At 44.1% G+C, this 144179-nt stretch overlaps 1 long non-coding RNA gene across 1 annotated transcript; it reads left to right on the top strand.

The window, feature by feature from the left end:
* Nucleotides 1-50535: 50535 nt before the first annotated feature.
* LOC146809226 (uncharacterized) lies at nt 50536-115303 on the top strand. Its single transcript, XR_014966380.1, has 3 exons — nt 50536-50569; nt 70606-70690; nt 115189-115303. It is a non-coding gene; the product is annotated as an uncharacterized LOC146809226 (long non-coding RNA).
* Nucleotides 115304-144179: the final 28876 nt, after the last annotated feature.

Raw genomic sequence — 144179 nt, forward strand, 5'->3', positions numbered from 1 at the left:
TTAATTACATTTTGGCAGTCCACAAGGCACCCCTTTACACAGACCTGCTCCCTGCTGACGAGAGGCAACTACCTCGAATCACGTGTCCAGGGATGGCTAACGCAACACATACTGTTCTCTATATACATCGTGGCATAGGCGTACCCGCCGTCGCCACTACGTTTACCACAGTCCTTTGGGGCAACTTGCTGGTGTGACGAGCAGTGTGCGACCAACCTTTGCACAATTTATTACGGCTCCCTCGAGCCAACGGGCTGACGAGCCTTGGATCTGCACCTGCGCGCCATGAGAGGTCCTTGACCTGTTTTAATTACATTTTGGCAGTCCACACGGCACCCCTTTACACTGACCTGCTCCCTGCTGACGAGAGGCAACTACCTCAAAACACGTGTCCAGGGATGGCTAACGCAACACATACTGTTCTCTATATACATCGTGGCATAGGCGTACCCACCGTCGCCACTACGTTTACCACAGTCCTTTGGGGCAACTTGCTGGTGTGACGAGCAGTGTGCGACCAACCTTTGCACAATTTATTACGGCTCCCTCGAGCCAACGGGCTGACGAGCCTTGGATCTGCACCTGCGCGCCATGAGAGGTACTTGACCTGTTTTAATTACATTTTGGCAGTCCACACGGCACCCCTTTACACTGACCTGCTCCCTGCTGACGAGAGGCAACTACCTCGAAACACGTGTCCAGAGATGGCTAACGCAACACATACTGTTCTCTATATACATCGTGGCATAGGCGTACCCGCCGTCGCCACTATGTTTACCACAGTCCTTTGGGGCAACTTGCTGGTGTGACGAGCAGTGTGCGACCAACCTTTGCACAATTTATTACGGCTCCCTCGAGCCAACGGGCTGACGAGCCTTGGATCTGCACCTGCGCGCCATGAGAGGTACTTGACCTGTTTTAATTACATTTTGGCAGTCCACACGGCACCCCTTTACACTGACCTGCTCCCTGCTGACGAGAGGCAACTACCTCGAAACACGTGTCCAGGGATGGCTAACGCAACACATACTCTTCTCTATATACATCGTGGCATAGGCGTACCCGCCGTCGCCACTACGTTTACCACAGTCCTTTGGGGCAACTTGCTGGTGTGACGAGCAGTGTGCAACCAATCTTTGCACTAAGTGTTGCATAGCATAGGGGTAAAAATTACTAGTCTAACTCCAGGGGGTGCAACAGTAGGGTAAGTGTTGCATAGTATGGGGGTAAAAATTACTATTCTAACTCCAGGGGGTGCAACAGTAGGGTAAGTGTTGGATAGTGTAGGGGTTAAAAATTACTATTCTAACTCCAATGGTATGCATTGTAATGGTATGCGTTGTAATGGTATGCGTTGTAATGCCTGCGTTGTAGTGACATGCGATGTAGTGTCTGCGTTGTAATGGTATGCGTTGTAATGGTATGCGTTGTAGTGTCATGCGTTGTAAAGGATGTTGCGTTGTAATGCCTGCGTTGTAAGTGTAGTGCGATGTAATAGTTGCGTTGTAAAGGTTGTTTCCCGCTTCAGTGTTGTGTGATGTGATGTCATGTGATCTTGCAGTCAGCTTGTCCTGCTGGCAATGGTCCCTAGATGGCCCAAAAGGTTCCCAGGCACCCTAGGAAATTGCTTCACCTATATATAAGTATGTGCAGCCACTCCTGGATACATTTTGCGCACTCGGACATTTTTATTCGACATGCAAATTTTAAAAGTACAACGATGTCACATAACGCTATACAGCAAAAAAATATCATATTGCCGCTGTTTGTACAATTTACACCGATGCATTGTGGAATATGTAGTGCCTTGTGGAAGTCACATGACGCAATTTGAGCACTTGCAATCACCGATTGTAACCTACCTGTGATCAAGGCGTAACAACGCCGAAACGCCGAAACGCTTAAGGTCCTGAGTGGCTGATGAGAAGAAAATGGCTCAATTGAACTGAAACCGGGCTTGGCATATCTTCTTTTGTGATGTAATGGACAGGATTCTCCATTCCCGTTGTCACCGGAGCCGCCCTGCAGGGTTGGGGGCCCCCAGCATGGAGTCTATTTTGTGGTGCTGCTAACATATACATATTATATATACATATTGGGTGACCGAAACGTTATGGCATCATGGTATGGGTAAATAAATAATATATCACAAGATAAGAGGAGTTTGTGCTCTGTTTTGTGACCGTCACGCACAAGGACGGCAAGGGAGAATTCAGAAATTAATATATGTATATATATATATATATATATATATATATATATATATATATATATATATATATATATATATATACATATATATATATGTGTAGAAGGAAAAGGAGTTGCCCCCAGGCGAAGCGCACACTTTCAACAAACTTTACTCCACAGAGAGCAGCTTCAGGTTAGATGCACACACAGCAAACAAATGCCTGACGCATTTCGGAAGGAGACTTCCTTTCTCAAAGGCTGCATGCATCAAAAGTCTGTGCACAAAAGTCCACCATTATATAACATCATGTGACTCTCATTATCCTCAGGTGAGTTCAATATTCCGAAGTTGGGCAAATGAATACCGCATTGGGAGTTACAGATTAAGGACATAGTACAAGCAAGAGGGGTGAGGTAGAAAAATAGGGTCCAAAAGATGTTACATAGAGTAGTGATGACATTGGAGTAAGAAACAACATGTCCGCTATTATTGATTATCGACCTGGGCACGAAAGACTATCTGGGAATGGGTAAAAGAATTCCATGGGGTGCACATGATGCAAAGTCCTGCTCATGTTCAATGTAACATGAGAAGCATAAAAGCCCACCATTTCTTCCCCTAGACAACAGGAGGCTGAGAATTGTGTGCAGTAGAAAACTGCCCACTCTTGTCTACCATAACCCTGAAAATAGCTGGGGCAGACCTTATAGAAAGAGCAAGGGAGAGAGGGAGAAAGAGACAGAGAAATGTTAATTTTAATGTTATTGACATTTCTAAAGCGCGACTGTTACCCGCAGGTGTCCTGGCGCTAAATGAAGTCTTACAGAGGCCTAAAGACAGGAGAAGTAAAAGTTAGAAATTAGACTGAAAAGAGGCAAGTTTTCAAAGCCTTCCTGAAGGCAAGTAGGTTTGTCATGCACCTAAGATGCAATGGAAGGCCATTCCAAGCCTTGGCTGCTCCCACCACAAAACTTCTGCCAGCCCAGTTGGCTTTTTTTACAAACGGCACCGATACCAACTTAGCATCCGAGGAACGCAGTAGTCTTTTTGGTGCATACCAATGGAATTGCAATTTAAGGTAGTTGGCCCCGGATCCATGAAGGGCTTTATGAACCATGCACATAGCCTTAAATTGAACCTGTTTTCTAATGGGCAGCCAATGAAGCCTTCTGATCTCAGCCAAGATTAAAGTGTATTTTAGTATGCCAGTGAGGAGTCTGGCTGCTGCATTCTGCAGAAGTTGCAGTTTATTCATAAGTCCTTCTGGATATTGATATAGAGGCTATTGCAATAATCCAGTCTGGACATGGCTAAAGCAGTAATAACAGTTTGTTGACTGTCTTTGGGTAAGAATGGCATGATTTTCTAGCAAGATCTTAGAGTATACGAAGTAGGTGAGACCACCGCATTCACTTGGTCCCTAAAACTGAGTTTGTTGTCTATCCAGGTGCCTAGATGTTTTACCTTTTTGATAGGGGAGGGAAGAGGACTCAATGTATCAGGCCACCAAGCCGGGGTACAGAAATTAGCACCATTTCTAAAATTACAACCTCTGTTTTGCTGGAGTTTAATTAGAGGCAATTTTGGGTCATCCAGTTACCCACAGCAGTCATGGAATTGGGACGCTGTGCCCTGCAGCTTACCTGGCCGCAGCGACACCACAATTTGGGTGTTGTCTGCATATGAGGTCAGGCTCAAGCCATAGGATTTGATCACGGGCGCCAACAGTGACACATAAACGTTAAAAAGTTTTGGGCTCAAGGATGACCCCTGGGGGACACCACAGGGCAAAGAAAACGGTTTGGTAGAGAATTCGCCAAGGTAGACAATTTGTAGTCTGTTTGACAGGAAGGATTTGAGTAGTTTCCAGGCAAAGCCCTGGACTCCAATCTCTTGCAGCCGGCCCATCAACAAAGCATGAAGGACCGTATCAAAGGCTGCTAAGAGGACCAAAATAATCATAGCGGCTTTTCTTCCCTGGTCAAGTGTCGCCCTGATCTCTTCAGTAGATTAAAGCAGGGCGGTCGCCATGCTTTGACCTCCTGGGAACCCATACTGTGTGGGATTCAACACCTGAGCTACTTCCAGGAAAGAGCTAAGTTGAGCATTCATGATTTTTTCAGGGAGCGGGAGTTTAGATATACTTCTAAAATTATTGGAGTCTTTAGGGTCTAGACTCGGTTTTTAAAGCAGGGGCAGTATAGATGGCCTTTTCAAAATTTTGTGAAAATATCCTTCCGTGAACATGATGGAAGTCAAGGTTACAATGACTGGTTTGGGTGCTAGCTTTAGTATAGAAACTGGGCATAGATCATATGGCGAGCCTGATTTCACCGTCATAAGAGGATTGAGAATGTCTGATGTTTTAACCGGGGCAAATGTATCAAATTGTGGGCCAGAGTTTGTTCTTAACTTAGGATCGACTGTGTGGTCCAAGTAGGTTTTGATTGTTGAGCTGGTGGATGTGGTGAAAATGGCCTCTACTTTGCCAAAGACAAATTTAGCTATTTTATCACAAAGTTCCTAGCTAGCCGGAATGGGAGGAGGGGCAGGATGTGCTAAGGGGTTACTGTTTTAAACAGTTCTTTAAATGAGTTCTTTGCCAAATTAATTCTCTTAGCAACAAACACTTGCTTTGTTTCTTGAAGCATCTGTTTATACTGAGCTTGACCTATTTTGTAATCATTTTTTCCTTTATCATTGTACTCCTTCCTCCAGATTCTTTCAAGGTGCTTGCAGGCCAGTTTTTGATCTCTAAGTTCTTGGGTATACCAGGTAGAGGAGGGTCGTGCCCTATTGGGTCGACAGAGTTTCTTGGGAGCGAGCTTATTACCAGAGTGATAGAATGTTCACTCCTCATCATTTTTAAAGGATTGCACTACTTTTTAGACCATTTTCAAAATGGTATATGTTGACAGTGCTTAATTTGCAAAAGAATAAGTATCGGCAGGGCCGGACTGGAAATCCAAAGCAGCTCTGGCAAATATGGTCAGAGCAGCCCCCATACTGTACATAGAGAGTGTAGCTTGCAAACCAAGACGAGTGGGTGGGTCTCTTCCAAGAAAATTCGCTAAAAAAGGCAAACAGCATGTAGTTTAAAACATATTTTTCATTATATATTTAAAAGTATTAACTTTTAAAGCATACTAAATGATGAGTTTATGGTGCACCAGGATACCCAGTTATACCCACAGACATTCATACAGAGAAGATCAAAAAAAGACTGACCAGAGAGTAGAGTAACAGCGAACACCAAAATAAGACAGACCAGTCCTCATACGATGCATAGTGAGCGACTCTTACTCCTGAAGAGGGGGCCTCCCCCCTGTAAAATGTAGAAAAGAATGCCAAAATGGTGCATCTTATAACACATTTTTTCATTATTGCAGGTCATTACAGAATGTGCGAACTGAAAGACCAACAAAGTGGGCTAATTTCAGCACCAATGAAGGACTGATCGCACCACTCGAGCAGCATTGTGCTCGAGAAGCAGCTGAGAGGCTTTTCGAGTTGATTTTCTTCTCCAACAGGCCATTGGAGTTTCTTTTTGTGTGAGAAGCCTTTTTTTCTTCTCCTTTTTCCAACTGGAAGAGACTCCAACTTCCTGTTCCAGTCCAGCAGGCTCCTGTCAGTACTTTGTCCATCTCCTGGTCACTCTTAATTTGGATTTGGAGCTGGAAGGATCACTCTCCTGTCTGCTGCATATATACCATTGGATTTAAGGACTTTTTTGTGAGAATTCACATGTAAGTTCAAAAGCTGTTTCTTACGGGTGTTGTTTGTTTCATTGGGGGCATGCACCAGGATTTATTTGTACTTTTATTCAATTTTTTATATTTCATGTCGTGGGTGGCCGGCAGTTTCAGTAGGGTCCTCTTTTTACATGTAAAGTAGAAATGTTGCACAGTTTAGTACATTTTCTCCGTGTTTTTAACTAATTTGTGATATTCATTTAACTCACTGTGTGGCCTAGTCTACCAATGGGCCTTCCAACCAGCAGGCCTATTACTAGTCATGTATGCATGAAACAACTGTTTCTGTGGTGTCTGTTGAATTGAAACATCATTTAGGCCATGAAAAGCATTGGATTAAATTACAAACAGTGGCTTTTTTGAGGTAGTTCACTTTTTTTCACTGAAAACAGTGTATAGGTGAGGTAATATATTTGATGCCTTTGGAGGATGTGTGATGAAAACATTTTTACCTACCTGCATGTCTTCTTTGTTGTAGCCATGCCTCCTTGCTGATTGTTGTTATGTGGCTGGCGGCCATTTTGTGTAGCCAGCCAGTGTGCTTTTGCCATAGTCCTGCGTGTCTTCTTTGTTGTGCCCATGCTTCCTTAATGGTTGTTGTTGTTTGACCATGGGGAGAGGACTTGGCCTAACGGCTAGGGCGGTCGACCTCAAATCTGGGAACCGGATTCCAGTCTCGGCAAGGATGTGCAACATCCTGTGATTCTCAGCAAATCACATAATCTCCTCGTGCCTAACAAAAATGAATGTGTCCTCATGTAACGCAACTGGTGCTCATGGAAAGCACTCTGATACCTGATACCTTTGGGTCAAGTTTGCGCCATATAAAACTCAGTTAAAAAAAAAATTGACTGGCGGCATGTTTTTGTAGCCAGCCAGTGTGCTCTTGCCATTGGCTTGCATGTCTTCTTAGTTCTCCATGCCTGCTTGCTCAATGTTGTTGTCTGGCCATGTGGCACTGGCTGGCAGCCATTTTGTGCATCCAGCCAGTGTGCCTTTGCCATAGGCTTGCATGGATGGATGAGATACCTGTTTAATAATATGCTTGAGGATCATTGTAGTATGTATATTAAGGATATGATTTTGTTGAACAATGTGTATATAGTATTAAATGTATGTTTTTAATTTTTTTTAATTTTCATCTCCAATAGTCAAGTCAATAATACTTTTATTTGATTTCTTTAAAATCATAAAAGGGTGGAACGAGCCACCAAGGTGCATGAGACATCAAAGCTATCATTCAATTAAAAACAAACAATGAAAACACGTCAGAATTCCTATAGAAGAAGAACAAACTTCTGAATAAATAGTTTTAAAACTGACTTGCTTGCTTCTTCAGGATGAGACAGGCTAAAAAAAAAAAAAGAATATGAGCGAAAAAGTAAGTAAGCAAAGCGATTCTATTTTAACAGATTCCGTTCAAATCTCTTTATTGTCTAATTCTTTTGCCGCTATGTTCCAAAGCTGTATTGCTCTGCAGGACAATTGACCTGACAAGCCTCTGAGGCATTTTATGACAGCAACTCTACAAGACCTTATTTGTTCTCTTCTCAGCATTTCCCAAGGAGGGGTTTCCAAGTGTCTAGTAGTGAAGGATAGATACATAGACGATGTAATAGTGACTCATCACCTTGTCCGCAGAGGCGCATTCCATTGTCGTCCACCTCCGTTTCCATTATGGAGTGAGATCTTTCGAAGGGAATGATCCCAGCCTTTGTAGCATCAGGTTTCACTTTTTTTATGTGAAAAATGTTCAAACAAGTACAATTGAGGTTTCAACGTTTTGTAGGATTGCATCACGGCCCATGCGTGAGGTTTGTGGGCCAAGGCAGCTTTATCCAATAACAGTGAGGTCCCCTTTATTGCTTGGTTTGCTTCGTTTTTAAACCCAGAGTAAGTCGTTATTGTAAGCCAAGCCACGTCTAACTGTAATGCAGAAATCTATTCTTTTAAGACTGGGAAAACAGATGAGCTTAGCCTAGAATGTTTTTCAATCTCCTGCGAGCAATTATGGGCTAAGGTGTTATCTTCTGTTGCCCTCATCCTCCAATAGTATTTGGCCAACGCCTAGAGATCTCTGTCGCTAAGGGATCTTAATTTCAGATCTTTAATGCCCTCACACACCTTTTTTAGGGGTGTCATGCTCCTAGTTTGAGCGACACTTCTTCAGGACCTCGGGTAAGTAGTGACGAATCCCAATAGAGAACGTCACAAGGGATAAGCCTCCTCAGTTGGAGGATATAGTAGGTTCACATGGGGGAGAGGGAACAGTCGACCCAATAATAATGGCTACCTGAATAAATTATTGGGTCGACTGTTCCCTCTCCCCCATGTGGCATAACCTTCTGCAACATTAAGGTGGAAAGGTTGGGTTATGCCCTCTACAGGGATCTACCTGTAAACCTATTATATCCTCCGACTGAGGAGGTTTATCCCTTGTGACGTTCTTTATTGGGATTCGTCACTACTCACCCGAGGTCCTGAAGAAGTGTCGCTCAAACTTGGAGCTTTTTTGACACGAAACATGTTGACCTAACACACTCGAACTGCCACCTAGGTACCTTAAGTCCTGTTGTTGGCACCACTGTTTTTATTGAGACCCAGTTCTAGTACCGAATAAATTCTCTCTACAGACCTGGAAATCTTTTTTAATATCACTTAGTCATGTTGACACACACATAGTATTGATTGCCCATAAGAACACACTTCACATACGGCTTCTCACGGATCAAAAGAACTCCGCCAAAGTAGCCACCAGGCCCGTTGGATATTGCAGTGCCGGCCCGACGAGGAGCGCCCTATGATGAAGCATGACACCCCTAAAAAAGGTGTGTGAGGGCATTAAAGATCTGGAATTAATATCCCTTAGCGACAGAGATCTCTAGGCATGCAGTGACACCTTTCACGTATATGCCATTGAGACTATAAGAGAGGAACTGATAACCCCTTACGTTTTTCATTTGTATTTGAGGAGCACGAGTACAGGACCTCTATAAATATTAGCTCTTCAGTCCCCCCCTTTTTGATTATTTGTTCATAACCAAAACATACCTCAACCTGTTACAGGACTATCTATTCAGACTCAGTCCGGAAACATTGTTACCGGGATTGTCTGTTATCGTCCACCGGGTGCGTTTAGCCTTCAACATCAACAGGCACTCTTGACCATCTTAACTAATATTGCACTCTCGCATCACAAACTGTTCATTTTGGGTGACTTCAATCTGTGGCAGAACGGACTCCGGTCTACGCAACCTTTTGAACTCCTGCAAGAGCCTTGGACTCTCCCAGTTGGTCACTGGTTCCACCCACAGGGGTGGACACCTCTTAGACCTACTGTTCGCAGGCCCCCAGTTAGTAACAATGGGAGAAACTCTACCCATGGACTGGACAGACCATTCACTCATTAAGTTCTTTCTAGACCTTAAGAGTGATTATTCCAAAGCTCCTGGTCCGCCCAATAAAACTAAGTGTAGAGATTGGAAAGCCCTTACTCGTCTGCACTCCTTAGGGAAAGTGTTTCATTTAGGTCAACTTTTCGACGAGAATAAACAAGTTGATGATAACTATTTCTCGTTCTGTGCTAGGATTACCACCACCCTTGACGCTCACGCCCCTCTTAAAACTCGCATATGCAGGAGCACCAACTCTGAGCCCTGGTTCAACGACAGCCTAAAAGACCTGAAGCATAGCTGTAAACAGGCTGACAGAAGGTGGAGACGAAATTATACCGAATCCACCAAGGAACTTTGGAAAAACAAAATACGGGAATACAAGAACTTAATTAAAAAATCTAAAGCTGACTACTACTCCTCCATGATTTGCAAGCCTTCCAACAGCTCTAGAAACATCTTTAACATATTGAATAGTGTCACCGACCCGGAATGTGTCAAAAACACCATTATTCCATCTCAAGATCTCTGTGACAATCTTGCTGCATTTTTTAAAAATAAAATTGAGCGTATTATTAAGGAGTTAGATGCCTCCCCTGTTACCAGCTCTCACCCTGATTTTAATCCGAGACCCCCCGTGAACCGGATAGCATTGCCACCATCGGCCTCAAATGACCTCCTACTTGAGCTCCCTTCTATCTCGTATGAGGCCTTCGTTAAGTTAGCCAGCAGGATCTCTTCTGGGTCTCCTTTAGACCCTGTCCCTCAAAAAGTTTGGAAACAATTTGAGCAGGAACTCCTTCCCTCTCTCCACGTTATTTGCAACCAATCTCTCTCAACCGGAATAGTTCCTGCCCAGTGGAAGCAGGCATTAGTTTCCCCCCTGTTAAAAAAGCCCTCCCTTGACCCAGATTGTTCCAAGAACTATCGCCCTATATCTTTGCTGCCCTTCCCAGCCAAAATCGTAGAAAGCTGGGTTAGCAATGCTCTCTCTTCCCATCTGGAATGTCATCATCTTTTGGACGCGGATCAATTTGGTTTCAGACCCACCCACGGAACTCAGTCAGCCTTGATAACCGCGATGGACGAGCTTCAGAGGCGTGCAGACAGAAGGCAGGCAGCGTTCCTTATCCTGCTCGATATGTCTGCCGCCTTTGATACCGTGAATCATGATATTCTGCTGAAACGACTGTTTGAGGCAGGAATAAGAGGCTCAGCACCACAATGGTTTCACTCTTTCCTCAAGGACAGACAGCAAGCAGTATCCATTCCCCCCTTTCAGTCGGTCTTCACTTTGGTCCCACATGGGGTCCCTCAGGGCTCTGCAATCAGCCCAATTCTTTTTAACCTATACTTAAGACCTTTGTTCTCGATTATCAAAAGCTACAACATCAAAATCATTAACTACGCTGACGATACGCAGTTGATACTCTCTCTGGAGGGAGAAGACTCCATCTCTATTGAGTCCTTTCACATATGTCTACGTGACATTTCTTACTGGCTAAGAATCAACTCCCTCCAATTCAACGCAGGGAAAACGGAGGTTCTTTTCAGCACTTTCACTAAGATTCCTCGGCCCTTCCCAGACAACTTCTGGCCACCTGAATCCGGGGCCAGAGTGCGTCCAGTAGCCACTATCCGCAACCTCGGGGTCATGCTGAATCAGGAACTCAGTATGGAGACGCACATCCAATAGACCTCTGCTTGTTGCTTCACTATCCTCCGCTCCTTAAGGAAGATATTGCCTCTCCTCCCTACTCATGCACGTGCCGAAGTTGTACGCTGCACTATCCTTAGTCGCCTTGACTATTGTAATGCTTTACTGCTGGAATCCCCTAGCTTCCTGTTAGACAGACTACAAAGAGTCCAATCAGCAGCGGCTAAAGTTACACTTGGGCTTCCTAGAAGAGCTAGTGGCCACTGGCTTCCGGTTAGGCAGAGGGTTCAATTTAAAGCCCTCTGCATAGTGTTCAGAGCATTATATGCAGTAGGCCCTGTCCCTCCAAGCTAAATTTGCCTGGTATACCCCAGCTAGGCAGCTTCGCTCTTCTGAAGCCAAGCTGGTAACGGTTCCTAAATTTTAAAAAATCAGATCCGGAGGCAGATCCTTCAATGTGGCAGCTGCCAAGCTTTGGAACTCGCTCCCAGTTGAAATCAGACACATTTCTGAATTTCTACCCTTTAGGAAAAGAATTAAAACCTGGCTTTTCCCCAAGACTCCTGTCCACTAATTTTGTCTCCGGTTGCTTCTGGCCTTTTTCCCTACCCCATTAGTCTCAGTCAGCGCCAGGATGCCTGCCATGGTGACAGCGCGCTTAACAAATGATTTAAATAAATAAATAATACAGGGAGGCATCTCAATGAAATCCACTTGCATTCTGGTAAAAGGCCCTCCTTCTCGACCTATTGTTCCTAGACTCACTACTGTCTTTCTTCCAGGATTGTATTGCTGACATATTAGGCATCTCTGACAAAGACTTTCTGCTACAAGTCTGAATTTTGAATTGTACCAGGTCTGTTTAAATGACCTGATCATGGCATCTCTCCCTATGTGTCCCTGACCATGATACATCCGTGCCATGGCAGACATCATGCTATCAGGCATAACTGGTCTTCCATCCCAATAGACCCACATCCTGCTTTTATCCACTGCTTCATTTCCTCATCTCCTGCCTCTTCCTGCAATTGTCTTACTTCTTCCCATGTTCCCACAATGTTAGTAAACATCAAGGAGCAAGAAATCACCTCCCTTTCCTTAGCCCGATTGATGGAATTCTGATTACGTGCACAGTATTGTGCCATGTCATTTGCGTATTTATTGCCAGTAGCGATGTAATCGCCACTTTGACTATGGGCTGCACACTTCACAACAGCCAATTGTCTAGGCAGCTGTATCGCCTCAAGCAATTTTCCAACCACTTCAGCATTCTTAATGGGAGTTCCACTTGATGTAAAAAATCCTCTCTGCAGCAATATTTGACCGAAGACATGTACGACTCCGAAGCCATACTGGCTGTCAGTTATCACAGTCACTCTCACACTTTTCCCAATCTTGCATGCTCTAGTCAGAGCAACAAGTTCTGCTACTTGGGCCGATTTTACTCCTTTTAGATAAGATGATTCCATCACTGCTGCAACCGTGCATACTGCATATGCTGCACTTAACACTCCATCATCTGTTCTCAAACAAGACCCATCAGCAAACATAACGAAATCACTTTCTGGTAAAGGTACATCTTTTATGTCAGGTCGTGGTTTTGTCCAGAAATCAAGTACATCCAGGCAGTCATGATCTGCTTCATCGCTGACTTCCACATTCTCAGCATCAGGCAGCAATGTTGAAGGATTCACATTCAAGCATCTCACAAGAGTTCCATTTGTGGCACCTAGTATGACCTTTTCATACTTAGTCAGCCGACTATGTGTCATATACTGAGTACGACTCCTTGTTAAAAGGATCGCCACATCATGAGGTACAAACACTTTCACAGGATATCCCATCACAATTCCCTCACTCTGTTCCAAACTTCGGCATGTAGCAGCTACTGCTTTCAAACACCTAGGTAGGGCTACAGCTACTGGGTCAAGCATTGATGAAAAATATGCAATTGGTCTCCTCAGTTTTCCATGCTTCTGTATTAGCCCAGAGAGTGCACATCCATTTCTCTCACTGCAGTACAACTCAAACTCTTTCTCGTAATCAGGCATACCTAATGCAGGTGCTTCACCCAGCCCATCTCTCAATCGTTTAAAAGCCGCCAATTCTTCCTTGTTCAAATCAATGGGATCTTTCACATCGCTTCTCGTCAGTTGTACCAGAGGTTTTGCGATCAACGAAAAGTTGCTGCTCCATTGACGACAATATCCAACCATTCCAAGAAACATTGTCACTTCTCTTTGAGTCACGGGTGCTCTCATTCCTTTTATGATCCTGATTCTGTATATCGTTATTTTTCTCAGTCCTTTTTCAATGTTATGTCCTAAATATTGTACTTCTTTCTTGCAAAATTGTAATTTTGATGGTGACACTTTAAGTCCTCCATCTGCCAAATGATTCAGCAAGGCTATAGTGTCTAGCTCACAAGCTTCACGGGTTTTCGACGCCACAAGAAGGTCGTTGATATACTGAACTAACACAGAATTTTCGGGCATTTCTAAACTTTCCAAAGACTTCTTCAATAGCTGATTAAATATTGAGGGGCTTTCTGTTTACCCCTGTGGAATTCGGCACCAAGCCAAAATACGCTCGCCGAAACGAAACGCAAACATTTTCTGGCTGTCATGGTGCAATGGGATGGAAAAGAAAGCATGGCATAGATCAATCACTGTATACCATTCTGCGTCATGGGGAATCTGATATAAAATCACAGATGGATTTGGTACAATGGGACAGCATGACACAACAATTTTGTTTATCTTTCTCAGATCTTGTACTATCCTGAACTTCCCATTAGGCTTTTTCAGTCCCATTATTGGTGAGTTACATGGACTACTCATTATTTCCTTGTCTTATCATTTTCTCAATCACAGGAGTTACTCCTTCAATTATTTCAGGTGTCAATTTATATTGAGGGACATTTGGATAGCTTATTCCTTCCTTTACTGTTATTTTTACTGGATCTACATTTCTCATTAATCCCACATCTTCTCCTGTGAAATCCCAAACTTCTGCTTTTACAGACTGTTTCAATTTTTTAGGTAATTCATCAGGGTTAAATACAGCATAGGTTTCAGTAAACTCTTTTTCCCTGTTTGCCATTGTCATTTTATACAACACATCTTCATCCGGGGTCTCAAATGCTATCCCATCCGGGGTACAAAATATAGTGCAGTTCATTTTGCACAACAAATCCCTACCTAATAAATTCACAGGACTGGTATCACACACGACAAAGCGGTGCATTTCAGAAAATTTCCCTATGCTCACTTTCACTGGCTCTGTAAGATAAGTTTTAATCTGCCTGTTGGATACAGCAACTACTTGGATTGTTTCACAGTTGATCGAGTAGCACCAGTATCAACTAGGAAAGTAATACTTTCATTATTAATCTTTCCATCTACAAATGGGCCTGTCTGGTCTACTTCTAGAGTTGCGCCAAGTACGCACTCTTCTTCCTCCCTTCAGCACCGTCAATAACCCTCCTCTGAATCACTCTCATCGCGTTGTAGCCAATATTGCGAAACAGCGCTAGCGCGTGGGAGCTTATTTACCTGTTCTTCATTGTAGAATCCTGCTTCGTGACTAAATTTCTGAGAGTTTTTGCTCTGTGGTAAAGGCGGTTTTGGCACCTGATTCTGTTGTGTTATAACCTGCTGCTGTCGCTGCGGTTGACCACTCACCTCATTCTGCACCTCTGGATTCAATGATGTATTTTCATTGTTAGTGCTTGGGGGAAATTTACACTCGGATTTCCAATGCCCTATTCTACCTCAATTATGACATGGGAATTTCTTCTTAGCTTCTTCTATATTTCCTTTACCTTTCCCAGGACTGAATTTTTGTCTTAATCCTGTATTATTCGCTTGTTCCGCTAATTGAGCTTCCTGCCTCTCCGCTACCTTCACCTGGGCCCACATAGCCTTTTCTTTTAATTTTCACTGCTTTGCTTCAATCTCATCACTGAAATATTTAGCATTTCTCAATATTTCGTCTATTTTCTTATTTTGCCAATCTACAGTATGTTGTTTTATGATCTCACTAATTTCTGGACGTAGACCATATATAAATCTTTATACAAAATGACTTGAATCCTTTTCACTCAGATTTTCATCTCCACTAAACTGTTTAAAAGGCAATATCAGTCTTTCATAATACGCATGTACCGACTCTTTACTTTCCTGATGTGCTCTGTCAATTTTCACCCAATCTGTCTCTTTAGGAGGAACCTTGTTTTTCAGAAAGGCAATAACCTGTTCGTATTTCTTCATTACCTCAGGGTCTGGAGCCCCTGTTTTTGGATTCCTAGGGTATTCTTGTGTTGGCCAATTTATCATGAGTTTGCCCTCTGTCCATAAATCTGCTGGTACTATTCTGTCAAATAGGCTATTCAGGTCAATCCATAATACTTTAGACAACTTCACAAATCTGTCTACCTGCCTATACCACTTGACAGGCTTTTCACGTAGTCGAGGGAAATCATTTGTAAATGACAAAATATCCTGTCTTGTCCATGGAACTTGCACATATCCTCCTCCTGGAATTTCTCTCATAGGGCATTCTGTTACTACCTTTTCTTTTTCTCTCACAGGGAATGCTGCAAATGTTTTATCTGAGGCATCATCTCGTTTTCGGTAACATCTGCTTCTCCATTTATCCACATCTCCCCATTTTCTCAATAAGATAATTATTTCCTTAATCTGACTTATCCGTCCTGTGGTGTTCAAGTTTTCAATATCTTTTTCAGTGAAATCTATTCGATATGACTTTTGCAAAGCCTTTACCTTTTCAATATCTATACCCATTTCATTTGCTACTTCTTCGAGTCGTTCATGTAGATTCTTCGCTCTCCATGTCACACTTTTGCACAAAAATAGTAATTCCTCATCTTGGTAAGTTTTTAATTTCTCTGTGGGGATAGTTCCTACTATTAATTCTTCTAATATCAGTCGTAACTTGGCCACATCTATTGATTGGGATTCTATGTCTTTTCTCTGCAAGCTTCTCAACCAATCACTTAATTCTTCTGTAGATGGTCCTACTGGCTTCTCTACATTACCTCGTTCTGAATCCTTTTGTGTTTCTAATATTGACTCCACTGTGGTTATACGTTTTTCAGTAAAATGTTGGCCTATAAACGGGTTGTTTTAAACATTTGGTTCGATCATACTTATTGTCTGTCTCCATGGATTTTCATTTTGGCTCAGTTTTGGCTGCTCAACCTGTTTATTGCTTTTATAAGGAACTGTTAAACAATGTTCGCTATCTTTCTGTTTATCAAAAATAGGCATTACTGGACCTATCGTCACTGGAACTGTTACAGCTTCCAGATTTTTAGTCAATTCTCTTATCTTTTCTGTTAATTCTAAGGTTGTCTTTGCTAATTCTGCTGAATTTTCACCATTTATTCTACTTTCTGACTTCCTCTCTACCTCTCTAATTCAATTATTTTTTTCTAAATCTTGGGACACTGGTTCTGACTTAATGATTCGTAAAGTTTCTTTCATTGGGGCACTTGGTGTTAATATTTCTGGTTCTGGTCGATACGGAGGTGGGTTTTTATAAAACATGTCATCAAGGACATCCTCCTCTGATTCATTCACTCCATACCCTCTCGACTCCACATTATGTCTTTTTTCTGTACATTTTCTTCCTCCATTATCCTCTGCAGTTCTTACGGGAAACAACCCTTCAGTCATACTTGCATTCCGCCACCTTCTCATCCGGTCATCATGATTCTCATGTCCGTATGGCCTACCAAACATGTACCTATACCTTCCGCCACTCCTCTGTCTCTCTCGATCATGCATATCATCTTCCCATTCTGTCAATGCTTCAAATTGTGTCGGTCTAGGTTCATCATTTTCTCTCATAGGGCCCGATTCACAGAACTAACTTAAGACAAAATCCTAAACTTACTACCATTTTGGTATTCACAGAAGGCACTTACTCATTTTGGTATTCACAGAAGGCACTTACTCATTTCGGTATTCACAGAAGTTAGGACTCCTAACTTTAGGACTCCTAAATGCCTTCTGTGAATACCGAAAGTCTTAAAATTAGGATTTTTCTCAGTTTAGGAGTCCTAAGGTTAGGACTCCTAACTTTACAACTACTAAACTGAGAAAAATCCTAATTTTAAGGCTTTCGGTATTCACAGAAGGCATTTAGGAGTCCTAAAGTTAGGAGTCCTAAATTTAGGACTACTAAATTGAGAAAAATCCTAATTTTAAGACTTTCGGTATTCACAGAAGGCATTTAGGAGTCCTAAAGTTAGGAGTCCTAACTATACTACTACTAAACTGAGAAAAATCCTAATTTTAAGACTTTCGGTATTCACAGAAGGCATTTAGGAGTCCTAAAGTTAGGAGTCCTAAATTTAGGACTACTAAATTGAGAAAAATCCTAATTTTAAGACTTTCGGTATTCACAGAAGGCATTTAGGAGTCCTAAAGTTAGGAGTCCTAAACTTAGGACTACTAAATTGAGAAAAATCCTAATTTTAAGACTTTCGGTATTCACAGAAGGCATTTAGGAGTCCTAAAGTTAGGAGTCCTAACTATACTACTACTAAACTGAGAAAAATCCTAATTTTAAGACTTTCGGTATTCACAGAAGGCATTTAGGAGTCCTAAAGTTAGGACTTCTAACTTCTTTGAATACCGAAATGAGTAAGTGCCTTCTGTGAATACCAAAATGGTAGTAAGTTTAGGATTTTGTCTTAAGTTAGTTCTGTGAATCGGGCCCTTAGACTTCTCAGAACTGCCAAATTAAATGAACCATGTTCTGGGAAAGCAAAGACTCCGTCGTCTCTAGTGTACTTTACCCAATTGTCTAACCAAATACAAGTGTGATATCCATATTTTGCAACCATAAAGGATGCAGGGGTTTTCAGTGGAGGAAGTAACTGTCCTTCCCTAGTCACAATCGGTTTGTCCTTCTTAAACCACTTTTTAATTCTCCCAAACCAGAACTTTTTCTCCTTTTCTGGTGGATCGTAATACATCTTTTCTGTCTTTTCGTGTATCACTAGTCTCTCCTCTCGACTGTATCGTTATTCTGACCAATCGTAGCGCAACTCACACTAATGCACCAATCCGGAGCGTCTATGTCACCTTTGTAATTCTCTAATCCCAGCGCGACTTACACTAACGCACCAATCAAGAGCGTCTACGTCACCCTGTGACTCTCCACTCCTAGCGCGGTGTACACTAACGCACCAATCAGGAGCGTTTTACGTTTCCAACTGACTGGCCAATCCCAGCACGGTCTTTCTGACGTCAGCAGCCGCTGCCGCAGCTCCTGCTCCTGTCTACCCCTCCTTTACAAAATTCACTCGGTAAGTTTTGTTTCAAATTTACAAATCTGTTAGTAACAACACAAAAACACCCCCATTGTCCGCTTCGCTAACCAAAGAATAGCAAAAGACCTTTCTCATAAGAATTCCGTCTTTCCCGAGAGCAGTGCTTACCTCTGCCCTACTACAGAATCGTTACTTCCGTTGATAAAGTAGCACATCCCTCTACTTCACACTTCTAACAAGCATCAGCTAACCGCTTCTCCAGAATTAAGACACCTAGTTGGAGACCCAATGCTCCTGAGAAATAAAACCAGAGTTTCGCAATTAACCGGAATGCCTTTTCCATTCACACAGTTAAATTGTAGTACATTCACACAGAATTCTGTCTTTTCCGAGAACAGCGAACAGTCTGTCCTACTACAGAATTATGACACTCGTTAACAAAGTAGCACTTCCCTCTACTCTGTCCTTTTAGCAAGCTCAGAGAATACCTGCTACCTTTCCAGTGATAAGCGTTATCAGAGTACCTTCTGGCCTCCTGGTACCTAAGACCAAAAATCTCACAGGTCACCTTCGCTATCATACACTCTTCTTTTATACAGAAAATGTCTCTAATGGCAACACACGACGATGCTACCAAACCGAACCCAGATAATGCGTCGTTCAACTCCAATCGTCACACGTTTCCCCATGTACTTACAGGGCAACAACAGTTCCGTCTTTCCCGAGAGCAGCACTTACCTCTGCTCTACTATGGAACCGTTAAACAAACTTCCGACTTCCTACATCCCAGAAGTCGTACAGACAACATTAAACTCGACGCAACTCCACATAGAGTGTTAATACATAAACCAATACCAATCAATAATCGATAAGCAATATACAAGCAATAATTACCAAACCAAAACAATAACAACCATCATCCTGCTACCAGAAAAACTGATGCAGCGTGGAATGTTAAACCCTTTTTTCGTCACAGATCAAATATCACACTAGTACATTCGCTCAAAACATTCATCGGTGGGGCCCATAACACCAACACTTACGCATTTCTGATCTGCTCTCACAGGAGCGATACGTTTTCCAAACGCTGACATGACAGGAATACCTTTTCACCTAAAGAACCTAATTCACATAAACATACATTGAATACCTTTATTAAACTCTGAACCTCGAGATATTCCCTCCATTTAGTCGATGGATCATTTAGTTGTTTTTGGGTAATTGGTAACTCAATTCTTCTATTTTATATTCAATCTCAATCTAATCTCTTCAATAAACAACCCAACACATTTGTTTTTTAATCAGTACTTTGTTTATCTAATTAATTGCAAAATTTAATAAATCATTAATCAAACCACAGAACATCATATTTACCTAATCTGGCTATTAGTCGTCCTCTAAGTCAATCAAGTTGTGAAAGTCTTTAATTCATCAAAAAATCAGTCAGCAATTCAGTCTGTCAAAGATTCAGGGAAACAGCTGTCCAGCAGCGTCACCGTCCTCTCCGTCAGCATAACCTCAGGAAAATAACCATCAGTTCGCACGTCTGTGTCAGGGAGATATATATTGTCGACTCACTATTCTATCACCTTTTATAATGATTTTAATGTCAAAATGTAACAAAAATCTGTTTTAGGCAGTCCTGATTGGTGGGTCTGGGGGCGTTCAGTAAAGTTCTCACATAGTCTATTTGGTTAGGTCATCACACTTGCTGGTTCCAGTTTAAAAGACAGTCCTTTGTTTAAAGTTCTGGCAATTCTCCCATTACGACCTTGATGGGTACATCTTGCATGGGGTCAGGACGAGGCCACTATTGCTCGCGGTGGCGCAGGCGCACTTCACCCGAAACCTCGTGGAATGGTAACTAGTGCCGTCAAGTCAAAAGTCGGCCATCTTGATGTAGGCCCAATTGGTCAACTTAAGCAAAACAAACACAAAACGTAACTAAAACATGGAAATAACGATTAAAATGCTTAACCCTCACTAATTCCCCTATGTGTATGTAATTATCTAGCATAATAGCAACATTCAAAGCGTTTATATTCACCCAACGATGTCATCTGGTGCGATTTACAATTACGTCACAAAAGCAACATAGGATGCAATATTCTAATTTTCTAGCATTAGTATGCGTACATATATTAGTATACAAATTATTTTAGCCATGCAAATGCAAATCCCATGTGTAATTCTTTCATTAATACGATTGATTAGATATCACTTCAAACAGATTAATAGTATTACAATTAATAGATTATTCAGATTAATATGAATCATGCAGAAATGGGGGGTATACAAAATTTTGTACTACCCGCTCCATCATCTGTGCTTGTGAAATGTGTCGTGGGATTACGAACAATTTCTAAAACAGGCTGGATTAGTATGTACTTAAAACTGTCGAGTCCTTTGCGTTTAGCTTTTCCGATCCATATGATATGGATGGCAACATTTTGCTGCGATGACTCCAGCATGTGACTTGTTGAACAGCCGCTGAGTTTTTTCTGTAAGGATTTAAATGCAAATAGCAGTTGTTTGGCTTTATTTAGTCCTTGGTCAAGGTGTTGCTTAAAATTGAGGTAGCGGTCTAGCTGGAACCCCATATATTTATACGTTTCCACCTGGCACAAAGGTTTCTCAATTAACATCCAAATGAATTTGGGGCATTTTTTGTGGCTGTTGGAAAAGCACATGACCTTCGATTTTTGATGGTTAATTACTAGTTGAGCAGAGGTGGTATATGCGCCTAGATGGGACATCAGCCGCTGCAAGCCTATTAGTGTTTGAGATAGGAGGACGATGTCATCCGCATATTGAAGACTTACTATTAATGTTTTCCCCAGTTTTGGGGATTGCCATCTATTGAGCGAAGATTTTTCCCTAAGTCGGCTGTGTAGATGTTAAATAAACAGGGGGCCAACATGCACCCATGTTTTAGTCTGTTGCTAGTTGGAATTTTGTTTGTTAAGCTTCGCCCTTCTCCTTTCTTTATTTGAACCCATGTTTGCGAATAGAGGTTGTTGATCACATCCAGGAGTTTGGTTGGAGCTGCCCATGTTTTTATTTTTGCCCATAGCTTGGTTCTCGGGACTTTGTCCAATGCTGCTTTAAGGTCTACGAAGCATGCATACAGAGTGCTTGATTTTGCACAGGCTTGGTTGGCTAAAAGAGTAACTTCAGATATATCCGTTAAGGTGCCCATCTCTGCCCGAAATCCTGTTTGTGTGTTTGGAATATGGTTTATTTGACTGACCCAATCCTCCAAGTCTGCCAGCAAGTATGATGCATACATTTTTGCCTCTACATCAATAAGTGCTATCAGTCTATAATTGGACGGATCGGAGAGTGCACCCAATTTGTATATTGGGTGTAGGATGTTTCCTTGCCAGGAGTCTAGAATCGTGCTAGACTCTAGGATGTGTGTGAAGAGAGGAGTGAGATGGCCAGATCAAAAGGATGGATCTTGTCGGAATAATGCGTTTGGCAGGCCATTTGGCCCTGGTGCTCCGTCTGATCTCAGTTTTTGTTATGGTTTTCAATACCTGCTCTTGTGTGATCAGCGGGAAAAATTCTGATGGTTCTAACCTAGTTGTCTCCTGGGCATCTGGTTGATGATTATCCTCTTTTTTGATTATTCCTGTGATAGGGTGGATTTTTAATTTGTTGTGCGCCATTTTTGATGTCTAATTTCTCGGTGGGTATAGGTTTTTGAGTAGGCTGTTATCACCCTGGTGTCCATCCCCGTCAGTTTTCTAGGTTTAGAGAGGTGTTTGGCTCACCGGAGTGAGATCGCGTTGTATGTAGCTTCGATGTGGACTCTTCATGTGTCCTCCATTATGTCCGAGTTCTAATGTCGGTTTTTGGAATTTGATAAAAGGTTGATTGTTTCCCAGAAAAGTTTGGAATCTCTTTGCTTACTGGCATGGAGAAGTGTTGCCCAAAGTTGATCTTTGCACTCTTACTTGGCTACCTTGATGTCTTTTTTTAGATTTTTTTTATTCTTGCTGTTGACATAAGGATCTGCTGTGAAGATTCTGGGCCCTGGGTTCGCAGTGATCTTAGATGTTTGTTCAATTGGTTTTTTTTTTGGTCCATAAATTATTAGTGTACCAAGCTGCCCCGTTTGGTCTGTGGGCTTTGTGACCATTGCCCTGTTTTTATTTTTTTTTATTTAGATCACTGATGAACGACTCCCAGGCCTTTATGCACAGAGGTTCTGCATCTGGTAACTCCAATACTGTAAGACAAGTCTCCATAATATTATATATTTTGTTCTTATTCCAGATGAGGCGTTTTAAGCTATAAGATTGGTTGATAATGACATGGCCTTGGCTTGTCCAGATTTTTTTAGGCTTGTGGTCAATGTAAAGGATTGAGAATGGTGGTCACTTTCTTGGCCCTGAAGAAAGAGTGTTTGGCCGTATGGAACAGTGGCCATATTTGCCATGGAGAAACCACAAACGGCTTTAAACATCTTGGATGAATTTAACAGCCAGGTGTGTGAATGGTTGTGACCCAGAGGTCTCAGAATTGGATTATTTTGCCACGGACTGTGTCAGATGGTGGCTATTTCAAGGTCCTGTGTTTGGACCACTGCATCAACATGGTGGTGCAAGACTTTCTAAAAACAAGACATAGTCAGCAACATACTGATCACCTGCAGACAATTCTGAACTCATTTCAGCCATTCTTTTAAAGCCAGGAAGCAGTTAAGGAATATTCAGCGTGGTAATAGAGCACCAGTTAAAGCCCTGATACAGGAGGTGCCAACATGTTGGAACGCAACCTCTTACATGTTGCAACGTCTGTTTGAGCAGTACTAACAGATTAATGACTATGTCATTTAAAGAGAAGGGGATGCAGTTGGAAAAGCTCTGACCATGAATGCAGACAAATGGGGCCTAGTCAAATGCCTGACACAGATGTTACTCCCTTTTGGGATTTTCACACAGGACGTTAGCAAGGAGGATAGTACGATGGGCCAAGCTATCCCATTGTTGCATCTGCTACAGGACCAGGTAAAGAAGGTGTCTGAAAGGATTTCTCCCACAGGTGTGAATGAAACCACAGAAGCGCATGACTTGTTTAAAAGCTTAATCCTTTGCTTGGCTTGTAATGCAAGGCTCCAACATGACATCATCTCGCCCAAACAGTACATCTCCACGCCCTAATCGATATGTTGTGCAAAAATATTCTGCCCAGTTTCATTCCTTTTTCTGAAGGGGATGTTTCAAAATGCAAGAGATGGATTGTTGAGCAAGCTGGAGTCCTGGAAGAAGAATGGCTGGATCTTAGAGTCCCACCATGCAGTTCTGGGGTGTCGCCATCAACTTTCAGAGAGGGCAGTCTTGTCTCACAGCAGCCAACAACACCATCAACCAGAACACCGGCAACAACAGCAACAGAAGGACTGGCCCCACCATATCCATTATATTGGTTTCAATTGGCAGGGCTTAAGTCCAGTGCAGAGGCGATGGCAAAAGAGATTGAGCAACTGGCAGTACCAATGACCATCCACAGGATGTTCTAGGAGTATCTGGATGATCTAAAAGAAGTCTATGTGTATCAAAACCCTTTGATATATTAGTATGGTATGTGCCAAAGGAAAGAGTTCAGCAGGCTGGCAATAAAGTATCTGGCTTATGCTGTAGCCAATGTGTCTGCTGGCCGTGTGTTCAGTGCAGCTGGTGCAGTCGCCATAGTCAGAAGGACCGGTCTCTTGGCTCTAAATGTGGAGAGATTGACTCCGATCAAAATGAACCAACATTTCATACCACACAATTACACTGTTCCTGAAGCAGCAGAGAAGGAGGAGGAGGATTGGTCAGGTTCAAGTGTGTTAGCTGATCAACTTCTGGGTGAACCACCTGAGTTTGAGGATGACCTCTACTTCCCGGACTTAGTATGCCAGTGCCTCCATAGACAGTTTTAATTTCCTCTCGTTGAACCTTTGTCTTTGCCGATTTATGCTGCCCACTGGTTTTTAGTCACACATATATTGCTGGTTTGCATTTGGACCTGTGTACATTTAAGAAGCCTTCACAATTCCTTCATGACATTGAAGACCATGCCTGCCTCCATCAAATACCTACAATTTTTTGCATCCTCAGAGTTGTTCATTTGCAAGAGTGCCAATACCAAATTCCAATGTGTTGCCTGCGTCAAAGATGAATTGTGTACCTACTACCTAACCTACCCATGCTTGGACTAGAAGAGGTAACTAAAACTATTGCAATGGTGAAGGAGTGATTGTGAGTGATGATTGATGGTTCATGTGGTGGCAGACAATGAGGGAGGGTGTGGAACTGTAATTTGAGTACTTGTTTGAGATGAGTTAAAATGTTTGGGGCCCGAATGAGGGCCGATCACTTTTTCCTGTAGGTGATTGTCCTTTATAAATGTACTTAGCGAAAATGAACCTGTACGGTCCACTAATATGATCCTTCTGTTTTTTCATCACCTAGGAGGGCTGCCCCAGACGATCATTTGATTTACAAGACTGCCAAATTGCAATCTGTTTCTTGCATCATAGAGGAGGTAGTGTACTTAGCACAGTGCTTGGATTGAAACAGGTAACCATTGTACCAAAGAGTGATTATTGTTTGATTGTGAGTGATGATTGACGATTCATGTGGTGGGAGACAGTGAGGGAGGGTTTTGAAGTGGAATTAGGGAACGTTCTTGAGATGAGTTGCAATGTTTGGGGCCTGAATGAGGGGTGATAGTTTTTCCTGTAAGTGATTGGCCCTTCCACACTTTTTATTTTGCAGGGTCCTCTCCTTTTTTCTGGTTCTTCAGAGACCAGAACAGTCACTTTAGTTAACAAACAAAAACCTATACAAAATACTGCAATTCTGTTTCTCTACTTGTTCTTCAACAGCAGAGTTACTTGGAGTCAGGCGGAGGATGGAAGAACTCAGGGTGGGACTACCTCATCAACAGCTAGAAGAAAGAAGTTATTGACTTCAAAGGGAAACCATGACCCTGAGGCCTAGTGCTCAGATATGTGGAATTAAGAGAGGCATTAACTTGTGAAATGGTGAGTCCTCCTCTTGTTTTTTTTTTACTTTGCCCCTGAGTCTTCTTGGTACAGTCTTCATGAAGCTGATCTTCCTTCTGTCCTTCTCCTTCACTCCAAAATATGGTTTCTGTTTTACAATCCATAAGCCTTCTAGTTTCCTGCACAAACGAAAGTTGAAATCTGAGCTCAACTCTCTTGCTTACCTACTGGACCAGTCCAGACAGGGACCCTGGAGTGATAGACATTCCCAAGGAGAATGCAGATGCACCAGCTAATTTTTAAATACGGTATCATTTTTCTTTTAACAATCATATTTGGAGAACTGGGTGGGTGGGTTCTTTCCTCCATAATTTTTTTTTTCCAACCTAGAAGACAGAACATTTAGATATCTGATAACTTGGGTCGTGGGGGCAGAACAACTGTTTTCAATGCATTTAACTGTACTGTGTCATACCCATTTCTTCGGTTCCTTCCACAACAGATTGATGATGATGATGTGCTGCTCATTGACCAGATGAATGTCGTCCTTGTGTGGTGTTTGTCTTTGTCAAACCTTTCCAAAAATCCCCTTTCCCATTCAGTCATCAAACCCCTAACCTTCTTCCCCTGGGCTGTGTGATTTGAGGTGTGGCTTAATTTACACCATCAATGTATCACACACTTGGTGGGGCGGATGTGGGGAAAACAACAGCAACTCACTGCAGGATCTTCCATTACCTAAGCAATAGCCCACACTGGCCCCATTTGCAAACCCGTGCATAAAAGTGATCCATACTTTAGATACAGAACGAAGACAATCATTCAGCATCATCATTGAGGCCTTGTGCGCATAACCATAAAAAGTCTACCCCAAGCTTGTCCACTCCAGACTTTGAGTCCAGTTTTCATGACTCGAGGATGTCATAGCTTTAGCTTTAATAGTAGCTCCCCATTGCTCAAGTTACGACTATTGCTATTTTTTGTTATTTTATTACTATCAGGAATTTATTGTTGTGTCATCATGTAGTAGTCTGTTCTCAATATTTTGTAAAGCTTTGATATAACTCACTAATCAGCGTTTTTATTTCAATTTAGATTTCTGCGATGGATCATCCTTCTGATTAATCCTACAGTTGGAGCTCAGCTCACCTGGGTGGAAATGGAACCTTGCTAGTGAAGTTGTGATGCCTTCCCTGTTATTCCTTCATCTATATTCAGGTAAGACAACTATGGAGAGAAGTGAGCTAGTTCAGTTAGTAAGTCACCAACTAACAGCTACTACAAGTAATCGTTTATCTAGGTTGTTGTAGACAATATAGGTCATGGAAGCATCCCCCTTAATGTTCAAGATAGCTAGAGAGCATTAACCTCCTATAACTAAGCAGTATAATACACTCCTACAAGCAGAAAAACTGGCTGCATAAAAATTCAAGGCAGCAGTGCAAAGCAAATGCAAAACACAAAAAAACTATTACAGGCATAAATTTCCATGAAATATAATAATGTTCCCCTTTACGTTTTTTGACAAACAACCCCAACCTCTCTACCCAAAACAGGCTGACCCCTCTACCCAAACAAATTGACCCAACAACCAATGTCCAACGAATAAAAAAACGGTCCCAAATAATTTCTGACTGTCTCCACCCACAAGTCCCTCTCACCAAAACAGAAAATTAAAAAAATGACTAGAAGAGGGCATTGTCCATTTGGACCTGCAGCTGGTCCAGGCTCTGCTCCATCCTGATGAGCCGGCTTGCCATAGTGTCCAGCCGCTGCAGGATTCACCCCATCAATGGCCTGCTGTCAGAGCGGGAGGGGGTGGCAGCAGTTGCTATCAGCTGGTACGGCTCCGGCGATGGTATGGTCAGAAGGCAGGAGACTGATGGGGACTGGCTGCACTGTGGCCTAGCTGAGAGGCAGGTATTTCTCCCTCTTCTTCTTCTTCCAGGACCACCAACTGCCGATATTCCTGCTAGATACCGCCCAGCCTCGGCCGCCACAGACGGGCTGCTATCTCCTGTCTTTTAGGTGCTATGGGTAGACCAGCAGGTGAATCTATATTGAGAAAAACAAAAAGAAAAAAGACAAATTGTAACTAATGCTCTATGCAAACAGTGGACAAATAAATTACATCTCATTAATGAGTAAGGCATTTTGCTCAATGGAGTAAAAGTTGTAAGTTGTACTAAATTAATGGAGCCATGCTCATTGCTAGACAGCACGTTGGATATTTTGCTAGTGTCTGCAGCTGGGGCAGCTGTAGTTGACAATTATCAATTTTTAATTTTAATGGCCCTGCTCTTCTTAAAATGCCTTTCTCTTTTTATCTTGACTCCAAAGAGGCAGATGAACAATAAATAAGATACTACGTCACATACCTCATGTATGAATTGTGGATATTATCCTGTCTGCCGTAAGAAAACGTTGGAGAAAACTATTTACTGCACTATAGGAAAAGGAACGGGCTATATATATTGTATTTGGCATGTTCATCACAGCGTATCCCATACTTCAAACTTGACATCAAATCATACATGTACTCCCACTTTACTCACTGGCCGAGCCCACCACCACATATTATTTCCAACAAATTAATTCACTGGGCAGTAATTAAAAGAAACTTGACTTACTCTACTTTAGGGTACGGTAGAGGGATTAGACGAGTAGGGTAGAGCTTTTGATATAGAATAGAGGGGTCACTTTCACCACACTGATCATTGATTCATCATCTTTGGCTTATTCAGTCACTGTACTAGTCGACGAAAGTCAAAAGGGAAAAAACTGAACAGGCGTAAAATGAATCTGTTATGGGAAACCATAAAATATATTTTGGAATCACTTCACATGGCTATAAAATTAAATGTGACACATGCCAAGAATGGATTTTTCAATTTTGTGATAGGCTGCGACAGAAGAACTTAGGAAAAATTAAAGGAGTGAAGTACTAAGAGGTGACTGAGTGGATGAAGGGAAACACACCTTGTGTGTTCGGTTTCCAATGCATGAAAACTTTGTAAATGCCACATTAACTGAAGCAGATGCACATTTAACAACCAACACTGCAGTCACGAACTGAGCCATACTGCACTTCGTCATGGGTGCTTAAAATGCCTTGGGAGGGGAGTGATGAATAATGATGGGAGGTATACTTCTGCCCCGCTTTACAAATACAGTGAGTCAAGGGAGTAGAACAAAAAACCTATCACCCCTAGGAACCATAGCTTTGATAACCCTACATAAACAAAGTAAGAGAAGTAGGAGAGCAGCATGCCCCTCTCCATGAGAAGAGCTCTCTTGCTTCTTCATCCAAGCAATCAAAATATTAATTCATCTTTTCATCCCAATTAACCCATAGCCATCATGATTTAAGCTTTACTTTCTCTCAGCCAGTCTTTCACCAAAACTCTCAATCCATTATCCATCCATTCAATATCCACCCTTTCTTCCATCCATCCTTTCACCCATCCATCTCTTTACACAATGAAGTACCCGTTTCCGCTCTTTCACATTTCCCACAAGCCATCAATGCTCATTGTTTGAGCTTTTGCTGAGTTTCAGATATAAGAGGCCATAATAACTCAACCACCACTACAGCTGGTAAAGCTGGGGGTTCATGGTCACGAGTTGACAACACTCGGGTACTAGCTATTGAGTATAAAAGTAATTGTCAATAAGCAAGTAATTATGTGACTTACCTGTGCCCGTCCCTGCCGCCGCTTTTCCCCTTCAACTGACTCCCCTCCTGCAGTGGCACTTGAGCCGGTGTCACTGGTGGGCTGTGTGGCTAGAATAAAATATTATACATATTTTAGATGACAGATACACCTCCCCTTAATTTTTTCAATCTAAAAATAACAACAATACATCACAACAGTTCGGTTAGCACTGCAGTATCTTCTAACAAAATGTAACTCTGTGCATTTGGTTGGTTCCCAATGTTAGACATGCCAGGTAGTGAAGCCAACCCAAAACCTTTCATGAAAGAGGGGGAGAGCTATAACCTATGATGATCATGATGATTCTGTCATTGAAGCACAATGAAGGGGTGGAATAATGGTCAATGAAAAACATTTGGTGTTGGTTGGCAAATTCAATGGGAACTCATATTTTCCAGCCATGCTGTACTGTCATGGAAACTTCTCTATAAATTAATTACACAGCACATGGGGGGGGAGGGGCTTGGTCCATGACCATGGCAACTCTCTCGTTAACTCAACTATTAGCGCATAAGCAGGAAAAAGAAAGGCTTCTCAATGAATATTCGTGGTGAGTAATATTGATAATTCTAGCTTACTTGGGCCTGCAATCTCCACGGTAGACAGTAGCGTACTAAGAATGTGTTCTTGGTCTTACAGTACCTAAGATATATATAGAAGAGAGGGAAAGATTATTAACAACAAAGCAGAAGATAAGTGAACTATAGACTAGTACTGACCGGAAAAAGTCACCTACCAAAAAAAAAACATGTAATAAGGAAAAAAAAGATAATGTAGGACTAACAGGAACAAAACAAAAATGTAATAGGGGAGTTGGATAAAGGAGATAGTATAAAAAAAATAAACAAGGCAAAATTTAAAAGTAGAATAGTGGCCAGAGAAAAAAGAGCTAGTCCATTGTGCTTTTCACAAGTGGTTTCATATCCCGCCCTCATCGCCACGTGAAAGGAAGACAGCAGGTAAAGGTATCAGAGAATCTTTATTTCTCGCCAGCAACACATGTCCTGGAACCTAGCACCAATAGTCCAATACCCCATTATTCTGCCCACAACCATAAAACCCAGCATTGGGGAAATGATCATAATAAATAATAGGACTTACTGGGGTTAGCAGAGCGGCGCTGGCAGTCCCCGCCTCCTGCTGACCAGCAACTCCAGGTCCCATCTCCACAATGCCCCTTTTCTTGCCCTTGGATGCTGATGTAAGAAATAAGAAGATTAAAAAAAAATTGTGATTCAGTTAATCTCCACAAAATTATTATGTCAGGAAAATGCAGTCACATTGTACTTCTCTAAAACAAATCGCCTAAAGTTTTAGTTTCAAGTCCATCGACTATTGTTGAGTTGCCCATACTAATTCTAAAATCCCTATTCCAAATTTCCTCATCAAAAACTACATTTGGAATTAATGCATTGCAGTGAATGATCTTTGATTCTATTCTCATTCCTCAACCCCCTTGATGGGCCAACTCAGTCTCCGTTTTGTGCAATGTTCAGGTCAAGCAGGTCCTGCTCCCGGTCCAGAATATACATCCAGCAGTGTGCCAGCTGCTGGACAGTGCACCGAACCTGGCCAGGGTGCAACACTCACCGGCGCACCGACCCCCTGGCTGCGAGCATGGAGGGCAGGTGATGCTGCACAAAAGAAACTAGTGCTGCCACATCCTCCTCAATGAAGATCACCCTGGCTGCACACCTGGGCAGCGACACCGTCCGCAAGGTAGACAACCCTGCACTGCCATGGTGCCGGGTGGGGTAAAGATTAGAAAAGAAGCAAGAAAAGCAAGGAAAGGAAAGGAAAGAAAGAATAAGGAAGTAAGGGGAAAAATAAACAAGATACAAAAAGTCACAAATACAAGAATTTTTTTTTTTAAAGTAAAATACGCAGACACAGAAACACACACTAATACAATAAATAAAAATTAGGGGTAGATTAATTTGGAGGGAGAAGGAATACAAAGATTACACAGGGATTTAAAATGAGGCCCAGCACAATGAACAGAGTAGAAAACAAGATGGCCACACCCATGCGAGCCATGTGGTGCCGTACGTGTGTGGTTTGGAACATGAGGACATACTCTGTGTTGTGTTTGATGAGATAACGGTACATGAATGGGCGTGCAGGAAAACTCTGTTCATCCGCGGAACTCCGTGTAGTACGACGGACTGTTTTAACCACTCTGCGGAGTTCCGTGGAGTTCTGCAGTTCCACGTAGTGCAACTCCACAAACTCCGCCCACGCCTAATCAAATGCTGCACCACTTTTAGGAGGTCCCCACAAAAGGGTAATTTTGACAATTCAAAAAAACCTCTCGGCCCACATCTACCTTGAGTCAAGTCCGATGAATGTACTCAGTGAAAAAAGGCATATAAACAGCACTGCCAAGTACCATGCACCAGGGGTTGGAGGAACGCATTTTAGTGCTGGTGTCCGCATCACCACACTAAAATGCATTTGTCGTGCTTTCATAGCACCCCAGGACCACCCCACGAGGCACGCTCAATTAGAATGTAGTGTGATGCATTTAAGAGGTAGCTCTCTGTGCTGCCACAGAGCCTGCTGTGTTAAACACTGTCATTTAAGAGCTTACACATCTCATTATTAATCAACTGTATTGTTTAATTGAGGCACCAGTTAAGCTGTGCCTGGCTGCCTTTCATGTCTCGTAGCACAGGGGTCTTTAAGCATTGCATCATGGGTGCTGGTAATTTAAATAATTGAATGCACCAGATTTTGGCAGCACCCTCGTGTGGATCAGGGCGATGTCTTGTCTGTTGTTGTCTTTTTAAATGCAAGGCGCCACTTCACTGTGACCACATAGCAGCGTCTTGGCCTCTTGCCCCAGGCAGTCACTGATGCCGGGGGCATCATCAATGTTTTTATAAGACTCGCTTAGCCAGCACATGCGCTGTCTCTTCGAAACATGCTGTATCTACTATGTGGGCTTCAAGCATACCCATTGTTTTTCATTTGTTTTTTTGTGTGCCATTCTGAAATCCTGGCTTTTCATTGGTGTATTGGTTGTATTTGTTCCTCATTTTACTGTTTGGGTCCTTCCATGGCTACTGGCCATTTTAGATGTACTTGTTCCCTCCTGTTTGCTAATGTTAATTTCAGCGCACTCATTTTGTTTTTTCTAATGGGGTTGTGTTTTCAGAATGTGGTGTTTGTGTTCTTTTCAATTGAAATGAGCACAGCTGGCTGCATTTGCATTTTAGAAGGTAGAATGTGTACACAAACTTTTTTAAATTACATTCTTTTGGAGCCCACACAGCTTTGTTTGATCAGCAAGGCCACACTTAATTTTTCATGAAGGTAGTGTTTGTCTGTGTGTGCACTTAAACGTTTTTATTAAGTCTCGAGTTGGCAGGCTGTTGTATGAGGACATTTGGGGGGGTCCTCCCACAGACCTCCCAACACCCCTACCATCCTGAAGAGCCAGTGCTACCACAATGTCATGCCATTATCCCGTGCGCTGGAAGCTGCCGTGGTTGGGGGATTGTCCTTGTTGGCCCCTGGCTCCACGGGTGCCCCCTGCAAGCTCATCATCTTGTGTCCGTCGGAGGGCTTCTAACCCCGGCTCTCCCTCGGTGTGGCTAGCCATCTCTCTTCCTGTACGCCAGTACCCACAGGTTTCTCAGGAGCTGGAGAGAGTGGCATAGCCTTTGTGGTAGTTGATGAAAGACTTTAACATTTTGGACAGCTTCATTTAATTTAAGACAGATTGTTGCTAATTGTTCCCTTTATTTGTAGCACCTATTATTCACTATACTTGCATCCTTGTTGCACATAGCCATGTCAAGTCACGTGACGTGAAGTAACAGTAGATGCCGTAGCACCAATGATTATGTGCTGCATGGCTAACCACTTATAAGTCCCAAAGGTGAGATGTATTGCCTAGGCTAATGCCTGTTAACTCATTGCTGCACTCGCCTCCTCCATTGCAATCAAGTGGCACTGGCCTCATCCACACACAACCCCTCGGTGTTATTTAAGAGGTCACACTCTCAGAGTGGCATGATGTTGTTTTTCTTGCAGATCCATGCCTCAGCAAGCCTCCTAAACAAAACAAGCATTGGCATAGCCAATAGGTCTCGCTTTTGGGGCCTTATAAATATTTAGTTATGCAGCTCAATATCCTTGGTGCAACAACATAAACTGTTGCATGGCTGAACACTTATAAGGCCCCAAAGACAAGACCTATTGGCTATGCCAATGCTTGTTCATTTTGCTAGAGATAAAGTAAAGGCCATTTAGACACAAGACATGCACTTGGAGATCAGGTGTGAGGATGGCATGTGAACACATGAAGAGGGTTCATCTACACAGATCCTTTATTACACTGGGAATCATTTCGAAAATTAAGGCAATTATTACAGTCTCCTACATGTCAACAGTTCAGTAAGGGTTTTACCACATGGTTTGGCACGGGACCCACACCTGGGCATCCCCTTCCCACTTAGAGGGACAGATGCAAAAAGAACAGATGATGGACGTAATTCAGAACAAATGAAACACACACTAAGGGCATCACAATATAAACTTCAAAAAAGTGACGCATTGAGTTCGTGAATCAATCTCAGCCACTAGCAATTTACTAGAGCCTCATTCCAATACACGGTTTGTGGCACACCATGGCATATCAAATGAAACCAAGCTATATGCAAATAAGCTAACTTATTTTGCATGTTTCCTTTTTACATAATTTTTAAAAAATCGCTTCAAAAGCCAAAGTTTTGCATTTCAAACGTGGAGAATGTACAATGCTTCAACTTATAAATATGTAAACAGCAAAAAATGGTATGATGTAAATTTTCTCCACAAGGGAAAAATATTACCAATGACTTATCCTGTTTTTGCAGCAGGGCAAAGTTTCCTTAATATGGCGCCCAGAGATCAAACATTTGCCTTTCTAGTAGTTGGTCAAGCTTCTTCTAAGGCTGATCACTCCCCAAAACCTTACATTTTTTGATGTGAGGAACAAAGTAATGGCATTTTAAAATTCTTCTGCCTCATGTTTGCTGAGCGCTGGTACAAAGCCGAGGCTTGTTGTGTGTGTCTGCATGGACTGCAGCGGGTGGTCGCTTTCTGTCCTCAAGCTGTTTGTACCCATGTCACGGAGGTTCTGTCGACTGGGTTTGCTTTCGGTCTCTTCAACACATCAATGATATTTTTTCACCAAGCCCTGACAGCGATTGGCCGCAGTGCTTCATATACAAATAAACCAGTGCGATCGCCCAATGTATGGCTCAGGTCGCTGCAGCTTGCACTTGTTATTGGAACTACGATCACTGCCACATGCCAGTATGAACGCTTCCTACTGAACATCATCACATTTAGACAGTTTAAACCATTCAAAGCTACACAAAGCAGTGTGAATGGCTTCGGCCGGCTAGAATTATGTTTTAAATGTGTATTTAAATATGAGGACTGTCAAGTGAAACTAAATGCTGGTGTCTCGCATCAGCAAAGACCGGCACAATTTAAGCACTGAAATTTGTGCATTTGGTTTTTCCTTCTGTTTACAGATTAGTGTTTTTCACAATCATTCCCCATTTTAACTTACTTACAAAGACACTGTTTTTTTGCATGGTGTTGCTGCGCCTTTACTTAAAATAACTGGCAAATGATTATGGTTTCGGACAAATGAATAAGGAAAATGCTTTCTTGCCTGCTTCTGAAGACGCTGTCCACACCCCGAAGGCAGAAGGAGTTTGAGGTAAGTGATTTACGTGGTACCAATGCCAGATGAAGTGCCGAGAACTGGAAAGTGAGGTCACAAGGAACCTAAGGCGCAACCAAACAATAATAATGCCAGCACGATAATAAATTGTCTCCGTAGTGCACAGTAAGTGCATCAAGTTGGCTAAGCTGCAGTACTCAAGAGTATATAACGGGTGAGGTTTGGCTGCAGCACATAGGGGTATCAAGTAGTTTATGCCACGTGTGCATGAGCAACACAAGGGGCAGCAGAACCTCTGTACCAAGGGAGGAGTGGCAAACACCAGAGTAAGGGTGTAAATCTCCAATACATGGGTGGATGTACTGCAAACTGCCGAGCGAGTGACTGCAACATGGACAGAGGGGCAAAGCAGGCAGCACTACGGGGCTAGCAATGGGTGAGGGGGGATTTAAACACAATTGGGGTACATTAACTGGGGGAGACTTGCTGCACATGATGGATGTTTAGGGAAAAATTCAGGTCATGTCCACTGATGAGATGCATCGCATTCGACCCAGCGAGTTCAGTGCACTTGTAAACAGAGAAACACTGTGATACACAGCGACCTACTGCAAAACCTCCATCTGGAATGACGCAAGAGCCAGATTGATAGGGACCAGGACTCCAGTATAATCCTATGAGAAAGTGCATATCTTTAAACCGAAAGGAGTAAGCAAGGCAACTCACCTCTACAGTCTGCTCCACACAGGCTCCCGCATCCTCATCCTCCAGGGTGGGGGCAGTATGGCGGGTTGCTGGGGGCGTGAACGGACAAAGAGTAGGCCCGAATTAGGGGGTTGGGGGGGTGGGAGTGCGGCAAGTACTGTGCGATGCTAATGCAACACAACCAAGAGTGGGCGCGTATCCCCAAGAAATGTGGCGGGTGCGTATTACCTGGTGGACTCCCCACGGACTTCAGAAAGTTACGGAATGAAAACAGCCTTTCGCGTTTGAAGGAAGGGAGAAAGAAAGTGAAACTGTATTAAGGCCACGGACATTTTACTTTCAGCTGAAGGATAAGCTCATGAAATGGAACGGGGGAGGTACCTACTTTTTTCCTGCAGAACAGTAAAGCTTTCTTCCCTCGCTGAAAGATGTTATCTATTGATATACTTTTATATCCCAATGAAACATAAAAAGCCGCGCCGCATTGATAACACGTTGCGATTGCTGTCCAGGAGAAACATGCGGCATTGGCGCATCCCGGTCTGGGGAGGAGAGGGAAAGGAAGGGAGTCAGGAGCGGAAATAAGATCGCGCACGCACCTCAAGTTAAAAACAAGCCAGTCAGACTCACCGGGTCAGCGCTGCAGCTGCCCAATGCGTGTATTTCTTGCTCTGTAGGCAAGCATTACCGAGGCTGTATTAAATAATAAATAAATGGCCACAGGGATCGCCGATAGTTGCTGTTTGGGAGGTGTGTTCATTACTTAGTATGTAAATGTAAAAAACAAGAAAAAGGCATGTTTGAAAGGGAAAAAAACGTTCTACTTAACGATGGCTCCTCGTAGCATACCGCTTCTTCTGAGCCTTTAGAAGCTGTTAAACAAGGGCTGGGCGAGAAGGGAGGGGGGAATGTCAGCAACAGAGGAGCCCGCGAAAGTGAAAGTGATCGTGATTACGATCGCTACGGAGGAAAGACACATGGCGCTGCGCGCGTGCACATTCACGTGCACTGTAGCTTTAGGCCACGGCAGCACTTTGAGAAGCTCACATATAAAATGTCTCTTCGAGCCTTTGGCTCGCGAGACCTAAAAAGGGAAGCTCTAGCAGGAAACATTCAATGAATTATCAAGAGGCAGACTTTTCACCTCTGGCGCGAAATACATTTGCCTATTATGATTTAATCATTTGTGATGATCCTGGATATAGGGTGAATCTCTTAACTATTTAGAGGCATTACTGTACAAAAAGTCAGCGAGGAAACAATGACACCACAACTAATTTATTGTTTTTTTATCAAAAAACTTTTATCATTTTTACAAACATAATAGTAAGTAACATACACCGATAAGAATACTACAATCATTCAAATCATTATACAAAGTAAAAAAAAAAATTCAAAGTATAATGTCAAATAGGTGAATACGAGTGACCGCAGTGACGGATAACTTGCCCTTATTAAGGCAATGAGAAATATACTGTCTTCAGATAGCAATGTCAAATCAAAAATCGACCATTTAGTACATATCTTAATTAATTCCCTCAAACAATAATTTTATGGTCAAGGAGGAGATATTAAATTCGCATGATGCTGCTACTTCTCGGATAGCGGACACGACCCACACCATGTGTTTGAGGATTTATAGGTCTCATTTATTTTGGCTAGCAGAGTGCGTACTGTAAAATATCTGCAACGGCGGTGCTTTAACGAGAGGATGGATTCTATGCCCCTGGCCAGCCATGTCCGACTTGTGAAAGTTAAGTTGGAGTCTCCTTCGGAACTCTACGTACGTTAAATCAGTCTGAGTTTGGGTGATTCTGGTCCAGCAAGGTCCTGAGGAGGCCATAAGTGGAAGGCCGAAACACGTCAACCCCTATTAGCCAGGATCAACGTCGCTTCTTCTAAAGGAGAGAGATGTATATGTAACCCATTGGGTCCTTGACCATAAAATTATTGGTTGCTTAGTTCCGGGTCCAGCTTCTGACACTTAGGAGTCATTATCTTACTGGCTGCCAGAGGATGGCCACATATCATCACCACAAGCACAAACCACACTGCTCTGGTAAGCTCTCACAGCACTCCAGACCAGTCTGGCCTGTGAGCAACTGGCAAAGTTTACTTTGCTGCCGTTCTTGGTGCTTACTTCACACGAGTAATTGTAGGGTCAAGCCAAGCCCTCAAGGCCAGCCCAAGAGGAATGTCACCCACTCTGTCCTAAATGTTAAGAGGATTGTCTGCAATGGTTACTCCCTCAAGGCCAGTCCTAAAGTCCTGTGATGAATGACAGCGGTTGCTGACTCTTGTCAAACTCTGTGTCTCAATAGGCTTTGACACTGCACTCGGATGGTCAGCTTGATTATCGACTTGCCGCTTTATTTGTAAGAATCATCTCATCTCTGCAGCATGTGCTTAACAATACTAGGCCACAATGCCAGTTAGTGTACACCATTCATAGGAATGTTTCTCTTAATTTATATTTCAGACTGAGACCAGCAATTTACTTGGTTCATGCAGAATGAATTGTATTTATGTTGTAATTGTATGAATGAGGTATCAGTGCAGATGTTTTGCGGATAACCGGAGAGGAACAGAAATGTGTTCTTCTTGGTATAGTGCTACGAGGTCCAGGCTACAACTGTAAGCACTGTGATTATGCACATTGTTTTAAAATTTTATTACACATTGTATTAGATAGACAGCCACAAAATGTGCAGAGATTTAGTGTTTATTGCACAAGTGCTAAACTTCCATTTCAGGGGTTTTGCAGCAATTTCAAGATATTTCTAGAGCTTATCATCACTCAAGAGTGGCATTTCTGGTATTGACCTCTTCCCATGATCCTCATTGTGTGGATTTACTCGCAAGAAAGTGTCACTTCAAGTCTCACGCATTTGGCATTTGAATGTCACTCACAAGTGCACTTAAATCATGGAAATGTCACACATAAGGCATCTGAAAACTTAGCAGGAATGCATGAACACCGAAAAGGACAGGTAGCAGAAAAAATGTTAAGATTCATGACACACGCTGCAGACAGCTCTGACTAAGCTGCAGATATTCAGGAGTCCCTTTCACCTCCAGGCATGCAGCTTGTGCCCAGTACAGTCTGGGCCTGAGTACAGGACCACAGACTAGCTCAGAAGCTTCCGAAGTTTAGGGTGGGAAATACTAAAGCCTCATTGTGTTGATTTTACCTTACACGTTTTCATTTGATTCTTTAAGGTTCTTTTTTTCTCTCCCTGCTTTCTAACTTTGTCACTTACTGTTTTATGTCTTTATATTCCTCCATCTCCCCATTTTGGGGTTTTCATCTCTGTTGCCCTGGATCAAAGTCTGTTGAAGGAAAATGAGTGCCAGTTCCCAAACATCAGTGCCTGTAGGCCCAACTGAGGCCACCACCCCAAATTGATCACTGTATATTGCCTGTTCCTTCGGGCTATGACTGCTAGTAGCAAGCACTTTCATTGCGAAAAAACTGCACTAATTCAGAGGATTTATTTCTCATGCAAAAAAAGGCTCCTGGTACAGCTAGGATTGTAGTAAAATGCAGCAATAATTGTTGTGCATTGGGTACATCAAAACGCTGATAGAGCACCTACAACTTGTGATCATTGTTTTCCAAATCTTAGCAAATTAGCTAAGATTGGTCATTGGACAGGAGACAGAGGGGACATTTCAGGAACTTGTAAGGATGTTAAGTGACGGTTTTACTCCCTTTCTGTGGCTTGTTGTTATAAACAAATATGGCTCGTACTAGCCTTGTCATCCAGAGACTGGTTCTAAACAGTTTCAAAGACTAAACATTTGCAGATTCAGTGCCCGCAGATTCCATCATGTGGTGAGAAAATACAGCAGAAAGGAGTGTAAAGTTTTCCAAACTCCTTCAGAGAGTGATCGTTAATGACACAATACTCATTCTAGAGCTGATGTAGCTGCCCTGTCCATATATCATCCTTCGTCACTCCCAGAGCCTTTACAGACCCTTTAGAATCCAAACACATGATCTAGTGCTCAATGCATGTAGACACTTTTAGTTGTAATCATTGACTATAGTGTTACCATCAGAAAACAGTGTAAGCAAAGCAGTAATTTCTACCACCTTGCCAACAGAATAAAGACTATGAAGTCATTCAACATTTAGCCAGCTGTATGACCATGGTTGCACTCAAAGCTTCCATATGGGTCATTGAATAATATCTGAAGTAATTCCAGAGGGTATATTCTCAAGAACGTGTGATAACCATCGCAAACGTTACTTAACACACCCTACAACATCGCAGTCCATTGCGGGCGATTTGACGCCGTGTTAAACGGGGATTAACAACACGGCTGTACCATGTGATAGTCACCAGATAACGCGTCAACTGACCACGATAAAATCAAGGCAACGCCGCAAAAATGCGAAACACGAATGCAAAAAAAGCTGCGATGAGGCCAATCGCGATCCAAAATCAGCGAAAACCAGCTACAGGCCTGCAATTCATATGCGTCAGGTGGGAGCAATCACCATAAAAGTAGAAAACAAACTGACAAACAAATGCCAAACAACAGCCAAGCACAATAGATGTTGCCGGAGCAAGTACGGAGGAGAACCAGAACCCCACAACCCCCCGGAGGACCTGCCTGGGACCTCGGGGTCAGGGAAGGGGGAAGGACAAGAAGAGTAGGAAGAAGCGCTTCAGTGCCCAGGAAAACAGAATCCTGATAACGGAGGTGGTCGAACACCATCAACTACTGTTCGTCACCTCCACTGTGTCTTTAGCAACAAAAATGGACTATGCAGTTGGAGTGCTGAAGAGGACAATGGAAGAGGTCAAGAGGCGCTGGAATGACGTCAAGCACATGTCAAAGCTGAAACTCGCCAACCGGAAGGCAGCAATGCAGACTGGAGGTGGGAGTCCTGCGCCACAGGAGGAGCTGGACGACATGGAGGAAATGGTGTCCACAGTCCTCATTGGGGAGACGGTGGCTGGAGTCGGGGGACTTGACACTGCTCAACAGGACCGGACACAACAGCACCAGGGTGAGTAACGACCAGGACTGGGAGGACGGGGGGAGATGGGCACAATGGTACACATGCACAATTAAGCACAGCACATCTGGGGACAAACCATGCCCCAGACTCCAACTCCCACCAAGAGAACAGTGTACCCAGGAATGCTACATGTCAGCACTGTACAAGCACAGAAGTCAAAGGCACACCACATGAAAGGGATAAGGGGCAGCATAACAGAGCAGCAGGGGCCACCCCCCCATGCAGCACACACATATCATATGCAGAGCACATCAACACTGACAACAAAGTGGCACAAACCCCAACACGTCCACACCAGAACACAGGACACAACTGGTGCCGACTGGGTGTAGACACTGGCCAATCACAATTGGCATTGCAGGGAAATCTGAGTTGATATTGTACAAGTACAAACACACATCCGTGATGTTGTCAAAATGTCCACTGTCCCACAGCAAATGGGCAGCCCCTCCGAAACAGCCACGATGTACACAGTCATGCAGTCTCTATGTAAACATGTACAATGCGACAACACACATGTGAACACATTGTTAAACTGCATCTCCCCTTCACATTGCACAGGGACAATCAACACCTCCTGCCGAGCAGCCCGAACCTCTCTTCTCTGATAATGAAGAGGACCACCACAGCTTCAACTCCCACGCCCTCCAAGAGTTCATTAACAGTCTCCGCAGCCCACCTCCAGGAGCAGGGCAGCCCAGCTGCAATGGGGACACCCCACCCCCTGCACAGACCGCACAGCTGGCAGCACCCACCACCACGGCTGCCTCCCAGGACCCCCACGAAGAACACATTACCTTCCAATGCCGTGTGTTGGGATGCTAGGAGCAGCTGGCTGAACAGGTGCGGGTGGGCTTCGACCACATGGCAGACAAACCAGATTCCATATGTGGGTGTCTAAGTCCCATCAGGGACCACTAACAGACACCGACAGTCCGCTCCATGCCCTCCAATGAACCATGGCTGACATCGCTAGAGTCCTGACTGTGAGACAAGAACGACTGTCCAGTCAGAGTGGCTCCAGCAAGCTCGCCCTGGAGTTGGGACTCATGCAGAGGCTCATGGAGAACATGGAGCAGGCCAATGCGGAAAGAGCGGCTGCAACGGCTGCACACAGGCGAGAGGAAGCTGGGTTCCACAATGACCTCAAAACCATCCTCATTGCATTGCTGCCACAAGGCCTGGCGCAGATGAATGCTGCTGCTACCACTACATCCACATCTCTGTCCCCTGAAGTGTCAGTGCCATACAGTGCGGCAGGCATCCCACCTCCGGCCCCTGAGGTGTTACTGCCACGCAGTGCTAGAGAAAGGCCAGCACCACCCACACGTGAGGCACATGAAGCAGCAGTGGACGAAGATGCGGATGAAACCGCCTTACTGGTAGAGAGAAAACTGTAGCATTCATCTCCACATTATGGCCGGTTTCAGCTTTGTTCTGCCCTCTGCATCATCACCTTCCATCGCCCCCCGATACACTCTGCGACACTCACTTAGGACCTCGCAATGGACTGCCATATTCTGTTTGATCGCCAATGACACAGCTAACAGACTGCGGACTGAACTCTTCCACTTCCTGTGGACTTGTCATTCCCTGAATGACTCTGGCTGGGCCTCCACAGGCCAACATTTGAAAGTGGGGTTTGCATGGTCCTATACTGCTCCAGATGCAACACTCCACTGAATGTGCATTAAACATTCCGAATCACACAGATGTGTTGTCTCTATGGTCTTTCAAGCGTGGTAGTATGGATGAATGTAGGGCCAGTGAATTAGTTTTACGTCCATTTGGCTCATGTCGTTGGACTTGGGACACATTGCCTATTGTCGTCCCGGTGGCGCCGACTCAACAACAGCGACACACGCATTTGTTACTTCCTCGTCCAGCCCCGTACGGAATCACGCCCAGTGCCCCGGAGTCGTTGTTCAGATCCTTACGCTGGACTGGCATACGCCAGGCCATCTCACTACGCTTACGCTCCAGGTGGGGACAACAATGCCACATGTGCCAGGACTCCCCTGTAGTGATCTGCTGCTCACAGGTCTAGTTGTCAGCATGCCATGGCCACTCCCTCATGGCTGGTTTACACCCACACCACACCCATCCAGCACACGTATCACAGCACATGTGAACCTGCCAATTTATAGGGCCAGGCACACGTGCATGACGCGATTTCCAACCTCTTCCAGGGTGTATCCGTGTGATGTGCATGTAGGCATGGGGGCCCAGGGGCCTGTGACATCACATTCCGCAGGCCCGGAGGTGACATGATTGTCTCCACACCACAATACCCAATCATAGAGGGTCCATGACTAGCGGGGCAAAGACTTGGTGGCACCGGATACGCTGCGGCCAGCACAGGCACCATGGGACAGTGACTTTCGGTGCACTGAAGTAGGGGCACCTTAAGCGCTGAGCGGGTGTGCAGCCTGAGATGATGCCCCATCCTGGCGGTTCGGACGGCTCAGGTTTTGTGTGCCCTGCTGGACTGCAGTGTAGGCCTGAGCCAGCTGGCAGCGCAGGCCTACCGCCACGTGGCATCGCCTCCTGGATCAGAATTAGTGGCACCTATGAGGTTGAACGGGTGTGCAGCCTGCGATGATGCCAGGTGCACTGGTATGTCCTCTGCATGGAGTAATCAAGACCCAGCACCAAATGTGAGACCTGGTGTCCTGCGCAGTGGGGCTGCATGATGTGGAGGGTGCCATGCCTGCGGGGCCCGGGCTTGTGGCTTGTAGCGGCACATGGTGGGCCCTCTTTTCTACACGCCGGTGGCAGGAGGTGAGCAGTGAGCCCTGCGTGCTCAGGGGCGGGCATGCACCGCTGGGCAGCGGGAGGGGCTGGGGTGCATCTGCCTGGGTGCGCTAGGGCAGAGAGCCGATGATGTTGCATGCAATTGCATGTACTTTGCCATTCAGGTATCTGGACTCTGTTTCTGACGACGGGTCTGTCTCAGATGTGGGACCTGGTGAACTGCACTACATACCGGCACGTGGTTGGAGACACATCGGTGGCAGGAGGTGAGCGTGTGGCCTGGGTGCGCAGTGTCGGCACTCTCTCTCCCTGTCCCTCTCTTCTTTTCTCTATCTCTCTCTCCCCCTCTCTGTCCATCTATCTCTCTCTCCCCCTCTCTGTCCGTCTATCTCTCTCTCTCTCCCTCTCTGTCCGTCTATCTCTCTTTCTTTCTTTCTTTCTCTCTCTCTCTGTCCCTTGATGTGTGCAGGACACACCTTCTCATCATGATTTTTGTCTTGCAGGCTGTGACCTACGGATTGGCCCAAGGGGAGCCGCCATGTGTCTTCATTTCTGTTCTGTGTTTATTTTAATACATTTTCATTTGTTGCTTTGAAGGTGAACGTGTGATGCTCATTTTTGTGACAACACAAGCATGTCACCAGATGTGAATGTGCGACATCATGCAGGTTATTTGGTACATGTGTAGTTGATGTGGCATGTCTTTGGCCAGGGTAGGGGGTGCCGGAGAGGGGGTTCCTGGGGGTGGTGGCAGTGGGTGTTGTGGCCCTCTTGGGTGCCCGGAATGCATGTTCAGTGGCTCTATGGCATCTGTTGTTCTTCAGGTGTGGCTCTGGGCTTGGCTCTCTTTTCTGGTGCCGGTTGTAGTCCGACTTTGCAGCAGGTCAGAGCAGGCGTTAGTTTCCTGGTGCTAACGCACCTTATCGCCTGTTTTGTGATCTTATCACAGATCGGGCTGGCCGTTGAGAATGTTTTGGCTTTTTGCACGAGAACGCCTACTCTGCTTCTCATTAGCGATAGTTGACGGGGTCATCTGTGGCGATGTTTTTTGCAGCTGCTATCGCTGGAATTTGGCTGCGTTAAAGTGCTGTTAAATCTGCGATAGGTCCTTGAGAATATGCCCCAGATGTCTTATAGACTTTAAAGATCTACCGTACATAAGGAATATCCCCATTGTTTGTATGCATATGGATACCCAAAAATATCTTCCTTTTTCAGTGCCTAGTCATTTTTAGAGTTCAGCCATTGTGGCAGACATTTATATCTTGAACAACTCTAATATAATGTGAAACAACCACTCAGGAGGGTGTGGGATATCTAACCATGACTGGAGATCTACCATGCCAAGGTGGCACAGCAGAACATTTGTGACATGTGTTTTTTCTGATGATAGATCCCCAAAGTTGGGATCTGCCTGCAAGACCAACATAACTAATGTATTGCAATGTGCTGGAGGTAATCTCTCAGCATGGGGGGGGGGGGGCAATTAGAGCAACGTGACCAGAAGTACCATGGTTCCAATATCAGTCTTCAACAATATGACTAGTTCCTTTGGCTCATAACTACCTGAATGCATTTTTCGGAACTTTGAGCCATTGGCAAGCCAACTATACGGAATTATGCTTCACTGTTTTCCTCTAAAAGAGACGGAGGTGCTGCTCGCATATTGCCTGAACCCACCAACCTATTTGATTTAAACAAACTTTACAAAAATTTGGCCAAAAATACAATTTGATGTAAAGGGTATTCCACCAAAACCTATACCAAAAGCTCTGAATCCTAGAGCTGTTGTTTTGCTAATTGTAAGAAATGCAATTATTATGTATTAATTGGGGTGGCTGTTAGTCCACCACAAGTAATAAGGCCACCATCTTGTTAGATCCAGTTTTAGGTTTCAGTAATTTAAACCTGAGCTCTACCCCTACTAGCCACTGCACAGAGCAAACAGGCTTAGCACGAGAAAAAGTGTAAAGCATTTAGAAGAACCAAACGAATTAAATTGTAAAAAAACACAAAACAATAACAATCACACTCCCATTTATACAATTGGAGTATAATGTGATGAACAAAACGACACAGAAAACACAACAATGCAATAAGGGAAACAGGGGATATGTATTTCTAAATTTTAAGTAAAAATAGCATCAAAAAGGGCAAAGCACCAATAGTAGTCAATTGTAATGATAGACCATGACGTAGGTGTGATTGCAATGGAGAGCAGAATGGATACACACCCCAGGTGTAACCCGGTTGAAAATTGTACCTTGAGGGTTAGTCTTTTTTTGGAAGTCAAAATCCTTCAGTGGGCATGTCAGAAGCTGTATCAGAGGTGGGCTTCATGACGTCGGATAAGCATTGAACGAGATCCAAGGCAAGGTTTGTGGGACAAGCTCAAAGATGTTGTGCTTAGGGAAGACTTATCACTGGCCTGCTACTCTGTGAGCCTTCACTCTGTCAAGATGTTTATCTTCAGGCTGAGGTGCATATTCACAAGGAGGTATCGCCGCATTACTGGCACTTTTTTTATGCTAATGCGGCGATAATTTTATCGTCCTATTACAAAAAGCTGTGGCTAACAGCCATTAGCGACAGTTTTTAGGTACTAAAAACGTCTGTTGTAAAGATCGCTACTTCTGTTAGCGATAATTATATGCAGGAGAGGCGTTCCAGTGCAAAAATGGCCGCAAAACCCACTACCCCTTGAAGTTCTGAAGACCAAAAAAATTGTCTCTAACTGCAGTTAGAGCCAGTTACTTAATACCAGAAAATAGCTGGTCTTAAAAATGGGGGTAACACTTTGGGCCTCATCTCAGCAGGTTTTGGTGCTGGACAGTGCTGCAAGCAATGTTGCAGCGCTGCCCTGTGACAAAACTACAGGCCAGGAATGCGCATCATCAATAAGATAGTGTGCATTCCTTGGCCCCAGTCATGAAAAGTGTTGCTGAGCTGTGACAAGACAGCATTGCAACACTACTCACTACGCCCTTCTTGCGACAGCAATGATGTGCTGTATTCACTGGCCAATGCAAAAACAACAGTTGATGGACAGAATGCAGAACAATGTCAGACATTCACCCCAGTACAGAGATCTGGGCCTAAATCCATCGGTTTTTGCTCACCATGCCATTCCAGTTTGAACCCAGCCATATGCAAATCAGTCTTGACCCTGTACCTCATGGGAACAGTCCAGCCCGAATTGCCAAGTCAGGTCCTCCCTGGACTGGAAACAAGCATCCTAGGACTGGTTTCGGTGTTTCACCCCTCTTCAGCCAGGATAGCTTGATTCCAGTGGCATGGAGAGCACGGGACTCACGTCTGAGCATACCCGTCCCACTCGGGGTGACAAATGCAAAAACAACAGTTGGGTTGCACTCACTGAAGTGGGAATAGTGATATTAATGTCTCCGCTATGCAACACCTACTCTACTGTTGAAATGTGTCTAGTATTAGTATGCATTAGAATGGAATGCGATGTTATGGCATGCAACGCAACAACATATGTGCCTTTGGTACATGAATGGTATGCCCGCTGTGCATGGGCGAACAGCGGCTGCCATTGAGAAGTGCTGGGGGATGCTGGACAGCTGGGAGGTGGTAAACGCTGGAAAGAACACTGGATGGGGCGTGGATGCGGGGAAGTGTGTGTGAGCGGGTGTTGTAAATATTTTAATAAGGGAAGTCTTACCTCGAAGCCAGGTCCCGTGTCTTGGTTGCTCCTGCTCTCCTGCGTCTGCTTCCAGGACCAGGGAGTAGGCAGCCACGCTCCCTCTCCTGAGCCAATCACAATGCTGCAATGCGGTGGTGGGATTGGTAATTGGCAACGGGACAAGGAATTCAGCCAGGGGCTGGAGGGGAGGGCATGTTCTCCATACAGGCTGTAATGCAGTCCGCATTACGAACAGGAAAGTGCACATGGCTGCTTTGGGCAGCCTGAGTGGACCGACCAAACAGTCACTTGAGTGGGCATGCCAATCCGCCCATGCCTTGCCCCATGCTTGGAGCAGTCCTACTAACCCTCCCACCCGCACAAAGGAAACATAGCACGGTTACATCAATAAGTTATCATGATGATTGTTCCTCTTTTGAACTGCTTGAAAGCAGTGGGGCGATGCTCTTGCACCACATCGGATGAGCCACCACTGGGGGTGGGTCATCTACGTGTGCTAGGCCTGGGCGACTCGATCCCCAGGCACCCTGCGCTACGCATCCCACCTTCTCCTTACCTAGAAATTGACACAGTGGCACAATCCGCTGCACTCTTTCCAAATCTGTGACTCAGCCAGCAGGAGCCTCAGCCAGGTGGGATTTCTCAAGCGGTACAGCAGTCGCCACCAAGTCCGTTGGTGAACCTCCCGATGCAGTTGATGTAGCAGGGCCCACTTAGGTGTGAAGTTGCAGCGCTCCCACCGCACAAGTTCGGCGCAGCTTAGGGGCCTCACCCTCCACAGCAACCGGCCAGCCCAACATCATCCGGCCTGTGATGCAGAGAGGTGGCACTCACCATTGATAATACTCTCCGTGCACCTCGGTGTAGTGGCGGATTGTAGTATGCGATGCAGACCTCCGTACATTGGGGCGCAGGAGCACCTCTACTATTAACAGCTCAAAGGTGCGTAGGGCGGTCTTCTCACACAGGTCAGAAACATGTCTCCATGTGACCTGCCAGACTTCACCACCAGGTACGGGCGATCGCCGCACCTCCATGTCTACTGCCACGGCTCATCGACCTCACAGCTCCACTGCTTCCCACTCCAGGCTCCAGACACAGGTCCAGCGAAGCATCCAGGCTCCGGATACTGGCCCAGCATGGCATCCAGGCTCCAGACGCAGGTCCATCGAGGCATCCAGTCTCCAGACACAGGTCCAGCGAGGCATCCAGGCTCCAGACGCAGGTCCAGCAAGGCATCCAGGCTCCAGACGCAGGTCCATCGCGGCATCTTGGCTCTCATCCTGGTCATCCTGGATGTTGGGTGGCTTGCAGGGGTTGTTGATGTGTGCTGCACTTGGCCCCGCAGCTCCATTCTGCATTTTTCTTGGTTTTCATGCCTATTTTCTATTGGATGTTTACTGACTGGTTATTTCTGGCACTAGAGGCAAAAAGAACTCACATTGGGCTGGCTAACATGAGTTTTTCTGCCGCTAATGGGCCTATCAGTAGTTTTTGCCCACTAACGCCAGATTTCCGATTGCCTTCGTGCTGATGTTAGCGGCAGTTTTCACCGCCATTCGCCATGTAGCGGTGGCTTGTTGATACGCTGCTAACATAGCGATAGTTGTCAGGGTTAGGCGGCAATAAAAAAACTGCCGCTAACTGCCGTTTGCAATCAGTATCGCCTGTCCTTGTGAATATACCCCTTAGTCTCTTTTTTGTGTTTGAAATCGTCTAATCGGTAAAGGCTGCGGGCTGCATCTGAGAAGGGCTCCATAAGTACAGATGCCTTTTCAACAAAGTCCTGCTGAAATGCATTTGCTGCTACGGAGAAGCACTGAGCGGGGGGAACCTGCTTCTTCAGCCCAGCAGCAACATGCCTTGAGCAGATCGGCTTTGCATGTTGGTTCTTCTGGAGGAAATGAATTCCAAATATTCTCCAAGTTCCAGGTTTTTAGGAATGTTAGGAGAAGTTCAGTTAGACGCTGTTAAGGGCCACCAAACCTCAGGAAGAGCACATGGGGGTCAAGGCTTACACCAGCAAAGGCCATAAACAGGGTTCAGGTTAGGTCCAATTGTAAATGGATACCCGGGGTCTTTGAAAACAAGCCTCTTGTAGCTTGTTGTGGCCATGTATGTTAGACTGGAGGCCTGCCTACTGACCCATGAAGTCCACATCTTTTTCATGGGTATAAGTGGGAGCAGTTCCAGCTCTTCAGGTCTCCCCTTAGTTCTCAAACAGTCAGTGCAGTCCTTCTTCTGTTCTTCAACATGTACAGTAGCCTTCTGAGGAAGCCAAATTTATGACTGGCACTAGCTTGTTGTTAGAAGTGACTCTTGGCCAATCCCTAACCATAACAGAAAACATTATTTTACGGTAGCTCCTGTGAGCCCTACTGCAAATAATCTCACTGTGCCCCTCACTCACTAAATGCAAGGTGAAGAAACTCTTCTACCTTGTAAAAGGTGTGTGTGTCCACCCAGTGGTGTGTCCAGTATAATAAGCAGTCTCCTCCACCTTTATCACTCCAAAACTGTTTTCTGGGCAGTTTGCCCCCCACTGGGTTTGGTGCTTGCCAGACTGCTAGGACAAAAGAAGAACCTGTGCAGTTGTCATCTGACATCTGCTTGTGACAGGGGAGGCCTGTTTTAAGTAAATTAAGTACCTTGGCATTGCCCAACTGGTCGTCCTGCCAAAAGAAACAAAATCACGTCCTGACACCCAGGCCTTGTCTCTGCTATGGGAGCAGTTTTCTCATCTCATCAGGGCTATTCACTTGCTGGGTGACTGTTGGAGGCTAATGCAAATTAGCCTTCAGGAGATTCAGGCAAGGGAAATTCAAAATTCAAAAGTCCCTTTTCCTTAATATTTCATAAAAATATGAATTCACTATTGAGTTTGGCTTTTACTAAATATTTAGCACAGCCATTGAATCCTTTTTCTAGTGGAGCATAGCCCGAGATAGCAGAATTAATATTTCATTTTGCTTACAGTGTTTCTCTGTGGGCCAGACGGCCTTTCAACAGGGAAAATAGCTTTTGGGGGCTACTCACTGTTAAAGTGTTATTTCCTTTATGCCCTATTTTTAACTAATATGCACTTTACCTTGTGGGCTACAAGGTCTATATAGGGGTGACTTATGCACATCTAAGAGAGAGGTGTTCTCCTGTCAAAAGCGTTAATTTTGACAGGTCAGGTTGCAGTTTTAAACCAGCAGCAGCCAGGCTACTGTAGTAGAACTTAAGTCATGTTTGTCCTATCACACTAGTGGATGGCGCAGTAGTGTTGTCGTCCAAGGTGTACTTCTGGCACTGTATACTATGGCCAAATAGGAAAGTTAAATATGCTAATTAGAGTTGTAGCCAATTTTGGCCTGTTTTAGAGGTCGAACACATGCATTGGGGCCTGTGTAGCAGTGTCCCGGCAAACAGAGTCAATAAACCAGCAGCAGTATCAGTTCACAAAAATGGTGGTGACCGTGCAAACAGAGACACATTCTCACATTAATCATGAGACACAACATGTGTGCTCTTCCCTTTGCATCGGTTTAACAATCCACCAGTAGTGTGTTGTCACTTGTATAATTTTTTGCAATGCTGTTTTTGACATTGGCAAGTCAAATTATATTTACTTTGAAGGGCCATAAAAAAATCATCTTTGGGTATATAAGCTTGATGCAGGCTCATACCATCAACAGGTTTCAGGCAGAAGTACTTCTGGAAACTTAAACAGCTGTGGTAAGTTTTTTCCACAAATGCATTATTTTTTATTTGTGTGACTGCTTTACAGAGTAGCTTCACTATCTTCATTTCAATGGTTTATTTGAATTAATAATTGAACCACTGTTTCATAACTTTAATTACCAATGTCAGTAAGGACAACAAAATACACGATAGCACATATTTAGAAAGATCATGTATATGATGAGTTTGCATGAACAGCATCTAATTCATATGTAATACTACTCCGTCTCTGTAAGTGGGTAACAAGGTAACAGGAGGTAGTTTGTATCTTGGGCATTTCAGAAGAATCCATAGAATTCTCTCACCCTCAGAACAGGGTGTCAATTTTGAGTTTATTTTCTAGTGCTGAAACCACAGCAGCTCAATTTCTTCTTCTTGCTGTTTAAGATTTTTAAGAGCACTCTCATATGTTCAACATTATAATTAATCCAGCTGAACATTAATAACAAACACAGTCCACAAAGGCACAGTGATATCAGGAAACACGTATGAGCACACAATGTCACAGTAAACGGGTCGTGGAAACTATACAATGTCACATTCAACAGCCAGGGGAATGATGAGAATAGCAGGCCCGTGATAGCTCCTATATGGACATTGCATTGGGCATATATCAATAAGCCATTGTAAAGGTCAGGTAGCCCCAACATTTCTAGAATGAAATAAACCTTAACAAGACCTCACAAAATCTCATCCAGACACCTGGCACATTCTGTTCCTCCGAGAACGAGGGGGAGTGAGACTTAATACATTTAGTACAACCTAGTTTGGGAGGAGCAACTATTTCTAGGGCCTAAGAAATAGACTTTTGAAAATCCATGAGAGATCTACTCATATCAGAGGAGTTCATGATATATTGGTTGGAAAAAATGGATGAGAATGAGCAATTGGAGACTTTCTTCCAAGGCCTTGTCTTTTTAAGATCTTCGTTCTTGCGGTGGACATTTTCCCTTTATTGGGGAACTGAAAGCTTCTAGAAAAATGGTATGTCCAAATGAAAGAAAGAGTGGAGTCCAACTGAAGATCTGAGGCATTAATAAAAACAAGGTCTAAGGTATGCCCTGCACTGTGTGTAGGGCCCGCTACTTCCTGATTTAGTCTCAATATCTCCAGATTGGAGAGTAGAAGTTGTGTTTATGGGTCTGAGCCTAGTTCTCAAAGTTACAATGTCCCACTAGCAGTAAAATGATGGAGGAAAGCACATGGGGGAAAGACATTCAGTCAATTAGTGGATTAAGTCTTTTTTTTGGTCCAGGGGGGCGATAAACTTAGTACCTTTCCATAATTCACCAGGCAGAGTTTCCAGAGAAAAAATACAGAGCTCTACCCAGTCACCAAAGTGACCTTAACCGGGTCTCGGAATGCAGTAGCCACTCCATCCCCTTTTTTAGTCTCCCTATCCAATCTACTCAAGCTGTAATTTGCAGTAAAAGCTATAGGAATACAGGGTAGAGCTGATAAATGAAGCCATATCTCAGTGATGAAACATACATCTGGTTGATGACTTTAATGAGGTCTCATATTTCAGTAGCATGTTTTGGGATGGAACGAGCATTGCAGTGGAGGCCATTAAACAGGGACTGGTTGTAAACTTCATAAATGTGTGTACATTCCCTGAACGGAGAGCAAGGAGCGTTCACTATGTCATGATTAGAAGTAGGATCTCTCCGAGGGCCGTAGTCCATTTGTGGGAAGCATGGATAACATGCGAAGTTGCAACACCCATGGAATCTGTAGCGTCAGATTAAAATATAACACTACCCGAGGGGTGGCGTTAGGGAGGTGCAGCAAGGAGAAATGTTTTCATTTCACCTTGTTTTTTTTCTCTTTCTATGTGTGCTGCCCTCTGCAGCACACATAGAAAGAGGAAATTGCCTGAATTGATTGATGATGTGCAGGAAGGTGTCCTTTCCTGCACAAAATAAATCAGCCCGCAACGCAGGCACCCTTGCACCATGGCGCAAGGGGGCCTGCGTTGACCCATGGCAGCCCATTATGTGCCAGGACAGGGATAAAGGACAAGAATGCACAATATCTCATAGGTTTGTTTTTCCATAGGGTGGCACAGCAAGATTACTTGCGGCACTGCCCTGCACCAAAACCTCCTAAATGAGGCCCTAAATCTTCAGGAAAGGTTTTGCTGCAAAAGCCTTATTGCCGATTTAATATTTTGGTGGTAAAAATACTCCATTGCCGTTGCAACAGAGTATAATTACCACCAAGATAATGGTCCGCCCACCTGATTTAGATATGGACGGACCACAGAAACCTATAACCGCAGAGACTACTTCATCTGCACTGTGATTAAACCCCTCAGATGACCCTGTGGAGTACGGGCCATCTGAGACATACCAGTAATGCCACCCAAGTGATTAAGATGGGTGGAAATAGAGGTCAGTTTTCACTGCCCGTCAATGTCAGTAAAAACCTGGTAGTAAAAGGCAGTTAAAACTACTAAACGCTCCCCTCATCATGCGAGAGGACGCCCAGAGAAAGGGGAGCATTGTCTTCTTTATTTTCAGTAAGAAAATCCCATTTCTTTTTTAATATAATAAAAGAAAACTGTTTGGTGAAGGGCTCCATCCTGCTGATGGAGCCTTGCACTAAGCAGAAAAATGCATTGACAGAAACTGCCATGAAAACGGTTCCTGGCAATGATTTATAAATGACCGCTAGCTTGGATCTGTTACATGCAAGCTTCTTAGGACAGAAGATTAAGGAAGCGATATTTCTTATCCTCATCAAAGTACACATTGAGAAAAGATGAAAATAAATTTCAGCACAATCTAATAAATCTTAGTGTTAGCATTCTCTCTAAGACATGGTGATGCTTTAAGGGGCATTTCCGTCATCCAGATGCAATAGTTTGAGAGCTTAAACAGCAGGGCTGAATTCACTTTAATGAACCGTTTAACTTTCTTCCCATGTAGATCGCTTCTAACAGGCCCTCTTGAATTTCCTGGTGATATGATACCTGTAGGTCAGGTTCATGTTTACTGCAAAACTGAACAGCTTACCATTGGGCAAAAATTGGGTGGGGTTGCCATCCATCCAGGTTCATGTTATTGAGCAAAAGCTTTGGACTAGATGTTTCTTGCTGTTCTTGGCCAATATCGGGTTCTGTTTTAGTGGAATTGACCTTCAGGTAACTACCTGGACATCCAGGTCTAGATGAGAAACAAAAGACACACAATTGATGGACGAAATGCAGAACAAATTAAAACATTCACCCCTAGTCAAGAGATCTGGGTTAAATCCATCATTCTTTTGCTCACCATGCCACCCCAGTTTAGACCTGGCCATATGCAAATCAGTCTTGACCCTGTACCTCATGGGAACAGTCAAGCCCGAACTGCCAAGCCAGGTCCTCCCTGGACCGGAAACAAGCATCCTAGGACCGGTTGCGGGGTTTCACCCCTCTTCAGCCAGGATAGCTTGATTCCAGTGGCACAGTGAGCCCAGGACCCACGTCTGGGCATACCTGGCGCACTTAGGGCGAGAAAGCAAAAGACACACAATTGATGGATGGAATGCAGAACAAATCAAAACATTCACCCCCAGTCAAGAGATCTGGGTTAAATCCATCATTCTTTTTCTCACCATGCCACCCCAGTTTAGACCTGGCTATATGCAAATCAGTCTTGACCCTGTACCTCAGGGGAACAGTCAAGCCCGAACTGCCGCGCAAGGTCCTCCCTGGACCGGAACAAGCATCCTAGGACCGGTTTCGGGGTTTCACTCCTCTTCAGCCAGGATAGCTAGATTCCAGTGGCACAGTGAGCCCAGGACCCACGTCTGGGCATATCTGGCGCATTTAGGGCGAGAAAGCAAAAGACACACAATTGATGGACGGAATGCAGAACAAATCAAAACATTCAACCCCAGTCAAGAGATCTGGGCTAAATCCATCATTCTTTTGCTCACCATGCCATCCCAGTTTAGACCTGGCCATATGCAAATCAGTCTTGACCCTGTACCTCATGGGAACAGTCCAGCCCGAACTGCCAAGCCAGGTTTTCCCTGGACCGGAAACAACCATCCTAGGACCGGTTTCGGGGTTTCCCCCTCTTCAGCCAGGATAGCTTGATTCCAGTGGTACAGTGAGCCCAGGACCCACGTCTGGGCATAGCTGGCGCACTTATGGCGAGAAAGCAAAAGACACACAATTGATGGACGGAATGCAGAACAAATCAAAACATTCACCCCCAGTCAAGAGATCTGGGTTAAATCCATCATTCTTTTGCTCACCATGCCACCCCAGTTTAGACCTGGCCATATGCAAATCAGTCTTGACCCTGTACCTCATGGGAACAGTCCAGCCCAAACTGCCGAGCCAGGTCCTCCCTGGACCGGAAACAAGCATCCTAGGACCGGTTTCGGGGTTTCACCCCTCTTCAGCCAGGATAGCTTGATTCCACTGGCACAGTCAGTGAGCCCAGGACCCACATCTGGGCATACCTGGCGCACTTAGGGCGAAAAAGCAAAAGACACAAAATTTATGGACGAAATGCAGAACAAATCAAAACATTCACCCCCAGTCAAGAGATCTGGGTTAAATCCATCATTTTTTTGCTCACCATGCCACCCCACTTTAGACCTGGCCGTATGCAAATCAGTCTTGACCCTGTACCTCATGGGAACAGTCAAGCCCGAACTGCCAAGCCAGGTCCTCCCTGGACCGGAAACAAGCATCCTAGGACCGGTTGCGGGGTTTCACCCCTCTTCAGCCAGGATAGCTTGATTCCAGTAGCACAGTGAGCCCAGGACCCACGTCTGGGCATACCTGGCGCACTTAGGGCGAGAAAGCAAAAGACACACAATTGATGGACGGAATGCAGAACAAACCAAATATTCACCCCCAGTCAAGAGGTCTGGGTTAAATCCATCATTCTTTTGCTCACCATGCCACCCCAGTTTAGACCTGGCCATATGCAAATCAGTCTTGACCCTGTACCTCATGGGAACAGTCCAGCCCAAACTGGCAAGCCAGGTCCTCCTTGGACCGGAAACAAGCATCCTAGGACCGGTTTCGGGGTTTCACAGTATGCAGGCACAGTATGAGCATTGTGTCGGGCTTGCTCCGATCGCGTGTGTGCAGGGGCGGAGTAAGCCAGAAACAAAAGTGGCTGAGCAGGATGGAAGAGTGCTTCACATACTTGTTGATGCATATGTGTCTCCTATCCTGCCTTTCTTGTCAAAGTTCTTTTATTTAGCATCAATAGCATATATGGCAACATGGATACAGTAGAGTGCACAAGACCTTGGTTCAAGACATTCGGCTAGTTGTAGTTAAGATTCACATGTCGGAAGGTCCGTACATCCCCCCCCCCGCATTCAAAAAGAGGAGATGACCATTTTTAATATACAGCATTAAATGTGGTCCCTGAAAACAAGATACAAGAAACAACCCCCCCAACCCTCCTGCCTCCCCTTCCCTGGTGGTATCCCCTAGCTAAGAAAGTGGTCCATAGAGTTATCTAGGAGGTAGCGCAGCAGGGGAAATATCATAGCCCTTTGCAGAGCGCTAAGATTGCTAGTCAGCGTAAAAGGGAGCGATTAAAATTGAAAGAGGTGCATAGTCCTGCGAGAGGGAGGGCAAACCGCCGAGGGCAGCCCGTGAGACAAATATGTCACCAATGGGCCTCATTTAAGTTCAAAGTTTTTTTACTCATCCCTGAAGATATCAGCAAGACGTTCCATAGCGAGAATTCTCCACCAGCGAGCATGCCATAGCGATATCGCTGGTGTGTCCTTCCTCTTCCAGGCAGCCGCCACAGTGAGTTTCGCCGTCCCCAGACAGGCCCACATTATAGCCTTATTGGCTATAGATTGATGTTCAAGATCAGGGTCCCTAAGACCTAGGTGAGCCCCCTCTATGGTAGTTGTGATAGGGTACCCTAGCATATCTTTAATGTGTGAAAGGACCTCCTCCCAAAATGTCCGAATACTGGGGCAGTCCCACTAAATGTGACGGAAGTCCCCCTGCAAATCACAGCCCTGCCAGCAGAGATCTGAGGTGTCAGGGAAGAAGCGCTTGAGTTTAGAGGGGTACAGGTACCAGTCTAATAGTGTCTTGTAGTGTGCCTCCCGTAAAGCCACCACAGGGTTGTGTTTAGGAATATCTCCCCAAATGTGCTTCCATTCCTCATCTGTGACATCTCTTCCTAGCACCTGTTCTCTAAGGGACATGTAACGCGCCCGAGGAGCATGTATGGTGGTTAGTAGCATAGTGTATAGGCAGGAGATTGCCCCTTTCATGGAGCCTGCTCTTTGCACCATTCTCTCCATGACCGTAAGTTCCCTGGTAGCAGCTTCCCTTATGCGAGGTAGCGAGGTCCAATGCTTAAGCTGGAGGTAGTGATAGTGCTCGGTGTGTGCGACCTGGAAGTCTCTTTTGCAGCTCTAAAATATCAGGGTGTCAAAGTTGTGAAAGAGGTCTGATAGTTTTAGGCAACCCCCCTCCCTCCAACAATCAAAGGGACCCTTTTGAAGGGCAGTCGGGAAGGCTGGGTTGAAGTGTATTGGAGTGCAAGGAGAGGGGAAAGAGGTACAACCTTCCCTCCTCGTGACTTGATCCCAAACTGTGAGTGTGGTGCATGTGAGGGTGCTTACATATGCATTAGCAGGCCTGTCTTTTCTCGGCTTCCACAGAAGATCCCAAATCAATCGTCCCGCAATCAATCTGTCCATGTGGAGCCAGTGTTTATAAGATTCTCTCGCGGACCATTCTACCACCACCCGCAGTTGGGCCACCTGGTAATATAGTGCAAAGTCTGGCAATGCCACTCCCCCTCCTGCTCTTGGTCGCCGCAGCTCCTGGAAGGGAAGACGCGCCCTCCCCCCCTGCCAGATGAAGTTAGTGAATAGCAAGCGCAGGCACGGCAGAAGATTGCGGTCTAAAGCAATAGGGAGTGCCTGGATTAAGTACAGAAGCTTGGGAAGGACCGTCATCTTGATGGCGTTTATCCATCCGCGCCAGTATATGTATAAAGGCTGCCAGGGCTTAAAATCTTGTTGAAGGTATGTTACCATAGGGGGTAGTTGGCCTTATACATGTCTGTAATTCTAGGAGTGAGGTGGACCCCAAGGTATAAAAGGGAGTGTTTGGCCCATTGTAGCGATGTCTGATTCCTCAATCTCGTGGCTTCAGCATCAGAGAGCATAAGATTTAGTATGGAGGATTTTGATAAGTTAACCTTGAAGCCAGCCACCAGTTTGAAGATCCTCAATTCCTCCTGTACCGCCCGAAGTGAGGAGGTCGGTTACTTGAGCATGAGTAGAATATCATCCGCGAAGAGGGATGCTTTATGTTCCATGCCCGCAAAACCTATGCCTCGGATCTCCTAATCTGTTCGCAATTTAATAGCCAGGGGTTTGATACTAAGGGCGAATAAGAGTGGCGATAGCGGACAGCCCTGCCGCGTACCCCTGCTAAGGGTGAAGGGGAGTGAGGTGTAGCCATTAACTAATACTCGGGATTGCGGGCGGTGATAGTTGGCCCTGATCATATGGAGAACCTTATCTCCAAAGCCAAACTTCTGCATAGTGAGGAAGAGGAATGACCAATCCACCCTGTCAAAGGCTTTTTCGGCATTGAGACCAACTAGAATTTCAGGAAGTTTTCATTGGTACACCTGCTCAATGAGGTGTATAGTGCATCGAATGTTGTTGTGTGTCTGTCGCCCCTTTATGAAGCAAGATTGATCAGGGTGGATTAGCGTGGGCATCAGTTCCTCTAACCTTGTGGGCAAAATCGCCGAATAAATGTTTCGCATCGAGATTGAGGAGTGCTATGGGTCTGTAAGAAGCGCAGTGCTGAGGATTTTTCCCAGGTTTTGGAATAGCAGATATGACTGCTTCCTCCATCGAAGGTGAGACCTTGGCATCTGCCGCTATTGCGTTGAACAGGTCAGTGAGGTGGGGGTTTAGTTCAGATGCAAAGCATTTAAGAAACTGCACCGTTAGCCCGTCAGACCCGGGGCTTTGTGAAGTTTAAGTTTGGTAATGGCCCGCCTGACCTCCTCTGACATAATGGGCGCCTTCAGAGGTTCTGGAGCTGCCGACGAGAGACGGGAAAGTTCCACCGAATTGAGGTATTGCTGCTGTAGGATTGTGTCGGGTGGAGTGCCTGAATAAAGCTCCCCAAAAAATCTGCCAAAAATATTAGCCTTGACGTTGCCCGAATGGATAAGATGACCCTCCCCATCGAGGATGCCCCCACTGTATTCGCGTTCCCTCGTTTCTCGCAGCTGATGTGCTAAGTGGGTCCCCACTTTGTCACCAAAGGCATATGATGTCTGCCGTATCTTCAACAGTGAGTACTATGCTCTATTATTATAAATGGAGTGTAATTTGCCCCGTAACGCTGTTAGCTGTCACTGCAGCGGGCATGTGGGTGTTTCCTTATGGGCTTTCTCTGCTGCCTCTAATACCTCCTCGAGAGCAGTGCGTTCTTTTGCCCTCTGCTTGTTCAGGATTGCGTTAAGTTGGATGCATTTAACACTGAGTACTGCATTGAAAGCGTCCCAGGTGTTCTGGGGGGTTGTGTCCTGCGGCTTCTTAAGTGCAAAGTAGTCAGTGGTAGAGGCCCTCAATTCCTCCCGCAACAGCTTGTTTCGGGTGAGCGAGATCGGGAAGTACCACCTAGATGTGCCGGGTTTAGGTACCCCCCCCCTATTTTAAGCTAATGGAAATGAGGTTGTGATCTGATAGTGAAAGTGGTAATATCTGAGCTGCCTGTAATGGGCCTAACAGAGATTGAGTAAAAAAGATATAGTCTATCCTTGAGTAGGAATGGTGCACATGGGAGAAGTATGTGTAGTCTTTAGAGGTGAAGTGGAGTGTACGCCAAGCGTCACAGAGGCCCAGATTGGACATTTTCTGTTTAACCGCTTTGGTAAAGCTGTTGAGTGTCGTACTATGAGAGTGAGAGCCGTCCAGCGTCTCATGTCATGTTAGGTTAAAATCCCCTCCGCAAATCCTCTAATCAGATCTAAAGTGGTGGTCAGGAACGTCTGCTGTCCTGTGTTGGGTGCATAGAGGGAGAGGAACATGCAGAGGGTACCCTGGAGCCTTCCCTTCACCATGATGACACTCCCATCCCGATCGGCTTTGATTGCCTCGGGCTGAAACTTAGCTGTGCTATGAAAAAGCATGGCCACCCCTTTGTGTTTAGAGTTAGACGAAGACCTATAGATGAGGGGGTAAGCCTTGTGGTGTAGCCGCAGTTCTTCTGATTTTTTAAGGTGTGTTTCCTGTAAGGCCACAACCTCAAACTGGCAATCGTTGAGGTATTTCCAGATTTTTGGGTGCTTTTGGGGTGAATTGAGGCCCTTAACATTCCAGGACGCCAATGTGACCATCAGAGAGAATGAACCCCTCCCATCCACTCGCCCACCCTCTTTTGCCGTGGGTGCTGCTCTCATCGTGTCAGGACCCCCCTCCTAGAAACCTCGCGTATCAAAAGGCTCTCACCCCATGTGCTGCTCTCTACCGCTAACCTGTCACAACCATCAGGAACCCACACCCCAGAAAAAGAATTCCCCAGGAAAACGATGCCAAGAAGCCAACGGGCCCTCAGCTCGTTCCTTCACGAAGAAGAAGAATGGAATTCTGGGCGGTACGGACAAGGCGCGCAACCCCGACTGCCTTGTGGTAAGAACATAGAGAACATTTGAAAATAGCAGAGTTGACTTAGCCGGTTGACCACTAACACCAACTGTTCTGGAGTGACATCTTGGTTAGTCCATTGTACCAGGACTATAGCTATTAGAGGCACATCGGTGGAACTCCAAGGCTGTACACCATGAGCGGCAGAGAGACTGTCTTCATCATCACCCAGAAAGAGTTCATTTTGGTGTCTACCTGCTTTTTGTAACCGTGTGCCAGGACCGAGTTTCCCTCCGTGGCTGTCCTGAGTCGGTCGAAGGGCCTGCACCGCTGTCGTCCTCTGGCACAGGTAGGTCCAGGATGTGCAGGCCCTAAGCTCGGTTATATGATGCGATTTATCATTGTGCTCAAAGCCCAGACCAAAAGGAAATGTCGAGCAATACTCTCTGTGCGCCAAGGAGGAGGGGGCCAAGTCCTAGAAGAGTGTGCACTTGTATACTTGTAAGGAGGTCTCCTCCTTTTTCCTCGAGGTGCTTAAAATATCTTCTTTTGTTTTGAAGGAGTTCAGCTTTGCCAGGACATCTTGTATCCGCCTTCGCACCCCCGTCTGCAGGGTCCCCACCCGATGAACTCGGTTGATCTTTAGCTTCAGTTGCCGGGGTGTCAAGATTTCCGAGAAAAGGCCGACCACAAACGCCTCCAAGTCTGGCCCTTCTGCACCTTCCTCCAGGTCCCGGATGCATATATTCTGCCTCCAGGTTCTGTTCTCCAAGTCCTCCACCTTCAGAAGCACTTGTTGCAGCTGGGACTGAAGAGTGGGTTGGCCTTCATATAATTTAGTAGAGCAGGCTTCGAGGTCCTGCGTCTGTTCCTCCACTACCCTGGTGCCCACCGCATCCACATTGTGCCTGAGTGCCGCCATTTTCTCCGTTAGGTCAGCCTTAAGTTGGTTCATGGAGGCACGCATTTCTTGCTTAAGTTCACACACACAGTTCAGTTTTAAAGTCTCGGAGGGAAGCAACCAGGTCTTCCATGGTGAGGGCCATCGTCTGCACATGGTCTGTCTCGACAGTCCTATCTGCGGCTGCGAAGCAACGGGAGACTTTGTTTGTCGTCTTCTTTGGCGGCATAGGAGCAGCGCAGCGAACAGCGCAAAGACACGCGAAGAGAGCCCCTTCTAATCAGCGTTGCCAAAAACCTATCCCTGCACTCGTGGGTTTCCCAGCTGTAGGTTCAGGCCTGTTGCTTGTGGTTAAACCCTGGTGGCCATCCTAGGGTCAGGCATCAGATGAGGGAGTGGGGCAGCAGTACTGGGGTGAGAGGCTACCTTTCCTCCCAAGTGAGGCAGCAAAAGGAGATAGAAAAGGAGAAACAAAGAAAGGAAGGTGCCTTGCCTGCTTCCTTTTTCCCACTGTCACTGGTGTCAAGTTGGGGTCTTTTTTCACTGTGCGGGTGCCATTTTAGGGTCAGGCAGGCTTCACTGCATGGGCCTTCACCAGGCCTGCTGCATGATGTATGGAAGGAGTGAGTATGGGGGACCAACCCAACAGGCGGGCCCCCTGCTGCCGCTCACCGTCTCTGCTTCGTAGATGCCTCTGGAGCCTACTTCACCGATGCTCCAATCAGCTCCTCATGGCTTTTCATCTCTGTGCTGCAGCCTCGCAGAGTGCGAGGCGACCTCCAGGTTAGTAGTGCCAACCGGGGTCCGTGATGAGTAACAGGCGTCCCTAGATCTGGGTGGTGAGCTGCGCTAATGGATCTCCATCCAAAAGTGTTCGGTGGCGGTAGGCATTCAGATGTGCGTAACGCCGCTCGGGGCAAACCTCTGCGCCATTTTGGGATCGGATTCGGCCTCCCGATCCATCCCGCTGCTGGGATGATTGCCGCTTGTGGGGCCGCTTTATGGACATGCCGTCATGACCCTGGTCAGTGCGAGGGAATACCGCATGCAGCCATCTTGTGCTCGATCCGCTATGTGCATTGGAAACAGTTTGTGGCAGTCTTGGGGTCCGGAGCTGAAGTGGATCACGACCGCTCAGCCATCTTGCTTGGCCACACCCCCCCATCCTGCCATTCTACACTTAATTCTTACATCTTCTGGGTAGCTCCAACGGCCGTTGGAGTCCTCTAGCTGGAATTCTGGTGTTGCTTCACTGATGTTTCCCGACGCTGCGGGGGCGTTCAATATTGGTTCTGCTTCGCCGTTGTTTCCTACCACCGTGGGGGTCTTCAAATCTTGGTTCTGCTCCTCTGTTGTATCCCGATGCCATGGGGACCTTCAATATTGGTTCTGCTTCACTGATGTTTCCAGATGCCGCAGGGACCTTCTGGATTTCCCAAATGACGGCAATTCACCCAACGCCATGGGGCCTTCAGTTTTTCTCCACAAAGAAAATGGGCACACAAAGAAATTTCTCACAAAGAATCCACGTCTTTTATGTGTTAACATTTATTCTACTATTGGATTAAGCATATAGGATACTTATCTGAGATAGTCTCCGTGGTTCATTGAGATTCTGCTGCCTTGCTGGCACTGCCTGATGTCTATAAATTAGAAAGATAGATAATATTAGTCTCCCGAGATTAAAGGGACTGTATTATATTCTTAGTAACTAGCCCTGCACATTTTTGTGTATGTTTTTGTATTATTTATTATTCTTCAGGGAGAATATGTTTTTTTGGTTTTCTCCTGGTTCTATTGGATATAAATATGTTGGGGCTTATTTGGATTCTACGCTGAACATCTTTAAAGTTGGTTGTATGTATACCTCTTTTGATTACTGTGTCATGTTGTCCTAAGTATTTGCTCCTAATTTCACATCTCACAATGACCCTGTTGTTAAATATCGATATACATTAGTGAAAGAGGGAATTCTCCAGGTAGATATCTTATCGCATTCACACCAGAACATGGGCTTCTATTGGAATTCTCTGCGGCATATAATCAAGCCCATTATCACCACTTTAGCGGCAGTTTCCTGCCACTAAAGCGGCAATAATTTTAACACTGTCCTTGATAATATGCCCCTTAGTTTTTTTATTATGTTTACCAGATTGATCCAAAGAAGATACCCTCTGAATGGAGTGAATCCATTCGTCTTCCGTAGGGGGACAGGGTAAAATCCATTTAATACAGAGCTCTCTACAAGCTAAAAAAATCAGGGTGAAGAAGAGAGCATTATGTCTTTTTGTTAAAAGACGGGCATAAAAAATTATAGTCAAAGTCGTTAATTTTATTTCAAGCCCCATAATATCTGAAATGGTCTTACCCACTTTCTGCCAATAAGAGTGTATTATCGGGCAGCTCCAGAACATATGGACCTCGTTTGCCTTGTCTTCCCCACATTTTGGACACTTCTTGATCTCTTGACTCCCTATTTTTGATATTTTCTGAGGTGTCCAGTAGGCTTTGTGTACTGTAAAGAGGTGGTTCATTTTAAAAGGTGCAGCATTTACATATGACCATAAAGAAGACATAGATACTTGCCCTATATTCTCAAGGTCTTCATCTGGCAGGTCCTTCTTCCATATCTCGGTAAATGAGGCCTGCATCTCTTCTTCATTCTGGACAAGTAACCAGTACCACTCTGCCACTTCTTTTGTTGTTGTTTGACGAACGCATATCTTTAATGCCAGGTCCGAGTTCCCTCTTAGCTCTTTACTCTTGACTCTTGACTTATTCCAGCTTAACAACTGGTAATATTTAAACTTCGAGACCGAGTTCCCACAAATCGCCGAGAAATGAGGCCAGGAAATAAGTTCCGCATCAACAAATAATTGCCCCCATATGGTGATGCCACAAGCACGAAGAGGGACCGTAAGGGCATCTTCCAAACACAGCGGCGTACCTGGGAATCCCAGATTGGTGCAGCATCATTGTAATACGGAATTTTCAAAAGGGCGTCTCACCTAAGACCAGAGCTTTGTAGCTGATGACAGAATCTTCAATTTGACCTTCTTAAAATATTTTGGGTGGCCAAGAAGGAAGCACCCTGCTTGTTGAGTAAACTCAGTTGTAAGGGCTTTGTAAAGTGGAGAAAAAGTAGAACTTTCCATTATTAGTTGTCGAAAAAAAATTTATTAGAAGGCACAGAAATACAGATATAGATCAGGAGTTGCTATGCCTCCATATTTTTTTTTCTTTCTGAGTTTCTTTCGAGCTATTCTTGGGTTTTTATTTCCCCACATAAAGCTTGACAATAGCCCTTGCGCCTCCTTAAACCAGATTTTTGGAAAATCTAGGGGGATGGTATTAAATAAAAATGTATATTTTGGCACAATTGACATTTTTAGTAGATTTGACTTGCCTAGAAAGGAGAGTGTACATGCCCCCCATGAATGTAGTTGTAGACTAACTTTCTTTGTTACTTTTTCAAAGTTGACCTGGGCTATTTTATCAATGTTTTGGACTATCTGGATACCAAGATATCTAATTTCCTTCTTTGTGTAAATACTCCTAAAATTGGTATTCCATTTCATTAGTTCTGTTTTTTGTTAATTAATAAGGTATCCAGAAACCTTTCCGAAGTTCTCTATCTCTGACCATATCTCTGGTGACTATCTTTCAAAATTACCAGTATATATTATAAGATCATCCACGTATAGGCCGATTTTCTTCTCCCATCCATTAAATCTAAAGGAAATAATGTTCTGGCAGGCTCTCAATTTACACGCAAGGGGTTCAATATAGATATTAAAAAGTAAAGGAGAAAGGGGGCAACCTTTTCTGGTCCCCCTTCCTATTTGTATTGATCTAGTTAGTCTCCCGTTAATGAGGATTTTAGCGGAAGGATTTTTGTAAATGGCTTTAATTGCTGTCAAAAAAGTTTCGCCTAAATTAAAACGTTGGATTAATTTAAACAGGAAAGACCAGTTGACCCGATCGAAAGCTTTGGCAGCATCGAATGTCACTACTGCCAAAGGGGTCTTATAGGTCTGAGCCATATCTATTGCCCCAATTAAATTGTGTGTCAGTTCACTGAGCTGCCTCCCTTTCATAAACCCTTTCTGGTCTGGATGTATTAGAGGGCCTATTACCTTATCTAAACGTTTAGAGATGATCTGAGTATATATTATATATTTTATGATCACAGTTCAAAAGTGAGATAGGCCTGTAAGACTCACAGAGTCTTGGATTTTTATTTAGTTTTAACAAAATTGTTATGGTTGTTTCTTCCCATGACACGGGAGGACTGTGACCTTCTGTGAAGGATGAGTTAAACAATTGAAAAAGAAAAGGTGCAAGTTCTTCTTTTAAAATTATGTATATCTCATTAGGGATGGAGTCAGGGCCAGCAGCTTTCCCCTTTTTTAAAGAACTGATGGTTTGAATAACTTCTTCCATAGATATAGGGCGATTTAGTTGCTGTTTTTCATTTTGTTGAAGGGAGGAAAGAGCTAGCTCTGCGAGGACTTCTTCCATATGATTTTCATCAAGTATCATCTCATCCGTATATAAGTTTTTTAAAAACTGAACAAAGGCCTCCTCAATTTCAGAATCATCCGTGATAGTATCACCGGTATTTAAACATCGGAGATCCTTTATCCAATTTCTTGTCTGATCAACTTTTGTTTTCCAAGCAAGAAGCTTGCTGCAACCCTCCCCGTATTTGTGATGAGCTAACTTACTGGCATCTCACTTTTTTAACTATAATTTTTAGGTAGTCAGCGAGCTTATGTTTCGCAGTTGTTAGCTCTCTTAAAATGTTCGAGTTCCCCTGATCTTTCTGTAAACGTTCTTGAAGTTTGTATATATTGGCTTCTAGCTTTGTAGTCTCCTCTTGCACCTTTTTGGACTGAGAAATTGATATAGCTGTTAAAGAGTCTCTCAAAAAAGCCTTGTACGTATCCCATACAGTTTGAGGTGGAGCTGAATTAAGATTAAAATCAAAAAACTCTTTAGTTTCTGCTTTTAGTTCATCAATTACTGCATTTTTTAGTAATAGTGCTTGATTGATGGTCCATCTCCAAGGAGGGAGGTCCACATCCATAGCTAATTCTAAGATAACTGCAGAATGATCTGACATATGCTCTGAGACGTGGCTAACAGATATAGTAATTCAACTTGAAACAACGTCAACTAAGAGAAAGTCAATTCTGAAGCGATGTCCACACTTTTTATTATGGAACGTGAATTTCCTGCCAATTTTCTACAAGCCCGATGTCAGACATCAATTGCCTCAATTCAGTTTTGTGTATTTACTGCTACTCTATGCGTAGAGTCTTGACTCGGGTCACGAACCAAGTTAAAATCGCCCCCTACTATAATACGGTCATTTATTTTGGATAGCTGAAAAAGTAGAGTATACAAAGCAGCTGGATCGTCTAGATTCGGCCCATAATAACTTACAAGAGTCAACCATGCACCGTTAATTTTAACCCTAGCAATTGCCCACCTTCCTAAGTGGCCAACCGTATTTTCACCTAGCATAGCTTGGGCCATTTTTTTTTATTAAAATGGCGACTCCTTTCACTGTATAGGATGAAGTTGTACAGATGCAATGTTCATTCCATTTCTAATGTTTTAAAACCATTGTCCTTTCCTCTTTAAGCAAATGTGATTCTTGAACAAAGAAAACACTACAGTCCGATAATCTTAAATATTCTAGTATTCTCTTTCTTCTAGAAGGAACCCTTAACCCGTTAACATTCCAGGATATGATTCTCAGGGCCTTTCGCTCTTTCAATCTTAGCCATGACTGACCTGGAATGCATGAAGTTCACCGACGTTGCTATCATTTAAAAAAGAAGGCCAAAGATTACTTAAAACCCTTTGATTAAGGTTTGTAAATGAGGACATTTTTTTAACTTTTTTCCCATTTGCTCCCCCACCCTGTGTATAAATAAAGAGTTGATTTTTGCATTTTATATGTGATCCAACCCCCCTCCTCTGGGGAACCCTCCCTTACTGCTACTAGAGGTAAAATTAGATACCTCTGGTTTTCGGGCTCTGTCTCTAACCCGGCTTTATTTCAGTGAATCTCATTTGGATGTACTCTTTATCTGGCTAATCAGGGAGTTTGCTTCTTCTGGGTCCTTGAAATTGAACATTTTATTGTTCTACATCACTTTAAGTGAGGCGGGGATTCGTAGGTTTGCCGTAGCACCCAAATTTCTTAGTTCCTGCATCGACTTCCCCAGCTCCCATTGTTTGTCCTGAGTGATGTGAGAAATATCTGATCTGACGCGAAATTTCTATCCACCTTTCTTGTACACCCCCGCTTTTAACCTGCCAAGATCTTTTCTTTAAGCATGTACGACTTAAAATTGACTAGGATCCTTCTTGGATTTTTCTTCCCGGGTCTTTTAGAGAAAGGATCCTGATGTACTCTTTGTATATCATCCTCAAGAAGCTTTTTGTCAATGTCAGGGTGGAGTTCTGTAAGGAGGTTAATCATGAAGGACCTTATGTCCCCTCCCTCCACATCTTCTGGTATATTCAAAAACCTAATATTATTCCTCCTTGCGTTGTTCTCTAAACTTTCCAGTTTCTCCCTCAAGATCTTGTTGCCGCCTTTTAGCGTCTGTATTTCTTGTACGTTTTTATCTACTTGCTTCGTGAGATCTTTCATAGCTAACTCCATAGCCCCTACTCTTTCCGAAATAGAATTCATTTTAGTTTCTAGTGTCTCACAAACTGTTTTTATTTTCAATTGATTATTTTCAGAAACCGCAAATGTATCTCTTATTTCTGTCAGAAGGGTAGTTAATAACCCCTCCGTAGAGGTACTATCCCCTGTATTACCCGCTGTATTTAATAGCCTTGATGAGCCTAGCTCTTCTGCTGAGCTACCATTTTTCGGCGGGCTATGTGTCTCAGAGTCATTAGGTTGGTTGACGACTTTGTCCTTTTTAGCCAGGGAAAGTGGAGGGGTATTAACAGTTTCATCGGCCACTTGCGAGAGAGATTCGTATCTATTTTGTAAACATACCAGATCCATTTCTGTTCCCACTCCCTTGTTGTCTATATCCAGTGGTTGTTGCAGTTTCAGAGCTTTGTTGTTACTCAATGTTGTCCCAAGATCATATTCAGGGGTTGACTTGGTTCCTTCAAGGAAGATTGTGTAGCTTGAACCTTGAAGTATGACCTTAAAGAGTCTTTAAGAAATGCCTCGGGGGGGGTTGATTTTTGCCCCAAATATCCCTGCTTCTGAGGGTATATATATTAAATCTGTTAGCCACTGTATATAGACCCCCGTCTCCTTCCCTGTGGCCCCTCATTCTAAATTCAACTTAGGCCCCCAATCTCGCCCCCTCCTCCTTACCGGGGTCATTTGAGAAAGCCATAAACCGGAATCTGCCTCCTCTGAACCCTCCAAGTCTCTATCTCTGTTTATGGCTGTTTGGATTTTCGCTCCGATGCTCTGTAGACCCTCAGGGCTTAACCCGGTCTGCCAGAACTGTAGACATGGAAGCGCGGTGGCGGGAGCCGGACTCTTTCGGAACCCAACTCTGGCAGCGATGTTTCTGTTTCGCGCAATCCGCACCGCCGCCTCTGACCAGCGGCCTCTCCGAGGTGCCGCCTCCCCTCCGACCGCCACCTCTGCATGTAAAAAAACACAACCCTGAACACACCACAACGAAGGAAAACCGGGAATAAAGGATCACGTAGATTAGTTATTCCCTAAATGAATCTTGTCCTGCTCCGTTTCATCAAGGTGTCAGTTACATCCATTTGCTTTAGAATTGTTTGTAGACGCCGTGAAAGATCGAGAGCCCGCGACCGCTGCTAACTGACGGCTGCCATTTTCCCCCACATTAGAATTGTTTGTAGACGCCGTGAAAGATCGAGAGCCCGTGACTGCTGCTTTCTGATCTCGCTTTTGCTGGCATTAGGACTCTGCACACTTTACAACTGATAACCAGTGCTAAAGTGCTTGTGCTCTCTCCCCTAATCATGGTAATGTTTGTTCATCCCAGATTGGCATATTTAATTTACTTATATATCCATAGTAAAGTGGTAAAGGGCCTGGAAATTAACTACTACTAGTGGGCCAGCACTACTGATTGTGCCACACACTTAAGTAGCCCTTTAACCATGTTTCAGGCCATTGCAGAGCCTGTGTGTGCATTTCACACCTCCATGTCGACCTGGCAAAATAAACTTTTTGCCAGTTTCAAACCTTCCCATTTTATACATATAAGCCAAACCTAAGGTAGACCCTGGTCTGGAGTGCTGTACTACTGCTTTGCTGTGCTGATTGCTGCCTGCTGTCCTTGAGTCTGGGTGAGAGAGAAGGACTGAACCTGCATCTCTTGAACCCCGAAACCAGAGTGATTCCAAGGGCTGGCTGGCTGGCCTCCTGATCTGGTCTCAGGGACATAACAGGCTTCCAACCCCTGCATCTTGACTCTGCCAACAATGAGTCAAACCTGCCAAGTGGTGCCATCCCAGTCCAGGACCCTTGGAAGTGGACCAAAGCTGCTTGCCAGCTGAACTGATGCATCATCTTTGCTGAGTGATGCATCCCCGAGCAGAACCGATGCATCTCCTCAGGTGAGCGGAGCATCCCAGAGCAGAACTGACGCATCGCCGCTGCTGTATGGATTGTACCCGTCGCAAAAGACTCGCATCGCTGCCACCTCCCGCATCTTGGGACCTTGCATAGCCTTTGAAGTGCCACTGCACAACGCTTTTCCAGACACAAGTTCCCCTCATCCGTCATCGACGGCTGCTCAATGACGATGTGGAAACTCCACATCACAGCTTCACCACTCCTCGGAATCAACACCTCACCTCTGTTGCGCCCCACATCCTCACACCGAACTTCACATCGCAAGCCCCATCAACAGGATCCTCAACGTCGAAGCAACAGGACCTCAAACCGCAGCCTTGCCACATCTCGAAACCGATGCATTGAATCTGCTGCACAACACATCTTCAACACGGAACCGCACAGCTCTCAACAACCAGGATTTACGGTACTTTGTTCAGCGTACCTAACTGGGCCCCTGTAGCAAGCCCACACACAATCTCAGTCGGCCTGAACTTGTGACTGCCTTGGTCCATCCCCAGTAGTGCTTTGTGGCGCTTGTTTTCACTATAAAATTTACAAATCAATATCTCCAGTTCTACTAATTGGATTTTTGGTTTTTTGGTCTTGTTTTATTTCTTAAAGTCAGATCTATTGTTCTAACCTTGTGTGGGATCTTTTTGCGTGGTGTTTTCACTGTTTTACTCTTTGAAGTGTTGCACAAATACTTTATACACAGCTTCTAAGTTAACTCTGATTGCTCTGTGCCAAGCCACCAGAGGGTGACCACAGTTTAATTTAGGGTTTGCCTGCCCTTTACCCTGACTAGGATTGTGGTTGCTGCTTGACCAGGGCTTGCACCCAGTCAACCAGCAACCCAATTTCTAATTCCTTCACTGCTGGAGCAGGTGATCAATTGAACAATGAAACATTCTCTGTTTGTTTCAGATTCAGATTTCTTCCTACGAGCTACCAAAGAAGCAGAATTCCATGATGATGAAAATCAAACTCTTCTTTCTTCTCCTCGTCCTTTGTGAGTACACATGAACTCTAAAACATATAACGAGTTGTCAAAGTAAAGAGCATACTTTTTCATGATAAGAGTGTGTAAACTGCTAATTAAAAAAATATGGGTATCAGAGAGGAAGAAAACAAGCATGCTTTCTTTTAGACTATCATTTGTACAGATATTGGACAGCAATTATTGGCATATGAAGAAGGAACTGTCAGTGGTCTTTAGGGACCATATTACACTAAGTGCCCCATATGTGCAGCAGATGTGCATGACTGCTTTCTTTCCCCAAGGCACTTTGGTATTACAGAAGGGGCCACAGGCGCTTGAGTAGTCCCTTCTGTAATTAGGACTGTAATGCGCTAAATTTGTGCTGGTGTGATCTCGAGTGGGTGCTCCCTCAATTGCATGGGGGTATAGTCCCATGCACATGAAGAAACACTTTGCCACAGTGCCTGTGCCATATTACAAATATGGGCACATATTTAAAGGAGCTGTCAGGCCGTGCAATAACAATGCACCACAAAGAGGTGGCACATGCTAAGTGCATCCTTCAGCACGTGCCCCTTGGAAGGTCCTATGGACATCTGCCTGTAGGTGGGTATAGTGGTGGGCATAGTCACTTGTGGCAGGGACATCTTTGCGCCTGCACATTGAAAGGAGGACCTGTGGCTTTAAAAAAGCCAGCTGAGCTGGCAACAGCCTATTCATTGTGATTGGGTTCATCTGCTCAGTTGGTGCCTGATTTACCCAGTTTAAGGTGTACAGTGTATCCTCTCTGTGATATGGGCTCAGTGGAGCTGCAATGACACTTTGTGCCAAGGAGGAAAAATTCTTTGGTCTGTTTGTAGCGAATGCTACATCATTAGCTTTACTTGCAACAGTGTTGTTTTATTTTATTGCCCATTTTGCCAGCAGATTCCCTCTCCCCCACCCCAAAACACAATGTGAGCATGCAGAATTGTTTCAGAAACAGTAATATAGCCACAGATGTCATAGTTTACTTTTTGCAACAAACTAGCTCTACATTTAATCAATGTACAGCATTTCACCATCATTTGGTTTTACAGTTGTGGTCCGAGAATGATGCGTAATAATAGATACACATGGACCAAATGAGGATTATATGAAGCATTAGGTTGTTCTTCTGGAATTTGAAATGGACCAGCTGAATTAAAAGTGCCATTGACAAACCTTGCAATACTGTTGACTTTCATGGCAGTCAGATATTTTACACTTCAATTATTTAATGTTGAGTGTCCAGTGCTAATTCTGTATTCCAAACCCAAAATCCATTGCAAGTGAGAATAGCAGTGCCCCTACCATGTTCCCCTTCTGCAGCTGAAAAACATATGAAATATTTCTGAGCTGAGATCCGTTGTTAGGTTATCAATCAATAAATCAAGGATTTATAAAGCACCACAAATCACCCGTGAGGGTCTCAACGTGCTGGATTTTGTAACTGCTTTTAAAAAATGAAAACGAAATGTAAGCAGGGAGATGGCACTCAAATAACTTGGGGAAACAAGGAGAGGGAAAGCAAGAGGGCGCTAAAAAATGGGAGAAACAGCAAGGATAAAGCAATGAAAATGAGGAGGAAGCAAGGAGTAGGCACTCAAAAAACAGGAGAAAAAGCAAGGAGAAAACAGTGCAAACAAGGGAAGTGTAAGGAGAAGGATATCCAAAAAACGGGGGAGGGGGGGCAGGAGAAAGCAGTGAAAACGAGGAAAAAGCAAGGAAGAGGCAAGGAGAAGCAGTAAAAAGAAGGCGAAAAGCAAAAAGGCACTAAAAAAACTGGTGGAAAGCAAGGAGCAAGCAGTGAAAACGAGGGAAAAGCAAAGGGAAAAACAATGGGAAAGCAATGCAAGCAATGAAAACGAAGGGAAGCAAGGAAAATGCGCTCAAAAAGACAGGAGGAAAAAGCAAGTAGAAAGCAGCAGAAAAGAGGGAAAAGCATGGAGAAGTTACTCTAAAAGTGGGGAAAAAACAAGGAGAGTCCCTCTAAAAGCAGGAAAAAAGACAGGAGCAAGAGCTATGCAGCATTACAGGGAGAGCTATGAAAAGCCCCATTTCTCCTGTCAAGGACCCAGGGCCCGATTCACAGAATTAACTTAAGACAAAATCCTAAACTTACTACTTTTGGTATTCACAGAATGCACTTACTACTTTTGGTATTCACAGAATGCACTTACTACTTTTGGTATTCACAGAATGGATTTACGACTACTATCTTTATGTCTGCACTCGGGCCGGAAATTCCGTCCCGGAGGCGGAGCTTCCGGCCCGGAGGCGGAGCTTCCGGCCGGCCCTGAGGTGGAGATTTCAGCCATGGCCAAATCTCCGCCACCGGCCGGAATCCCCACCTCTGGGCCTGAAGCTCTGCCCCAGGGCCGGAAGCTCCGCCTCCGGGCCGGAAACTCCGCCTCCGGGCCGGAATTTCCGGCCCGAGTGCGGACGTAAAGTTAGTAGTCGTGAATCCATTCTGTGAATACCAAAAATAGTTAGTGCATTCTGTGAATACCAAAAGTAGCAAGTGCATTCTGTGAATACCAAAAGTAGTAAGTTTAGGATTTTGTTTTAAGTTAATTCTGTGAATCGGGCCCCCATTGTTTCTTCCTCCGATTTTGCAGAGGGGCACAATGCAATAATAAATATAATACAGTAGATTGGTACAGGTCATAAGCATTGTATGTCAATTATATTTTAGCTCCATTACTAGAGAGAATTTGTAATGCAAATTAAAGTCTATGATTCTGAAAATGCATATCAATATCTGAATGTTAGGGATCCATAGTAATTTCAGATTTGTAATGGATAGACAGTACTTGGCCTTTCTATCTGAAAACCAAGGTCACCATTACAATGGTCCACAAGAATATCTGTCATAAAAGTAGATGTTTTGACTTAGCCTAAAAATGAAAAATGAAAAGCAGACATGAACACTTACACATACATAAACAATATGTTAGGAAATGTTGGGCAAGTGTAAGAGAGGCAGACTTTATTTTTAATGAAGACCCGCAAGTATGATTTGCAACAATACAGAATTCTGAATTGATGGCTGCAAGCATCAATTTGCATAAATACGCTAATAATTCATATCCTGTAAATAACCACTCAGAAGGTGCGTGGCCCACTACTGCATTGGCAAAAGTAGCCTAGTACTTGGAGACCCTATTAGGGTGAACGGGGCATTATATAAATTGCCATATACTAATTATATAAATACATAAATGTGACCATCTCTTTTACACAATTTGGTTTTCCTTTACTTGGTGAATTTTGCAGTCCATGAGAAATAAAATAAACACCCTACGTTTGTTCATGGAATGCCTAAACATCAAACCAGGTCCATTCTTTTCTCAAACTGCCCACCTATACGCCAAAGATTGCACAAATTAATGACCAATAATCAACCTGCATTTCCACTTCCATTCAGCACAATGGTCTAACCCTAGATTGGCCTTTCCAAGGTGCTGTAAGGAAATGGAAATAATTCAATGGCAACCTAAGTTTTTTGTCCTACTTAAATTCTCTGCAGCTTCCAGTCATCACTACTGCTAAAGCATAATGCTTTTTCATTTTGACAAAGGAAACGCTCTACTGACCGTTGTTGTATGACTCACCTGATTCCAGTGAAAAGCTTATTTCGCGCAGTGACCCTCCTCATCAAAGGTCTTTCAAAACCCAATAGCATCACAACAAACCTCAGATAACTCCATTTGTACCCACTATCCACATGTGTCATATGCAATACTTGTGGGACTGTCTACAAGACAGTCACCTTGAGAACACCACCATGCACAGAAATAAAGATTAAGGTCTCCTGTGGAGCACACATGAAGCTTTACTAAATTACAAATTAAAAGATACAGTACAATTACCACATGAGAGATGTTCCCCTGGTATTCATGAGGCCATTCCAGCTTTAACAGAGCCACCCCTTCTCCATTTGTTCAAACAGATTAACATGTATCTCTTCAACAAGAACAGTGTAGAACAGTGTAGCCACATTTTGTCATTCTAAACCTCTACATAAACTAAAACTCAGCACCATTGCCTTATATTTTATAACCTAATTGCTCAATAAGTACTTCCAATAGATCACTCTGTCTTTTTATCTCCTACCTAGTATATAAGACCTACTCATGTAAAGGACCCCGATTCCTTGTAGCTAGAATTGAGCAATATGTCACAAATAAATACTGTGAGCCATTGCTAGTGGAGAGCCACACAATGTTCCATCTTTTCAAGAACATTACTGATATATACCATGTTTTTCTTATATTCCCCTCCTATATTTTAAGCTAGCACTCAAGTAAAGAAACCTTTTATGCATTATAGATTATTTCCTTTCCCCCTTTCCTCCTCCACTGTTGATACTTTCCTACAGTTAGACCAGATTGTACCTTAGAATTATGGGACGAGAAATGAAAAAGGAGGCTGGTATAGAACATTAAGTGAGCTGTGAGAGGCAGGAACAGAGATGTAAGGTAGACAGAGGAGATCTAATGAAAGTTGGAACTTACCTGTGTGAAGGTTCTTCATTTCAACACTGGCTGCAATTGGTATGTGGAAGAGAGCAGAACAAGTCTCCTTACCTTCTGTATGCCTCCACCGCTTCAGTATCCAGCTGTTTTTACTTATTAACAGTATGGCCCACAAGGTCAAGGTACTTTTCAAACTATATGCGGCTGCCTGCTTATCAGCCCTCTGCCTTCATTCCTTAGGTGGTGACCCTCCATTCCTCGCATGGTCCTACTCCTCTACTGTCTACAGCGAACTCTGCTTCTTATCGGACATGTCAAGGAGGCATCTCTACCCTTGGTGACACACACACCATCTGTCCTATCGGCTCCTTCTTTCCCAGAGGCATTCCCCACTGTGGTCAGTCAGATAACTTCACCTTCCAGTGCGGTCATTACTACTTGATGCAGCCCCTTCAGCCTTGGAGGCGCTGCCACAGTGAGCCGTCATCCTCGCCTTTCCAGGGTATCATGAAAGCGCCTCTTCCCTTTCGGTGATACGCACACGTCTTTGGAGCGGATCCTTCAATTTTCGCGGCATTGCCACAGTAGTTAACTGCCTTACCCCACCTTCCCAGCGTATCACAAAAGCATCTAAACCCTTTCAGTGAAACGCACACTTTTATTCTTGATGGAGGTGGCTCCTTCAATTACGGAGGCGTGTATGTTTCATCATCCCCGCCTTCCCAGCGTGTCACGATAGTGCCTCTACCCTTTCAGTGATATGCACACTTTTATTCTTGGTGGAGGTGGCTCCTTCAATTTCGGAGGCATGTCTGTTTCATCCTCCCCACCTTACCAGTGTGTCACAATCGCGTCTCTGCTCTTTCAATGATATGCACACTTTCATTCTTTGTTGAGGCGGCTGCTTCGATTTCCAGGTGCGTCACAGAGGCTTTCTTATCTTTTCAGTGAGACGCACACCCTATTATTTATTTATTTATTGAATTTATAGGGCGCAACAGCTACCCAAAAAGGGTTTTCCAGCGCCAGAGCAGACTGGGAGGGAAAAGGAAATGGCAGTTTGTCAAGATTATTGGTTAAATTACCACGTCTTCAAGGCTCTGCGGAAACGGGTGTAGATTGTTTCTTTACAGATAGCTAAGGGAAGAGAATTCCAGAAGGAGGGGCCAAGATAGGTGAAAGATCTGACTCTAATCCTGGAAAGTTTGAATCTGGGTACATTAAAATGTTCTTGAGTGGCAGAGCGGAGGTGACGGGTAGGGACATAGGGGCTGACAAGAGATTGCAGATACTGTGGTGCCGTGCCCGTTTTGAGTTTGAACATATAGCTCAGGGCTTTGAACTTACCCTGAGCCAGTGTAGGTCACAGACATGGCTGGAGATGGGGGTGGTTCTGGGAACGCGGTAGAGTAGTCCTGCTGCGGAGTTCTGTATCAGCTGCAATATACGAGTCACCGCTTTGTTAGAGCCGAGGTAGATAACATTTCCGTAGTCAAGCCTTGAGGTGATGAGGGCCTGAACTACTGTTCTCTGGGTAGCGACTGGCAGCATCCAGATTATCTTCTCAAGCCATTTCAGGATGGTAAAGCAAATGGCAGTAACCGTGACTGCCTGGTGGTGCATTGTTAGAGAATCGTCAATGGTTATGCCTAAATTGCGAACATGGCTGGATGGCTGAGGGAGAGCACCCATCTCATTGGGCCAGTGTAGTGGGCCCCATAGATCTTTGTTCTTGCCAAGCATCAGGACCTCGGTTTTAACGCCATTAAGTTTCAGATGGTTCTCATTCATCCATGAGGCAATTTTCCTGAGACCTAACTGAAGGGGAGAGGTTGTGCTGGAAGTGGTGTTAGAGAGTGAGAAGATAATCTGGGAGTCATCAGCATATGTAAACAGAGTTAGTCCAGCATCTTCAGCTATGTCAGCTAGCGGTCTGATGTATAGGTTGAAAAGCAGAGGGCTGAGGATAGAACCCTGGGGCACCCTGTAGGGTGAGGGGTGAATGTCGGAACTAGCAGTGGCAGAAAAAATTTGAAAGGTGCGGTTAGATAAAAAAGAAATAAGCCAGTCTAAGGCTGAGTCGTAGATGCCAAGTGACCTCACCGTGTTGATTAGTATGGGATGGGAGACAGTGTCAAACGCTGCACTGAGGTCCAACAGTATGAGAGCAACAGTATCTCCAACATCCAGATGGTGACGCAGCCTTTCTGTAACACCCAACAGTGTTGTTTCTGTGGAAAAACCAGCTCTAAAGCCACAATGCGATGGGTGGAGGATTTTGTTGGTTCCAACGAACTGGGAAAGGTGGGAATAGATGTGTTTCTCCAGAATTTTAGAGAAGGCCGGTAGGAGGGAGATAGGTCGGTAGTTGGAAAGTTTGTCAGGGTCCGCGGCGGGCTTCTTTAGAAGAGGGGTCACCATGGCATGTTTCCAGTGAGAAGGGACCGTGGATTCTAGTAGAGAAGTATTAAGGACGTTCAGTATCACGCGCAAGTGAGGAGGATCAAGCTGCCTGAGTATGGAGATTGGTAGAGGATCCTATCGTTGCACCCCTTTGGTACTTTCCTTGCTAATTTTCATATGTATTCATTTTTACATGTACTTTCTCCCCAGTTACATTTCTGAATTGCATACCATATTATTGGATAACATTTCTTTGGCTAATTCTCTCCTTAACATACAAAAATCCTTAGTTCTTCTGAGAATTATACCCCTTTGTTGTCTGGGTCATCTTTTGGGTGGCCATGGCAGCAAGCATGGCTCACCCTGCACCTTTTCTAAATGAGTTAGGAGAGCCTAACACCACATGGAAGGACTGGGTACAAATCTTCAAATCCTACATGATTGCCAATGGAGGAGAAAAGTTCAGTCCCCTAAGGAAACAACATATATTGCTTCATAACCTAGGTACACACAGCAGAAAGATTTTTGACACTCAACCAGATCCTTTACAGGGTTGAAATACTGATGACGACCGGAATTTCCTCACTCAAACTGAAAAAGTACTTTGGTGGTAAGATTAATATAGTCCTGACTGCCATACATTTTTCAGTAGGTCCCAAGGAAATGAAGAAAGTATTACCAGCTATGTAGTTATCCTAAGAGGCTTAAGTGAGTTGTGCGAATTTGGTGACCTCAACAATTCTCTCATAAGAGATCAGGTAGTACAATGCACGAACAACTTCAAGATAGAAGAAAAATTATTACAGAAACAACCTAACCTACGCAATGGTATTGAAATAGCAAAGTCCATTGAACCTACTGCCATGTGTATCAAAGAAATGAAAGCCCCTTCCAATACTGAGCATGATCAAGTTTCAGAAATACGCTAACCTATCTATTGACGACAGCATATGTAAAATAGAACCAGACAGGAATGCCAGCCACATTCATGATGCAGAAAACAATAGACTGAAATGTTACAGCTGTAGTAGTAGTAACCAATTAGCTACCCATCCCAGTATGTTGAAAATTGAAACAACGATGTGATTAAGCATTCACTAAAGACATGAATTCCCCTTTAGGACCGAGTTCCTTTCGTTATGTTGACTAAAGTCTGGACTCCATTTTGTATTGTCATGTCTCCACGTGCTCAGCACGAGAAGAGTCCTATCTTCGTGTTAGTTGCCCTTGTAATCTTCCTAGTAACAGTCTATAAATAGCTCCTTTGTCCGTCTGGCGCATGCCCAGGCTTGACCACATCTGTTACCAGTTAATCCTCGCTTGACCATGTTTTCGCGGGCTTAGAGATGTGTTAACTCCGCCCACATATTGATTCTGTATCGAAAATGTCCATAAAAGGTAATGTTCTTCGCCTCATGTTGTATCCACCCACTTATGAGCCCCTCTGTTGTGTATAAAAGGGGACTGTGTTCGCAAGTTCGGTGTGCTACTCTATGCAATACCGAAGGGTGTTGTATGGATTGTAGGACCACCCTTAAGGGTTAATAAACTTTGTCTTTGTACTTTGCAGTTTCCGTGCCAACTTCCTTGTAGATTCCATTACAGGAGAGCGAACCCTTGTGTCCTGCGGGCCTAGCTGGGGCCTGTATTCATCAATTGGCGCCCGTCACGTGGGGCTCATCGGCGACTCGGATGCTCGAAGGACTGGTCGTGATGAGGGTGAGGAATTTGGCCGGGGATGTGATCACTGCCAGAGGCATTTTAGTCCTGGCATCCCGAGGTTTTCTTCCTTCCCTTCCGAACTGACCATCTGGGTGGCGCCGGTCCTCGACTGAGACCTCTTCTGTCGGTTCTGCCGTGACAGCCGTTTGGGCGAATTTTGGAGCTTGGCAGTTGGAATCTGGACACTCTTGATTGGTAAGAACCGTTGTACGGTACTTGCTCCGAGTTTTGAAGCCTGGGTTGGCTATTTGAGTTTGATTTGTGATGACCGGTCATATCTTGTATTGATTACTGTGAGAATATATGCGTTGCAACACATATAGGCAGGTAATGTGGAGATATTTCTCCGGAGCTGTGTAAATTTGAACGGCGCAAAGTTTAAGTGCCATTTTTTTGATAATACTGCATATTTTGCATTATTTTTGAGCATGCCTGCTTTTAGCGCACTCCGTAAGTGGTGCTGCTGCTTTGGAAACCGGTTAAACCTCGAGGAATCTGCTCCAGCCCCCCCAGAGGGGACTCCTAATAGGGATATGTATGTGAAGCATGGTCTTTCTTCCATAATGTACAGCACAGTATGGAGGAAATACACCAAAAAGGATCCTGAGTTGCGCTGGCCTTTGTATGGATCATTTGATATGCGTAAGATTGAGTATGTGGAACAGTGTATGTGTAAACGGCGTGCTCGTCAAGATATGTTTGAGTGTGTGCGATTATGGGTGAAGGAAGTGCGTGAGCGAGAAAAACGTGAGAAAGCGCTGTTTGATAAAGAGCAACGGAAGAATGATCATGTGCGAGCGCAGGAAGCGAAGCGTCGGGAGGAAAGAGAACAGACGGAGAGACAAGAGAAAGAGCGTAGGCTGCAAGTGTCGGGTCAATATGCTGTTCGGCAGCCTCTTTATCCTGTCCTTACTAATCTTGATGATGATTTTTTCCTATTAGATCGTTCCCCGCCACCTTATGTGGGTGCGTCTGCTCCGACAGTTCAGGATTCTGGATCGGGTAAAGATAAGATAGACACGCGATCATGTTATCTCTTGAGGGCTCGGGTGAGCTTCGGAAACTTTCTTATCGTGCAGTTTCAAATAAGATGTCTTCTGCAGAGTTATTACCGGTTCTGGAAGGATGGCAGGATAGGGAGAAATTGTATTTTGCTGCCATTTTCTCTGATGAAGTGGTTGCTGCCTTTCGAAAATATTCTGATGTTTTTGAACCACAGGAGATAGTGTCGGATTCTAGAGCACTGCGTAATGGTACTTTCTCTCCCTCTCAGGTGCCTGATGCGGTCCGACGTCTGTTTGCGCTACGGGATGAGATGCTTCAGCTGTGGGACAAAGCGCGCCAGAACAAGGAGGAGGAGAGCCTGACCTTACAGGCGGACGACCAGCAGCCGTCTTCCTCCCAGTCAGATAAGGACGAACTAGTGCATGCTAAACCCATGCGAGAGGCGGCACCTTTGTATGTTCCTCCTAAAGGAGCGGGAACTAGTGCGGATATTACTTCTGCCGATGCTAAGGGATATTTTGTGTACAATTGGGTTTATACTCCCTGGCATAGGGCTGATGTTATGGCATTAAAGAATGCATTGCCTGACCCTCGCAAGAATCCAGCGGCCTTTTACGAAGAAGTCGAAGGGGCCTTGAATTCTTGTACTATGACCTTAGCAGATATAGACCTGTTCTTTGGGCTTATCTTACCACCGGATATGTGGCGATCTGTACGGAAGGTGGATGATCAAGCCGCTTTTAAGGCTAGGTGGTCTGAGATTGAGGATGAGGATAGGGAGAGGAAGCCCGCGCAGAAACCGCCTCAGATTATCTTAGATCTCCCCGCTGCTATTTTGACCAAGTTGAAAACAATTATTCCCCCTAAAAAGATTGACTGGAACATGTTAGCCTCGTGTAAACAGAAAGTTGATGAATCAGTTGCAGATTTCTTTACGCGCTTTGAGGAGACATTTCATGATTTTAGTGGTCAGTCACTTACGGATGATACGGGTCGACACCTTTTTGCTGATAAATATGTGGCGAATTTATTACCGGAAATAGCAGCTCGTTTAAAAGCGAGTGAAAGTTCTTGGTCCACCGTGTCTCCGACATCCCTCCTGACTATAGCTCAGTATTATGAGCGTCAGGAACAAGAAGCGAAGGGGCAGGAGGAGAAGAAATCGAAAGATTTAAAAACAAAGGTGATGTTAGCGCAAGTGTATGGTCCGCCTCGTCGGGGTGTCAATAGAGGTAGGGGAGGATTCTATGGTCCCCCTTCGGGTCGATCAGATTTAAATAGGAATCAATGTGCGTATTGTAAACAGTCGGGTCATTGGGCCAGAGATTGTCCGGCGTTGTATGCATCTCGCCAGGGGCATAATCAAGGTCCACCGAGAGGTAGAGGGGGTTTCCCGAATCTCAGAGGGAATTCTAATGATCGTGCTCGCTTTGAACCTACCGTGCAGCAGCGAGATAGACCTAATGTCTTTGATCGACAGCACCAGTATCAAGTGTCAGGGACGGACCGCTCTGGGTACCATGATTCGCTGCATGCATAGGAATGCGTTGGATGGGGGTTAGAATCAGTTGAAGTGCCGGTTGATCAGAAGGGTCCTTATGTCTCAGCGAAGGTTTTGGGTTCTACTGATCGGTTCCTCGTAGATACAGGAGCGACTCGTAGCGCGCTGTCTAAACAATTGGTTCCGAGGGCTCCCCCATCTGGCTTAATGGTTACATCGGTAGGGTTTGATGGTACACTCTCTCGAAGCCCTCTTTCTCGACCCCTTGCATTCCAGGTTGATCCCTTTTCTGCACCCTGTCCGTTTTTGCTTGCCCCGAACACGCCTGACAACATTATGGGTCTTGATATGCTCAAGCACTTCAGAGCTACGATCCGCTGCTCCCCCGCTGGAGTACGTGTGATATTAAACGATAATCACCCCATGACAGAACAGATGTGTGTGGTTGCAGAGGATACTGTCTTAGCCTCCCTCCCTCGTACTTTGTGGGCTACTTCGGATACTGATGTTGGACAGATGGTGTTTCCGCCTGTCCACATTAGTGTCCAGAAGGGTGCGGTGTTACCACGCCTCCCTCAGTATCGTATTTCCCAGGAGGGGGAGGAGGCCCTTACACAGATTGTGCAGGATTTGATTAAGGTGGGAGTAGTGGAGGAAGTTCCCTACAACGTCTGTAACAGTCCGATTTTACCCATCTTGAAGAAAGATACAGATGCCAAAGTTTATCGGTTTATCATTGATTTGAGGGAGGTGAACAAGATCGTGATACCTCAGTATCCAGTGGTTTCTGATATCACGACATTGCTCACTTTGGTCCCGCCAACGGCGACCACGTTTTCGGTTATTGATTTGAAAAATGCCTTCTTTTCGATCCCTATTCATCCTGATAGCCGATACCTTTTTGGTTTCACTCTGAATAATAGGTCTTATCGATTTTGTAGAGTTCCTCAGGGCTACACAGAAAGCCCTAGCATTTACAGTCAAGCATTGAAAAGGCAATTGGATTCTTTTGTTCTGCCTGAGGGTGTCGCCCTTATACAATATGTCGATGACATCTTGTTGGCGGCTGACACTCCTGAGCTGTGTGAGAAGAGTACGTTATCCTTGCTTTCCTTTTTGGCATTTCACAATTACAAAGTATCGAGGAAGAAATTGCAATTCTGTAGACCAAAGGTGACTTATCTGGGTCACCTTTTATCTAAGGAGGGGCGTGCACTCACACCAGATCGTATTCAAGCAATTTTGGACACGCCAGTGCCTTCCACACAGAAGGACGTGCGTGCATTTTTGGGTCTTGTTTCTTTTTGTAGGCAATGGATATTAGGGTTTTCACACATAGCCAAGCCATTATTAGCCCTTTTGACAAAAGACACACCTATTCCGCTTCCCTGGTCAAATGAGTGTGACATTGCCTTCCAGCAATTGCGACAGGCCCTTTGTTCAGCACCAGTGTTAGGGACCCCTGATTATACAAAACCCTTTTCGCTGTATGTGCATGAGAAAGATGGATGTTATGTTATGTTATGTTATAACAATTCATTAAGCGCACAGCGACTCCAGCAAAGGAGCATCCCGGCGCAGAGACAAGGAGCAGTCATAACACATCATGGAGATGATGCAACAGAAAAGTACTAAAACAAGGGAGCTAAAATAGGAAGGTTTTTATGGCTCTACGAAACGGCAGCAAGTCCTCTATCAGCCGAATTTCAACTGGGAGGGTGTTCCAAATTGACGCGGCTCTCACCCTGAAGGACCGGCCCCCCATCCTGCTGAGCCTAAATCTGGGGACAACAGCAAGAGCCTGACCTTGAGATCGAAGATTGCGGGTGGGAACATAAAAAGAGATGGAGTTGGCCAGGATCTCAGGGCCTATGCCTCTAAGGATTTTGAAGGTCAGACACAAGACCTTGAAGATAATACGCTTCCTCACCGGAAGCCAGTGCAAGGAGCGGATGACATGAGACACCGGGCAGAACTTAGGAAGTCCAACAATGGCTCTCGCAGCGGCGTTCTGCACCCGCTGCAGACGGGTTAACTCAGCCTGGTTAGCCCCCACCAGCAAAGAGCTGGCGTAGTCCAGACGGGAGATGATGGTTGCCTGGACCACAAGCTGTCTGGTAGGGGCATCGAAGAACTTAAGCACCGGCCGTAAGCCTCTTAGTAGACCGAAGCAACAGGCTGCTATTTTTTTGGTGTGCCCTATAAATGTCAGACCAGCGTCTAACCAGACCCCAAGGTTCTTCACCTCCGACACTAAGGTCGGAGTGGGGCCCAGCTCGGAAGGCCACCACTGATCGCCCCAGAGCTCCACTCCCTTCCCGACAACCATAACCTCTGTTTTTGTGGCATTAAGCTGGAGACAGTTACCTGTCAACCAGCTGGCCACCGCCTTCAGTCCGGACTGAAACCTGGGGGCATCCTGTTCCGCACCGCCGCTGAGAGTAACCGCCAGCTGTGTGTCGTCGGCATATGAGACCATGGTTAGGCCCCACTGCCTTGCGACATCAGCCAGCGGTCTCACGTAGAGATTGAACAGCGTGGGACTCAGCGAGGATCCCTGCGGAACCCCCATGGCCAGAGGCTGGAACCTGGACTTGAAGGGTGGGATGGAAACACAGAAGGAGCGGTTGTCTAGGAAGGAGCGGAACCATTGCAGCGCCAGGCCGCCGATACCAATCTCCTCGAGCCGCCCAAGGAGGATGCTGTGGGATACAGTATCGAATGCGGCGCTGAGGTCTAACAAAATCAGCGCCGCCGTCTGACCAGCATCCAACCTTGCACGGAGATGTTCCACCATCACCAGAAGGGCAGTCTCCGTGCTGTGGCCAGCACGGAAGCCATTCTGTGTGGGATCGAGGGCATTGGACCGGGCTAAGTATTCAGACAGGGCCAGATTGACATGGGCCTCTGTCAACTTAGCTGGCCAAGGCAGCAGCGAGATGGGATGGTAGCTTTCCGGCTTAGACGGGTCAAGAGATGATTTTTTAATAATCGGAGACACCACCGCCCGCTTCCAACTGATGGGAACGACCCCGGTCTCTAAGGAGAGATTGACAAGAGAGCGTATAGCCACGCGCCCCACAAAGGTCTGGTCTCGAAAGAGAGCAGGCCTCACTGGATCAGATGGAGACCCAGATTTAACTTGCGTAGCAAGTTTGTCAAACCCTTCCAAGGTAAGGGGGGAAAGTGAGAGCAGGGCGGGCTGGTGAGGTGTCTCCTTAGGGCTACCCATCGCTATACCAGTGCTCGGGAAAGTCCGATATATAGACTGGACTTTCCCCAAGAAGTAGGAAGCGAGGGATTCACAGTGTGTGACAGAACTCTCAGCCATAGAGATAGCCCGCTTAGACATAAGATCTTTCACCGCCTTGAAGATGGCCTTCGACGGGTTAGTGCTATTCCGGAATTCCTCGGCATAAAATGCCGCTCGGGCACGACAAATGGCCCGGTGGTAGAGCTTGACGGACGCGACATATGTAGCTTTTAACTCAGCCCCATATGTCTTCCGCCAGGCCCTCTCCGCCCGTCTACAGGCTCCCTTCAGAGCGCGCAAAGCATCGTCATACCAGGGGCTTGACACTCGAGGGTTGATCTTCGTTGTTACAACAGGTATCAAAACATCCAGAGCCCTAGTGAGCCAAGCGCAGAAGAGATCGTACCCCTCCTCTACGTTGTTAGATAGGGCCAGAGGTTCCACTGACAGAAGATAGTAAAAGTCATCCAGCCTGAGTTTACTCCAGGGTCTCCTGGGTACCCACTTGGCTGAAGAGGTGGAAATGTTGGTAGTCATAGGGCAATAGATGGATACCAAAGAATGGTCAGACCACTCTACAGGAGCCACCGACGTGACTTTAGCCTCGGTCAAGTTGGTAAAAAAAGGGTCAAGGATATGTCCCCCGGAATGAGTAGGCTGGGAGACCAGCTGAAAAAGTTGAAAGGCCTCTAAGTCCATAAGAATACTACGTGCTGTCAGACAGGATGGAGCATCAAAATGCAAGTTTAAATCGCCCAAGATGGAAAAATTAGCACAGTCAGTGACCAAGGTGGCGACAGTGTCCGAGAAAGCATTCCTGAACGCCACATCACTGCCCGGCGGACGATACACCACCATCCCAGAGAGTGTAAATTCTGGGCTGACAGAGACTTTAAAAGAGGCACTTTCACAGCCAGCGATCTTGAGAATGGTCCACAAACAGGAAAAACTAGATCTCACTATCAGAGCTATGCCTCCGCCTCTAGATAGCCTATTCGCAATATACATTGAGTAGCCGGGAGGACAAGCGAGATTGGGAATAGCAGTGTCGGCTTCCTGAAGCCATGTTTCGGTTAAGGCTAAAATATCCGGGACTTCATTTTCAATCAGGTCGTACACATTCTGTTGATGTGTAAGGATCGACCTGACGTTAAGATTCAAAATCCGCAGTGAGGGCGGTAGCCCCCTGTTGTGCCGAACGGCAGAGGGACAAAGCCGGGAAAGAAGCTGCGGAGGGTCAAGCGCCAAACCATTACAGGGACAGCGGTAGGGGCCACATAATGGATGAACGGGCTGTAGAATGCAATGACCGCTCACCTTGCCAATGGAATACAGGCGCTCCCTGGAGTATATACGCATGGCAACAGTGCTAGGTAGACGAGAGCAGGCCGGAGCTCGCCACGTCCCGCGCGTCCTTAGCGCGGACGGGCGCAGACGGGCAGGACTCTGGCACGACTCCGGCCACGCGAAGGCACGCCCGCTGCGCGATCCCGCTGCGCTAGGGGAGGAGCATTAAATGCCCGCTCAACCACTGGCGCATGCGCAGTAAGCGCTGTCTACCCGGTCCGCTCCCCAACCCAAGATGTCTGCCACCCCGGAAACCAGCCCGCCAAACGGCGGTGAGGGCACGAATTATAGTGCAGGTGAGGGGGGAGTGAGGCGCAGATCCGCAGACCTAAAAAGAAATAATAGGTAAGAATGTTTAAAATTCGCGCGGCAGCGCCGTAACGCTCCTGCTGCAAACGCTCCTTGTGCATTATCAGTTTTAGTGCAGATGCACGGCGGCAAGCAGCGCCCTTGTGCATATTTTTCGGCTGTACTTGATCCTGTTGCCCGAGCATTGCCTGGTTGTTTTCGCTCGGTTGCGGCGACAGCTGTGTCAATACGCCAAAGCGAGGGAATTGTGTTATCTCACAAACTGTTGGTATTAGTCCCCCATGCTGTTGATGCCCTGCTTAATCAGACAAAAACGCAGCATTTGACCAGTGCCCGTTTAACGGGATATGAGTTGACGCTTTTGGCTCCTCATATTACGTTAAAGAGGTGTGTAACGTTAAATCCGGCTACATTGTTGCCGTTTCCGGAAACTCAGTCTGAAGCACGAAAAGCACATGATTGTATTCTTGTGACTGAGGAACAGACAAAGGGTCGTATTGATCTCCAAGATACGCCCTTTCCAGATGTTGATGGAGAATTGTGGGTGGACGGATCATGCCTGAAGCTACCAGATGGTACGACTTCAGCAGCGTATGCAATTACCACACTGCAAACAATAGTGGAGACAGCACGCATACCACAGAAATCAGCTCAAGCAGCGGAACTTATAGCATTAACACGAGCATGTGAGCTTAGTACAGGATTGTGTGTGAATGTTTATACAGATAGTCGCTATGCCTTCGGAGTAGCGCATGATTTCTGCCTACTCTGGAAGGAGAGAGGGTTTCTAACGTCGCATGGAGTACAGATAATGCATGGAGAGTTAGTTCACAACCTTTTGACCGCATTGACATATCCGAAGAAGATTGCTATAATTAAATGTAGTGCCCATAAGAAAGTGGTTGATAAAGTTGGAGAAGGGAATGCTTTGGCAAACCGGGTGGCACGGGAGACTGCAATGCAGCCTGGTGCTACTGCCATGTACGTAGTGAAGTCGCAGGTAGAAAGATGGCACGATGCAAAGAGAGAGGTGCTGGAAATACAGAGGACCGCTTCTGACAAAGAACGGGAGCAATGGTCCAATGATGGAGAATTGGATGATGAGGGTTGTTGGAGAAATAAGCAGATGGATAGATGGAAGTTACCCACAGCTTTTGTACAACCTATGGTTCAGATGGCACATGGGCTAGCACATGTTGGAGCTTCCGCAATTGTAAAATTGCTTACTCAAGTCTGGGAGCATCCAGAGATTGCTAGCACGGCAAAGAGGGTAGTGCAGACCTGTATGATTTGTCTGAGGTATAACCCAGGAAAGGGTACTAGAACTCCAGCAGGAGGATTTGTGACACCTACTGCACCCTTTGAGGTTTTGCAGATGGATTACATCCAGCTTGAACGCTGTAACAATTTGAAGTATGTTCTAGTAGTGGTTTGTGCCTTCAGTAAATGGGTTGAGGCATACCCTACGAAAGATAATACTGCAATGACTACAGCCAAGATGCTATTGAAGGAGTTCTTCCCTCGATATGGCGTTTGTAGACTGCTGTGGAGTGATAACGGACCTCACTTTATAGCGGATGTTATAAAGTATGTCCTGAAGGGTCTAGGCATTACCCAGAAGTTTCATGCAGTGTTTCACCCTCAGTCTGCAGGACTGGTTGAGAAGTATAATGGTACGCTGAAGCTCAAGATCGCTAAGATCCAAGCTTCGACTTCTTTGACTTGGCCAGATGCTTTACCGCTGGCATTATTGTCAATTAGATCGATACCACATTCTCGAACCGGTCTCACGCCTTATGAGATCGTTTTTGGACGCCCAATGAATATTTGGGGTCCACCAAGACCTAAGGCTGTGTATGATGTACCTTGTGTAATGATGAATGATTATCTGGCACAGTTAACGGATAACTTGGTTTCTATTCATCAACAGGTCCGAGAGGCGCTCCCTGATCGGTCCACAGGCGAAGGTCATAGTCTCCGACCTGGAGACTATGTTATGCTGAAGATTTTTGAAAGGACGAACAGCTTGGAGCCGAGATGGGTTGGTCCTGAGCAAGTCTTACTTGCAACGAGGACGGCTGTGCGGGTTTCCAACCGAAAGAACTGGATCCATTCACTGCACTGTCGTAAAGTGCCGCCTGAATTGGTGGAGCCTGCTGTATTGACCGACCATCGAGAAATTCTGACTGCAGAGAAAGGCCGTGCTGTGGAACCGAACGACACTGAGGAGCTCTTTCCGGACCACGTGATTCCTGGAGGAAGACGATATCATCTCAGACCAAGGAAGTGAATTCTTCAGTATCAGGACAAGTTGTCAGAATGGCCCTTAGGTTAGTGAAACGGAGAGCCAATGTGGCAAGGGGGGGGGATCAGCCCTGCATTAGTATAGCGACACCCGTCTTGGCCCGCTGGTGAAGAAATCAACCGCTGCCTAAGGGGAAGAGTTCTGACAACCTTTTAGTTTCAGGAAGATATTGATTTTTCGTTCTAAAATGGAGAAAAAGAAGATCCTTTGTGCAACAGGTTTTATTCTTACAGTAGCTATTGTTGGGATAACCACATGGTTTGTTGAGGATGTGACTCCTGCTCGAGAGTTGCTTGTTTTGACTACTCCAGTGCCTGAGGAGCACTACTTTTATACCCTTCCGTATCAAGAGTTGAAGCATCGCCAGTCTTATTTGAATAACACTTTCATCCAGATGTTGCATCATACTCATGTTGCCACTAATGCTACGAACTGTTGGATATGTGGCATGATGCCAGCTCACTAGAAGAAAGGAGGAACTCCGTTCATACCTCTTCCTTTTTCTCATAATGGCTCTTGTAGAGCATGGTACACTTTGCTTTTTGCCACTCGGAAACCTACAGTGGGACGGTTACTCTTCAGACTTAATAGGGAATGTCATCAAGATAAAGATGGTTATCCACAAGCGAATGGGACAATTTGGGAATGGGAAGAGTATCGACCAGACAATGAATCGATTCCCTATATTTTCACAAACACTAGGGACACTGTGGGGAAAGACCGATTCGTGATTCAAGTGGCACAAGCTCAAGCGGACCTGTGTGTCCAGAGTGTGGGTTATATTCCTGTTGGTGTTAGTGACTGTATCACTATCCTGAACATCGACGGGTTGAATAACAGTACCTTCTTAGCATCCCATAATACATACTTCGTATGTGGAAATAAAGGTTATTATCGTTTGCCAGCCGGTTGGTCTGGAGTATGTTACGTAGCATTCCTATTACCTCCTGTATTTTTGGCACCTGCATCTTATCATAAAGATTTGAAGTTGTTGAATAATGTGACTGTAAATAGGTATAAACGTACTCTATCTATTGATGATGTTGACCAGACCGATACTAGCCTGCAGCAGTATATTGATTTTAATTTAGGATTGTTCTTCTTCGTTGGAGCTGCCCTAAATAGTAGGAAAGTTCGAAGGTTAACAAGAGTTGTAGAGGCTGTGACAAATCAAACCGCCGCTGCTCTTGGGAATCTTACGGAAGAATTACAAATCACTAGAATTGTTGCATTGCAGAATCGTATGGTGTTAGATGTTATGTTAGCTGACCGAGGTGGAGCATGTAAAATTATCGGAAGTAGTTGTTGTGTGTTTATTCCAGACCACACGCCATCAGTCTATAATGCTATTAACAAGTTACATAAAATTGCAGCTGAAATCCATACAAAAAATGGCACTTGGACCTTTTCTGGATGGTTTTGGGCATTGATCACCACATGGGGGTGGAAGGTTTTAACTGGTCTCTGTATTATCGTAGCACTTCTGTTTTCCTGTTGCATTTGTATTCAATGTGGTCCTTTACTCTGTTCCCTATGTATGTCACTCTGTATTCCTGATAAGAAAGCTATTGCCAATGTCACTTACCAGAAACATTTAACTAAAGAAATAGAAGAAATGATGAAAATTGACATATACGATGATTATTCTAATAAACCGGATGTCTTCAGTAAATGCTGAAAGGGTCGTCTGTTGAAAATTGAAACAACGATGTGATTAAGCATTCACTAAAGACATGAATTCCCCTTTAGGACCGAGTTCCTTTCGTTATGTTGACTAAAGTCTGGACTCCATTTTGTATTGTCATGTCTCCACGTGCTCAGCACGAGAAGAGTCCTATCTTCGTGTTAGTTGCCCTTGTAATCTTCCTAGTAACAGTCTATAAATAGCTCCTTTGTCCGTCTGGCGCATGCCCAGGCTTGACCACATCTGTTACCAGTTAATCCTCGCTTGACCATGTTTTCGCGGGCTTAGAGATGTGTTAACTCCGCCCACATATTGATTCTGTATCGAAAATGTCCATAAAAGGTAATGTTCTTCGCCTCATGTTGTATCCACCCACTTATGAGCCCCTCTGTTGTGTATAAAAGGGGACTGTGTTCGCAAGTTCGGTGTGCTACTCTATGCAATACCGAAGGGTGTTGTATGGATTGTAGGACCACCCTTAAGGGTTAATAAACTTTGTCTTTGTACTTTGCAGTTTCCGTGCCAACTTCCTTGTAGATTCCATTACAGGAGAGCGAACCCTTGTGTCCTGCGGGCCTAGCTGGGGCCTGTATTCATCAAGTAGTCAAGCTAAATCAAGTATCTGCAGGAAGTGCAACAATAGAGGACATTTAGCTGGGGTATGTGGTAACCTCTCTAGGAAGCAGAATGATGAAGATAATTCCACTGAGTTAAAATCACAAACTGTGACGAAAGTTAATAAAACCAAATTATTTATTGATGTAATTTGGTAGTACCCTCATCAAATCCCTATTTGATTTATCACAAGATTATACTAACACAGTCCATGTACAGCCTCACTAACTGGCCAGATGATGAACTGACATTATTGCTTGTGTTCCCTCTTCACAGATGTTTCCTTCATGGGGGTGGATGGAGTAACCAAAAGTAAGAATTCTTTAAACATCTGTTTTTATCGCTAGCAAAGGTGTTCAACGCTGAACATAGACGAAAGCTAGAAATAAATATTTAAAAACAAATGTAAAATATTTGTTTGCATGTTGGTAATTTATAATCTCCATCTGAAAATCACATCATAGATAAGCGAATGTGTGATAGATGTACATTTTGGTGATGTAACTAATCTCCCTATGTTGGGTACCGCTGGTGAAAGTTACAGTCTAGCAGTTCGAATTGGTTCATGCTGAATCAGATGGGCTTCGTCCTGTAGATTCAGAATAAGTAAAGGTGTCATTTTAAAACAGCATCGCAAAATACAGGAAACCAAAACATGTCTACGAATATCAAGAAATTTGAGGATATAAAGTCAACTCGAAGAGCTGGTAAAGACAGAACCAACACTGCACTGTATTACAAATTGCAGTGCAAAGACACAACCCTCGCACATCCTGAAGGAAAATATCTCTATCAGACACTCCCTGAGGCTGTAGGTCACTGCAGTAATTAGGTTTTAATTAACAGTAGTTGAATGAGGCAACAATAGGTTTAAAACATTTTTCTTTAAATGTTTAGATCTCCTGCCATTCCTTTAAGTGATGTAGGAACAAAGGTATATCTCAAAGTAAATGAAGCCGAGTATGTACTCTCACACAGCCCTTGGCCTGCATGCATCGGTTGACAGTAGTGCAGGGATATCAGTGGCCGAGGGCCAGTTATGTGCATCATTTATTTGCCAAAACATTTGGATATATTATAAAGAGGGTTAATGTATTTGATGGGTATATTGTCGGCTATAAACAGCAGGAGTGATCTTTGCAAAAACAAGCACTGGTAGAACCAGTGGGGCTGACTTGCATTTTCAGTTAGAACCAGGCCCATTGGATTAAGTAACTTTAGGTCGCAGATAATATTTTATTAGGACAGCGTCTATCATGTATCCAACAACAGCATCTTTACCTGTTATTAGAAATTGAATAATTTATTTGGGAATGGTACCCTTAATAAAGCTGATTTTCTAAGATAAAAAGTAAAAAATAAATAAAAGTGTAAATCGAAAGTCACATTTTGTTGCTGATCATGACATAGGCATGTGTTCAGGTCGACCGTAAAGGAGACGAGATTGGTTAATCCAAGCGGATCACACCAGTCAAACTTTGGGACTTTGCTGATATTTAGGTTCTTAAAGCCGTCCGAATGGCAAGGTAGGATGCTGGAGTGGCAGAGGGTCACTTTAAGGTGGAAATGTTGTGGTAGAGCTCCAGCTAAATCAGTTTTAGCTAGAAAAGTTCCAATTGGTTTAGACCAGGGTTTTGAAGCCAGAAAGGCTGTTTTGTTGTTAGGATAGGTTTGTTGCCTCACCAGCTCCAAGGTTTTCCCTTCTGAGTAAGACACCTTTTGGTTTTGTCAATGCTGTAATCTGGACAGGACAGCAAGAATACAGAGGTCTTTATGGTGAGGCCCAGATGAACACTTTGTATGTACAACAAAAAGCTCCATGCAGGCTACACCTGAATATATTGCCCACTGAGGGTACGATGCCCGTGGGCATGCCTCAGCTCTTGCAACAGTCCAGCTGAGATGAAAAATGCCTTAAAGCAATCAATCAATCAATCAATCAATCAATCAATCAATCAAGTGACTTGTGAAGAGCGGCTACTCATCCTTCAGGGCCTCGAGGCGCTGGGGTCGGGGAGGGAGAGGGTTAAGTGCGTACTGCTGATTCGCTGAGGTCCTTCCTGAATTGCGGCAGTGACGGCGATAGTCTGAGGTGGAGAGGCAGGGTGTTACAGGTCTTTGCTATGAGGTAGGAGAAGGATCTTCCTCCAGCTGTGGTCTTGCGGATACGTGGGACAGTGGCCAAGGCCAGATGGGTGGAGCAGATGTCTTTGGTGGGTGCGTGGAATCGGAGGCGGTGGTTGAGGTACACAGGTCCCACATCATATAGGGCTTTGTAGGCGTGTTTTAGAAGTTGAGCTTACAACTTTATTTAGAGAGTGGCAATGTATCCTCGCACCAAAACTGTCTGTCCACCGCTTCTAAAATGAGTCAGACAAACACCCATGTGTCTGTCAGCAGAGCCTCGGCTGGATTCTTTGGTGCAAACCATTAAAGAGTGGACAGTCAAATATTGGCTGTTGGACAGTAGAGGTCAATGTCCGCTTAAATTCTAACGGATGTTCCAACATAAATTTTTTCCATTCATTACTGCCTGGTGGTCACTAACAGGAAAAATTTTAAATGATGCGCACAGGCTGGAAGAAAATTCCCTGGGTGTCAGAGGAATTATATTTCATTTTAAAATATAAGCCATATTTTTGCAGCCTGTTTTTGAAAAACAAATAACGCAACTGAGCGGCTGCATGAAACATGGTGGCCACTCACCAAAGCTACAGTGCCTTCAGTGGAGCTGACCTAGAATGCTGTGGTGGTGCCACTGAGATTTTCGAATCCTCAGACAGGGTTTTTCTCCTGCTGTGGCATCTGGAAACACCAAAACTGAATGGGAATGTTTCGACTCATGGCCTTTTCCCCAACACCTTCTCATGCTGAATTTAATGTTTAATTGCTTGATTTGTCACAATTCTATATCCAGAAAATTCAATCCTAGATTTTGAAATAGGACTAGGGCTTTTTCAAGTACAAGCTTTCCTTTTTGTAAACCAATTCCAAATTGTGGCATCTTATTTCCTAGTTCCTGTTTCTATTCTGTCCAGCTCACGCCACTTTATTAGGTATAAAAGTACTGCACTATGTGCACCACAATGCCCCTTTCCTATCTTGCCATCTTACTCGAGATGCCTTTTGATCCCACCATTTTCATTTTTTTTACCGTGCATATCTTGTGGTCACTTTTCTCAACTGTTTTCAAGGTATAGTTTTTCCCTCTGAAACCACTGCATTTAATTGTAAGAATACCGGATTTAATTATGAGATTACAAAGCAGTGACAGTCAGGTAGAAAGTATTATGTACATGATAAGAAGACAACGAAGGTACAGCTGAGAAGACCAACACTTTTCACTCACAAGGTACACTTTAGTGGTGATTTAGCTAATATGTAAAATAATGTTATTTTATATGGCAAATACTTTTTTGGGCGGTGCCCTGCAACAATGCAATGATTTTAATTGCATCTTGAGTCCATCCTGAGCATAATACTGCTTTCTGGAACCATGAAATTTGGTCATATATGTGTGTAGTGTAATCAACATTGTGGAGAATTAAATTAACTAATTAGGTCAAACTAGTTTAGGGGAGAAGCGCAGTGACATAGTACACATAATCATACAGCAAACAGGAAAATCCAGGGGAAAGTTAAAAGTTGAGGAAACAGAGATACAAAGTTAAAAGAGGATGAACCCGATATTCAAAAGGTTTTAGCATTCAGAAAGCCTCATATTTGGTAAGTAGGAGGGTTTGTGAATGCTTAAACCCTATTTCAAATGTACTAAGCCTATTTAGCGATATGGAAAACATTTCTGAATTCTTCAGTCGGTTTAGGGAACCATACTTAATCAGTATTTGGAAGGGGTGTCTTTAAGGCGTCCCTGCCATGTGCTTATTCCTTGTGGCATGTATTAATTTTGTGCAGCCACAATGCACTCACAAAACATTAATATGTTACCTACCGCACAAAGGAAGTGGCAATCCATTCACAAACTAGGAAGGGTCTTCAAAGGATCCATTACCTTTGTGAATGTTGACAAAAAGGTTTTTAGGAGTAGGCACAAGCCCAAGGTACCACTGCTTACTCCCAAAAATGTTTGCGAAATCGTAGTGAGTTGGAATGTGAAACACATTTTATTATTAAGCATGAGGTAGGTCAGATTCTGACCCACTCCGATCCGGAAGAACCTTTACTGGCCTCAAAAATTCTGGTTGTAAATTGTGACCAGAATTTTAAGGCCATATATTAGTACACGGGGCCAATATTCTTTGTTCCAACTGCAGTAAGGGGACTGAAGGAATTTTCAGGGTAAGTGGATATGCAGTGCTTTCTGCATGCCAAAAGACAAGCCGCGCAAGCAGCACTGGATAGCAGACTCTGAGAAAACGGCAAGAGTAGGCGTCCTACTTTATAGGATAGAACAGCCCCAGAGAGCTGCACACCCACAAGCCTACATATTGTCCTTGTCCCTTCTGAATGCCCTGACTTCCTTAATATTTTTCTAATGATCCCCTATTCAGACATGAGTCATTAAACAGTGACAACCTTGTATGTGAATTTGCTTGTCATATAGTTGGCATCACTAGTGCATCTCATTAAAAAGCAGAATATTTAACACAAGGCAAATTGCCTTGAGCAGAACTCTTCAATTGATGTTTAGCCAGTGGAGCTGACTTCTAAAGAGATGTTAATGTGCCTCTGAAGACAAAAAATGATCCGCATGGAATCCGTCCGACCAAATCTCATTAGAGCCACCAAAGATGGGGTTCTAGGTCACACCCATAGCACATTTTAAGGCATTGTCTCACGTGTTGAGTGCCAATGGTGAAAGACAGCTCTTGAAACACTCTTTATTCTGTCCCCAATGGATCAACTAAGAAGATGATCAAATAAATAAATAAAGCAGAGAGATGAAAGAAAAACAAAGCACCCCTGCTGCCTTCTTCAAGCATATAGCATTGTTCATCCACCAATGACACTAAAGCTGTTTCTGAACAGTGCCATGGTCTAAAGCCAGATTACGATGAACCAAGTATAGAATTCTATTCAAGAAAAGCAATGAAGATTAGTGCCACGCTTCTCTACTAGACAAAACCACTGTATGTTTCCATGATGGCAACAAATAGGTGGCTAAGAGAGAGGAATTATAAATGGCCGTGAGTCCAGGACAGAATCTGTCTAACCCCAGATGTAATAACAATGCCAGATGTATTTCACAATGAAATCTTGAGTTGGTGGATTGGATTATTCCTTAAACAATATCAGTAGTGATAAGGTCATGTTGTGCTTTACATGGAAAAAGGAAAAGGGATGGAAAGTCAATGTCTACTAAAGCAACAGAATGCGTCTCAAAAGTATGGCTAACCAAAAAGGTTCATCAGAGTTATGTATTTTTCTGAGAGATAAAATTGACTCAAGATTCACAGAGCTTGTTCGTATAAGTAACTGGGAGGATGGCACATGAAGGATGCAGAATTGAGTAAAGTATCTTGAAGTTTTCCTTAGTAGGTAGAAGTTGAAGAAATGTGTTTCCCTATGTAGGTCCTGATGGCAGTTCTATTATTTCTTTTATAGCTATTAAGAGATGCTAAATGTCTATGTTTTGATCAATATATTAGTTCTGTCTCAAGCTAAGCTACAGTCTTTTTGCCTTCAAACTTAATGAGCATGAGTTTCACAGAGAACGCGGGTGCTGAATGTTGACAGCGTGCATTGTTGTTTGACTTTAGATTTGCAGTACCTTTGAGAGATTCAGTTAGCCATGCTTCAATAATGTTATTCAAAGCCTGTAATAATTTATGATGAGTGATGAAGACATATCAGTGAAGAGCATGGTAGAAAGCATCTAGAGAAAGCAAATTGAAGTTGATCAGATAGTAGACCAAGAAAGGGAGAGGATACCCAACACTTGTATATTTGATAGAGGTAAAAAGATAAGATCTATCATGTGAAGCTACTCGTGAGTTGGACTATGAACAAATTAAGTCAGTTCAAGTTTCGAACAAGTATCTGTTAGGTACCATGTGTCAGAATATTCTGGGAGTTCCACCTGAATGTTAAAGATTTCAAGAATCAAACATTTGCAATAGGTAACCTTAAAGATTATGGACATTCTATGAATGATAACCTGAAATTGGTACAGGTTGCACGGGGACAAGAGATTAAAATTCCAGTGTAGGTTTAAATCCAAGTAGTCCTGCATTTGAGATTAAAGGGATGGATTACAAATTATTTTTTAAAAATCACTTCAAGCCCTCCACTGTTGTGCCGGACTCTGTCTACTCAAAGAATGCTAAAATCATCGAGAAAAGTGAGCACAAGCTCAATCTAGAAGATTCATGTAGCCAAGTCTCAATTAAAAACAGCATATCAAGATTAAGTGACTTAATCAATTTAGATATCTCCATTAATTGTTTGGTGTTTGAATGGGTTGTACATAGTGCTACTGAGAATTCACAGAATTGTGGCCTCTACCTAAACTCATGGCATGATGCATGCATGAGTTACTCTGAACTGGTGCAAGGATGAATAAAATACTACTATGAGAATTATTTTTGAGTGTAGAAGATAGATGGCATGTAAAATGAATGTTATGCATCATGGCGTGAACTTGGTGGTTTCCGTATGGGCACAGATGTACTTGCCTTTGGAGCACCTGCCTATAGCATTGTTCTTGTGAATATGTTGGTAATTGCAGTATAAGTATTGTCAGGTGTTGTTTATTTAAACAATTCTTCACACTTCAGTGAAGTAGATTGTTTCCTGTGTTAGGTACCCGACTATAGAGCATGTTTCCATCTTATCCTGCAGTGAGAATACAGAAAGCTGTTCGTTTCAAAATGTGTTCAGTTTTGATTGACACATTAATCCTTCGATATGTGAAGGAAAATCGATGTCTACTAGAAGCTAAAATACCTTTATTGAAGCAAATGTTAAAATAACTAGTAGTAATGTAAGTTTATGGTTTTAAATCAAAACATTACAATAAAAGGTATATAACATCATCAATAGTACAATAATTGGGTGATCAGTAAAAATAATTTAAGATTATAGTAACTGATTTGGTGATTACAGTTGACTTAAGCTTTCTAATGTCTTGATGGTTAAACCATGATATCTTGCTGTCAAATGTCACCTCCAAGATTATCATATTGTTTGGCTATTTCAATCATAGCATCTCCTAGGACCCACCCCATGAATTAAGATTTTTTTCCAAAGGTCATGATCTTCGTTTTTGATAAATTAGCAATCAATCCGTTCTTCAGGTTAAATTCATATAAGTGGTTTCATTGTTGTTGTATGCCTTCCAGCGTTTGTGACAGAATCACCAAGTTGTCGGCGTAGATCAAATATGCTATTTTTGAATCTGCCAGCTTAGGTGGAATGCCCTGATCTAACTCCAACAACTCAGTTAAATCGGCACTGAACAAGGAAAATAATAAGGGGGGCAAAATACAACCTTAGTTGAGGCCCTTCTCAGTGCCAAATTTAGAAGTAAATGTATAGCCGTGGATAGCTTTACCTGCAGCCATGTATTAGTATGCAGTTCGACAATAAAATGCAACAGATAAGGGTCGATTTTCCACTTGATGAGCTTAGCCCAGAACCTTTGCTGATTCACTTTGTCAAAAGTCGTGGAATAATCCACAAAACAGGCATAGAACATTGTTTTCTTTGTGAATGATTATTTTTCAAGTAAAGTCAATGCTATGATGTTGTAGACAGTTGAACAGTCAGTGCGAAATCCAGTTTGCGTAAATAGTATTAAAAGTTGTTCTTCAACCCAATTCTTCAGTTTGTTTAGTAGGTGCTTGATATATAGCTTCCCTTCAAAATCTGGGAGTGCTATCAATCTGCATCTGATTGGGTCTTGCTTAGAGCCCCTTTTATAGATTGGGTGAGCTACCATACCTTTCCAAGAGGAAGTAACTTCCCCAGACTTGATTACATCAGAAAATAACTGTTCCAGAAGAGTACTCTGTTGTAATTCAAATGAGGGTCCGGACTCCAAGCGTAGATTAGTTAGGTTCTTTTATTAAGTTGTTACATGTATAAATGAGGAAAACCCCACCAGGAGTAACTGTCCTGCTGCTCAGCCCCATACCCAACTGACACTCACAGACATCCAACATTCCATCCATCCAACATTCCACTCCACACTCATTCTGACTGAACAGCAGATAAATGTAAGTTACAACATACTCCAGAAGGGGACATCTAATTTGATCTGATCTATTGGTATGCCGTTTGAACCGGCTGCTTTAGATGAGTGACAACTTCTCATAATTTTTTATATTTGCTCCTTAGCAATATCTGGATGTATTGCAAAGTCTCTTGGAGGATCAAATGAGCCAGTGATAGCTTATATGGGACCTAAGATGTGATTGCCAATTGTCGTTTGAAATGAACAAATCATCTGGCCGCTGATACGATCTTGAGTCCTGACCTAGTCCAAAAGGCTCTTTCATTATGAGATGAGATAGCATATAACAATTTCGCACAAGTCTTTTCTTGGGAGTCCCATTTTATTTGGGAATATTTCTTTTTGAGAGCGATATTCAGATTTTTAATTCTTGCATCGCAATCGTTAGAAGAAGGTAATTCTAGAGTGTCTAATGGTAGACCCTTTTTGCCTCCCTTATTCACTGGATGGTTGATGATCTATAAGTATTTCGCTGTGCAGTTGGTAACTTTGTCATCAGAGCAGACAGTATGGAATCTAATGTACATTGCCAGGTTTTAATCCATACATCAATAATCTTGAATTTGGAATCATCATTTTTAAGGTCTAAGCAAAATGGTTGCAGTATTTCACCCAAATTGGATTCTTTGTTTTTCAAAGTGTTGTTCCATTTGAGCTTCTTGCCATTGACAGCGATCAGATGGGTACAGTTCACCATTGTCTGGGTTTCCAGCTCATCTATTTGATGTGAACAACTGTCATTTGAGGGTCATGGTCACTCTCAGGCCTCTGAATATTGGGGTACCCTTTGCAGAGGTGATAGGTAGTATAATGAACAAAGTTGTAGTCACAGCACGGAATCTGCATTGCTAGCAGTATCAGAAGAATTAAAAATGACCCTGGAGTGGTTAGGGTCCTTCTTGGAGAAAAGATCCTTCCAAGTCATGGAAGCGAATCTCTTCTCAGACAAAAAGCCACTGACATTCGGGGTTCCACAGGGCTCGTTGCTAAGCCCCAAGTTATTTAACATTTATATGCGGCCATTGGTAGGCATAGTTCAGGAATATGGCATTTCTATGATTTCATATGCTGACGATACTCAGTGGGTGGTTTCACTTGAATCTAGGATCAATGGGGAATCGGTTCAGCTGGCGCCATGTCTAGAAAGCGTGGTGAAATGGATGGCAGGGAGCGGTCTAAAACTGAAAGGGGACAAAACCGAAATGATGGTCCTCAAAAACTCAGGAGTCCCCAGGCATCTAACCAGATGGCCAAGTTGCTAGGGATCGAACCAGTCCTGAGTAATGCTATAAAAAATCACAGCTTCTGGATGGATAAGGAGCTGACCATGAAGGAGAAACCAAACAAAGTGGCAGGTACTTGCTTTGGGTTGCGCAGAATGCTACGCAAGATCCTTGAGCTTATCCCCTCACAGCTAAGAAAAACAGTTATATATGCTCTAGTCACATCATGTTTGGATTATGGCAACTCCCTCTTTCAGAGCGCACCTAAATATGTCATCAAGAAATTACAGGTTGTGCAGAATGCTGCTGTCAGACTTCTGTGTAAGATCCCAATTCAGGAACCAGTGAGAAAGTATCGAAGAACTCTACATTGGCTCCTGATTGAGACGAGAGTCAAATTCAAAGCACTCTGACTAACACATAGAGCCATAAATATTAAGGAACCTTCCAAAATCAGAAATCTGGTAGGCCTACACATCCCCAAGAGACACATGAGATCCAGCACTGAGAGCCTATTGAAAATTACCAGAATAAAAAGGGCCAGATGGGGTGGAAGATCCTTTTCCCACCTGGCTCTCAAGCTATGGAATCCACTACTTCTGGAACTTAAATTCATAGTTACAGAATTGACCTTCAGGAAAAATCTGAAGACTTGGTTGTTCCACGAATTCTGCTAACCTCTTCTCCTGCTGTCTGTACCGTATTTCATGCTTAGCCCTGCAAAGCCTTTGGACAGCCATGCGCTCTACAAATCCCTATAACATAACAATGATAGTAGATGCCACTGAACCTTGGAATGAAGGTGTAGGAGGCTGCTTATTGGCTGTTCTCCCATTAAGTGCTCTATATCCAGAATCTGTCAAAAGGTGAATCTGGTTTTGGCATTGAGACACTTATGTTTTCCTTGTTGTATTATTTTAGGCTAAGGGATATTGTAACTTAACTAAGGGTCTTCAGTGGCTGGAGAATGGTTTGGTGGAGGGAACAAAGTTTGGTTAAAGTCCCCTGTAATGATTACAAAAGCTGCCCATACATTTCCATCAATAACTCCAGCTCTTCTATTATTTTTTAATACCCATGTTTATTTTTTACAAGATGGGGAAAAATAGATATCTATGATCAGTAACTTGGCAGCAGATTAGCTTTTGAGTAAGAGTGCCAAAATATAGTCTGAAAATGATTTTAGTTTTATAATTTTCATGCAGAGTTTATTACTGACCAATGTTGCCAACCCTCCACTCACTGTCCCAAGGTCATTCTATTTTGCTTTGATTTCATGCGTGGTGTAATTGGAGATCATTAAGGTAGTGTGGTACAACATTCTTGAAAACATATTACACAATGATCTTGGATGAAGTTTGACAACTTTTCCCCTGAGTTCTTTGAATGTCGGAAGTAGACTGTGATATTCCAAGTTATATTATAGAAAAATCATTGTACCAAGATTCCTGTGTTGTCTGCCCGTTAGATATACTGATGTTTTGGTAAGACTGTTGATTGGCCGTAAGTTCACTAGCCTTGAGATACTTGCCTCTGGACCTTTATAATGCGGTTTGATTGTCAATGAGAGGTTAAGAGAGCAGTTTCAGTCAACGTGATTTGTAGGTTTTCATATCTCATACTTGTCTCTGGGCCTTTTAAAATGCGGTGTGATTGTCAATGAAAGATTATGAGACACTGCAAGCCTATATGAATTCCTAAGCACATGTAGATATTTTGACAATAATCATGAGTCAAGATCTTTTAGGTCTACAAAAGAATTTAAAAGCTTTGGTATGTTCTGGTGATTTAATATGTCATGAGGACTTTCAAATTTATATGATGGTGTAAAGTCTATTATATCCTATTCTTGACTGGCAGGCGGCATACTGTGAGCAATTGTGGTAGCTGTTCTCTGTTTAAGTGTTGCAGACAAGAGAGACTTCCATTAGATTCAGATTTCTGTCTTGAAGATTCTCTTGCAGTCGTGGCAGGCACTGATCGGGGGTGTCAGGTAGGTGGACTGGGGGCAGGGGAGGGGGGCCTTGTCGTCCTTCCACCGGAACAAAACAGGAAGCACACCCAGGCTCCCTAAGCCAATCACAACGCTGCTGTTATCTTGCTTCCAATATTGCATGCGAGGGGCTTGAATTAGTTGAAACAGGTGGATAAGAGGTCTTGTCATCTCGTGATTTTGCTATCTTAGACGCGCCATACATGATCTGTTTGAGCAGCTACGAGTCATTGGTTTGCATTGAAGATAGGTAAGCATTGGTTTGAATATGTTTTCGATTATCAGTATGATATGTAGTATGTATTCTTGACTGCAGGGCTCGCTGTACAATGGTTGTGGTATTTCCATTAAAGTGCCAGAGGTAGACATTGCAGTGGAAGTGGCCGGAACAGGAGTAATGCTTGGCATATTGTCATCAGTAGAATGAGTCATTATTGCCATATATGAAGTGAAATATGCACTAAGTAAGACAGTGTTTCTAATCCCAAGATAATGAGCAGTAGAATGCTAAATCCTTCCACAATTTATTAACTTTTATACATTTTCATCTCACAGGCAGAGATTTGAAAGGCATACTTGACAGAAACAATTTCTGGACTGTTGGAGAGGGCGTGGTAGTTTTAGCACCTTTCCGCTTGAAAAGATACAGAAAATATACATTCCTTGAATGTAGAGTTTGTCATTTGTGAACCCTTGCTTACAAGAGCCAAAATGAAAAGCAGGTCAGATAGGATATCTCAAATACAGCAAATACAGAACAGGCCAATTAATACATGGGTATATACAATTCCTATGATAATAGCACATTCATTAAATCCAATAAAATCAGTATAATCATAAAAACAAGACAAGATCGCACGCCATTGGTCAAATAGAGTCTGATTCCCAAAATGTGATTTTCAGTAGTATAAAATATACTACAAATTTCAATTCACAAAGTATATGTGGAGTTTTACTCCTCCACATTCCCTATACTTATGGGTCCGGAAATCTCTGCCCAACTGTGGAGTCTCTGAGCACTTAAGTATACATTTTAGTAGTAAATGTGGGTGGGAGTGAAGGAAGTGTGTGAGAAAAGGGGCAGAATACTGCAAAAGGAGGTGGGATTAGGGAGGAGTCAGAGAAGTTCAGGCAGGGTCAGGGATTGGGTTAAGGAGAGACATCATTGACCCACACAAGAGTAAGCCACCTGCATTACTATGGGGCTGGTCACATCTATGTTACAATTATGAAGCAAGTTTACAATCAGAGGGCTCGATTCGTAAAGGTAACATACACTTTGAGTAAGTTTAATAATTGTTGGTATTCACAAACTGGATTTCTGTAGTAACTTACACTTTTGTAGTAATTTACACCTTTCTAGTAAGTCCAGCACTACTAATGGCCAACCACTGGTATTGCAACCCCCTCCTTAATGGAGGTAGAGATTTACTGCAAAAGTATTATAGTGTGTAGTTTGTGAATCAGGCCCGGACTTTGTGAAAACTAAAAGCATTGGGGCAGATTTATAATTATAACGGACTTGCGCCACTTTTACGCCGCCGCTGCTTCACTTTTGTGACGCAGCGGCGGCGTAAACCCTGCGCCATGTTGCGCCCCATTTACAACGTGACGCATCTAGGGAGATGCGTCACGTTGTAAAGCTTGCGCCACATGTGGGCGTACCTGCACAGGGGGGGGTTCAGGCACAGGAACGCCTCCGAAAAGTGGCTGAGTGAAATCTACAAGATTTCACTCAGTCACTTTTCCGGCCATGCTGCGTCAAAGCCCTGCGCCTGCTTGAAGCAGGCGTGAGGATTGACGCAGCATTGTAACAATAGGGCACCCCTGAGCCTTGCTGGAGCTGCGTCGTGCTTGTGACGCAACTCCAGCAATGCGCCAACCATCCGCCATCAGATGCGTCACGCATCTGTTTATCCTTGCGCCACGATGCGCTGCATTGTAAATGCGGCGCATCTATTGTGACGCAAGGGTAAACTTTCGTGACGCATCTTTCCTGGCGCATCCCTGCTGATTTGCAGGGATTCACCAGGAAACATAAATATGCCCCATTATACTTACTACAAAGTGTAAACATACTCAAAAATGTAAGCTACCTTTCTGAATAGGGCCCTTAGTTCTGGCTAAGCTGCTTTGCAAATCTAAGTACATACACATTAGTGATTTTCTGACAATCTCTCAAATTCGGAACTTTAATGAAGTGTTACATATGGGTTTTTTTCATTGTTCAGTTTTAATCTTGAATATAAATGTCCAATTTACAGTCGATTTACAGTACACTTTGTGTACATAAATCTGGCACACTACAAAGCAAATACAGTTATACCCCAAATTCTTACTGCCACAATGACTCTCTTTGTTCTGAACTGAGCACTGTTTATGTTTATTGACTTTTTAGATTACACTCATCTTTCTTGAATCAAAGTGAACAATAATTGGTATATAGTGAGACACTGCATCATTGTAAGAAATTGGATTATTATTTGGGATAGGTGACTACCCACCTCAAAGAATATTCATAGATCTTGGCAGGATCACACTCAAAGTCACTAAATTGACCTCAGCTCACTCCTCTGCTGGCAATGGCACAGAGCAGACACTAATGTATTAATGCAGTATCAAACAGTGATAAAGTCAACCTGCGTAGTAATGAAAATACCGAACAGCGTTTGAAACATCAAAGAGAATTTAATAAACAAAATTGCACCAAAATGACAAAAATCCAATAAGTTGCACCAGGGATGTGCATTTTGTAAGTTAAAAGTACAGATAGCACAAAGAAGGATAAAGTGAGAATGATAGTCAATGGTCATCGTAGACTGTGACCAAGTCAACTTTTTATGCAGACCATAATGGCTGCCACAGGTTGGATACACCAACTAGGTTGATCCCAAAATCTAGACCATGGGATTTTACCTTCTCACTTTAGTCCTTTAACTTGCGATCTACCACAGAAGTTCACTTCTAAAGCACCCCCAGGACATCGAGGGAGACTCTTAGAGAAGGGTACCAGGCAGAAGCCAAAGAACAGGATTCAGTCCTGGTCCTACTGCTAATGCTCAGCTGGCTAGTTGCAGGAAAGGCCTCTTGTAGCTTGTTGTATCACTGTGGCTTGAATGGGAGGTCAGCCTTATAAACCATTGTAAGAAAATGGGTTATTAGTTGGGTTAAATTGTAGTCCATCACAAGTAATAATGACACTATACTTGTTGGATCCATTAAAGGTTTTAGTATTTTAATCCTGAGCTCAACCCCGCTTAACCAAGGCACACAGCAGACAGGCTTAAGTGAGAAAAATGTGTAAAGCACTTAGAATTACAGAAACAGTTCAAAGTCGAAATACAACATAATACACACAATCCAATTCATTAAAATTGAGAATATTTTAGTTAGCAAAAAGGGACCAAAATGTCAAAAATCCAACAAGGGAACTGGAGATATAAATATGTAGTTTCAAATACAAATAGCACCAAAAAGTGCAACACGCCAACTGCGGGCAGGTGTCAAGTTTAAAGCTAACCACAATGGAATGTGGAGATAGACATCAGCTTGATCCCGGTCAGAAGTTTTACCTTCTGACTAAGGATATCAATCAATCAATCAGTGAGTTTTAAGCGTGCTACTCATCCGTGAGGGTCTTAAGGCGCTGGGGGGGAGGGGGGAGCAGCTCTGTTCAGTTGAAGAGCGAGGTCTTGAGGGTCTTCCTGAAGATGTGCAGGGTGGGGGAGCATCTGACTTTGATCGCCACTTTATTCCAGGCCTTGGCTGCAATGTAGCAGATGGTTCTTCCACCTATTCTTGATCTACGTATGAGCGGGGGTTAGACGAGGGCCAGGTCGGAAGATCGGAGGTTCCTCTTGGGTACGTGTAAGGAGAGTCTATCGTTGACATAGTGAGGTCCGAAGTTGTGGAGGCAATTGTAGTAGTGGGTGAGTATCTTGAAGATTACTCGCTTCTCAACGGGGAGCCAGTGGAGGTCTCATAGGTGTTGGGTAATATTTTCGTTTCGAGGGATGCTGAGGACGAGTCTTGCTGTGGTGTTCTGTATGGTCTGGAGTTTGTGGAGCACAGACTTTTTGATTCTGGCATAGAGGGCGTTTCTGTAGTCCAGTCTGCTGGTTATGAGTGCTGGGCTCCATTTGAAGTTCTTGCGGAGGATGCGGAGGGTGTTGTAGCAGATGGAGGACATTATTACAGCAGTCATGATGGTGGTACATGGAATGCCAGACTGGCGGTCCACCCACAGTATTAAAGCATTGGGGGTTGGATTACCACAGAACCACTGCAACCGGTGGGATCCTTGATCCTGCGGAGGTGGTGCAGCGGTCAGAGGCTGCAATGTTCTGGTGGTGCTGGTGCGGCACTACCAAGCATATTGTGAGTTGCCTCACTGCTATCCTTTCAATGGCTGTGAGCCCGCCATGGAAAGGATGGCAGTGAGGAAGCTCTGTATGCATGGTTGTGTATATTTTTGGAACCCCTGTTCCTGTACGGAAAGAAATGCACAACATTGCGTATTTCTTTCTGTGCAGGAATGGGCTGCGGTAGTCTCACAGCGGTGCATGTCTAAGGCAACCCTATGTGCCTTAGATAGACAACTCTGCGGCACCTCTGGAGCAGGACAGCCTGACCTGGATTCCAGTCGGAATCTGGCAGGAGATCTAACTATGGGTTTGGGAGGGGAAATAACCTTTACAATGCAGTCATTACATCGCACTACCATTGCAACGCAGTCATTACATCGCAACATCCTTTACATCGCATGTCATTAAAACGCAGCCATTACATCGCATGTCACTACAACACATGTCATTAGAATGCATGTCATTACAACGCATAGTACCCTTACACTATCTGACACTTACCCTACTGTTGCACTCACTGGAGTTAGAATACTAATTTTTACCCCTACACTATCCAACACTTACCCTACTGTTGCACTCACTGGAGTTAGAATAGCAATTTTTACCCCTACACTATCCAACACTTACCCTACTCTTGCACTCACTGGAGTAAGAATAGTAATTATTAGCCCTACACTATCCAACACTTACCTTAAATGCGATGTAATGGTATGCGTTGTATTGGTATGCGCTGTAACGATGTAATGGAATGCGTTGTAAAGGTGGTTTCTAAAAATGCGATGTAAAGGATGTTGCAATGTAAAGGATGTTGCAATGTAAAAACTGCGTTGTAAAGACATGCGTTGTAAATGTATGCATTTAACATCATACATTTGTTTGGGAGTCTTGCAGCAGGGCGCTGGAGCTGGAGCAGCGGCCTGCTGCAAGACCACCAAAATCATGATCAGGCCCTTAATCTCAGGAATGGAAATCAAAAGTCATCAGCTGGTCAAGGCAGCAGGCCTTTACCGAGATGGGATCTATGTGGTCAGATAGCCATCGGCGGATGTCCAGGTGAAGTTGGCTTTTGGCACGAAAGCTCAGAGAGGGAGAAATTCACAATTTGCACACAAGGAATGTCCCTCGTTGGCTGTATACTTTCGGCACATTCACCTGGTGAAGAATTCTACCTTCGAACTTAGAGCCTGATTTATTTTCTTTTTTTTTAAGCCATCCTCCATCAGGGTGATGGAGTATTTGACTCCATTGCACTGGTGGAGGTCCTGACTGGCAAATTTATACATGTCTATCAGAACTGGACACATTCAATGCATTCACAAAAACCACCGTCAAGGCGGTTCCTATCAATACATTGTAACATGCGCAGTCATATGGCAAAGGTACCATTTTTTCTCCCCCCAAAATAGAACCCCAAAGTGAGAATTTGTTTTTGTAAATAAAAGAAACGTTGCCCATTCACTATGGAACATTTTGGAATTTTTACTGCCCCTTACTGCAAGGGTTTTCCTGGCAGTGATGGACAGTGAAAACTGTCTTTTATCTCCACACCATCTAAATTAGCTTGGAGGGCATACATGCCAATCTCCGACGGCCCTTACTCTATCCGGCCTTTGGAGGGGACTAACCACAGTGGATATGGCATAGTCTCTGTCGTGGTTACACCGACAGTCAAAGCACTTTTAAATCTGTCAGGCAGATCATGATGTTGGTAGGAATGGTACTCCTTTGCTGCTGCGACATAGTACCCTTTCTACCAACATATAAATTAATCACTTATAACTGTATTTGCTATGCAGTGTGCCAGATTTATGTACACAAAATGTACTGTAAACAAACTATTTTAGTGTTAGGCAGGAGGAGAACACTGTGACACTTATCTAAGTGCTGTAGGACCTCCGAAGCACTACTTAGGAGTCAGGACTCACTCCAGTAGAAGCCGTTAGCAGAGTCCAGGGCAGGTCCAGCTGGAACTGGTCAAACTCTTCATGAAAGGGGGCATCTTGCAGCATTTGTCTTCCTGTAGCTTAACAGGAGGTTAGGCAACTGATCCTGAGAGTCCACTTCTCAGTTTTGGGTACAAGAAGAAGCAGGTCCAGCCCTTAGGGTTCTCCTCACAGGTCATAAAAGCAATATTCAGCCTTTCTTCTGTGTTCCACAGGTCCAGAGATGTTCTGAAGAGGGTATTGGTGGTGCCACATTTATTCCAAGTGGCACCCTGTAGGTGGTGGAAATTCCTGGTCACTCTCTAACAATGGGGTAAATGTTAGGACTTGCTGAGTTGTTTTACTGTAAACTATCACACAGTGCCCCTCCCTACACAAAATCAACATGAAAGAACCTTCCTTCTCCTGTGCAGAGGGTCTTATGCCCATCCAGAGGTGTGGCTATCATGATGGGTAAACTCAACCTTGTGGTCATTTCTGACTAGTTCGGAGAGCAGCTCCTCTGCCAAGGGTATTGGTGCCCGCCTGGATAGCTGTACAATACAGGGGTCAGTTACAGGTGTGAGCTACATCTGCGGTGTAAAAAATAAGCAACATTTTTTACACTGGGGTGTCTTAGTGCCAACAGCTGAAACCTCAAAGAAACCGGTGGGTGGTCAATAGGTGCACTTTACCTTGTGTGTGATAAAAAGAGCTATGTTTTGAGCTCTTTCCTAAAACATGGCAGACTGGGCTGAGATCTTAAGGCCAGAGGAAGAGAATTCCAGAGTTTGCCACAAAGATAGCGTAAACTCCTGCCCCCATCTAGTTTTCTTTATATGGGGGACTTTTACCAGATGTGCTGATCTGGACGATATAGCCCCTTGTGGACAGTACCAGAGGAAACTCTTCTGATGGTAGTGCGAGACCTTTTCATGCAGGGTGTTGTTAATGATGCACAGTGCTTTAAACCTAATCCTATCCGCTACAGGTAACCAGTGAGGGGCTTGTATATCTTTAGTGACGGAGCAAAAATGTAGGCAGTCTCAGAAGGCGGGCTGCCGCGTGTTGAAATGATTGGAATTTGGTAAGTGCAGCTTTCATAATGCCTAGATACAAGGCATTACAATAATAAATTCTGGATAGGATATGTGCAACCACAAAGTTGTTTTGAAGAACCAGAGGGATGAAAGGGAATACTTTTTTCAGTGATCTAATAATAAAGTAACATTGGAGGTGGTATGATTAATCTGCTCTGACCATGCCAAGATTTCTAACTGTTGAGATAGGAGTGGTTAATGGGCCGAAGTTTTCTGGCCATCATGTTGAGTTCCAAACGTTAGTGTTCTTACCAAAGAGAATCACCTCGGTTTGCTCAACAGTCAAGTTGTAAAGGTTTTTTCGCATCCAGATTGATACTTGAGTGAAGCAATATTTCAGATTTGAAGCAGTGGGACCATCACCTTCAGGAATGACAATAATTTGTGAATCATTGGCATAAGTAACAGCTGATTGAATAAGCTCTAACAGAGTAATATATATATTAAACAGCACTCGGGATAAAGATGATCTCTATGGGACTCCGAAGGGTAGTGAAAAGATGTTAGATTTGAACCCATTTAATTCCACTCTTTGCAGTCTGTTAGTTAGGAATGAGCTGAGCAGGGCCAGGGCTGTGCCATCAGTCCTGATTCTCTCAAGCCGCTTGATAAAGCCCTCATGATTAACAGTATCGAATGCGGCTGAGAGATCGAGAAGGATCCGGACCGCTCTTCCCCCCTCATCCTCAAATTTCTTCAGAGTCCTCCACTAAGCCGGACTCGGTGGAATACTGGGTTCTGAAACTATGTTCATCCTGGTTCAAGGTTTCATTAGTCTCCAAAAATGCAGTAAGATCCTTGCTCATTGCCTTTTTCAAGGACTTTAGCTGGAAAAGGCAATCAAGATTTGACATTCAAGCAGAGTTTGCCATAGTAATGTCACAGACCCCTCTCTGCGTATTCTTTGAGGTTTAGAGGAGTCGTCTCTGCCCATTCAGGTCAGCCTATTGCTTGCTCCTGGAAAAGAATTTCACATCTTTTTCACAGCTATTCAAATGCTAATCCCTGGCTGGTAGAAGTCGAAGAGCAAATGCAAATTTAGACTTCCCAAACTTCAGAAAGATTCTTAATGTTTATGAAACATCAGACTTCACCATTGAATTGGAGTTTTAATAACTATTAAAAATAGTTGTTTAATTCATTTTCTAGTTAGTCCCCTTCCAGAGATACGATCATAGGATTTGTAATCAGTACTCTGGTTTTTACAGAGGACAGTTTTGCCGGCCAAAGTAAAAAATAGCTTTTGGGTGCTAGTCATTGCAAGGAGTTTATTGCTAGGTTTAAACATGCCTTAACTTGATTTACCATGCTCTCTGCCTTGTGACTACAAGGCCTACATAGGGGGTCACTTATTAATAATTAAAGGTTAGTTTGACCTGCAGGTAAAATTGCCAAGTTTAAACTGCCCCCATTCAGGCTACAATGGTAGGCCTTAAGTCACGTTTATACTACCACTGTAGTGGATGGCACAATTAGTGCTACAGTCCACTTTTGGCATTTACCTTCCAGGCCCTGCCCTCATCTTGTACCAGATCCTAGGGACTTGTAAGTAAGTTAAATATATCAATTAGGAGCGTGTCAATTTGAACATGTGTAAAGGGGGAGCACAGGCAATTTACTACTGGTTAGCAGGGGTACAGGACACAATGTTATAACACCAGAAAAATATAGGGTCTAGAAAATTGCACAAAATATGGGGTGACCATGCAGAAAAGGTGGGTTTTCTACCGTTGATATATGTAATTCCATGTAACATTATGTCATGCCTTGTCGCTGTTCATTGTTTAAGAGCCTAATGATGGATTAGCCCAATTGAGGTTCATACAGTGGGGTATTAAGTTTTGCAATCCAAGCCCCCATCAGTCTCACTCTTAGCTTGACTGTGTTGTCTGAATGCTTTGTCTTCATAATGATAGTGCATGCTTTCTTGCTGACCTTTAAGCATTTTAATAAGTGGTTCTAAATCATTGAATTTATTTTCCATGTGACAGCTAAGTACAGTATAATGGTTAACACATAAAAATCACCACAATGGAGTTGGTCTTGCAACTTACCAAAAATCCGCACAAAGATGATGAGTGTGTGTTGTGCCTTTGGATTTATTGTATGGGTTCACAGTATTCTAATATTCCTTCATAATGTAGGGCAAGATGCTGGGTAATATACTGTTTGCAAACTGTAGTCACAATTCATACACTGACATTCTGCAACCCGTATCTGATTTTGCATACCAATCTCTGAAATATTGGGCCAATTTGTTAAATCACTATTCGCAAGGGGTCGCCAAATGAACGAACTATTGAGATGATTAGGTGGGTCAGAATTTGCAACCCCCTGCCTTTGGCTAGAAACACAGAGATGGTGGTCTGCAAGGGGCAACAGACCACCCACCATCCAAGGGTTTGCCATTCCCAACTAATTGTTTTTAAAGCAGCCCGTGTTCCTCAAAGGAACCAGTGCTATTTTTTTTATAAAAAATGAGTCTGGTCTACAGACAACTACCGCGGAGGCTGGCACCACCATGCTCAAGTCCGGATTTGTAAGTCCGCTGCGCCCTTGTTTTATGTGTTGGTAACTGTACAATGGCTTGTGAGTGGAACTGCACCAGCAAATCATTGATATATTGCATACTAAATTGCAGTTTGGAAGAAACACCCTTTTGTGCTTCTTCCCAATGACAATTTGCTATAGGTAATACAATTTTTTTTTCATATTTTTTCAACTTGCAAACATTTATATTCAAACAGGAATTTACTCGGCTCTTATTGCCATCAGGCAAGATGCATCGTCTTCTTTTAGTGTCAGCAATAACCAGGATTGTCTCGTGTGGTGTCTTGCAGGATAATCTGGGGCGAAGAACCTCTCTACCTAAAGGGTCAAGTGGTGGTCTTTAAATACTAAATATAATCAGGGATGAAAGCATCGTACATTAATTTCAGGAATGTGGTACATTGATTAAGGGTGCCCGGAGAAAGGATCCTAGACATTTTGTATTAAATGATGGGAGACAAGGGTACTTTAATTTGAATTACACCTGAAATATTGATTAGGGAACTCTTATTCAAGACTGTGTGTCTCATCAGGTGTTATATCTAGGTCATTATCGGAATGACTTGACACTCTCTCAGTTCTACGAATTATAAAGGCGGACAATATTCATGTTAGTATTGTTTATAACAGATATGACCGTGATTGGGGCATAGCTCATGAGAAGTATTGTCCAAGATGGAGTTGGGGGCCTGATCGGAATGGAGTCAGCCTTATAGACATGAGGGTTTATGTATGAGAGCTTTGTGCCACTTTTGCACCACATAAAGTGGTACATGCATGATGCAGGGCCCTGAATCAGATTTATAAAACCACACAAATCCAACCTGCATGGCTTTGAGTGGCCTCATAAATCTTGAGTTTGGCAACACAGCGCAAATCACTGTGTCGCCTTACTCTGTGCTCAGGAGGCGTTCCATGGGCATTGCGGATGGTGTTTCCATGCAACACCCATGGATTATGACGCTGACACAGATTTACAGAATCGTTTAAACCTGGGGAAGCATAATGAGGAATGATGAGGAAAAATATGTTTATGTCTCCTTGTTTTTCCTCTTTCTATGTGTGCTGCAGTCTAAGAAGAAAACGCTTCTTGCGATTGATTCTGTGCAGGAAGGTGTCCCTTCCTTCACAAAAGCAATGCTGCAAGCAATGTAGGCACCCTTGCGCCACAGACCAATGGTCGCTACATTGGCGCTAGGCTGCCGAAACAGTGCCAGTGCAGGGAGAAAGGACAGGAATGCACCGTATTGCATAAATACGGTGTATTCCTGCCCTTTCACTTTGGCGCAGGGCAGTGCAGCAAGGTGACTTGCTGCACTACCCTACTCCAAAATCCAGTGAACGAGGGCCTTTATGTTAGTGTGGTTTGAAATTATGACATAGCACTGTCAATGCTGGTGTAGATTTCCATGTGCAAAGAATGCTTGTGAAATGCTTGTGAGAAAGATGCATTTCTCTCTTCAGTTGTATCAGGATCCTGGGTCAAAGATATTAAACATTAATGTTCCATGATATGTTACATATATTGTTATTAAGGATAGCATAGGTTCATAACAATATAGAGCACATCTGGGATTCCATTACTCCTGAATTTGGAAGAGAATTACCTGCTGAAGTGTCTATGGGTTGCATCTATTCTAAAATAATGTTTCTATGAGTGTGCTTATCAACAGCGACACACTGTAGTTCTGTGCACAGGGTAGCTTTTTAAATCATGTCCTAGTAGTTTGCCCCCATTACAAGACATATTTATTATCATGCTCAGTTCATTTAATGATCTAGCTTAAAACTAGAAGTGATACTTTGAAGCACCCATAGCCGAATACAGATTTTTGCTGTAGGGCAGTGCTGCAGGCCTTCGTGCTGCGCTGCCCTACGGCAAAAGAAAAGGGCTGGAATGTGCAGTATCTATCAGATATGGTGCATTTCCCCTGTGTTGGCGCACAATGGGTTGCCATGCACCAACACAGGCACCTTTGCACCGTGGTGCGAGGGAGCCTGCGTTGCGGGGAAGATTATTTTTGTGCAGGTAGGGAAACCTCCTTCACAAAAACAATCCTAAGAGGCCTTTTCCTCTTTCTATGTGTGCTGCGCAATGCAGCACAGAGAAAAAGGAAAAACGAGGAGCAATACAGATATTTCTTCCCGTTGTGCGTCCCTTACGCCTCCCCTGGGGAAGCATACATGTTTGGCGCTGCGTCAGAGTTACGATTTCTCGTAAATCTGAGACAGTGTACCAAAGCAACGGATGTTGCTGGGAATGCCCCCAGCAACACCCTTTGCACGCCCCTCCAACAAAGAAAACAGCGTTAAAGGGAACATCATTTTACAAGGCAGTATTAAGCCAAAAAAAGTGGCTCAGTGCTGCTGGGTGAATATGGAGCAGGCTCCTGCGCCACGAGTGTCACAAAAAGTGACGCAGCGGCGGCGCAAAGGGCTTATAAATAAGAACCAGAGTTTGTAACTGCAGTTTCCCTTGAAAGGATGGATTGTGCTGTTTTAAAGCTGTTCCAATAACTTTTATTATCTTCTTCCACAGAATGCCCGCCACGCCAACATTTCTCAAAGTGTAAGGCGGGTTGTCAACGAAACTGTGAACATCGAAACCAGAGGCAGCGATGCAACGCCAGGAAATGCGTCTCTGGCTGCGTCTGTGATGCTGGGTTGATCCTGGAGGGATCTCATTCCTGTGTCCGGAAACAAGATTGCCACTCTTGTCCAAAAACTGCCTATTTCAGCGCTTGTGGTGGGGCATGCCAGAGAACCTGCCAGAACCACGGAAAACCTAGTGCCTGCCCCATGTCATGTGTTCCTGGGTGTGTTTGTAAGGCCGGACATGCCTTCCATAATGGCAGGTGTATTCCCACAAGGCAGTGCCCTAGGTCTTACAGAGAGTTTGGTTAACTAAAGAAGGAAGCATACGCTGATTGCTTATGTTTCCGAGAGCAAAAGTCAAGCGCTCTATGCTTCACGTTCATGAAGTCTCTCTAGCAGCTTCTTCTCCGCATAAATCTCCCTAGAGCGGATCCGACCTCTACAGCCACATTGGGAATCGCTAGAGCTTGGCCACATTTTAAGTGACAGTCCCTTGATCGGGGTGCCCTGTGTTAACCCAGGTCCCTTAGTTCCATCTCTAGGGAGCTTGAGGACAACAGGACATGCCGCCGCATATGTGTGGATTTTGGCATGGGCCCAAGAGCACACATCAGACAAGCACACCTTTTCCAAACCCCAAGGCAAAAGATAAAAAGTCTCAACTTTGTGAAAAGATCAAAACAGAGGGTAGTATTTATGCATAAATAGAATGAACCAGGGTGGAGCTGATGACATTGATTGCTTGATTCCTTCTGTTCAAGGTTTGCTGTGCAGAACGGTCCATACAATTGGAAATCCGTGTTTACAGCACATAATGTGACATGTTTCTGTTTGCTTCCCCCGTGATAGATTTTACTGGGATTGTTCTGGTGAAATCTGTTATGGGAAAGTTGTGGGACTGTTGTAAAAAGCACACCCCAGGCAAATACCCCATGTAGTCATAAACACACATCAGAATGCTGATCCATGTGCAAACCTGTGTTTTGCTCATTGGTCAGAATGTCCCCACTAGTAGTAGCAAGAGTGATGATAGTCATTTCAGTGACTATCCATTAATCGTGTGGTGCACAATTACCGAAATGACACTATCACACCGGAGTGAGTATTTAAGAATCATTTGGGGCAACAATCCCACTGCAGGAAGGAGCACGGGAACAGCGCGATGGAGAGGGGAGCCAGTGGCTGCGGGCCACTGCTGTCCACGTCCTGTGGCGTTCAGTGCTTCTGTCTTAGAGCAAAATAGATCCACAGGGCCATTCTGGACCGAGGGTGTGTCTTGCACTAAGAAAATAGCACAAAATGCTTGATTACACTTTTCACACAATTGTGCATAATTCAGAATAATTTTGCGATGATTATGAGTAATTGCGCTGGAGAGAATGATGCCAAGTGCGCCCACCCCTACAAATGACCAACACCGTGGGTGGCTTACAGCAATGTCATGCGCTCTTCCTAAGACTGGTGGCCGTGGGCAGCATTGACAACATTTCTGCAGGATAGATATTGCTCCCACTATGATCTCCAAGCACCCAGGACTCTTGCTAGCAATCCAGGTGATTCCCCGCCAGAACTGTCCATCAGTAATGTTTGAATAGCTATTGCTTTTAATCAAATGGAATTTATCTTAAGGATTTTTTTTACACTGACAGTTCGATTATTTTTAATCAATTAGTTCAAACTTTACCTTGCAAATGCTCGCTATGACTCTAAGCTACTCTCTTTCGCCCCCTCCACATTTGGTTCCCACCTCTGTGGATCCTGTCTTATTGTTGTTTAATTTGTTTATTATTCAGTGCGTTCTCCCCCAAATCGAGTCGGTTCACTCTTCTTATTGTTCAAACAATATCATTTTACAGTGATTGATTCGAATGAAGTATATTTAAAATAACCGCATATAACTTTTTGCAATAGATTATTGGTAACAGCAGACATGCATGAGTTATAGACAAAGAAACTGCTTTCTTATCATTTCTTTTCATTATGGCCTCTACACCCATCAAAATGGGGCATCCAGCTTTACGCATTTACAAGATTAACTCTGAGTAACGCATAACCTTAGTTTAATAATTCTTTGTTATGGTCAAATAGAAGTGGTTTATTGCCAGACTTTGTAAACATTTGATCTGCTTCAACGCGCTGACAAAAATAAAGATTTCATGCAACATTAATCAAGATGTCTGAAATGTTCTCATTGAAATGTTCCCCATGATTTAAATGGGCTTCTCACAGTCATCAAGGAATGAATGCTGTGATTGGTTATTCTTAAAAGCTGGAACCTGATCCATAAACTGGAGAGGATCGCAATGGATATCAGTGCAATAGCAAAACGAGAATGCATGCAGTGTCGTCCTTCGCTGCATGGGGCATCCCCTGAGGTGTGCAAATGTTTATATTAATTGAACTTGAACGCAGGGGGCGTGGCCTGCTGGAGCAGCTCAGCAAGAGTGTGAACTCAGCGAAAAGAGGCTCTGGGTGCACCGATGCCACACACGCCACCTTTCCTGATTGGTGCTCAGGTTTAACCATTTGAAAAACTGTGTTTACCAATTGCAGTCTGTGTCACTACTCGCTAGGAGAATGGAATCGCGTGTATTAATTCAATTTCAAGCAAACCTTCGTAGACCTATTTAGGTTTCGCTTGCGCTGTGCTTGAGAAATCTATTGTTTTTAATATAAACTTAAAAGGGACTTACATCCCATCTCCTCTCTTTCCAGGGTTCTCATTGGTTCCTGTGTGTGTGCCACTAACCTTCCATCCATTTCTATTGGCTGTAGCATATTTGCCTGTATTTACCAATGCTTGTTCCTCGTCTGCTTCTCTTATCAGTTTCCCACTGCTGAAATACTGTTAACATCCTTTGGTGGGACTATATTTTCATTAAGTTTTGCCTTTTACTCTTGCAGCACATTTATATAACAATTTATTAACTACTGAGATTTTGTGATTGGCATAGAATCACAGGATGTTTAGCAGCCCTGCCAAAACTCGAACCGGGAACCCCAGCTCTCAAGTCAGCAGCTTTGGCTGCTGCGCCCCATCCTCTCCACTCCCATGTTCTCTGTCAGGGAGTTCTCTCCTTCTCCCAGACAACAATTGATGAAAACAGCTCTTTATTCATTACATAGGCGAAACTGATGCGTTACCAAGGCTTGTTTTATTGAGCTATGAGATTATCTTGTCCGGCAATGGGAAAGAATGATCAATATTCAGTAGTTCACAAACCACGCTTCAGACTTATCCGTAGCTGTGGTGAACATAAAACATCCATTAGAGGAACAGTTGATTCCACAGAGACCACGGGCGTTGATTCAGTAAAATTCCTGGGACAGCGGAAGTGACATTGCATGCAATTGACTCATTCCATTGCAGGGAGTGCCATCATATGACATTTGACCCTGGTAGCTTCCCATCATTAACCCAGGTGGCATTAACGAAGGTGGCAACTCTGAAATAAAAATGATCACTACAATAATACTGAAAAAATGAACTAGTATACCAAAGTAAATAAAAGTGCACTATTGACTAGATAGCTGTGATCCTGCACAAGGGGCACAACCGCAAAAAGCCATCAGCATAGACCAGTGGACAGTATATCATAGGACGGCTACAATCCTCATCTTCTGAAACCTAGTTTCAAATGCTCAGGTACACCCTCCAATATGCTGGCTCAGACATCATAAGCTATTTAAAGACATATCTAGCCTAGACACCCAAAATATGCCTAAGCAACAGAGATAGTGTGAATAATTCAGTCCGAATTTCCACATACCAACACAAAACCACCAGATACCCAGACATAACCCAATATGCCCATCTTGCCCCGTAAAAACATATTTGTTAATCTAACCTAACCCTGGGTTGTACAAGTGCGTAAACTCCGCTTATCTAAAATAATTTGCTCACAGGATATTCCTACCAAGTCAGATGGACAAAACTGCACACCAACAATCTGAGCACCTGTGTGCACCTAGCTCCTTCTTGTTTGCGTGCGCCACCACGTGTGCATGTAGACACCTCTTGCAAATGTACAACTAGTCCTAATGCTATTGCATGGCTCTTCTTTACGTCACATCTCAACATCTCGTGGTTGTGCCCATAGGAAACACGCCCATCGGTGTGCGCCAAGCCACATCTCTCCTATGAGCTCGAATCCCCACACACCAAACCACCTCAGCGACTCAGACTTAAACTGAGCAGACTGAGCTTTCCCTGGTCATCCAGTGTACACATAACTACACTCTCATTTCTGCGAATGTTGTTGTCTTTCACCTTTGTATACCAAACTTCTTGCGGGCTTTTAGCCATTATTACTTATGTGCATATAGCCTGTCTAACCTGTTCACAGCGGTCTCTTCTATCCCGTCTGCATGCAGCGCCTTCACCTGAGTGCATGTAACCTTTCATCTCAGAACCTTACATTGGTGTATTCAGCCCCACACATCTAGCATCCATTAATATAGGGTCAGAAAGCCGTCTTTAACCTGGTTGCAGTAATCCCTTACTCATTGATAAAGGTATATAGCCCCCTCACCTATTTGGATGTAGATTGATTTGAATTTGGAATACTCTGCTCTCACTCACACCTTCTTACTGTGGGAGACCTCTAATGTACACACTTTCAAAGTCACATGTTCATAATATGGTAATAGGCATACATATATTTACACAGTCTGGCACGCATTTCTACCACTGATGCACACGCACACACACTCACGCGTGCACACCCACACATGCGTGCACACACACACACAGACACACACACACACACACACAAACTTAAATAGTATGGCCCAGATTTATTAAGGTTGCCCTGGCACCACACAAGGGGACGCAGGGCAACGCAAACCTAGAATGAAATTTACCAAACCATGCAAGGCCACCTTTTGTGGCCCTGTGTGGCTTAGTAAATCTGCATGGTTGGGGCGTTACATGGGTATTTCCACAGGAATGCACCATATCTTCAGAGATAGGGCACAGAACTGCCCTCTTCCTTTCATGTAGCGCAGGATGGTGTCATGCTGCGTTGCGTGAAAACATCATAAATCTGCTCCTAGTTCTTTTAGTGCGCAGCCTACTCTATTCAATACTTTGTCCCAGATTCATGTTCAGTTCACTTCATGCAACGCACAACAGCAAGTGAAGTTGCTGCACTTCATTACATGAATGGGAGAGAGCAGAACAGCGCCATGTCTTCTAAGTTGTAGTGCAGTTCGTTCTCCCTGTATGGCACACTTTGGCATGCCGTGCACTCATGCAGACACCCTTGCACCATGAAGCAAGGCTGTCTCCATTGTGGGAATCATAGTTTTTTGCGCGTGAAGGGCTGCCTTCCAGTATTAAAACAATGTTTTAAGGGTTTTCCCACTTTGTGTGTGCACTGTAGAAAGCAGCACACAGGCAAAGATGGAAAAACGAGGAGAAATGAAATCATTTCTCCTTGTTACGCCTGCCTCGAGCAGGAGCAGGATTCTGGCACACATCCCTGTATACACTTCTTTGAAAATAGGGATTAGCTTCAAAACCCATGGGTGGTTGGATAGGAACGCCCATGCATTATCCATAGAATGTCCTCTTGATGCAGAATAATGCAAGGCAGTGCATTGCGCAACTTAGCATTACTTCTGGTTACCATTCAATGCAAATCGCGATTTGCATTAGATGGAAAATTCCACTACTACACTTTGCTACAGGTTTGCGTTAAAAAACGAACGCAAAGTGTAAATCTAGGCCTCTCTTTTTTGCGCACATGCAAACACACACGCATATTAACTGCACTTTAGAAATACTAGCCCGATCAGTACATTTGTTCCTCTAGTTCCTCTCTTCTTCACCTGACAAGAAGCTACACCTTGAGCTGCCGGAAAGCGCAACATCAAAGATGGCGGTAAGCCTTCCCGCAACAGATCTCGCGCCCATCCCACAGCCTGCTTTCCAAAGAGGCTTTTAAGAAACAACAGCGCTCCAATTACTCCAGCTGCCTTCAGGGACAGATCAGCTCAGCGGATGTCCATTTCGGAATAAATAATATGAATCCCCCTTCTCCACCCGCCCAGTGCGGTTTATATTCCAATCACATTGCTCATTCTAATTGCACCTACCGCCAGCTGCCTGCTCTGTACTATACTCACTTGTCTGAAGTGGGACAAAACAGCACAGGCTCACACATCTTCACTCTACGTGCTTGCGCACATATAAGCATTACACACACGTACATGTGCACACATTCATACAGCTATAGCTTCAAACACACATTTAGAAGACAAACATGCAGGGAAATAGCTTAAACTGTGACATTCAGGGGTGTGAATCTCACATTTCTCAACTAAAAAAGCAATGTGCCGCATGGTGGACGGGTGAGATGACCAAGGGTTGAGATGGACTCTTTCCAGGAGGAACAGGTACTGATCTACAATAGTGGGACCTCTGCCTAGAGTGGCACAGTGGGTGAAAAATGATGGGTTGGAATGCTACCTTGAGCAATTGCCGCTGGTCGTGACTATTTGCAAGCACCCATCCCACCAGCTTTTGGGTGATTGATTGCCAGTAGGATGCCTGGAAACTTGAGACTGGCACAGCCTTCCAAGCCTACTACTGCCAATGCTTGTGAATTTCAAAAAGTAGTAAATTTGCTCCCATTCAAGGACTACTTCTATAGGTGTAGATTTACAAATTTTTGGGAAAATTTTTTCTAAATATTTTCATGACCCCGTTCAAAAAATTAACGAGTTAAAGTCATTTAGTGCAATGAGAATGAGGGGAAAAACTGAGACAGACACAGTAGACCCGACTCAGGGCTCTCAGACCCAACTACTAATCCAAGAATGTATATCAGAGATTCACAAAACAAACACCCCCACTGAAACTCAGGACTACGCTCACATACAAAACGGGGACTTGGAGTTCCTACCCTGGAATCACTTTTATAAAAGTGTATTTTCATTGCACAGACTCTTAGGGGCATATCAACAACCGGCGATAATTATCTCTAAGCGCACTTAGCGCTAGGATAATTATCGCCGGCTAGCGTTGATTTTTATCGCTGAGATAGCGTGCTATTAGCAACGCTTATCTCAATGACGATAAAAATCCTCACGCTAACAGGCTAACGTGAGATTATCTCTGGAAACCCAGCGATAATCTCACGTTACCTTGTTGATAGGGACAGGCAAACTTAGCCATGATATCCTCCTTCCATAGGATATCCTGGCTAAGTCAGAAAAATACCAGACGTAAAAAAGCAGCGTTAACCGCGGTTAGCGCTGCTTTTTTTGTCTCTAACAGGGTTAGCGACATTCTTGATAATAGGAGAAATGTCGCTTAGCGACATTTCTCCTATTATTTTACTCTGGAACGCCCCCTTTGCATCTCATTAGAGATGCAAGGGGAAGCGTAGAGTAAAAGGGTGCTAACATGCAAATTTGCGTGTTAGCACCCTGTTGCTGATAGGGCGCTAGTTTTATCTCTCCTTTTTTGGCTTTTAAAGCCAAAAAAGCAGAGATAAAGCCCTTGTTGATATGCCCCCAAGTCTCTTCTATAAAACGCTTTGATGGTAGAGTTGTCAAATGGGTGCCTGAGGGCAGGACTTAATCCTTCTAGTCCATGCTGTTTACAAATTATTTAATCTAGTGGCTGACAGCCCCATGTATTAAGCATGAGTCACAAATAGAGGAGGACATGCAGACAAATTAATAGGGCGAGCCAGAGCTGAGCCAATGATCTGGCTTAGCCCTAAGAGTCCCTGCACCAGCAGAGCCATGAAATCGTTTGGCATGAATATTCTGCAGCAAGCATAAAGAAAAACTATGATACAAAAGTGTTTTTCTTTAACATGCCTATGTGTTTCACCTTAGTACATCAGATCATGTCACTGCACAGAAAGACATTTATTGAAAGTGCTAGTTTTTAGAAGCATTCATGGCTCCCCCTCCCAAACGACAATGTCATTAGAGAGCTAAGAGGCAAGCACGTCTGTAATCATGTAAAGCTACACGCTGCTCAGATTCTTATTAAAGATGGGGAAACAATGCGGTCAAATATGGTTAAATCGAACATGAGAGGTGCATGTACAGCACACATTCTGATTTCAAGTAAATGGGATGATATGTGATAAGAAATAAGGCTCTGTGAAATAAAACATTTACCTAGGATCACACAGTTAACAAATTAACACTCAGTCTCTCTCTCTCTCTCTCTCTCTCTCTCTCTCTCTCTCTCTCTCTCTCTCTCTCTCTCTCTCTCTCTTTGTCTTTTATTGACAAGAAAAACCAACACAGAGTTATCAAACCTGCTTCACTGCCACCGCACCCAACTACCAACCCAGGAATACATTAATATGGGGGGTGTAAATCATGCAGCACAAACATATATACCATGAGCAGTCATACACACAGCCATTCACACACACGCATGTGCGAACACACTCACATACTTAGTTCATGTGAGGCAGCTCTAACCTAGGAAAGCCTATAAACACCATCCAATATGATTTCAAATCAGGTCCTGTGGATCACATTTCTCAGTTGTACATTGGGCATAATGGGCATTAAGGTGAACTCAGCAGATGTGTGCATAGGTCCATCACACATTTATTGACCAAAAATAAATGCCAAAAACTGATCAAACTAGAAGAATATTGTTATGGAAACACGTGTGGTGAGATAAACATTAAATGCCATTAAAGAAAGTATATGTTACTCAAACATACAAGGCGTTTGCATCTAAGACCCATCAGGGCAAGTGGAAGGACTACAAACACCACATTCTAAGTGAGCATCCACAGACAGATCTTAGGAGTGAAGACCAGCAGGCCAAACCTGACCCTAAACCAACCTAGACATACACAGCTGTGGGCAGAAACCATTCCAGTAATACCAAGACCAGCAAACGGTTCATGATGAATTCCAAGCTACCCGAAGCCCATAGATAAAGCAACCAACATTTTAAATACACAAACATACTTAGAAAATTAAAATGGTATTTCACATATCACTTTATAAAATTTTACTCTATTTTTCAATTTTGGTTTGGTATTTTTATTGTGTTTTTTTTTAACTTTATACCAAATCGCCAAATGCCGCCCATTTTATCTAGTAGTGTTCAATGACTTGTCAGCAACATTTGATAATAATAATCATACAAAGCTATGGTTATCTTTATTGGTTGACTATAAGCTAATGACTCAACCAATATCCCACGCTCCTAAGGCTCTGTGCTGTCTTGGAAATAATTTTATACAGTTCATGGCGGACCTTGGTTTGCAAACGAGCTTCACTAACTCCCATCATACAACGTCATAAATGAATTAGTACCTTCCCTTATTTAGGAGTGGACTTTAATTCCTCTTGTAGCTTATCGACTAATATTCGACAGATATTCAAATTTGACAATTGACGCTTAGTCAGTGTGTCGGTACTGTTTTTGACTTACCACGTCCATCAGGAGGCAAATCAATCTTACCATTACCAGGGATTCTAAAAGGTTCATGCCTCCCAATGGCTTTATATGGCGCTGAGGCGTAGATATATGCAAATTGCTCTGATCTACTGGGGACGTGGATCATTTCTGTAGACGCCGCTCAGTTTCTCCTTACTCCTCTCACTTCATGTGTCATGAGGAATTAGGTCTTTCCTATTTAGTAGGTTTTGCGAAATTGGCCCAGATTTCGTTGTGGTTTTCAATCTGTCAAAATACAGAAGCTACTTTGAATCAGCCATCATTATATATTGTCTCTTTTGTGATATTTGCCATAAAAGTTCTTGGCTTGCTTATCTCAGACACAGCCTTGCTGGGTTGGGACGACCATGCCTTTTGGATAATCCAGCGTCTGTTTGCACTGAAGATAAACATTTAGAAAAGGGTTATTTTGAGAAAGATGGTATCTCACCAGGACAAAATGAAGAACTCTGTAAGCCCACTGTTAAGTTCCAGGCCCCACTAAAAACGTGTCTCGATCTTGATCCATATTCAACTAAAGAATCTGGTAGATGGGAAATGCCACTATTGTTTCGTAAGAGCAAGTACTGTGAATTATTTAGTCTGGCACGTACAGCGAGGCTGTGATGTTCAAAGAAGAGGTACCTCTATAGCTTCTCCCTGATTTACAGAAGGATAGGAGGAGCTCTGATCTCGCTGGAGATGTTATATCCTAATTTCTTCCTTGCAGTTCCTCATTTCCAGTATGCCGAAGTCTAGACTCCTAGGTGCTGATTACAAGTGGGCACAGCGGTATTACAACTGCCCTCTGTCTGACCATGACTGGCCCTCTGTTGCCACACACAGGGGCATATTTACAAGCCCTTAACGCCACTGGAGCATAACATTTTATGACGCTCTGGCAGCATAGCGGCATTCCCCATATTTACAACGTGGCTTAACGCCACCTTGCAAACTTGCCCCTTTCTGCCGCCTTCCTTTGCGGCAAAGGGGCGTGACATGGATGTTGCAGTAGCCGTTCCACTGCAACACCCAGTGATTTCTGGCGCTGCACCAGATTTACAAGGCAGGAAATACCTGGCCTTAGAATGGCGATACGAGGAGAAATTATTAATTTCTCCTCACATCTCCTCATTTTTGCTCTTTTAGTGTGTGCTGCATTCTGCAAAGAGCAAATCACCATTATTGATTGTTTATGTGTTTGCAGGAAGGTGTCCCTTGCTTCACATAAATAATCGCTCCTGCTGCGCAGGCACCCTAGCAACATGGCAGCAGTGTGCCTGCGCTGGCGCTAGGCAGCTTTTAGAGCACCAGCGCTAAGGAAAACGTAGGGGTGCGCCGTATTCCTGCAAATACGACACATCCCTGCATTAAAAATCTTGTCTGCACGCGATGTTGCTAAATGTGGCCCATTCTAAACTCCACATGGAATTTTGCCTAGCTCGTAATCAGGCCCTTTGTGTAACTTTTTCTGCTTGAGATGACTCATTTTGCAGTCAAGTATGCTAGGGTTTTGCTTCTCAGTTATAGTATCTGTTGCAGCTGATGTCGAGGATGATGCAGACTTCAGGTGAAAACCACATAATCAGTCAAAAGAATGACCATCTTACTGAGGTGTTGTTCCAGCACAACAAGGCTCAGGGGGGGCCAGAAGAATCAACACAGACCAAGAGAAAATGCAAGAAAATTGTACACATAATACGTCTATTTTTTACATTTTGTACTGGTATTTCAGTTACAGATAAATTGCATCAAAATGAGTGATTTTTAGCTTGCAGTGACAGTGTGATCAAGATGATTGTCATTTCTACTCGTTTGATTGATTGATTGAGATATTGATAAGAGCATGTGTTTGCCAGTGGTCTTACTGCACTAATATACATTTGACAGACACAGTGGGATGACGGCTAACTACAAAAATAAGCATTTGCAATACAATAGGTCTCGCATTTACTCGAGTTTGAGCTAGTGGCATTGTAAATGACAATACCTTTTTTTATGTTTTGGTTTTTAAAACATAAATAGAAGGCATTGTCATTTACAATGCCAATTACTCAAGCTGGCCTAAATGCGAGACCTATTGCATTGGAAATGCTTGTTTTAAAAGGTGTCTGGGCCGATTTTTGATCCCATTCCAAACCTGCTGCTAGGGGATCTCTGGAGGCTCCCTTTCGTCCCTCCAAAGGGTTGCCTTTAAGAGGTGCATTGAAACTGAACCACCTTTTTTTGGCGCACTTTCAGTGCACCTCCTAAAGGGATGTTTGCATCTGCCCCCACACCCATAGGAGCAGAGGCAAAGAGACTCCCTCATTTGCATGAGGCCACGCCCCCATGCAAATGAGTGAATGCCCTCTTGAGATAACATTGGCGCACATATAGCGCCAGCGCTATCTGCATTACAGAAGGGGCCGCACACGCATTTGTGGCCTCTTCTGTAATTCCAAAGTCCCCCAAGGGGGAACAAAGCAGTCACAAACACCCATTTTGCCCCTGGAACTCTTCCCTCATACCGCCACAGTGCCTGCGCTCCTCACCCAGTGGAGAAGGCTCTGCTCAGGTCCAGGAAAAAACTTAATGAACAGACACAGCACATACAATAATATTACACAATTACTTTCTATGCTTTAAAGTAAATATGGGGAGAGGATGTGACATTTGTGGCGACTTTAAAACTGGGGAACCAGGTTCGAGTCTCGGTGTCAGGCAACATCCTGTTATTCTGGGCCAATCATGTAAACACCCCGTGCCTTTAAAAAAAAAATAATAATTTTGACCTTGTGTAATGTGACTTCCGCTCATGTGAATACCTTCGGGCTGAGTTTGCGCTATGTACACCGCTAAAAAACACCTGGGGAGGAGTAAGGCTTGAAGTTAACAGACGACACTCATTTTTGCTATTTCCTCCTCCATATTGTCCACAGCGGAACAAAAATATGATCGTGTTACCATATTCAGATACATGGAACGAAAATGTCGTGAACAGTGCTTACATATGCATTATGAAAGATACTAAAGTGTTTTGGTAGCTTAGTAACCAAAATTGTATTTACGTGTTGATACAGCCGGTGACTGAATCGTACATTAGCGAATATATTTGTATTACATTTTAGAGCAGCACAAACAGGGACAACAGTCTTTCAAAGCTCTCAACTCTGAAAGACTGGCCGCAGGTGGGGGCAGGGAATCAATGAAACACCCGGTGAATTACAGTGAAGGACAAACATGTCATTGTCGAAATGAGAGGAAACACGTGACCGAAGAAAACAATGCCGGGTACACTGAAGGAAAAACGTCAACACATTCCCAGGAGTCATACGTTAATCACAAGTACAACAAGCTGTCGCCATTAAGCTGAGAGAAAAGTGCTTACCCACTAATTAAAGGAGACCCTGTAATGCCGCTAGGAAACGATCGAGTCCGGATGGGCCATCCAAAAAGGAGACAGGGCGGTAACAAAGAAGCCTCATTTTCAATCGGAGGCCAGCGTTTAGCATAAGCGATGATGCCAGCCAATCAACAAGATGGGCGGGGCTTCAACTCCACTTCTGAAATATCCCGATTACAAGAAGCCTCGCAGAGCGAGCAGCCATGCGCGCTGCAACGCAGTTGAGACCTAAAAAGGCCTTTCAGGATGATTGTGATTGGCTAGCAGAACTGAGGTTTTAAAGTTGTTCTGAAGGTCAGATAATTGGCAACTGCCCTAGATGAAGAGAAAGGCAGTTATATAACTGAGAGCTTAGAACACAGAGAACCTAACCCACACTGCGGATTTTATTAAACTGCAAAACAAACTGCTGGAGTCTAGTTTACACGGAGAGACCTAGAGAGGCAAATTCAGTGCTTAATTTCTAAAAAGAAAAAGAAGTGCCAGGGCCCTCATCAGGAGGCTGCTGAAGCCTGCATCACGCATTGCTTCCTCAAGTGCTGCCAATGACTGTACCAATATGACTGTACCAATACGAGTACTAACTGTCACACTCTACAAGTGTGATAATTCAGACTATTCCTGGCCCCCAAAGCTGTTAAAATTGCTTGAGCAGCCGTAATTGGTCTTTTTATTGTATATTGAAGTAATAAACAACAGTTTTAGAGCTCATCTCTAAATTAATCAACAGCGCCTCCATTTGGCACACTGTCATAAGGGCCGGTGCCAACAATTAAGTGCCAGTGCTGAGCACCGGAAACCAATTAAAAACTGGAGGCACTATGATCAAAGGCACCCCAAAGGTAGGAACTCCTGAAATGGTAGATGTTGCTGATTGAGTCCTCCTTGAACCTGTAGAAAGGTCACTTCCCGCAGGTACACCAGACACCATTAATTTAGGTCAAGATGCCCACTGAGTAGGAGCTCCTATAGGATGCTCCAGGGTTTGGGATCACACATCCGTGATAATCCCTGCTTTCATCTGCAATCCACCCTTGTGGAATATGGCATTGCAACAAGGATAACATCATTAAAGGCTGGTAGGAAACTGGTCTTTACTTATGTGCAAGTGTTGTTCTTGTTGACGTTTTTGCCTCCCCTATGGTTTCGGTCGGACCAGCTATCGCCTTCCCATCTTGTGGATTCTAGAGGGCTATGGGTTTTAGCCACTCCTGGCTAGTGATCCCTTTTGGTTACTGCCGCTAATGCTGAGCATGGGTCGCTGATCAACTTCGGTGCCTGGATCCGATAAGAGCCGAATCATCGCACTACTGATCACTCTGGGAGATGCCCTGGGAGTGTGTCCTCGAGGCATTGGTTGTTTACACAGGAAGGTTGTGCCAAGCTGCTGAGCGGCCCACCTTTCTTCTCCCAGGTTGTCAGCCTTGATGTCTGAGGACTGTAGTGCTCTCGACTAGATGGGTGCTGCATGAGGGACACAGTGTGATGGTGGAGTCTCGGTTAGGGCTGTTCTACTTGAAATTGCCCAGTTTTTTAGGCTAATTTTGATGGGTGCCCCCAGTCCCAGCCTGTAATACGAATTTTGCCAGGATGACAGAGTTTTGGGTGAGTGCTTCCATACGCAACGTGGTCCTGTTCTTTTGGTCAATCTTGCCCGGCATTCCTGGGTCAACCGGTGGAAATGGCTACCTCTGCGTTCTGGGTCTGTCTCTGCCCATCTTCCCTTGCACCAGAGCTTTGGTGGGCTGTCTCTAGAAGAGTGAGACTTTCTGGTAAAGTAAGAGTGTTCATGTGGTAGCCCCCATCTCCCCCTAATGCACCTGCTGTGACACGCTGGAGGCTCTCGCTCCCCTGCTCCACTGTGGACCCGGCTCAGTTGGGGCAATGTCTTTTTTTCACTTTCACCAGCTTTCCCATGGTCTGGCCGCTGTTGTCTTGCCTGGGCACAAGTTCTGATCGGGAGTGGTGCTATCGGCTCTTCCTGGTCAGGGCAGTCAGTGCTTCCTGGCTCAGGCCTTGACTGGGAGGTGGAGAGACATAAGGCTGTGTCTGAATTGACCCGGGGCTCATTGTTTTGTCTTCCAGAATCCCTGACAGGCATGGTTGTGGATGGTTGGAACGAGTTTTGCTCTCGTGCAGGGACGATCTAATGCATGTACTTTGTTCACAGTTCCTGAATTGGCCTGGTATTGCCATGCTCAAGTTGTTCCTATGCTATTTTGGAGTCTTGTAGGTGGCGTGTCCCCTATTTTGGGGACCTTCTCTACCCCCACTAGATGTTTGCATTTCCTTAAGATGGTGCCCGCTTTCAGGAATCAAAATTAACAAAGGACTTGCCTCACACCGGCTCATTGAAATAAAAGTAGGACTTGAGGCTCACCTACCAGACAGGAACTCCCGCACCTATAATGGAGTGGCCAGCTTTGAAAGGCTCCAGCCGGGTTCGTTTTATATGGTGAAATGTTTATAATACTAATTGGACAGAATTGGTCACACCAGTAATTTGCAGACCTCGAGCTCCATACTTTTCTCCCCATTCTCTCTTACCCTGACTGCTCTCTCTCATTGTTTCCCACTCCAGGTACTCTGGTCCCAGTCTGCTTCACAATGAGGATGGACATTTAGCAATCCGGGTTTGCTGCGCACTTAGGTCTTTCAGCAGTCACACTGGTATACCGGCCATCTCCATGCCGCCAAATAACTTAACATCTAATGACAGCTTGCTGTCACTGATGGGTCGCAATGCGTTTAAAATCAATTACCCACCTAACCTATTTAAACATGCTGCCAGGAACTACAAACATAGACTACTCAAACAGAACTCTGAAACCCTCATATCCGATGTCTACTTATGTGTCAATAAAGGAACCATGATTAATGATCTTATCTTCTTCACCAACAACAGAGCGCACTGGAGAACAGCAATAGCCTCAACTCTGCGGATTAATACCGCTAGGAAAATACCACACGGCCTACAATTCTGAATTTCTCCCTCACCAGTCTTCAGAGCATAAGATACCATCTCACTTTACAACAATGGGAACATTCTCATTCGAGGATCTGACTGTAACCTCGTGAGATTTAACGACATAGTTATAACGATCAAAAAACAGATGTCAAATGAGATCTCCTTTTCCTCCACAAGTCAACGTCACCCCTCTCGCTCTGTGTTGAAACACAGGCATCTTCCTGTTCCATCTCTTCTCTATCCCCTTTGTTGACACATGCCTACTCCCCCACCTAAGCACAGAAAAAGTTCACTGTGGGTTCCAGACCATTCACGCCGAGGGAGGACACATACCCTTCCCCCTTTATCACTGCTCTCTGACATGCCGAGGCACTCGGCTCTTATTAGTGGGTGAACCAATTCACACAACTCAATACACTTAGCCTTGTGATCTCCATGGTCACTAATCTGCCCCTCTCGATCCAGAGCACTCCCTTCCCTACCAGCTCTGCCTCCTAATGGCCATCTCACTTGCCCACCCCGGCCTCCAACATATCATCAGTGTCACTTCAACACAACTTGTCATCCAGCATGTATACACCTTGGAGCCCTCTTCCTAACCCTCTTCCAGTCACCACCCATAGTATTCCCTCTCTGTGCACCCATCCCCGTAGCACTTCCCCTACCCCTCCCCTACTCCGCCCACCTGGGAGCGTATGGTATTACTGTTGTTGCGATTCACGAGGTGGACGTATGCTGACTTCCATTGGGCGCATGCGACCTCCTTGTGTACAAACATATTGTTATTTGACTTTGTTCCACACTCCATGACGGTTCACTGACTGCGGATCTCTCAGTAACATTTCTTTTGTGCCGAGGATCTGCAGCAGTTGGACTCCGTGGTCGTCTGTGTTTTTCACTACGTGAATAAAACCCTGTTTCAACCTACAACTGACTCCAGTTCATAATTCAACATCTTGGCGACGATTGGGATTACTTTCCACACCCACCGACCTGCAAAATTTAAACAAATTTCACCATTTACCAACCTACCCACCGCGGTTGGCAACAGTTACTTCTTCATCCGCTCGCTGGGCAGCGCACATCTTTACTTCCTGGCCATGTTGGATCCCTTCTTTTTTTCCAGCCCCAGCAGGATTTCTTCTCTTCACCGTCACCTGCATCGGCTCATCGCTGGACTTCTTTAACCCGCCACCTCTCATCAAGCCGCAACTCTGCAGTAAACCTGGGAACGTGCACATTATTCACAAGGCCCAGCATGCCTTCCTGTCAACATTGTCACGCCCCTTTTATTTTCCAATAGGGAGCATTTCTTGTGCATGCGGTTTTGGCAACAGGCACGCGCACGTCTGCGCGCTTCCCGACTGCCAAAAATACGCCAACGATATCTATCCCGTACTCAAAGAGGGATTCTTCACCATTTCTTTGCCATGCCCATAAAGGCCCCAGCAGCACACGCAAGGCACAATATATGTTTAGGCAAGTGCCTTTCTCATGTATTCACTCGGCCTTAGGTTTAAGAGTCTGTAAACCCAGCAGTCTCTTCACACAGGTACTGTTAATTTACGTTACTTGCATTTCACTTGGCACCTTTTCTAGGAGCAAGCTTTCAATACAGGTACCATTATTTATTTCATTCAAGGATATACTGTAACTATTTATTATACATAATAGTAAATTTATTTCATTTGTATTACTATTCTTTCATTTGTGACAATTGTGTACTTCTCAATTAAGCATGGTCTCTGCTCAACAAATTTACAACTCCTCCACCCTTCTTACAGTCCCCAGGCAAACCTATTGTCAAATGGCATCAATGGATCTTTGATAACTAATTAGTAGAAATTGATGGCACAGGTTTTTCACCTGCACGCAAAGCAGCTGTTTTATACAGTTGTAATGGCCTTCCTGCACAAAAAGTATTTGACAATTTGCCTCATGCTCCTCACGTAGGGTCAGGTGATGACTGAGATCCTTTTAAAGAAGCATTAGGTCATTTAATCAAGCAATATGATGAAGAACCAAGCATCATGCTTGAACATGAATACTATGCAGGCCTATATATGGCAAAAGCAGCACACTAATAACTCCCACCAGAAAAGGCCCCCAGCCACATGGACACTCGCAAATCACAAGCAACAAGCTGGAGGCATGGGAAACAATGAACTGCCAAAAGGCCTATAAAGAAGCCAGGCAAAAGGTGCATGCTAAACCACACTGCTGTGCCTTTTTAATGCAATAAAATGCAAAAACGAAAATCCACAGGGCAAAACAAGGTCTGCAGGGTGCACACCAACACCCAAGGCACACACAACAAAGGCATTTCTTTAATACCCCCCCAAAAACAGAAATACCCCCCAAAAACACATTTTCCAACTCAATCCAATGCCATCCATGCCCTAAATGATGTTTAAATTCAACAGAACACACAGATAAACACTTATTTAATGCACCTGTGGCTACCTGCTCTGAGCCTACTGGATGAAGGCAGGCCCGTGGACAGTCAAGGCCACACAAGCTTGCAAGCCTAGGCTTCAAAATGGCCACCAGCCACATGGCCAGGCCCACCCAACTACAAGAAACAGAACACAGACAATGCAGGCCTGTTGCAAAAAACACACTGCCTGCCTTCAAAATGGCCACCAACCTCATGGCCAGGCCCATAACAAGAAGCCTAGGCCACAAAGGAATACCATGCAGGTCTATCTATGGCAAAAGCAGCACACTAATAACTCCCACCAGAAAAGGCCTCCAGCCACATGGACACTCGCAAATCACAAGCAACAAGCTGGAGGCCTGGGAAACAATGAACTGCCAAAAGGCCTATAAAGAAGCCAGGCAAAAGATGCATGCTAAACCACACTGCTGTGCCTATTTAATGCAATAAAATGCAAAAACTAAAATCCACAGGGCAAAACAAGGTCTGCAGGGTGCACACCAACACACCAGGCACACACAACAAAGGCATTTCTTTAACACACCCCCAAAAACAGAAATACCCCCCCAAAAACACATTTTCCAACTCAATCCAATGCCATACATGCCCTAAATGATGTTTGAAAAACATTCAACACACACCAAAGGAACAGTTGCTTCATCATGCACCCACCGATGACAAGCTCTGGGCCTACTGGCTACCCCCAAGAATTAAAAAAAAGAATGATAAGTATCAAAATTGTAGTTGCAGCAACTGCAATGCCCCCAATCAAACAGACACAACACCAACTTACTTGTAAAATATCAAATTCAAAAGTCCTCAAATCCAATGATAATGATGCAGCAGACACAAAGAGTGATCCTTCCAGCTGAAATCCAAAGGCAGAATGAACAGGAGATGGACAAAGCACTGGGAGGAGCCTGATGGACAGGAACAGAAAGTTGGAGACTCTGTGGCACTTCCTCCCTCTCCCCCCCCAAAAGTTTTTTTTTTTAAAAACGACTCCTTGCACAAAAAAGGACAGTCAAATGTCAATCAGAGGAGCTTTTTCCATCCAAATCATCATTTAGAGAAGGTTTTATGCAGCTAGAGTTCATATTTTTCTCCAAATCGAAAATTTGGCGTGTACGCGATCGCGACCTTCACCACACTTCCGCCGGATGTCGATAGCGCTTCCAAAATGACATGTTCGCGATCTCGTGCTCTTTGTCGCAGTGGAGATTGACGTGTTTGCGACCTCACGCTCTCTCTCACGGTGGAAAATGACGTGTTCGCGATCGCAGTCTCTCGCTGTGTCTGATGGCGAGGAGAATAACGTGATCGCGAACTCTCACGGGATAGCGCGACCGGCTATCAACATCTCGTGGAGCATGCGAACGGATTGGAAAACGCGTCGGCGAACGCAGGGATCCCGGCAAGGCGATTGCACGCACGAGAACGCATTTTCAAAGCGCGAACATGAAAAAAATCTTCGCAACACGGCAAATAGCGGAAATTTTTGCATTTTCGCCTTCTCCGCGGAACGCAAAAATGTCAAAATATCGCAATTCCACGAGTGGAACGGAATTTGACGCCCACCCTTAGTGTATGACGTGCTGTGTAAAGTTTAGAGCATTTACAGATTAGGTGAATGAAGGCCTCTTTTTTACTGCCACAAAGTCTGCATGCTGTAAGCCCTTTGTACATTCAGCTCGGCTGATCCGCTGTTGGTAGTAACTTTCCGAGGCAGAGTGCCATCAGTTGTTTTTTTAGATTTACCGAAAATGTGAGATTTAAGTAAGTTGCTGGTGTTAGGGTCTTGTAGTTTTTGATCACCATCCAGGTGTGTGATCTATGGCTAAATCTGTTTTTATTAAGTAGCAAGGAGGAAAGTTTAGCGACCTTATTTATGACTTGTTTGAAGGTTGTAAAGGGTAGATTATTGTACCGTAGCTCAGCAGTGCATGTGGTTGTTAGTGCTTTGTGGAGATATTGGTTTTACGCTGATTTTTTGTCATTGTCAACTTTTGTCAAAAGAGCCTTGTTGAGTGGGGAGTGAGCTGAATTTTGTTTAAATCGATACCAATACTTTATTGTGGTGTACATTCTCCCTATTGTAATTGATGACCCTGCAAAATGTGCCAAGTCCAACAGAACCTCTTACTGAACTCCTAAAGCTCTCAAACATTCATTATCACATGTACGCTGATGACACACAATTGTACCTAAAAATCTCTTCACCCAAAGATGCTCAACTGCACCTTATGAGAAAACTCAACAATGGTTGACCCGCAATCATCTCATGCTTAACACACTCCAAACTGAATTCCTCCTGTTTACCTCCCCCCACAAACACTCATCTCCTATTGATGAGGGGACTAAGCAACTCACCGCTCTCAACTGATCCCCACATGTTATCAGATCCAGGAGATCATTGGGGATTATGTTAGACAAACACTAGAATGTGCAAGATTATATCAGTGGAACTACTAATGGTTATGGTATATTTATTGTTTATTTAGTTAAAACCATAACAAATTTAGCAAAAAACAAAGAATACAGTATTAAATGTTTTTATAGTTTAAAACAGACTTCGTTTTTAGTGCTTTGTGGAGATATTGGTTTTACGCTGATTTTTTGTCATTATCAACTTTTGTCAAAAGAGCCTTGTTGAGTGGGGAGTGAGCTGAATTTTGTTTAAATCGATACCAATACTTTATTGTGGTGTACATTCTCCCTATTGTTATTTATAAGCCTGAATTCCAGTCACACCTGCACTGGTGAGGTTGTCTGAGGAAGCTGAAAGACCTTTTTGTAAGTTGTAACTAGCAACTTGTTCAAGTGTGCAGAATTTTTTTGCCGTGTAAGGCAATTCTAGCGTTAAGATATCGTTGGTAGCATTTTTGCCGCTATCACGGAGAGTAATCTAAACAGTGGAACCACTAAGGTAGCCAACTACAACCTGAACACATTAGGGAAAATAAAGCCTTCCTGCCGCCTGAAGACTTTCGAAGATTATAGAAGTAATACTCTTGCAGGCTTTCCCAAAGCAAAGCTGGCTCCACTAAGCTTTACCTTAAACTCAGCGGTTGGGCTTATTACTGGCTCCAGAAGATACAATCACATTACTCCAAATCCAAACCACTTAAAATGGGTCCTGTTTGAAGCATGAATCCAGCTACAATAGCTTGCATGGCTCAAAAGCCATCCACCATAACACCCCCGTTTTCTTGTCCCAAATACACAATCTAGCGGGCGGGACACGATCCTTAAAAGCAGCAACTCCCTGTTTAATAGAGAGAAAGCCTTCAATTGTTCCTTCTCCGGTCTAGCTCCTAGAGATTGGAACGCTTTGCCACCTGAAACCAGGACAAGCCCCTCTACTTCTGCCTTCAAATAGAGGTAAAAATACTTGTGATGAAATGATCGCTTTAGGAGCACTCTTAATCTCAGTCAGCATAACTACTTGCTTATTGGTCTAACCTAGACCACTGAATCGACCAAGGCAATTGGTTTATTGTATCAGCAACTGAATTTTTCTTACTTCCTGTTTGTTTGATCTGATTACTTTGTACAGCACTCTGATACCCTGATGGGCCACATTCACGCTATATAAAACTCTGTAAATAATAAATGAATAAATTGATGCATGCGTGTGTGAATTACTTGAGCCTTTGATAAAGAGGGTAGCCATCCGTGCCTAGTTTGAGCTGGTGTTTGCAGGTCGAGCCCTATTGCACTCATTTTTAAGGCCCGGCACATAAGTTTCGATGACAAACTTTGAGGTGCAGCATAAGAGAGAAAAACACAAAAGGGGAAAAGAAAGAGTAAGATGGGAAAATAGTGACAATGGAAAACAAGCACTGGCATAGCCAATAGTTCTCGCCTTTGGGACCTCAGGAGTATTGAGCCATGAGTATTTAACCATGCAGCACATTATCCCGGGTGCTACTGTTACTTCACTTGCGACTGGTGAATGGCGACACACACTCAAGGATGGGCTTATATGCCATTTAATGAAAATATGATAAATTGTCTCCAAAATTTAAAATAAAGTGTATTTCTTTAACAAAGAAGCTTTGACACTGATAGGCACATTATAGCACTGCATTGCGAATAACTTATTAAAGTGTTTTGGTTTTTTGTAGAACTGGTAGTCTGATTTTATATATCTGAAAGTGCTTTCACACACAATAGTTTACGCTGCATTGAGAGAGTCCAAGAGCATATTGCACACTCAGAAATCATAGGGGCTGCAGCCAGAAAAAGCAAGAGCTACAATCAAATAACATAAGGGACTGCAGTTAGAGGGTGTTCGAAAACGAGATACACCCTGAGACTGAAGGGGGTGCCAGCCAGAGAATGCCAGAGCAGGAAACTCACTAGGAGACAAGGATGTTGCAGCCAGAGTTGCCAGTGGGCTGCAGATTGTGCAGGGGCTGCATTCAGATGGTGCAGGAGATTGAGAGACACAGTCAACATTAAGAAGAATGAACTCAGTGGGCGCAGGAGGCTGCCAAGGTTTAAGGACTGAAAGACCAGTAGAAGCAGAAAGACACAGATTGGGCAGTTGGCATTCATACCCACACACATGTCCCTAAAGTGCTTATTATAAAGGAGGGTGAGGTTGTGCGACCCCCATCCCTTCTCACCCTCCTGACTTACACTTCTGAACCTAGCATCATGGTGTTGGGCTCAGTGCCAGAGTAGTATAATATTTCTATTTCAATCATGTTAGAACATATGCCACGCTCTACGCATGATAGTTCCATAGATAGCGCAGCTCGAGATACATGGAGGCTGCACACAGGTGTAGCTCTCCATTTCAAAGTAAAACTCATGCCCACACTTTTACATACGAGATCCTAATACATCCCACAAGTTAATATAACTTCCAATCAAATGTCTCATCTATTGCCATCTCATACATGAAAAATGCTAAGTTTGCTGGAAACACAACTCTGCCGAAGATATTGATTGATTGATTACATGCAATCAATACCTGTTAACTGCTGGTGCAACTCGGCATGTTAGCAGCTTCTGGAAGTCCTGAAATTCTTTCCCTCCTTCCTATACTTTTTAGCTCATCTTTTTAGGTCGAGCATTCGAGACCTATTGCATATACTTTAGTATATACTTATTATATACTTATATGTATATGTACTTTGTGGGCTCTGAAAATCAGACCTAGGACTTGTCTGCTTCCGCTTAGGGATCTTTTTTTCTGTTCAACTACCTCTAGTTAACTGTCTGGATGGAAAATGACCAGCAGAGGTCAGAAAAATACCAGAATTGCTCTCTGCTGAGGAACTTTCTTTTTTAAATTTTTCTGGCAACTGCCTCTATTTAACTTTCTTGATAGAAAACGACCAGCTAAGGTCAGTAAAATACCAGAATAACTTTAGCATTCTCTAGCACACGTAGACAATAATATTTTTTTTTCAAATCTTGTATTTTCAGTGATATGACCCGAAGGCCCTGATTTTATATTAAAAAAAGAGCTTTGGACTATTCTATTTCCCGCTGAAAGGTAATATTTCTCTCCATGTGTTCCCATACCTGGCGTGTCACGCTGTTTGGTGCTTACTTTTCCTCCATGTTAAAGAACACTAGATGATTCAGCACCCAGGCTAATGTGCTGCATAGCTAAATACATATAAGGTCCTAAAGGCAAGACCGATTGCATTGCCAATGCTTGTTTAGGTCTGGCTTGACTTGCCAGCTATCAGAAAATCTACTGCTAACAAGTCTATAAATTGTTCTACATGGTCTTTGCTTCTGTCCAGAGGAGTAAGTCTCTCTCACCTTATTGTATTGGCTATTTGAGGTGTAATCTTCTTCCTATAGAGATCTTGGATTGCAATGCAAAGGAAACTATTTAATATCTCAAAAGCACAAAGAAACAATACACATTTCATAAGGTATGTCATACGTGCGAGGTATACAAAAAACAACGTTTTATTTGCTTTTTTCATTTTTTTCCCTTTAACAGGTTTTTTAAACGATTTTAATTTGTACTCTCATTTAAACAAGCTATGGCAAAGTCATGGGTTGGATTTAATATACCAGCACAGGTGTGCTCAAATGCTGTTTACATACAAGAGTCGTCCAGTTAAATTGCCTGCCAGACTGCGTCCTAGGCCCAAAAACTCAGCCCTTTTGTGTCATTCATAAGAAATCTACACTTGATTCCACTTCAGGCGTGCATCCTTTTCACGGCATGCTGCAACAACTTGAAGACCACTAATCCTTCGAAGTCAGACTATATGGTAACCAAACTCTCCAGCATGGGCTATTACCGAGCAACTCGGAGCTAAGCCTTGTCTTGGGTGAAAATTTAAAAAAATACCTAAAATGTTTTCTCAGTATGCATCCCCAGACTCAAATTACCCCCATCTCTCCTCTATTATCTTTTGTTTTTGTCCTCATTCGCCTCAGACCCCATTGAACAAACTGTACCATTACTCAATGGCCTAAGTAGGATAGGCAGTAAATTGGAATCTCACAGAGCCTTCAGCCTGTGGGTACATTAACAGACAAGAATGTTGCTACCCCCAGAACAGGGGGAGAGGGTTACTCTTCAACTAGGCCCACAAGAGCCTGATGGACACCTTCGTTGGCAGACGAGTGGGGGTGCCCAACGTGGTCGGAAGAGTACCAAGGAGGCATAATAATAGGACCAGATGTTAAATACACAGTTAGTTCAAAAATATACCTCCCTGTCTTTCATGACCTGACCCACTTTAGCAGCAAGTCCCAAAATGGGACTCTCATACATGGACGTCAGCCAGTCAGAGTGCATAGGAATGGACGGTTCGATCCAGTGCTTGCATATTTGCCTCCTAGCTAGCAGAATGGCATAAAATAATAAAGATTTAGCTGTTCTATTGACTTGATTTGTGAGGCCAAAAATGATCAGGGCCTAGTCTATTTGAATTGGGGATCTCAAAATACCCTCAAGAGATTTCTGCACTTCGTCCCAAAAAAGTGCAATGGCAGGACAGTTTTTAAACATATGTATGTCTGAGGCTTCAACCAAACCGCACCTCCTGCAGCTAATTTGGGTCCCATTGGAAACTTTAGACAGCTTTAGAGTGGAAAAATAGGCCCTATGTACAGTGAATAGATGGTTTCTCTTCAGCCAGGCTGGTTTTACTATGCTGAAGAGAGTCTTAAATGAATTCTGCCACAGTTGCTCGCAGTGTTCATTTGGAAGATGTTCACTGTATACTTCATCTGCGAGTTTAAATTCACCATCCATGGCCTCTTCCATTGCCCAATACCAGTAAGAGACATCCCTCCTACCTACTAGCCTGGCTACTAACTGTTGTTCCAAGATGTTGCCCCAACCTATAGATTTTTTCTGGCTTTGCTGTGATTGGACCAAGCTCTGCAGCTGGATGTACTTGAACTTGAAAGGTCCTCTTCCACTTTTCCTCTTAATTGTTCCCATGAGATGAGAGTACCCTCATACACCAGCTCTCCCCATACTTTCATACTAGCTTCTCTAAGTGTTAAAGCAAGTCTATACTGAAGACATTCCTGCGCGCCCGGTGAATCCCAAAGTGGCGCTAGGCTAGAAAAATAATTAAGGCCAACAAGACACTTTAGTCTAGCCCATGCATTAACCATTGCCTGGAGAACTTTAAGTTGAACCTTTTTAAAGAATTTTGGTTCCCCAAATTTAAACAAAAAGGCTTCTTCAGGTAGATTGGCACCTCTTAACATAGACAATAACATGCCTCCAGCCCCAGTGTTTACAGGCATTTTTAGCAGCATCCGAGAGTGTGAAAACTGAAAGTCCCAGGGATAATATTGTAGGTCAGGTAGCGCAAGACCACCTTTCTCTCTCCTACACCTCAGATTCTTCCAAGCTATTCTAGTGGATCTGTATGCCCAAATAAAATAATTGACAGCGTGCTAGAGTTTGTCAATTACTGGTTTATCAAAATGTAGGGGAATTGAATTAAAGAGAAGGATTATCTTGGGTAGCACCACCATCTTAACTAGGTTCACCCTCCCAAGAATGGTTAAAGGGAGAGGGGCCCAAGATCTCATATGTTTTTGACACTCCTTTGACACCTGCGCTAGATTAGCACCTGCAATCTTGTATATGTCCTGGAGAATTCTAACCCCAAGGTATCGCATGCTAGGGCTAACCTGATGCTGACTACTCTCAAGGTTCCACGTCATGATCTCAGCCTTCCCTGCATTCACCTCATACCCTGAGACCTGACCAAATTCCTGTGCCAGTCTGAAACACTGTCGGGCAGGTTGTTTCTAAGTCTGACGCAAGGACCAAGATGTCATCTGCATACAGGGCCACCTTCCTCTCACACTCTCCATATCTAAAAGACACAATGCTAAGATCTACTCTGAGCCTCTGTGCGAAAGGCTCAATATACATATCGAACAGTAGAGGGGAAAGGGGGCAGCCCTGCGTGGTACCCCTGGTGATCCTAAATGGTTGCGTCAGCTTACTGTTAACAATCAACCTGGCTGACGGGGCTTGATATATCAGCTGGATAGTGTGGCAGAATTGTTTACCTAAGTTGAATTTCCCCATGACTTCCGACAGGTAGATCCAATTGACTCTGTCAAAAGCCTTGGTGGCATCAAGAGTCAAGGCTGCAAGAGGGAGAGAGTAGGTAGAGGCAAAATCTATTGTTCCAATGAGGTCGTATGCAAGATGTGCTAGATGTCTACCTTTTACAAACCCCTTCTGATCTGAGTGAAGGATATCACCGGCAACAGACCCCAACCTGGCCGCCAAGATCGAGGCAAAGATTTTATAATCCGCGTTTAAGAGCGAGATGGGCCTATATGACCCACAGCTCGCTGGCTTTTTGCCAGGTTTCAAGATCAAGATGACTGTAGCATCATTTCACGACACGGGGGACTTAAGACCCTCTGCTAGTATCTTATTAAAAAGTTGTGTCAGAGTCGGGATTATGACCTCGCCCAAAGACCTGTATATCTCTGCTGGTAGCCCATCAGGCCCGCAGCTTTATCTCTCTTACAAGCAGCTATGGCCTTCCTCACTTCCTCTTGGGAGATGTCCTGTTCTAAGTCTTCCTGTTGTTTAGGACCCATAGGTGTCTATGTAGTTCTATCCAGCCATTCCTTGACTTTAGGCCTATCCTCTGCCAACTCTTCTTGATATAAGTCTTGGAAGTACTTAAAAAAGGCCTCACCAATTTCATCATCTGAAGATAAAGCAGCTGCCCCGTCACTGACAGTGATCTCCTTGATCTGGTTACGTAACCTATCTGCTTTTGCTTTCCACGCCAGGAGTTTTTCTGCCCCTTCCCCAAACTCAAAATGGGCGATCTTACTTGCCTCCCATCTGCGCAACAGCCTTATTTGAAGGATACACTCCAAGTATTCCCTTAACTTACTAACTTTGCTCAGATCTCCCTGCTGCCTCCCAAGACATCCTGACTGTTCAATTCTGCCTCCACATCCTCTATTTCTGCCTCTAATGATGCGATCTCCCTCCTATACTTTTTGTTCCTAAAGCTCACCCTGCTGGTAATGATACCCCTCAAAAAAGCTTTCAAGGAGTCTCAGTCCATGGTGATAGTTGCTGTGTCTATGTTAGTCTTCAAAAATAATTCAGTTTCCGGGGATAGGAAGGACATCTCTTCCTCTTCCAGGACCAATGTTTGATCAAAAGACCAAACTCTAAACTGCTGGTCATATAGCCCCTCAAGATCTAACAGGATTCCTGAATGATCCGACAAATGGGGCGGCAGGTAGGTTATATCTTTCACCTTACTCCTTAAGATGTAACTGACCAGGATGTAATCTATTCTTGATTTGTATCTGTACTTAGAATTCCGATATGAGACTCCCAGCTGCTGTCCCAATCTTTCTCTCCATACATCACTTAAGCCAGTTTGCACCATCATGATCTGAAGATATGCTCTAGATCTTGAGGGGACAGCTGCTCTACTGCCAGCTGATTTATCGAGTTTAGGGTTGAGAACAATATTGTAATCCCCAGCCATTATAGTCGGTTCTGGGAAATCTAGGAGGTGCGAAAAGATTGTTTTGAGAAATGAAGGGTCATCGAGATTTGGACTGTAGTAGCCAATCAAGGTAAGGAGGATGCCCACTAAGGTCACCTTCAGTATCACCCATCTGCTACCGGGTCTACCATATGCTGTAAAATCTGAACGTTGGCTTGTTTTTTCAAAAGAATCAGAACCCCTCTAGTGTTGGCGGTCTGGTTAGTACATATGAAGGAATCCACCCATTTTTGGTTTTTAAAGATTTCCTTGGTCTCCTCCTAAAGAAGATGTGTCTCCTGGTTGACAATGACCTGCGCTGGAGAGTCCTTTAGATATTGCAAAGTTCTGGCTCTTCTTGATCTCACGCGCAGTCCATAGACATTCCAGGATAATATCTGAAGTGTAATCATGGTGGCTTAAGTCTGAGGCCCGGGCCTTAACTAAACCAAGTAGAGACCTCCGCCAAATCCCTCAAAATCTAACCACTGCTTTCTGAACTAATTCTAATTCTTATTCTAAAACACATGAAGTGAATGAGGAATTTTTATGTTTTATACCCCTGTGCCCCCCAACCCCCCTCCCACTCCACTCACCCCCCCTGGAGAACCCTTCCCCCATTTATCTAGACCAGTGTTGTCCAGGTGTTGCACCCTGAAGCCGCCCATCCCATCTTAATATGTGAAATAATTCTAGCAAGACAAATTAAAACCCATGCCGTGA

This window comes from Triturus cristatus, chromosome 7, assembly GCF_964204655.1.
Source record: "Triturus cristatus chromosome 7, aTriCri1.1, whole genome shotgun sequence".
Lineage (NCBI taxonomy): Eukaryota > Metazoa > Chordata > Amphibia > Caudata > Salamandridae > Triturus > Triturus cristatus.